Below are 144,179 nucleotides of genomic sequence, written 5' to 3'. Positions count from 1 at the left end.
CTTCTAAGGCCCTAACTATTCGATCTGTTGGAGCAACGCCCTAGGGTGAAGCCTAGGTTGCCGGAAAGTAGAAATGACCATAACTTTCATACTGATTGCAATTATTCGTTTTATACGAAGGAAAAACTGTTGTATTTATATTGTATTTTATGCTTCGGGCGTTGACTTCTAAGGTCCTAACTATTCAATCTGTTGGGTCAACGCCCTAGAGTGAAGCCTAGGTTGCTCGGAATGTAGAAATGACCATAACATTCACACTGGTTGAAATTATTCGTTTTATACGATGGAAAAGCTGTTGCATCTTTATTCTATTTTACGCTTCTGGCGTTGACTTCTAAGGCCCTAACTAGTCGATCTGGTGGAGCAACGCCCTAGAGTGTAGCCTAGGTTGCCCGGAAAGTAGAAATGACGTCAACTTTCATACTGGTTGCAATTATTCGTTTTATACGATGGAAAAACTGTTGTATTTATATTGTATTTTATGCTTCTGGCGTTGACTTCTAAGGCCCTAACTATTCGATCTGTTGGAGCAACGCCCTAGGGTGAAGCCTAGGTTGCCGGAAAGTAGAAATGACCATAACTTTCATACTGGTTGCAATTATTCGTTTTATACGAAGGAAAAACTGTTGTATTTATATTGTATTTTATGCTTCGGGCGTTGACTTCTAAGGCCCTAACAATTGGATCTGGTGGAACAACGCCCTAGAGTGAAGCCTAGGATGCCCGGAACGTAGAAATGACCATCACTTTCACACTGGTTGCAATTATTCCTGATATAGGATGGAAAAACAGTTGCATTTTTATTGCATTTTATGCTTCGGGCGTTGACTTCTAAGGCCCTAACTATTCAATCTGTTGGAGCAACGCCCTAGGGTCAAGCCTAGGTTGCCCGGAAAGTAGAAATGACGTTAACTTTCACACTGGTTGCTATTATTCGTTCTATACGATGGAAAAACTGTTATATTTATATTGTACCTTATGCTGCTGGCGTTGACTTCTTAGGCCCTAACAATTCGATCTAGTGGAACAACGACCTATAGTGAGGCCTAGGTTGCCCGGAACGTAGAACTGACCATAACTTTTACACTGGTAGCAATTATTCGTTTTATACAATGGAAAAACTGATCTATTTATTTTGTATTTTATGCTTCGGGCGTTGACTTCTAAGGCCCTAACTACTCAATCTGTTGAAGCAACGCCCTAGGGCGAAGCCTAGGTTGCTCGGAATGTAGAAATGACCATAACATTCACACTGGTTGAAATTATTCGTTTTATACGATGGAAAGGCTGTTGCATCTTTATTCTATTTTACGCTTCTGGCGTTGACTTCTAAGGCCCTAACTATTCGATCTGGTGGAGCAACGCCCTAGTGTGAAGCCTAGGTTGCCCGGAACGTAGAAATGACGTTAACCTTCATACTGGTTGCAATTATTCGTTTTATACGATGGAAAAACTGTTGTACTTATATTGTTTTTTATGCTTTTGGCGTTGACTCCTAAGGCACGAACTATTCGATCTGGTGGAGCAACGCCCTAGAGTGAAGCCGAGGTTGCCCGGAACGTAGAAATGACCATCACGTTCAAACTGGTTGCAATTATTCCGGGTATATGATGGAAAAACTGTTGTATTTTTATTGCATTATATGCTTCGGGCATTGACTTCTAAGGCCCTAACTATCCCATCTTGTGGAACAAGGCCCTAGGGTAAAGCCCGGGTTGCACGGAACGTAGAAATGACCATAACTTTCACACTGGTAGCAATAATTCGTTTTATACGATGGAAGAACTATTATATTTATATTGCATTTTATGCTTTGGGCGTTGACTTCTAAGGCCCTAACTGATTGATCTGGTGGAGCAACGCCCTAGAGTGAAGCCTAGATTGCCCGGAACGTTGAAATGACCATAAGTTTCACACTGGTTGATATTATTCGTTTTATACGATGGAAAAACTGTTATATTTATATTGTATTTTATTCTTATGGCGTTGAATTCTAAGTCCCTAGCTACTCAATCTGGTGGAGCAACGCCCTAGAGTGAAACCTAGGTTACCCGGAACGTAGAAATGACCAGTACATTCACACTGTTTGCAGTTATTCCTGTTATACGATGGAAAAACTGTTGCATCTTTATTGCATTTTATGCTCCTGGAGTTGACTTCTAAGGCCCTAACTATTCGATCTGGTTGAGCAACGCCCTAGGGTGAAGCCTAGGTTGGCCGGAATGTAGAAATGACCATAACTTTCACACTGGTTGCAATTATTCGTTTTATACGATTGAAAAGCTGTTGTATTTATATTGTATTTTATGCTTCTGGCGTTGACTTCTTATTCCCTAACTATTCGATCTGGTGGAGCAACGCCCTGGAGTGAAACGTATGTTGCCCCGAACGTAGAAATGACCATTACTTTCACACTGGTTGCAATTATTCGTTTTATTCGATGGAAAAACTGTTGTATTTATATTGTATTTTATGCTTCGGGCATTGACTTCTAAGGCCCTAACTGTTTGATCTTGTGGAGCAACGCCCTAGAGTGAAGCCTAGGTTGCCCGGTACGCAGAAATGACCAGTACATTCACACTGGTTGCAGTTATTCCTGTAAAACGATGGAAAAACTGTTGTATCTTTATTGTATTTTATGCTTCTGGCGTTGACTTCTAAGGCCCTAACTATTCGATCTGGTGGAGCAACGCCCTGGAGTGAAACCTAGATTGCCCGGAACGTAGAAATGACCACTACTATCACACTAGTTGCAAATTATTCCTGCTATACGATGGAAAAACTGTTCTATTTTTATTGCATTTTATGCTTCTGGCGTTCACTTCTTAGGCCCTAACTATTTGATCTGGTGGAACAACGGCCTAGGGTGAAGCCTAGGTTGTCCGGAACGTAGAAATGACCATACCTTTTACACTGGTAGCAATTATTCATTTCATTCAATGGAAAAACTGTTCTATTTATTTTGTATTTAATGCTTCGGGCGTTGACTTCTAAGGCCCTAACTGTTTGATCTGGTGGACCAACGCCCTAGAGGGTAGCCTAGGTTGCCCGGAACGTAGAAATGACCATAACTTTCACACTGGTTGCAATTATTTGTTTTATACGATGGAAAAGCTGTTGTATTTATATCGTATTTTATGCTTCTGGCGTTGACTTCTTAGGCCCTAACTATTCCCTCTGGTGGATCGACGCCCTAGAGTGAAACCTACGCTGCCCGGAACGTAGAAATGACCATTACTTTCACACTGGTTGCAATTATTCCTGTTATACGATGGAAAGCTGTTGTACTTTAATTGTATTTTATGCTTTTAGCGATGAATTCTAAGTCCCTAGCTATTCGATCTGGTGGAGCAACGCCCTAGAGTGACACCTAGGTTGCTCGGAACGTAGAAATGACCATAAGTTACACACTGGTAGCAATTATTCGTTTTATACGATGGAAAAACTGTTATATTTATTTTGTATTTTATGCTTCGGGCGTTGACTTCTAAGGCCCTAGCTATTCGATCTGGTCGAGCAACGACCTAGAGTGAAGCCTAGGTTGCCAGGAACGTAGAAATGACCTTAACTTTCACACTGGTTCCTATTATTCGTTTTATACGATGGAAAAACTGTTATATTTATATTGTATTTTATGCTTCTGACGTTGACTTCTTAGGCCCTAACTATTCGATCTGGTGGAACAACGCCCTAGAGTGAAGCCTAGGTTGCCTGGAACGTAGAAATGACCATTACTATCACACTGTTTGCAGTTATTCCTGTTATACGCTGGAAAAACTGTTGCATCTTTATTGTATTTTATGATACTGGCGTTGATTTCTAAGGCCCTAACTATTCGATCTGGTGGAGCAACGCCCTAGAGTGACGCCAAGGTTTCTCGGAACGTATAAATGACCATTACTTTCACACTGGTTGCAATTATTCGTTTTATACGATGGAAACGCTGTTGTATTTATATTGTACTTTATGCCTCTGGCGTTGACTTCTAAGGCCGTAGCTATTAGATGTGGTGGAGCAACGACCTAGAGTGACGCCTAGGGTGCTCGGAACGTAGGAATGACCATAACTTTCACACTGGTAGCAATTATTCGTTTTATACGATGGAAAAACTGTTTTATTTATTTTCTATTATATGCTTCTGGCGTTGACTTCTAAGGTCCTAACTATTCAATCTGTTGGAGCAACGCCTTAGAGTGAAGCCTAGGTTGCGCGGAACGTAGCAATGACCATAATTTTCACACTGGTAGCAATTATTCGTTTTATACGATGGAAAAACTGTTGCATCTTTATCGTATTTTGTGCTTCTGGCGTTGACTTCTAAGGCCGTAACTATTCGACCTGGTGGAGCAACGCCCTGGAGTGAGACCTAGGTTGCCCGGAACGTAGAAATGACCACTACTATCACACTAGTTGCAAATTATTCCTGCTATACGATGGAAAAACTGTTCTATTTTTATTGCATTTTATGCTTCTGGCGTTCACTTCTTAGGCCCTAACTATTTGATCTGGTGGAACAACGGCCTAGGGTGAAGCCTAGGTTGTCCGGAACGTAGAAATGACCATACCTTTTACACTGGTAGCAATTATTCATTTTATTCAATGGAAAAACTGTTCTATTTATTTTGTATTTAATGCTTCGGGCGTTGACTTCTAAGGCCCTAACTGATTGATCTGGTGGAGCACCGCCCTAGAGTGAAGCCTAGGTTGCCCGGAACGTAGAAATGACCATAACTTTCACACTGGTTGCAATTATTCCTGTTCTACGATGGACGAACTGTTGTATTTATATCGTATTTTATGCTTCTGGCGTTGACGTCTAAGGACCTAACTATTCGATCTTGTGGGGCAACGCTCTAGAGTGAAGCCTAGGTTGCTCGGAATGTAGGAATGACCATAAATTTCACACTGGTAGCAATCATTCGTTTTATACGATGGAAAAACTGTTGCATCTTTATCGTACTTTATGCTTCGGGCGTGGACTTCTTAGGCCCTAACTATTCGATGTGGTGGAGCAACTCCCTAGAGTGAAGCCTAGGTTGCCCGGAACGTAGAAATGACCATAACTTTTACACTGGTAGCAATTATTCGTTTTATGTGATGGAAAAACTGTTGTATTTATATTGTATTTTATGCTTCTGGCGTTCACTTCTTAGGCCCTAGATATTCGATCTGGTGGAACAACGCCCTGGGGTGAAGCCTAGGTTGCCGGGAACGTAGAAATGACCATAACTTTCACACTGGTCGCTATTATTCGTTTTATACGATGGAGAAACTGTTATATTTATATTGTATTTTATGCTTCTGGCCTTGCCTTCTTAGGCCCTAGCTGTTCGATCTGGTGGAACAACGCCCTAGAGTGAAGCCTAGGTTGCACGGAACGTAGAAATGACCATAACTTTCACTCTGGTTGCTATTATTCGTTCTATACGATGAAAAACTGTTATATTTATATTGTATCTTATGCTTCTGGCGTTGAGTGCTTAGGCCCTAACATTTCGATCTGGTGGAACAACGCCCTAGAGTGAAGCCTAGGTTGCCCGGAACGTAGAAATGACCATAACTTTCACACTGGTTGCAATTATTTGTTTTATACGATGGAAAAGCTGTTGTATTTATATCGTATTTTATGCTTCTGGCGTTGACTTCTTAGGCCCTAACTATTCCCTCTGGTGGATCGACGCCCTAGAGTGAAACCTACGCTGCCCGGAACGTAGAAATGACCATTACTTTCACACTGGTTGCAATTATTCCTGTTATACGATGGAAAGCTGTTGTACTTTAATTGTATTTTATGCTTTTAGCGATGAATTCTAAGTCCCTAGCTATTCGATCTGGTGGAGCAACGCCCTAGAGTGACACCTAGGTTGCTCGGATCGTAGAAATGACCATAAGTTACACACTGGTAGCAATTATTCGTTTTATACGATGGAAAAACTGTTATATTTATTTTGTATTTTATGCTTCGGGCGTTGACTTCTAAGGCCCTAGCTATTCGATCTGGTCGAGCAACGACCTAGAGTGAAGCCTAGGTTGCCAGGAACGTAGAAATGACCTTAACTTTCACACTGGTTCCTATTATTCGTTTTATACGATGGAAAAACTGTTATATTTATATTGTATTTTATGCTTCTGACGTTGACTTCTTAGGCCCTAACTATTCGATCTGGTGGAGCAACGCCTTAGAGTGAAGCCTAGGTTGCGCGGAACGTAGCAATGACCATAATTTTCACACTGGTAGCAATTATTCGTTTTATACGATGGAAAAACTGTTGCATCTTTATCGTATTTTGTGCTTCTGGCGTTGACTTCTAAGGCCGTAACTATTCGACCTGGTGGAGCAACGCCCTGGAGTGAGACCTAGGTTGCCCGGAACGTAGAAATGACCACTACTATCACACTAGTTGCAAATTATTCCTGCTATACGATGGAAAAACTGTTCTATTTTTATTGCATTTTATGCTTCTGGCGTTCACTTCTTAGGCCCTAACTATTTGATCTGGTGGAACAACGGCCTAGGGTGAAGCCTAGGTTGTCCGGAACGTAGAAATGACCATACCTTTTACACTGGTAGCAATTATTCATTTTATTCAATGGAAAAACTGTTCTATTTATATCGTATTTTATGCTTCTGGCGTTGACGTCTAAGGACCTAACTATTCGATCTTGTGGGGCAACGCTCTAGAGTGAAGCCTAGGTTGCTCGGAATGTAGGAATGACCATAAATTTCACACTGGTAGCAATCATTCGTTTTATACGATGGAAAAACTGTTGCATCTTTATCGTACTTTATGCTTCGGGCGTGGACTTCTTAGGCCCTAACTATTCGATGTGGTGGAGCAACTCCCTAGAGTGAAGCCTAGGTTGCCCGGAACGTAGAAATGACCATAACTTTTACACTGGTAGCAATTATTCGTTTTATGTGATGGAAAAACTGTTGTATTTATATTGTATTTTATGCTTCTGGCGTTCACTTCTTAGGCCCTAGATATTCGATCTGGTGGAACAACGCCCTGGGGTGAAGCCTAGGTTGCCGGGAACGTAGAAATGACCATAACTTTCACACTGGTCGCTATTATTCGTTTTATACGATGGAGAAACTGTTATATTTATATTGTATTTTATGCTTCTGGCCTTGCCTTCTTAGGCCCTAGCTGTTCGATCTGGTGGAACAACGCCCTAGAGTGAAGCCTAGGTTGCACGGAACGTAGAAATGACCATAACTTTCACTCTGGTTGCTATTATTCGTTCTATACGATGAAAAACTGTTATATTTATATTGTATCTTATGCTTCTGGCGTTGAGTGCTTAGGCCCTAACAATTCGATCTGGTGGAACAACGCCCTAGAGTGAAGCCTAGGTTGCCTGGAACGTACAAATGACCATCACTTTCACACGGGTTGCAATTATTCCTGTTATAGGATGGGAAGACTGTTGTATTTTTATTGTATTTTATGCTTCAGGCGTTGACTCCTGAGGCCGTAGCTATGCGATGTGGTGGAAGAACGCCATAGAGTGAGGCCTAGGTTGCCCCGAACGTAGAAATGACCATAACTTTCATACTGGTGGCAATTATTCGTTTTATATGATGGAAAAACTGTTGTATTTATATTGTATTTTATGCTGCTGGCGTTCAGTTCGTAGGCCCTAACTATTCGATCTGGTGGCACAACGCCCTGGGGTGAAGCCTAGGTTGCCCGGAACGTAGTAATGACCATAACTTTCACACCGGTAGCAATTACTCGTTTTATACGACGGAAAAACTGTTCTATTTATTTTGTATTTTATGCTTCGGGCGTTGACTTCTAAGGCCCTAACTACTCAATCTGTTGAAGCAACGCCCTAGGGTGAAGCCTAGGTTGCCCGGAAAGTAGAAATGACCATAACTTTCATACTGGTTGCAATTAATCCTTTTGTACGATGGAAAAACTGTTGTATCTTTATTGCATTTTATGCTTCCGGCGTTGACTTCTAAGGCCCTAACTATTCAATCTGTTGGAGCAACGCCCTAGGGCGAAGCCTAGGTTGCCCGGAAAGTAGAAATGACGTTAACTTTCATACTGGTTACAATTACTCGTTTTATACGATTGAAAAGCTGTTGTATTTATATTGTATTTTATGCTTCTGGCGTTGACTTCTTATGCCCTAACTATTCCATCTGGTGTAACAACGCCCTATGGTGAAGCCTAGGTTGCCCGGAACGTAGTAATGACCATAACTTTCACACCGGTAGCAATTATTCGATTTATACGACGGAAAAACTGTTCTATTTATTTTGTATTTTATGCTTCGGGCGTTGACTTCTAAGGCCCTAACTACTCAATCTGTTGATGCAACGCCCTAGGGTGAAGCCTAGGTTGCCCGGAACGTAGAACTGACCATAACTTTTACACTGGTAGCAATTATTCGTTTTATACAATGGAAAATCTGATCTATTTATTTTGTATTTTATGCTTCGGGCGTTGACTTCTAAGGCCCTAACTACTCAATCTGTTGAAGCAACACCCTAGGGCGAAGCCTAGGTTGCTCGGAATGTAGAAATGACCATAACATTCACACTGGTTGAAATTATTCGTTTTATACGATGGAAAAGCTGTTGCATCTTCATTCTATTTTACGCTTCTGGCGTTGACTTCTAAGGCCCTCACTATTCGATCTGGTGGAGCAACGCCCTAGAGTGAAGCCTAGGTTGCCCGGAACGTAGAAATGACGTTAACCTTCATACTGGTTGCAATTATTCGTTTTATACGATGGAAAAACTGTTGTACTTATATTGTTTTTTATGCTTTTGGCGTTGACTCCTACGGCACGAACTATTCGATCTGGTGGAGCAACGCCCTAGAGTGAAGCCGAGGTTGCCCGGAACGTAGAAATGACCATACCTTTTACACTGGTAGCAATTATTCATTTCATTCAATGGAAAAACTGTTCTATTTATTTTGTATTTAATGCTTCGGGCGTTGACTTCTAAGGCCCTAACTGTTTGATCTGGTGGACCAACGCCCTAGAGGGTAGCCTAGGTTGCCCGGAACGTAGAAATGACCATAACTTTCACACTGGTTGCAATTATTTGTTTTATACGATGGAAAAGCTGTTGTATTTATATCGTATTTTATGCTTCTGGCGTTGACTTCTTAGGCCCTAACTATTCCCTCTGGTGGATCGACGCCCTAGAGTGAAACCTACGCTGCCCGGAACGTAGAAATGACCATTACTTTCACACTGGTTGCAATTATTCCTGTTATACGATGGAAAGCTGTTGTACTTTAATTGTATTTTATGCTTTTAGCGATGAATTCTAAGTCCCTAGCTATTCGATCTGGTGGAGCAACGCCCTAGAGTGACACCTAGGTTGCTCGGAACGTAGAAATGACCATAAGTTACACACTGGTAGCAATTATTCGTTTTATACGATGGAAAAACTGTTATATTTATTTTGTATTTTATGCTTCGGGCGTTGACTTCTAAGGCCCTAGCTATTCGATCTGGTCGAGCAACGACCTAGAGTGAAGCCTAGGTTGCCAGGAACGTAGAAATGACCTTAACTTTCACACTGGTTCCTATTATTCGTTTTATACGATGGAAAAACTGTTATATTTATATTGTATTTTATGCTTCTGACGTTGACTTCTTAGGCCCTAACTATTCGATCTGGTGGAACAACGCCCTAGAGTGAAGCCTAGGTTGCCTGGAACGTAGAAATGACCATTACTATCACACTGTTTGCAGTTATTCCTGTTATACGCTGGAAAAACTGTTGCATCTTTATTGTATTTTATGATACTGGCGTTGATTTCTAAGGCCCTAACTATTCGATCTGGTGGAGCAACGCCCTAGAGTGACGCCAAGGTTTCTCGGAACGTATAAATGACCATTACTTTCACACTGGTTGCAATTATTCGTTTTATACGATGGAAACGCTGTTGTATTTATATTGTACTTTATGCCTCTGGCGTTGACTTCTAAGGCCGTAGCTATTAGATGTGGTGGAGCAACGACCTAGAGTGACGCCTAGGGTGCTCGGAACGTAGGAATGACCATAACTTTCACACTGGTAGCAATTATTCGTTTTATACGATGGAAAAACTGTTTTATTTATTTTCTATTATATGCTTCTGGCGTTGACTTCTAAGGTCCTAACTATTCAATCTGTTGGAGCAACGCCTTAGAGTGAAGCCTAGGTTGCGCGGAACGTAGCAATGACCATAATTTTCACACTGGTAGCAATTATTCGTTTTATACGATGGAAAAACTGTTGCATCTTTATCGTATTTTGTGCTTCTGGCGTTGACTTCTAAGGCCGTAACTATTCGACCTGGTGGAGCAACGCCCTGGAGTGAGACCTAGGTTGCCCGGAACGTAGAAATGACCACTACTATCACACTAGTTGCAAATTATTCCTGCTATACGATGGAAAAACTGTTCTATTTTTATTGCATTTTATGCTTCTGGCGTTCACTTCTTAGGCCCTAACTATTTGATCTGGTGGAACAACGGCCTAGGGTGAAGCCTAGGTTGTCCGGAACGTAGAAATGACCATACCTTTTACACTGGTAGCAATTATTCATTTTATTCAATGGAAAAACTGTTCTATTTATTTTGTATTTAATGCTTCGGGCGTTGACTTCTAAGGCCCTAACTGATTGATCTGGTGGAGCACCGCCCTAGAGTGAAGCCTAGGTTGCCCGGAACGTAGAAATGACCATAACTTTCACACTGGTTGCAATTATTCCTGTTCTACGATGGACGAACTGTTGTATTTATATCGTATTTTATGCTTCTGGCGTTGACGTCTAAGGACCTAACTATTCGATCTTGTGGGGCAACGCTCTAGAGTGAAGCCTAGGTTGCTCGGAATGTAGGAATGACCATAAATTTCACACTGGTAGCAATCATTCGTTTTATACGATGGAAAAACTGTTGCATCTTTATCGTACTTTATGCTTCGGGCGTGGACTTCTTAGGCCCTAACTATTCGATGTGGTGGAGCAACTCCCTAGAGTGAAGCCTAGGTTGCCCGGAACGTAGAAATGACCATAACTTTTACACTGGTAGCAATTATTCGTTTTATGTGATGGAAAAACTGTTGTATTTATATTGTATTTTATGCTTCTGGCGTTCACTTCTTAGGCCCTAGATATTCGATCTGGTGGAACAACGCCCTGGGGTGAAGCCTAGGTTGCCGGGAACGTAGAAATGACCATAACTTTCACACTGGTCGCTATTATTCGTTTTATACGATGGAGAAACTGTTATATTTATATTGTATTTTATGCTTCTGGCCTTGCCTTCTTAGGCCCTAGCTGTTCGATCTGGTGGAACAACGCCCTAGAGTGAAGCCTAGGTTGCACGGAACGTAGAAATGACCATAACTTTCACTCTGGTTGCTATTATTCGTTCTATACGATGAAAAACTGTTATATTTATATTGTATCTTATGCTTCTGGCGTTGAGTGCTTAGGCCCTAACATTTCGATCTGGTGGAACAACGCCCTAGAGTGAAGCCTAGGTTGCCCGGAACGTAGAAATGACCATAACTTTCACACTGGTTGCAATTATTTGTTTTATACGATGGAAAAGCTGTTGTATTTATATCGTATTTTATGCTTCTGGCGTTGACTTCTTAGGCCCTAACTATTCCCTCTGGTGGATCGACGCCCTAGAGTGAAACCTACGCTGCCCGGAACGTAGAAATGACCATTACTTTCACACTGGTTGCAATTATTCCTGTTATACGATGGAAAGCTGTTGTACTTTAATTGTATTTTATGCTTTTAGCGATGAATTCTAAGTCCCTAGCTATTCGATCTGGTGGAGCAACGCCCTAGAGTGACACCTAGGTTGCTCGGATCGTAGAAATGACCATAAGTTACACACTGGTAGCAATTATTCGTTTTATACGATGGAAAAACTGTTATATTTATTTTGTATTTTATGCTTCGGGCGTTGACTTCTAAGGCCCTAGCTATTCGATCTGGTCGAGCAACGACCTAGAGTGAAGCCTAGGTTGCCAGGAACGTAGAAATGACCTTAACTTTCACACTGGTTCCTATTATTCGTTTTATACGATGGAAAAACTGTTATATTTATATTGTATTTTATGCTTCTGACGTTGACTTCTTAGGCCCTAACTATTCGATCTGGTGGAGCAACGCCTTAGAGTGAAGCCTAGGTTGCGCGGAACGTAGCAATGACCATAATTTTCACACTGGTAGCAATTATTCGTTTTATACGATGGAAAAACTGTTGCATCTTTATCGTATTTTGTGCTTCTGGCGTTGACTTCTAAGGCCGTAACTATTCGACCTGGTGGAGCAACGCCCTGGAGTGAGACCTAGGTTGCCCGGAACGTAGAAATGACCACTACTATCACACTAGTTGCAAATTATTCCTGCTATACGATGGAAAAACTGTTCTATTTTTATTGCATTTTATGCTTCTGGCGTTCACTTCTTAGGCCCTAACTATTTGATCTGGTGGAACAACGGCCTAGGGTGAAGCCTAGGTTGTCCGGAACGTAGAAATGACCATACCTTTTACACTGGTAGCAATTATTCATTTTATTCAATGGAAAAACTGTTCTATTTATATCGTATTTTATGCTTCTGGCGTTGACGTCTAAGGACCTAACTATTCGATCTTGTGGGGCAACGCTCTAGAGTGAAGCCTAGGTTGCTCGGAATGTAGGAATGACCATAAATTTCACACTGGTAGCAATCATTCGTTTTATACGATGGAAAAACTGTTGCATCTTTATCGTACTTTATGCTTCGGGCGTGGACTTCTTAGGCCCTAACTATTCGATGTGGTGGAGCAACTCCCTAGAGTGAAGCCTAGGTTGCCCGGAACGTAGAAATGACCATAACTTTTACACTGGTAGCAATTATTCGTTTTATGTGATGGAAAAACTGTTGTATTTATATTGTATTTTATGCTTCTGGCGTTCACTTCTTAGGCCCTAGATATTCGATCTGGTGGAACAACGCCCTGGGGTGAAGCCTAGGTTGCCGGGAACGTAGAAATGACCATAACTTTCACACTGGTCGCTATTATTCGTTTTATACGATGGAGAAACTGTTATATTTATATTGTATTTTATGCTTCTGGCCTTGCCTTCTTAGGCCCTAGCTGTTCGATCTGGTGGAACAACGCCCTAGAGTGAAGCCTAGGTTGCACGGAACGTAGAAATGACCATAACTTTCACTCTGGTTGCTATTATTCGTTCTATACGATGAAAAACTGTTATATTTATATTGTATCTTATGCTTCTGGCGTTGAGTGCTTAGGCCCTAACAATTCGATCTGGTGGAACAACGCCCTAGAGTGAAGCCTAGGTTGCCTGGAACGTACAAATGACCATCACTTTCACACGGGTTGCAATTATTCCTGTTATAGGATGGGAAGACTGTTGTATTTTTATTGTATTTTATGCTTCAGGCGTTGACTCCTGAGGCCGTAGCTATGCGATGTGGTGGAAGAACGCCATAGAGTGAGGCCTAGGTTGCCCCGAACGTAGAAATGACCATAACTTTCATACTGGTGGCAATTATTCGTTTTATATGATGGAAAAACTGTTGTATTTATATTGTATTTTATGCTGCTGGCGTTCAGTTCGTAGGCCCTAACTATTCGATCTGGTGGCACAACGCCCTGGGGTGAAGCCTAGGTTGCCCGGAACGTAGTAATGACCATAACTTTCACACCGGTAGCAATTACTCGTTTTATACGACGGAAAAACTGTTCTATTTATTTTGTATTTTATGCTTCGGGCGTTGACTTCTAAGGCCCTAACTACTCAATCTGTTGAAGCAACGCCCTAGGGTGAAGCCTAGGTTGCCCGGAAAGTAGAAATGACCATAACTTTCATACTGGTTGCAATTAATCCTTTTGTACGATGGAAAAACTGTTGTATCTTTATTGCATTTTATGCTTCCGGCGTTGACTTCTAAGGCCCTAACTATTCAATCTGTTGGAGCAACGCCCTAGGGCGAAGCCTAGGTTGCCCGGAAAGTAGAAATGACGTTAACTTTCATACTGGTTACAATTACTCGTTTTATACGATTGAAAAGCTGTTGTATTTATATTGTATTTTATGCTTCTGGCGTTGACTTCTTATGCCCTAACTATTCCATCTGGTGTAACAACGCCCTATGGTGAAGCCTAGGTTGCCCGGAACGTAGTAATGACCATAACTTTCACACCGGTAGCAATTATTCGATTTATACGACGGAAAAACTGTTCTATTTATTTTGTATTTTATGCTTCGGGCGTTGACTTCTAAGGCCCTAACTACTCAATCTGTTGATGCAACGCCCTAGGGTGAAGCCTAGGTTGCCCGGAACGTAGAACTGACCATAACTTTTACACTGGTAGCAATTATTCGTTTTATACAATGGAAAATCTGATCTATTTATTTTGTATTTTATGCTTCGGGCGTTGACTTCTAAGGCCCTAACTACTCAATCTGTTGAAGCAACACCCTAGGGCGAAGCCTAGGTTGCTCGGAATGTAGAAATGACCATAACATTCACACTGGTTGAAATTATTCGTTTTATACGATGGAAAAGCTGTTGCATCTTCATTCTATTTTACGCTTCTGGCGTTGACTTCTAAGGCCCTCACTATTCGATCTGGTGGAGCAACGCCCTAGAGTGAAGCCTAGGTTGCCCGGAACGTAGAAATGACGTTAACCTTCATACTGGTTGCAATTATTCGTTTTATACGATGGAAAAACTGTTGTACTTATATTGTTTTTTATGCTTTTGGCGTTGACTCCTACGGCACGAACTATTCGATCTGGTGGAGCAACGCCCTAGAGTGAAGCCGAGGTTGCCCGGAACGTAGAAATGACCATCACGTTCAAACTGGTTGCAATTATTCCGGGTATATGATGGAAAAACTGTTGTATTTTTATTGCATTATATGCTTCGGGCATTGACTTCTAAGGCCCTAACTATTCAATCTGTTGGAGCAACGCCCTAGGGTGTAGCCTAGGTTGCCCGGAAAGTAGAAATGACGTTAACTCTCATACTGGTTGCAATTATTCGTTTTATACGATGGAAAAACTGTTGGATTTATATTGTATTTTATGCTTCTGGCGTTCACTTCTTAGGCCCTGACTATTCGATCTGGTGGAACAACGCCCTATGGTGAAGCCTAGGTTGACCGGAACGTAGAAATGACCATAGCTTTCATACTGGTTGCAACTATTCGTTTTATGTGATGGAAAAACTGTTGTATTTATATTGTATTTTATGCTTCTGGCGTTCACTTCTTAGGCCCTAGATATTCGATCTGGTGGAACAACGCCCTGGGGTGAAGCCTAGGTTGCCGGGAACGTAGAAATGACCATAACTTTCACACTGGTCGCTATTATTCGTTTTATACGATGGAGAAACTGTTATATTTATTTTGTATTTTATGCTTCGGGCGTTGACTTCTAAGGCCCTAGCTATTCGATCTGGTCGAGCAACGACCTAGAGTGAAGCCTAGGTTGCCCGGAACGTAGAAATGACCATAACTTTCACTCTGGTTGCTATTATTCGTTCTATACGATGAAAAACTGTTATATTTATATTGTATCTTATGCTGCTGGCGTTCAGTTCTTAGGCCCTAACTATTCGATCTGGTGGCTCAACGCCCTGGGGTGAAGCCTAGGTTGCCCGGAACGTAGAAATGGAAGTAACTTTCACACCGGTAGCAATTATTCGTTTTATACGATGGAAAAACAGTTCTATTTATTTTGTATTTAACGCTTCGGCCGTTGACTTCTAAGGCCCTAACTATTCGATCTGTTGGAGCAACGCCCTAGGGTGAAGCCTAGGTTGCCGGAAAGTAGAAATGACCATAACTTTCATACTGGTTGCAATTATTCGTTTTATACGAAGGAAAAACTGTTGTATTTATATTGTATTTTATGCTTCGGGCGTTGACTTCTAAGGCCCTAACTATTCAATCTGTTGGGTCAACGCCCTAGAGTGAAGCCTAGGTTGCTCGGAATGTAGAAATGACCATAACATTCACACTGGTTGAAATTATTCGTTTTATACGATGGAAAAGCTGTTGCATGTTTATTCTATTTTACGCTTCTGGCGTTGACTTCTAAGGCCCTAACTAGTCGATCTGGTGGATCAACGCCCTAGAGTGTAGCCTAGGTTGCCCGGAAAGTAGAAATGACGTCAACTTTCATACTGGTTGCAATTATTCGTTTTATACGATGGAAAAACTGTTGTATTTATATTGTATTTTATGCTTCTGGCGTTGACTTCTAAGGCCCTAACTATTCGATCTGTTGGAGCAACGCCCTAGGGTGAAGCCTAGGTTGCCGGAAAGTAGAAATGACCATAACTTTCATACTGGTTGCAATTATTCGTTTTATACGAAGGAAAAACTGTTGTATTTATATTGTATTTTATGCTTCGGGCGTTGACTTCTAAGGCCCTAACAATTCGATCTGGTGGAACAACGCCCTAGAGTGAAGCCTAGGATGCCCGGAACGTAGAAATGACCATCACTTTCACACTGGTTGCAATTATTCCTGATATAGGATGGAAAAACAGTTGCATTTTTATTGCATTTTATGCTTCGGGCGTTGACTTCTAAGGCCCTAACTATTCAATCTGTTGGAGCAACGCCCTAGCGTCAAGCCTAGGTTGCCCGGAAAGTAGAAATGACGTTAACTTTCACACTGGTTGCTATTATTCGTTCTATACGATGGAAAAACTGTTATATTTATATTGTACCTTATGCTGCTGGCGTTGACTTCTTAGGCCCTAACAATTCGATCTAGTGGAACAACGACCTATAGTGAGGCCTAGGTTGCCCGGAACGTAGAACTGACCATAACTTTTACACTGGTAGCAATTATTCGTTTTATACAATGGAAAAACTGATCTATTTATTTTGTATTTTATGCTTCGGGCGTTGACTTCTAAGGCCCTAACTACTCAATCTGTTGAAGCAACGCCCTAGGGCGAAGCCTAGGTTGCTCGGAATGTAGAAATGACCATAACATTCACACTGGTTGAAATTATTCGTTTTATACGATGGAAAGGCTGTTGCATCTTTATTCTATTTTACGCTTCTGGCGTTGACTTCTAAGGCCCTAACTATTCGATCTGGTGGAGCAACGCCCTAGAGTGAAGCCTAGGTTGCCCGGAACGCAGAAATGACCAGTACATTCACACTGGTTGCAGTTATTCCTGTAAAACGATGGAAAAACTGTTGTATCTTTATTGTATTTTATGCTTCTGGCGTTGACTTCTAAGGCCCTAACTATTCGATCTGGTGGAGCAACGCCCTGGAGTGAAACCTAGATTGCCCGGAACGTACAAATGACCACTACTATCACACTAGTTGCAAATAATTCCTGCTATACGATGGAAAAACTGTTCTATTTTTATTGCATTTTATGCTTCTGGCGTTCACTTCTTAGGCCCTAACTATTTGATCTGGTGGAACAACGGCCTAGGGTGAAGCCTAGGTTGTCCGGAACGTAGAAATGACCATACCTTTTACACTGGTAGCAATTATTCATTTCATTCAATGGAAAAACTGTTCTATTTATTTTGTATTTAATGCTTCGGGCGTTGACTTCTAAGGCCCTAACTGTTTGATCTGGTGGAACAACGCCCTAGAGGGTAGCCTAGGTTGCCCGGAACGTAGAAATGACCATAACTTTCACACTGGTTGCAATTATATGTTTTATACGATGGAAAAGCTGTTGTATTTATATCGTATTTTATGCTTCTGGCGTTGACTTCTTAGGCCCTAACTATCCCATCTTGTGGAACAAGGCCCTAGGGTAAAGCCCAGGTTGCACGGAACGTAGAAATGACCATAACTTTCACACTGGTAGCAATTATTCGTTTTATACGATGGAAGAACTGTTATATTTATATTGCATTTTATGCTTTGGGTGTTGACTTCTAAGGCCCTAACTGATTGATCTGGTGGAGCAACGCCCTAGAGTGAAGCCTAGATTGCCCGGAACGTTGAAATGACCATAAGTTTCACACTGGTTGATATTATTCGTTTTATACGATGGAAAAACTGTTATATTTATATTGTATTTTATTCTTATGGCGTTGAGTTCTAAGTCCCTAGCTACTCAATCTGGTGGAGCAACGCCCTAGAGTGAAACCTAGGTTACCCGGAACGTAGAAATGACCAGTACTTTCACACTGTTTGCAGTTATTCCTGTTATACGATGGAAAAACTGTTGCATCTTTATTGCATTTTATGCTCCTGGAGTTGACTTCTAAGGCCCTAACTATTCGATCTGGTGGAGCAACGCCCTAGGGTGAAGCCTAGGTTGGCCGGAATGTAGAAATGTCCATAACTTTCACACTGGTTGCAATTATTCGTTTTATACGATTGAAAAGCTGTTGTATTTATATTGTATTTTATGCTTCTGGCGTTGACTTCTTAGGCCCTAACTATTCCCTCTGGTGGATCGACGCCCTAGAGTGAAACCTACGCTGCCCGGAACGTAGAAATGACCATTACTTTCACACTGGTTGCAATTATTCCTGTTATACGATGGAAAGCTGTTGTACTTTAAATGTATTTTATGCTTTTAGCGATGAATTCTAAGTCCCTAGCTATTCGATCTGGTGGAGCAACGCCCTAGAGTGACACGTAGGTTGCTCGGAACGTAGAAATGACCATAAGTTACACACTGGTAGCAATTATTCGTTTTATACGATGGAAAAACTGTTATATTTATTTTGTATTTTATGCTTCGGGCGTTGACTTCTAAGGCCCTAGCTATTCGATCTGGTCGAGCAACGACCTAGAGTGAAGCCTAGGTTGCCCGGAACGTAGAAATGACCTTAACTTTCACACTGGTTCCTATTATTCGTTTTTTTACGATGGAAAAACTGTTATATTTATATTGTATTTTATGCTTCTGACGTTGACTTCTTAGGCCCTAACTATTCGATCTGGTGGAACAACGCCCTAGAGTGAAGCCTAGGTTGCCTGGAACGTAGAAATGACCATTACTATCACACTGTTTGCAGTTATTCCTGTTATACGCTGGAAAAACTGTTGCATCTTTATTGTATTTTATGATACTGGCGTTGATTTCTAAGGCCCTAACTATTCGATCTGGTGGAGCAACGCCCTAGAGTGACGCCAAGGTTTCTCGGAACGTATAAATGACCATTACTTTCACACTGGTTGCAATTATTCGTTTTATACGATGGAAACGCTGTTGTATTTATATTGTACTTTATGCCTCTGGCGTTGACTTCTAAGGCCGTAGCTATTAGATGTGGTGGAGCAACGACCTAGAGTGACGCCTAGGGTGCTCGGAACGTAGGAATGACCATAACTTTCACACTGGTAGCAATTATTCGTTTTATACGATGGAAAAACTGTTTTATTTATTTTCTATTTTATGCTTCTGGCGTTGACTTCTAAGGTCCTAACTATTCAATCTGTTGGAGCAACGCCTTAGAGTGAAGACTAGGTTGCGCGGAACGTAGCAATGACCATAATTTTCACACTGGTAGCAATTATTCGTTTTATACGATGGAAAAACTGTTGCATCTTTATCGTATTTTGTGCTTCTGGCGTTGACTTCTAAGGCCGTAACTATTCGACCTGGTGGAGCGACGCCCTGGAGTGAGACCTAGGTTGCCCGGAACGTAGAAATGACCACTACTATCACACTAGTTGCAAATTATTCCTGCTATACGATGGAAAAACTGTTCTATTTTTATTGCATTTTATGCTTCTGGCGTTCACTTCTTAGGCCCTAACTATTTGATCTGGTGGAACAACGGCCTAGGGTGAAGCCTAGGTTGCCCGGAACGTAGAAATGACCTTAACTTTCACACTGGTTCCTATTATTCGTTTTTTTACGATGGAAAAACTGTTATATTTATATTGTATTTTATGCTTCTGACGTTGACTTCTTAGGCCCTAACTATTCGATCTGGTGGAACAACGCCCTAGAGTGAAGCCTAGGTTGCCTGGAACGTAGAAATGACCATTACTATCACACTGTTTGCAGTTATTCCTGTTATACGCTGGAAAAACTGTTGCATCTTTATTGTATTTTATGATACTGGCGTTGATTTCTAAGGCCCTAACTATTCGATCTGGTGGAGCAACGCCCTAGAGTGACGCCAAGGTTTCTCGGAACGTATAAATGACCATTACTTTCACACTGGTTGCAATTATTCGTTTTATACGATGGAAACGCTGTTGTATTTATATTGTACTTTATGCCTCTGGCGTTGACTTCTAAGGCCGTAGCTATTAGATGTGGTGGAGCAACGACCTAGAGTGACGCCTAGGGTGCTCGGAACGTAGGAATGACCATAACTTTCACACTGGTAGCAATTATTCGTTTTATACGATGGAAAAACTGTTTTATTTATTTTCTATTTTATGCTTCTGGCGTTGACTTCTAAGGTCCTAACTATTCAATCTGTTGGAGCAACGCCTTAGAGTGAAGACTAGGTTGCGCGGAACGTAGCAATGACCATAATTTTCACACTGGTAGCAATTATTCGTTTTATACGATGGAAAAACTGTTGCATCTTTATCGTATTTTGTGCTTCTGGCGTTGACTTCTAAGGCCGTAACTATTCGACCTGGTGGAGCGACGCCCTGGAGTGAGACCTAGGTTGCCCGGAACGTAGAAATGACCACTACTATCACACTAGTTGCAAATTATTCCTGCTATACGATGGAAAAACTGTTCTATTTTTATTGCATTTTATGCTTCTGGCGTTCACTTCTTAGGCCCTAACTATTTGATCTGGTGGAACAACGGCCTAGGGTGAAGCCTAGGTTGTCCGGAACGTAGAAATGACCATACCTTTTACACTGGTAGCAATTATTCATTTTATTCAACGGAAAATCTGTTCTATTTATTTTGTATTTAATGCTTCGGGCGTTGACTTCTAAGGCCCTAACTGTTTGATCTGGTGGAACAGCGCCCTAGAGGGTAGCCTAGGTTGCCCGGAACGTAGAAATGACCATAACTTTCATACTGGTTGCAATTATTCGTTTTATACGAAGGAAAAACTGTTGTATTTATATTGTATTTTATGCTTCGGGCGTTGACTTCTAAGGCCCTAACAATTCGATCTGGTGGAACAACGCCCTAGAGTGAAGCCTAGGATGCCCGGAACGTAGAAATGACCATCACTTTCACACTGGTTGCAATTATTCCTGATATAGGATGGAAAAACAGTTGCATTTTTATTGCATTTTATGCTTCGGGCGTTGACTTCTAAGGCCCTAACTATTCAATCTGTTGGAGCAACGCCCTAGGGTCAAGCCTAGGTTGCCCGGAAAGTAGAAATGACGTTAACTTTCACACTGGTTGCTATTATTCGTTCTATACGATGGAAAAACTGTTATATTTATATTGTACCTTATGCTGCTGGCGTTGACTTCTTAGGCCCTAACAATTCGATCTAGTGGAACAACGACCTATAGTGAGGCCTAGGTTGCCCGGAACGTAGAACTGACCATAACTTTTACACTGGTAGCAATTATTCGTTTTATACAATGGAAAAACTGATCTATTTATTTTGTATTTTATGCTTCGGGCGTTGACTTCTAAGGCCCTAACTACTCAATCTGTTGAAGCAACGCCCTAGGGCGAAGCCTAGGTTGCTCGGAATGTAGAAATGACCATAACATTCACACTGGTTGAAATTATTCGTTTTATACGATGGAAAGGCTGTTGCATCTTTATTCTATTTTACGCTTCTGGCGTTGACTTCTAAGGCCCTAACTATTCGATCTGGTGGAGCAACGCCCTAGAGTGAAGCCTAGGTTGCCCGGTACGCAGAAATGACCAGTACATTCACACTGGTTGCAGTTATTCCTGTAAAACGATGGAAAAACTGTTGTATCTTTATTGTATTTTATGCTTCTGGCGTTGACTTCTAAGGCCCTAACTATTCGATCTGGTGGAGCAACGCCCTGGAGTGAAACCTAGATTGCCCGGAACGTACAAATGACCACTACTATCACACTAGTTGCAAATAATTCCTGCTATACGATGGAAAAACTGTTCTATTTTTATTGCATTTTATGCTTCTGGCGTTCACTTCTTAGGCCCTAACTATTTGATCTGGTGGAACAACGGCCTAGGGTGAAGCCTAGGTTGTCCGGAACGTAGAAATGACCATACCTTTTACACTGGTAGCAATTATTCATTTCATTCAATGGAAAAACTGTTCTATTTATTTTGTATTTAATGCTTCGGGCGTTGACTTCTAAGGCCCTAACTGTTTGATCTGGTGGAACAACGCCCTAGAGGGTAGCCTAGGTTGCCCGGAACGTAGAAATGACCATAACTTTCACACTGGTTGCAATTATATGTTTTATACGATGGAAAAGCTGTTGTATTTATATCGTATTTTATGCTTCTGGCGTTGACTTCTTAGGCCCTAACTATCCCATCTTGTGGAACAAGGCCCTAGGGTAAAGCCCAGGTTGCACGGAACGTAGAAATGACCATAACTTTCACACTGGTAGCAATTATTCGTTTTATACGATGGAAGAACTGTTATATTTATATTGCATTTTATGCTTTGGGTGTTGACTTCTAAGGCCCTAACTGATTGATCTGGTGGAGCAACGCCCTAGAGTGAAGCCTAGATTGCCCGGAACGTTGAAATGACCATAACTTTCACACTGGTTGCAATTATTCGTTTTATACGATTGAAAAGCTGTTGTATTTATATTGTATTTTATGCTTCTGGCGTTGACTTCTTAGGCCCTAACTATTCCCTCTGGTGGATCGACGCCCTAGAGTGAAACCTACGCTGCCCGGAACGTAGAAATGACCATTACTTTCACACTGGTTGCAATTATTCCTGTTATACGATGGAAAGCTGTTGTACTTTAAATGTATTTTATGCTTTTAGCGATGAATTCTAAGTCCCTAGCTATTCGATCTGGTGGAGCAACGCCCTAGAGTGACACCTAGGTTGCTCGGAACGTAGAAATGACCATAAGTTACACACTGGTAGCAATTATTCGTTTTATACGATGGAAAAACTGTTATATTTATTTTGTATTTTATGCTTCGGGCGTTGACTTCTAAGGCCCTAGCTATTCGATCTGGTCGAGCAACGACCTAGAGTGAAGCCTAGGTTGCCCGGAACGTAGAAATGACCTTAACTTTCACACTGGTTCCTATTATTCGTTTTATACGATGGAAAAACTGTTATATTTATATTGTATTTTATGCTTCTGACGTTGACTTCTTAGGCCCTAACTATTCGATCTGGTGGAACAACGCCCTAGAGTGAAGCCTAGGTTGCCTGGAACGTAGAAATGACCATTACTATCACACTGTTTGCAGTTATTCCTGTTATACGCTGGAAAAACTGTTGCATCTTTATTGTATTTTATGATACTGGCGTTGATTTCTAAGGCCCTAACTATTCGATCTGGTGGAGCAACGCCCTAGAGTGACGCCAAGGTTTCTCGGAACGTATAAATGACCATTACTTTCACACTGGTTGCAATTATTCGTTTTATACGATGGAAACGCTGTTGTATTTATATTGTACTTTATGCCTCTGGCGTTGACTTCTAAGGCCGTAGCTACTAGATGTGGTGGAGCAACGACCTAGAGTGACGCCTAGGGTGCTCGGAACGTAGGAATGACCATAACTTTCACACTGGTAGCAATTATTCGTTTTATACGATGGAAAAACTGTTTTATTTATTTTCTATTTTATGCTTCTGGCGTTGACTTCTAAGGTCCTAACTATTCAATCTGTTGGAGCAACGCCTTAGAGTGAAGCCTAGGTTGCGCGGAACGTAGCAATGACCATAATTTTCACACTGGTAGCAATTATTCGTTTTATACGATGGAAAAACTGTTGCATCTTTATCGTATTTTGTGCTTCTGGCGTTGACTTCTAAGGCCGTAACTATTCGACCTGGTGGAGCAACGCCCTCGAGTGAGACCTAGGTTGCCCGGAACGTAGAAATGACCACTACTATCACACTAGTTGCAAATTATTCCTGCTATACGATGGAAAAACTGTTCTATTTTTATTGCATTTTATGCTTCTGGCGTTCACTTCTTAGGCCCTAACTATTTGATCTGGTGGAACAACGGCCTAGGGTGAAGCCTAGGTTGTCCGGAACGTAGAAATGACCATACCTTTTACACTGGTAGCAATTATTCATTTTATTCAATGGAAAATCTGTTCTATTTATTTTGTATTTAATGCTTCGGGCGTTGACTTCTAAGGCCCTAACTGATTGATCTGGTGGAGCACCGCCCTAGAGTGAAGCCTAGGTTGTCCGGAACGTAGAAATGACCATAACTTTCACACTGGTTGCAATTATTCCTGTTCTACGATGGACGAACTGTTGTATTTATATCTTATTTTATGCTTCGGGCGTGGACTTCTTAGACCCCAACTATTCGATGTGGTGGAGCAACTCCCTAGAGTGAAGCCTAGGTTGCCCGGAACGTAGAAATGACCATAACTTTTACACTGGTAGCAATTATTCGTTTTATACAATGGAAAAACTGTTCTATTTATTTTGTATTTAATGCTTCGGGCGTTGACTTCTAAGGCCCTAACTGTTTGATCTGGTGGAACAGCGCCCTAGAGGGTAGCCTAGGTTGCCCGGAACGTAGAAATGACCATAACTTTCACACTGGTTGCAATTATTTGTTTTATACGATGGAAAAGCTGTTGTATTTATATCGTATTTTATGCTTCTGGCGTTGACTTCTTAGGCCCTAACTATCCCATCTTGTGGAACAAGGCCCTAGGGTAAAGCCCAGGTTGCACGGAACGTAGAAATGACCATAACTTTCACACTGGTAGCAATTATTCGTTTTATACGATGGAAGAACTGTTATATTTATATTGCATTTTATGCTTTGGGTGTTGACTTCTAAGGCCCTAACTGATTGATCTGGTGGAGCAACGCCCTAGAGTGAAGCCTAGATTGCCCGGAACGTTGAGATGACCATAAGTTTCACACTGGTTGATATTATTCGTTTTATACGATGGAAAAACTGTTATATTTATATTGTATTTTATTCTTATGGCGTTGAATTCTAAGTCCCTAGCTACTCAATCTGGTGGAGCAACGCCCTAGAGTGAAACCTAGGTTACCCGGAACGTAGAAATGACCAGTACTTTCACACTGTTTGCAGCTATTCCTGTTATACGATGGAAAAACTGTTGCATCTTTATTGCATTTTATGCTCCTGGAGTTGACTTCTAAGGCCCTAACTATTCGATCTGGTGGAGCAACGCCCTAGGGTGAAGCCTAGGTTGGCCGGAATGTAGAAATGTCCATAACTTTCACACTGGTTGCAATTATTCGTTCTATACGATTGAAAAGCTGTTGTATTTATATTGTATTTTATGCTTCTGGCGTTGACTTCTTAGGCCCTAACTATTCCCTCTGGTGGATCGACGCCCTAGAGTGAAACCTATGCTGCCCGGAACGTAGAAATGACCATTACTTTCACACTGGTTGCAATTATTCCTGTTATACGATGGAAAGCTGTTGTACTTTAATTGTATTTTATGCTTTTAGCGTTGAATTCTAAGTCCCTAGCTATTCGATCTGGTGGAGCAACGCCCTAGAGTGACACCTAGGTTGCTCGGAACGTAGAAATGACCATAAGTTACACACTGGTAGCAATTATTCGTTTTATACGATGGAAAAACTGTTATATTTATTTTGTATTTTATGCTTCGGGCGTTGACTTCTAAGGCCCTAGCTATTCGATCTGGTCGAGCAACGACCTAGAGTGAAGCCTAGGTTGCCCGGAACGTAGAAATGACCTTAACTTTCACACTGGTTCCTATTATTCGTTTTATACGATGGAAAAACTGTTATATTTATATTGTATTTTATGCTTCTGACGTTGACTTCTTAGGCCCTAACTATTCGATCTGGTGGAACAACGCCCTAGAGTGAAGCCTAGGTTGCCTGGAACGTAGAAATGACCATTACTATCACACTGTTTGCAGTTATTCCTGTTATACGCTGGAAAAACTGTTGCATCTTTATTGTATTTTATGATACTGGCGTTGATTTCTAAGGCCCTAACTATTCGATCTGGTGGAGCAACGCCCTAGAGTGACGCCAAGGTTTCTCGGAACGTATAAATGACCATTACTTTCACACTGGTTGCAATTATTCGTTTTATACGATGGAAACGCTGTTGTATTTATATTGTACTTTATGCCTCTGGCGTTGACTTCTAAGGCCGTAGCTATTAGATGTGGTGGAGCAACGACCTAGAGTGACGCCTAGGGTGCTCGGAACGTAGGAATGACCATAACTTTCACACTGGTAGCAATTATTCGTTTTATACGATGGAAAAACTGTTTTATTTATTTTCTATTTTATGCTTCTGGCGTTGACTTCTAAGGTCCTAACTATTCAATCTGTTGGAGCAACGCCTTAGAGTGAAGCCTAGGTTGCGCGGAACGTAGCAATGACCATAATTTTCACACTGGTAGCAATTATTCGTTTTATACGATGGAAAAACTGTTGCATCTTTATCGTATTTTGTGCTTCTGGCGTTGACTTCTAAGGCCGTAACTATTCGACCTGGTGGAGCAACGCCCTGGAGTGAGACCTAGGTTGCCCGGAACGTAGAAATGACCACTACTATCACACTAGTTGCAAATTATTCCTGCTATACGATGGAAAAACTGTTCTATTTTTATTGCATTTTATGCTTCTGGCGTTCACTTCTTAGGCCCTAACTATTTGATCTGGTGGAACAACGGCCTAGGGTGAAGCCTAGGTTGTCCGGAACGTAGAAATGACCACACCTTTTACACTGGTAGCAATTATTCATTTTATTCAATGGAAAAACTGTTCTATTTATTTTGTATTTAATGCTTCGGGCGTTGACTTCTAAGGCCCTAACTGATTGATCTGGTGGAGCACCGCCCTAGAGTGAAGCCTAGGTTGCCCGGAACGTAGAAATGACCATAACTTTCACACTGGTTGCAATTATTCCTGTTCTACGATGGACGAACTGTTGTATTTATATCGTATTTTATGCTTCTGGCGTTGACGTCTAAGGACCTAACTATTCGATCTTGTGGGGCAACGCTCTAGAGTGAAGCCTAGGTTGCTCGGAATGTAGGAATGACCATAAATTTCACACTGGTAGCAATCATTCGTTTTATACGATGGAAAAACTGTTGCATCTTTATCGTACTTTATGCTTCGGGCGTGGACTTCTTAGGCCCTAACTATTCGATGTGGTGGAGCAACTCCCTAGAGTGAAGCCTAGGTTGCCCGGAACGTAGAAATGACCATAACTTTTACACTGGTAGCAATTATTCGTTTTATACAATGGAAAAACTGTCCTATTTATTTTGCATTTTATGCTTCGGGCGTTGACTTCTCAGGCCCTAACTGATTGATCTGGTGGAGCAACGCCCTAGAGTGAAGCCTAGACTGCCCGGAACGTTGAAATGACCAGTACTTTCACACTGTTTGCAGTTATTCCTGTTATACGATGGAAAAACTGTTGCATCTTTATTGCATTTTATGCTTCTGGCGTTGACTTCTAAGGCCCTAACTATTCGATCAGGTGGAGCAACGCCCTAGAGTGACGCCTAGGTTGCCCGGAACGAAGAAATGACCAGTACTTTCACACTGTTTGCAGTTATTCCTGTTATACGATGGAAAAACTGTTGCATCTTTATTGCATTTTATGCTTTTGGCGTTGACTTCTAAGGCCCTAGCTATTCGATCAGGTGGAGCAACGCCCTAGGGTGAAGCCTAGGTTGGCCGGAATGTAGAAATGTCCATAACTTTCACACTGGTTGCAATTATTCGTTTTATACGATTGAAAAGCTGTTGTATTTATATTGTATTTTATGCTTCGGGCATTGACTTTTTAGGCCCTTACTATTCGATCTGTTGGAGCAACGCCCTAGGGTGAAACCTAGGTTAGCCGGAACGTAGAAATGACCAGTACATTCGCACTGGTTGCAGTTATTCCTGTAAAACGATGGAAAAACTGTTGCATCTTTATTGTATTTTATGCTTCTGGCGTTGACTTCTAAGGCCCTAACTATTCGATCAGGTGGAGCAACGCCCTAGAGTGACGCCTAGGTTGCCCGGAACGAAGAAATGACCAGTACTTTCCCACTGTTTGCTGTTATTCCTGTTATACGATGGAAAAACTGTTGCATCTTTATTGCATTTTATGCTTTTGGGGTTGACTTCTAAGGCCCTAACTATTAGATCAGGTGGAGCAACGCCCTAGGGTGAAGCCTAGGGTGGCCGCAATGTAGAAATGTCCATAACTTTCACACTGGTTGCAATTATTCGTTTTATACGATTGAAAAGCTGTTGTATTTATATTGTATTTTATGCTTCGGGCATTGACTTTTAAGGCCGTTACTATTCGATCTGTTGGAGCAACGCCCTAGGGTGAAGCCTAGTTTGCCCGGAACGTAGAAATGAGCATAACTATCACACTGGTTGCAATTATTCGTTTTATACGGTGGAAAAGCTGCTGTATTTATATCGTATTTTATGCTTCTGGCGTTGACTTCTTAGGCCCTAACTATTCCATCTGGTTGAACAACGCCCTAGGGTGAAGCCTAGGTTGCCCGGAAAGTTGAAATGACCATAACTTTCACACTGGTAACAATTATTCGTTTTATACGATGGAAAATCTGTTCTATTTATTTTGTATTTTATGCTTCGGGCGTTGACTTCTAAGGCCCTAACTGTTTGATCTGGTGGAGCAACGCCCTAGAGTGAAGCCTAGGTTGCCCGGAACGTAGAAATGACCATTACATTCACACTGGTTGGAATTATTCGTTTTATACGATGGAAAAGCTGTTTTATTTATTTTGTATTTTATGCTTCGGGCGTTGACTTCTAAGGTCCTATCTATTCAATCTGTTGGAGCAACGCCCTAGGGTGAAGCCTAGGTTGCCCGGAAAGTAGAAATGACCATAACTTTCACACTGGTTGCAATTATTCGTTTTATACGATGGAAAAGCTGTTGTATTTATATCGTATTTTATGCTTCTGGCGTTGACTTCTTAGGACCTAACTATTCGATCTGGTGAAGCAACGCCCTAGAGTGAAGCCTAGGTTGCCCGGAACGTAGAAATGACCATCACATTCATACTGGTTGCAATTATTCCTGTTATACGATGGAAAAACTGCTGTATTTATATTGTATTCTATGCTTCTGGCGTTTAATTCTAAGTCTCTAGCTATTTGATCTGGTGGAGCAACGACCTAGAGTGAAGCCTAGGTTGCCCGGACCGTAGAAATGACCATACCTTTTACACTGGTAGCAATTATTCATTTTATTCAATGGAAAAACTGTTCTATTTATTTTGTATTTAATGCTTCGGGCGTTGACTTCTAAGGCCCTAACTGATTGATCTGGTGGAGCACCGCCCTAGAGTGAAGCCTAGGTTGCCCGGAACGTAGAAATGACCATAACTTTTACACTGATTGCAATTATTCCTGTTCTACGATGGACGAACTGTTGTATTTATATCGTATTTTATGCTTCTGGCGTTGACGTCTAAGGACCTAACTATTCGATCTTGTGGGGCAACGCTCTAGAGTGAAGCCTAGGTTGCTCGGAATGTAGGAATGACCATAAATTTCACACTGCTAGCAATCATTCGTTTTATACGATGGAAAAACTGTTGCATCTTTATCGTACTTTATGCTTCGGGCGTGGACTTCTTAGGCCCTAACTATTCGATGTGGTGGAGCAACTCCCTAGAGTGAAGCCTAGGTTGCCCGGAACGTAGAAATGACCATAACTTTTACACTGGTAGCAATTATTCGTTTTATACAATGGAAAAACTGTTCTATTTATTTTGCATTTTATGCTTCGGGCGTTGACTTCTAAGGCCCTATCTGATTGATCTGGTGGAGCAACGCCCTAGAGTGAAGCCTAGATTGCCCGGAACGTTGAAGTGACCAGTACTTTCACACTGTTTGCAGTTATTCCTGTTATACGATGGAAAAACTGTTGCATCTTTATTGCATTTCATGCTTCTGGCGTTGACTTCTAAGGCCCTAACTATTCGATCAGATGGAGCAACGCCCTAGAGTGACGCCTAGGTTGCCCGGAACGAAGAAATGACCAGTACTTTCCCACTGTTTGCAGTTATTCCTGTTATACGATGGAAAAACTGTTGCATCTTTATTGCATTTTATGCTTTTGGCGTTGACTTCTAAGGCCCTAACTATTAGATCAGGTGGAGCAACGCCCTAGGGTGAAGCCTAGGTTGGCCGGAATGTAGAAATGTCCATAACTTTCACACTGGTTGCAATTATTCGTTTTATACGATTGAAAAGCTGTTGTATTTATATTGTATTTTATGCTTCTGGCGTTGACTTCTTAGGCCCTAACTATTCCCTCTGGTGGATCGACGCCCTAGAGTGAAACCTACGCTGCCCGGAACGTAGAAATGACCATTACTTTCACACTGGTTGCAATTACTCCTGTTATACGATGGAAAGCTGTTGTACTTTAAATGTATTTTATGCTTTTAGCGATGAATTCTAAGTCCCTAGCTATTCGATCTGGTGGAGCAACGCCCTAGAGTGACACCTAGGTTGCTCGGAACGTAGAAATGACCATAAGTTACACACTGGTAGCAATTATTCGTTTTATACGATGGAAAAACTGTTATATTTATTTTGTATTTTATGCTTCGGGCGTTGACTTCTAAGGCCCTAGCTATTCGATCTGGTCGAGCAACGACCTAGAGTGAAGCCTAGGTTGCCCGGAACGTAGAAATGACCTTAACTTTCACACTGGTTCCTATTATTCGTTTCATACGATGGAAAAACTGTTATATTTATATTGTATTTTATGCTTCTGACGTTGACTTCTTAGGCCCTAACTATTCGATCTGGTGGAACAACGCCCTAGAGTGAAGCCTAGGTTGCCTGGAACGTAGAAATGACCATTACTATCACACTGTTTGCAGTTATTCCTGTTATACGCTGGAAAAACTGTTGCATCTTTATTGTATTTTATGATACTGGCGTTGATTTCTAAGGCCCTAACTATTCGATCTGGTGGAGCAACGCCCTAGAGTGACGCCAAGGTTTCTCGGAACGTATAAATGACCATTACTTTCACACTGGTTGCAATTATTCGTTTTATACGATGGAAACGCTGTTGTATTTATATTGTACTTTATGCCTCTGGCGTTGACTTCTAAGGCCGTAGCTATTAGATGTGGTGGAGCAACGACCTAGAGTGACGCCTAGGGTGCTCGGAACGTAGGAATGACCATAACTTTCACACTGGTAGCAATTATTCGTTTTATACGATGGAAAAACTGTTTTATTTATTTTCTATTTTATGCTTCTGGCGTTGACTTCTAAGGTCCTAACTATTCAATCTGTTGGAGCAACGCCTTAGAGTGAAGCCTAGGTTGCGCGGAACGTAGCAATGACCATAATTTTCACACTGGTAGCAATTATTCGTTTTATACGATGGAAAAACTGTTGCATCTTTATCGTATTTTGTGCTTCTGGCGTTGACTTCTAAGGCCGTAACTATTCGACCTGGTGGAGCAACGCCCTGGAGTGAGACCTAGGTTGCCCGGAACGTAGAAATGACCACTACTATCACACTAGTTGCAAATTATTCCTGCTATACGATGGAAAAACTGTTCTATTTTTATTGCATTTTATGCTTCTGGCGTTCACTTCTTAGGCCCTAACTATTTGATCTGGTGGAACAACGGCCTAGGGTGAAGCCTAGGTTGTCCGGAACGTAGAAATGACCATACCTTTTACACTGGTAGCAATTATTCATTTTATTCAATGGAAAAACTGTTCTATTTATTTTGTATTTAATGCTTCGGGCGTTGACTTCTAAGGCCCTAACTGATTGATCTGGTGGAGCACCGTCCTAGAGTGAAGCCTAGGTTGCCCGGAACGTAGAAATGACCATAACTTTCACACTGGTTGCAATTATTCCTGTTCTACGATGGACGAACTGTTGTATTTATATCGTATTTTATGCTTCTGGCGTTGACGTCTAAGGACCTAACTATTCGATCTTGTGGGGCAACGCTCTAGAGTGAAGCCTAGGTTGCTCGGAATGTAGGAATGACCATAAATTTCACACTGGTAGCAATCATTCGTTTTATACGATGGAAAAACTGTTGCATCTTTATCGTACTTTATGCTTCGGGCGTGGACTTCTTAGGCCCTAACTATTCGATGTGGTGGAGCAACTCCCTAGAGTGAAGCCTAGGTTGCCCGGAACGTAGAAATGACCATAACTTTTACACTGGTAGCAATTATTCGTTTTATACAATGGAAAAACTGTTCTATTTATTTTGCATTTTATGCTTCGGGCGTTGACTTCTCAGGCCCTAACTGATTGATCTGGTGGAGCAACGCCCTAGAGTGAAGCCTAGACTGCCCGGAACGTTGAAATGACCAGTACTTTCACACTGTTTGCAGTTATTCCTGTTATACGATGGAAAAACTGTTGCATCTTTATTGCATTTTATGCTTCTGGCGTTGACTTCTAAGGCCCTAACTATTAGATCAGGTGGAGCAACGCCCTAGGGTGAAGCCTAGGGTGGCCGCAATGTAGAAATGTCCATAACTTTCACACTGGTTGCAATTATTCGTTTTATACGATTGAAAAGCTGTTGTATTTATATTGTATTTTATGCTTCGGGCATTGACTTTTAAGGCCGTTACTATTCGATCTGTTGGAGCAACGCCCTAGGGTGAAGCCTAGTTTGCCCGGAACGTAGAAATAAGCATAACTATCACACTGGTTGCAATTATTCGTTTTATACGGTGGAAAAGCTGCTGTATTTATATCGTATTTTATGCTTCGGGCGTGGACTTCTTAGGCCCTAACTATTCGATCTGGTGGAGCAACTCCCTAGAGTGAAGCCTAGGTTCCCCGGAACGTAGAAATGACCATAACTTTTACACTGGTAGCAATTATTCGTTTTATACGATGGAAAAACTGTTCTATTTATTTTGCATTTTATGCTTCGGTCGTTGACTTCTAACGCCCTAACTGATTGATCTGGTGGAGCTACGCCCTAGGGTGAAGCCTAGATTGCCAGGAACGTTGAAATGACCATAACCTAGACAACTGGTTGCTATTATTCGTTTTATACGATGGAAAAACTGGTATATTTATATTGTATTTTATTCTTATGGCGTTGATTTCTTAGGCCCTAGCTATACGATCTGGTGGAGCAACGCCCTAGAGTGAAACGTAGGTTACCCAGAACGTAGAAATGACCAGTACTTTCATACTGTTTGCAGTTATTCCTGTTATACGATGGAAAAACTGTTGCATCTTTATTCTATTCTATGCTTCTGGCGTTCACTTCTTAGGCCCTAACTATTCGATCTGGTGGAACAACGCCCTAGGGTGAAGCCTAGGTTGCCCAGAACGTAGAAATGACCATAACTTTCACACTGGTAGCAATTATTCGTTTTATACAATGGAAAAACTGCTCCATTTATTTTGTATTTTATGCTTCGGGCGTTTACTTCTAAGGCCCTAACAGTTTGTTCCAGTGGAGCAACGACCTAGAGTGAAGCCCAGGTTGCCCGGAACGCAGAAATGACCATAACTTTCACACTGGTTGCAATTATTCCTGTTCTACGATGGACAAACTGTTGTATTTATATCGTATTTTATGCTTCTGGCATTGACTTCTAATGACCTAACTATTCGATCTGGTGGAGCAACGCTCTAGAGTGAAGTCTAGGTCGCTCGGAATGTAGGAATGACCATAAATTTCACACTGGTTGCAATTATCCATTTTATACGATGGAAAAACTGTTGCATCTTTATCGTATTTTATGCTTCTGGTGTGGACTTCTAAGGCCCTAACTATTCGATCTGGTGGAGCAACGCCCTAGAGTGAAGCCTAGGTTGCGCGGAACGTAGAAATGACCATAACCTTTACACTGGTAGCAATTATTCGTTTTATACAGTGGAAAAGCTGTTCTATTTATTTTGCATTTTATGCTTCGGGCGTTGATTTCTAACGCCCTAACTGATTGATCTGGTGGAGCAACGCCCTAGAGTGAAGCCTAGATTGCCAGGAACGTTGAAATGACCATAACCTAGACAACTGGTTGCTATTATTCGTTTTATACGATGGAAAAACTGGTATATTTATATTGTATTTTATTCTTATGGCGTTGATTTCTTAGGCCCTAGCTATACGATCTGGTGGAGCAACGCCCTAGAGTGAAACCTAGGTTACCCAGAACGTAGAAATGACCAGTACTTTCATACTGTTTGCAGTTATTCCTGTTATACGATGGAAAAACTGTTACATATTTATTCCATTTTATGCTTCTGGCGTTGACTTCTTAGGCCCTAACTATTCCATCTGGTGGATCAACGCCATAGAGTGAAGCCTAGGTTGCCCGGTACGTAGAAATGACCATCACTTTCAAACTGGTTGCACTTATTCCTGTTATAGGATGTAAAAACTGTTGTATTTTTATTGCATTTTATGCGTCGGGCATTGACTTCTAAGGCCTTAGCTATTCCACCGGTTGGAGCAACGCCCTTGGGTGAAGCCTAGGTCGACCGGAAAATAGAAATGACCATAACTTTCATACTGGTTGCAATTATTCGTTTTATACGATGGAAAAACTGTTTTATTTATTTTGTATTTTATGCCTCGGTCGTTGACTTCTATGGCCCTAACTATTCGATCTGGTGGAGCAACGCCCTAGTGTGAAGCCTAGGTTGCCCGGAACGAAGAAATGACCATAACTTTCACACTGGTTGCTATTATTCGTTTTATACAATGGAAAAACTGTCATATTTATATTGTATTTTATGCTTCTGGCGTTGACTTCTAACGCCCTAACTGATTGATCTGGTGGAGCAACGCCCTAGAGTGAAGCCTAGATTGCCAGGAACGTTGAAATGACCATAACCTAGTCAACTGGTTGCTATTATTCGTTTTATACGATGGAAAAACTGGTATATTTATATTGTATTTTATTCTTATGGCGTTCACTTCTTAGGCCCTAACTATTCGATCTGGTGAATCAACGTCCTAGGGTGAAGCCTAGGTTGCCCGGAACGTCGAAATGACCATAACTTTCACACTGGTTGCTATTATTCGTATTATACGATGGAAAAACTATTATATTTATATTGTATTTTATGCTTCTGACGTTGACTTCTTAGGCCCTAACTATTCGATCTGGTGGAACAACGCCCTAGAGTGAAGCCTAGGTTGCCTGGAACGTAGAAATGACAATTACTTTCACACTGTTTGCAGTTATTCCCGTTATATGATGGAAAAACTGTTGCATCTTTATTGTATTTTATGCTTCTGGCGTTGATTTGTAAGGCCCTAACTATTCGATCTGGTGGAGCAACGCCCTAGAGTGAAGCCTAGGTTGCCCGCAACGTAGAAATGACCATAACTTTCGCACTGGTTGCAATTATTCGATTTATACGATGGAAAAGCTGTTGCATCTTTATTGTATTTTATTCTTCTGGCATTGACTTCTAAGGCCGTAGCTACTAGATGTGGTGGAGCAACGCCCTAGAGTGACACCTAGGTTGCCCGGAACGTAGAAATGACCATTACTTTCACAATGTTTGCAATTATTCATTTTATACGATAGAAAAACTATTGTACTTATATTGATTTTATTCTTCTGGCGTTGACTTCTTAGGCCCTAACTATTCCATCTGGTGGAACAACGCCCTAGAGTGAAGCCTAGGTTGCCCGGAACATGGAAATGACCATTACTTTCACACTGTTTGCAAATATAGATTATATACGGTGGAAAAGCTGTTGTATTTATATTGTATTTTATGCTTCGGGCATTAACTTCTAGGCCCCTAACTATTAAATCTGTTGGAGCAACAGCCTAGGGTGAATCCTAGGTTGCCCGGAAAGAAGAAATGACCATAACTTTCATACTGGTTGCAATTATTTGTTTTATAGAGTGAAAAAACTGTTGTATTTATATTGTATTTTATGCTTCTGGCGTTCACTTCTTAGGCCCTAACTATTCGATCTGGTGGAACAACGCCCTAGTGTGAAGCCTAGGCTGCCCAGAATGTAGAAATGATCATAACTTTCACACTGGTAGCAATTATTCGTTTTATACAATGGAAAAACTGTTCCATTTATTTTGTATTTTATGCTTCGGGCGTTTACTTCTAAGGCCCTAACAGCTTGTTCCGGTGGAGCAACGACCTAGAGTGAAGCCTAGGTTGCCCGGAACGCAGAAATGACCATAACTTTCACACTGGTTGCAATTATTCCTGTTCTACGATGGAAAAACTGTTGCATCTTTATCGTATTTTATGCTTCTGGTGTGGACTTCTAAGGCCCTAACTATTCGATCTGGTGGAGCAACGCCCTAGAGTGAAGCCAAGGTTGCCCGGAAAGTAGAAATGACCATAACTTTCACACTGGTAGCAATTATTCGTTTTATACGATGGAAAAACTGTTCTATTTATTTTGTATTTTATGCTTCGGGCGTTGACTTCTAAGGACCTAACTATTCGATCTGGTGGAGCAACGCCCTAGAATGAAACCTAGGTTGCCTGGAACGTAGAAATGACAATTACTTTCACACTGTTTGCAGTTATTCCCGTTATATGATGGAAAAACTGTTGCATCTTTATTGTATTTTATGCTTCTGGCGTTGATTTGTAAGGCCCTAACTATTCGATCTGGTGGAGCAACGCCCTAGAGTGAAGCCTAGGTTGCCCGGAACGTAGAAATGACCATAACTTTCGCACTGGTTGCAATTATTCGTTTTATACGATGGAAAAGCTGTTGCATATTTATTGTATTTTATTCTTCTGGCATTGACTTCTAAGGCCGTAGCTACTAGATGTGGTGGAGCAACGCCCTAGAGTGACACCTAGGTTGCCCGGAACGTAGAAATGACCATTACTTTCACAATGTTTGCAATTATTCATTTTATACGATGGAAAAACTATTGTACTTCTATTGATTTTATTCTTCTGGCGTTGACTTCTTAGGCCCTAACTATTCCATCTGGAGGAACAACGCCCTAGAGTGAAGCCTAGGTTGCCCGGAACATGGAAATGACCATTACTTTCACACTGTTTGCAAATATAGATTATATACGGTGGAAAAGCTGTTGTATTTATATTGTATTTTATGCTTCGGGCATTAACTTCTAGGCCCCTAACTATTAAATCTGTTGGAGCAACAGCCTAGGGTGAATCCTAGGTTGCCCGGAAAGAAGAAATGACCATAACTTTCATACTGGTTGCAATTATTTGTTTTATAGAGTGAAAAAACTGTTGTATTTATATTGTATTTTATGCTTCTGGCGTTCACTTCTAAGGCCCTAACTATTCGACCTCGTGGAGCCACGCCCTAGGGTGAAGCCTAGGTTGGCCGGAATGTAGAAATGTCCATAACTTTCACACTGGTTGCAATTATTCGTTTTATACGATTGAAAAGCTGTTGTATTTATATTGTATTTTATGCTTCTGGCGTTGACTTCTTAGGCCCTAACTATTCCCTCTGGTGGATCAACGCCCTAGAGTGAAACCTACGTTGACCGGAACGTAGAAATGACCATTACCTTCACACTGGTTGCAATTATTCGTTTTATACAATGTAAAATCTGTTCTATTTATTTTGTGTTTTATGCTTCGGGCGTTGACTTCTTAGGCCCTAACAGTTCGATCTGGTGGAGCAATGCCCAAGAGTGAAGCCTAGGTTGCCCGGAACGTAGAATCGGCCATCACTTTCAAACTGGTTGCAATTATTCCTGTTATATGATGGAAACACTGTTGTACTTTTAGTGCATTTTATGCTTCGGGCATTGACCTCTAAGTCCCTAACTATTCAATCTGCTGGAGCAACGTCCTAGGGTGTAGCCTAGGTTGCCCGGAAAGTAGAAATGACCATAACTTTCACACTGTTTGCAATTATTCATTTTATACGACGGAAAAGCTGTTGTATTTATATTGTATTTTATGCTCCTGGCGTTGACTTCTAAAGCCGTAGCTATTAGATGTGGTGGAGCAACGCCCTAGAGTGACACCTAGGTTGACCGGAACGTAGAAATGACCATTACTTTCACAATGTCTGCAATTATTCATTTTATACGATGGAAAAACCTTTGTTCTTATATTGCATTTTATCCTTCTGGCGTTGAAGTCGAAGTACCTAGCTATTCGATCTGGTGGAGCAACGCCCTAGTGTGGAACCTAGGTTACCCGGAACGTAGAAATGACCAGTACTTTCAGACTGGTTGCAGTTATTCGTTTTATACAATGGAAAAACTGTCCTATTTATTTTGCATTTTATGCTTCGGGCGTTGACTTCTAAGGCCTGAGCTATTCCATCTGGTGGAGCAACACCGTAGAGTGCAGCCTAGGTTGCCCGGAACGTAGAAATGACCATTACTTTCACAATGTTCGCAATCATTCATTTTATACGATGGAAAAACTGTTGTACTTATATTGTATTTTATGCTTCGGGCGTTGACTTCTAAGGCCCTAACTATTCGATTTGGTGGAGCAACGCCCTACAGTGAAGCCTAGAATACCTGGAACGTAGTAATGACCAGTACTATCACACTGTTTGCGGTTATTCCTGTTATACGATGCAAAGCTGTTGCATCTTTATGGAATTTTATGCTTCTGGCGTTGACTTCTAAGGCCCTAACTATTCGATCTGGTGGAGGAAGGCCCTAGACTGACGCCTAGGTTTCCCGGAACGTAGAAATGACCATAACATTCACACTGGTTGCAATTATTCATTTTATAAGATGGCAAAGCTGTTGTATTTATATTGTATTTTATGCTTCCGGCGTTAACTTCTAAGGCCGTAGCTATCAGATGTGGAGCAGCAACGCCCTAGAGTGACACGTAGGTTGCCAGGCACGCAGAAATGACCATTACTTTCACAATGTTCGCAATCATTCATTTTATACGATGGAAAAACTGTTGTACTTATATTGTATTTTATCCTTCTGACGGTGAATTCTAAGTGCCTAGCTATTCTATGTGGTGGAGCAACGCCCTAGAGTGAAACCTAGGTTACCCGGAACGTAGAAATGACCAGTACTTTCACACTGGTTGGAGTTATCCGTTTTATACAATGGAAAAACTGTTCTATTTATTTTGCATTTTATGCTTCGGGCGTTGACTTCTAAGGCCCTAGCTGTTCCATCTGGTGGAGCAACACCCTAGCGAGAAGCCTAGGTTGCCCGGTACGTAGAAATGACCATTACTTCCACACTGTTTGCAAATATACATTATATACGATGGAAAAGCTGTTGTACTTATATTGTAATTTATGCTTCTGGCGTTGACTTCTTAGGCCGTAACTATTTGATCTGGCGGAGCACCGCCCTAGAGAGAAGCCTAGGTTACCCGGAACGTAGAAATGACCAGAACTTTCACACTGTTTGCAGTTATTCCTTTTATACGATGCAAAAGCTGTTGCATCTTTATTGAATTTTATGCTTCTGGCGTTGACTTCTAAGGCTCTAACTATTCGATCTGGTGGAGCAACGCCCTAGAGTGAAGCCTAGGTTGCACGGAACGTAGAAGTGACCATAACTTTCACACTGGTTGCAATTATTCCTGTTCTACGATGGACAAACTGTTGTATTTATATCGTATTTTATGCTTCTGGCATTGACTTCTAATGACCTAACTATTCGATCTGGTGGAGCAACGCTCTAGAGTGAAGTCTAGGTCGCTCGGAATGTAGGAATGACCATAAATTTCACACTGGTTGCAATTATCCATTTTATACGATGGAAAAACTGTTGCATCTTTATCGTATTTTATGCTTCTGGTGTGGACTTCTAAGGCCCTAACTATTCGATCTGGTGGAGCAACGCCCTAGAGTGAAGCCTAGGTTGCGCGGAACGTAGAAATGACCATAACTTTTACACTGGTAGCAATTATTCGTTTTATACAGTGGAAAAGCTGTTCTATTTATTTTGCATTTTATGCTTCGGGCGTTGATTTCTAACGCCCTAACTGATTGATCTGGTGGAGCAACGCCCTAGAGTGAAGCCTAGATTGCCAGGAACGTTGAAATGACCATAACCTAGACAACTGGTTGCTATTATTCGTTTTATACGATGGAAAAACTGGTATATTTATATTGTATTTTATTCTTATGGCGTTGATTTCTTAGGCCCTAGCTATACGATCTGGTGGAGCAACGCCCTAGAGTGAAACCTAGGTTACCCAGAACGTAGAAATGACCAGTACTTTCATACTGTTTGCAGTTATTCCTGTTATACGATGGAAAAACTGTTACATATTTATTCCATTTTATGCTTCTGGCGTTGACTTCTTAGGCCCTAACTATTCCATCTGGTGGATCAACGCCATAGAGTGAAGCCTAGGTTGCCCGGTACGTAGAAATGACCATCACTTTCAAACTGGTTGCACTTATTCCTGTTATAGGATGTAAAAACTGTTGTATTTTTATTGCATTTTATGCGTCGGGGATTGACTTCTAAGGCCCTAGCTATTCCACCGGTTGGAGCAACGCCCTTGGGTGAAGCCTAGGTCGACCGGAAAATAGAAATGACCATAACTTTCATACTGGTTGCAATTATTCGTTTTATACGATGGAAAAACTGTTTTATTTATTTTGTATTTTATGCCTCGGTCGTTGACTTCTATGGCCCTAACTATTCGATCTGGTGGAGCAACGCCCTAGTGTGAAGCCTAGGTTGCCCGGAACGAAGAAATGACCATAACTTTCACACTGGTTGCTATTATTCGTTTTATACAATGGAAAAACTGTCATATTTATATTGTATTTTATGCTTCTGGCGTTGACTTCTAACGCCCTAACTGATTGATCTGGTGGAGCAACGCCCTAGAGTGAAGCCTAGATTGCCAGGAACGAAGAAATGACCATAACTTTCACACTGGTTGCTATTATTCGTTTTATACAATGGAAAAACTGTCATATTTATATTGTATTTTATGCTTCTGGCGTTGACTTCTAACGCCCTAACTGATTGATCTGGTGGAGCAACGCCCTAGAGTGAAGCCTAGATTGCCAGGAACGTTGAAATGACCATAACCTAGTCAACTGGTTGCTATTATTCGTTTTATACGATGGAAAAACTGGTATATTTATATTGTATTTTATTCTTATGGCGTTCACTTCTTAGGCCCTAACTATTCGATCTGGTGAATCAACGTCCTAGGGTGAAGCCTAGGTTGCCCGGAACGTCGAAATGACCATAACTTTCACACTGGTTGCTATTATTCGTATTATACGATGGAAAAACTATTATATTTATATTGTATTTTATGCTTCTGACGTTGACTTCTTAGGCCCTAACTATTCGATCTGGTGGAACAACGCCCTAGAGTGAAGCCTAGGTTGCCTGGAACGTAGAAATGACAATTACTTTCACACTGTTTGCAGTTATTCCCGTTATATGATGGAAAAACTGTTGCATCTTTATTGTATTTTATGCTTCTGGCGTTGATTTGTAAGGCCCTAACTATTCGATCTGGTGGAGCAACGCCCTAGAGTGAAGCCTAGGTTGCCCGGAACGTAGAAATGACCATAACTTTCGCACTGGTTGCAATTATTCGATTTATACGATGGAAAAGCTGTTGCATCTTTATTTTATTTTATTCTTCTGGCATTGACTTCTAAGGCCGTAGCTACTAGATGTGGTGGAGCAACGCCCTAGAGTGACACCTAGGTTGCCCGGAACGTAGAAATGACCATTACTTTCACAATGTTTGCAATTATTCATTTTATACGATAGAAAAACTATTGTACTTATATTGATTTTATTCTTCTGGCGTTGACTTCTTAGGCCCTAACTATTCCATCTGGTGGAACAACGCCCTAGAGTGAAGCCTAGGTTGCCCGGAACATGGAAATGACCATTACTTTCACACTGTTTGCAAATATAGATTATATACGGTGGAAAAGCTGTTGTATTTATATTGTATTTTATGCTTCGGGCATTAACTTCTAGGCCCCTAACTATTAAATCTGTTGGAGCAACAGCCTAGGGTGAATCCTAGGTTGCCCGGAAAGAAGAAATGACCATAACTTTCATACTGGTTGCAATTATTTGTTTTATAGAGTGAAAAAACTGTTGTATTTATATTGTATTTTATGCTTCTGGCGTTCACTTCTTAGGCCCTAACTATTCGATCTGGTGGAACAACGCCCTAGTGTGAAGCCTAGGTTGCCCAGAATGTAGAAATGATCATAACTTTCACACTGGTAGCAATTATTCGTTTTATACAATGGAAAAACTGTTCCATTTATTTTGTATTTTATGCTTCGGGCGTTTACTTCTAAGGCCCTAACAGCTTGTTCCGGTGGAGCAGCGACCTAGAGTGAAGCCTAGGTTGCCCGGAACGCAGAAATGGCCATAACTTTCACACTGGTTGCAATTATTCCTGTTCTACGATGGAAAAACTGTTGCATCTTTATCGTATTTTATGCTTCTGGTGTGGACTTCTAAGGCCCTAACTATTCGATCTGGTGGAGCAACGCCCTAGAGTGAAGCCTAGGTTGCCCGGAAAGTAGAAATGACCATAACTTTCACACTGGTAGCAATTATTCGTTTTATACGATGGAAAAACTGTTCTATTTATTTTGTATTTTATGCTTCGGGCGTTGACTTCTAAGGACCTAACTATTCGATTTGGTGGAGCAACGCCCTAGAATGAAACCTAGGTTGCCTGGAACGTAGAAATGACAATTACTTTCACACTGTTTGCAGTTATTCCCGTTATATGATGGAAAAACTGTTGCATCTTTATTGTATTTTATGCTTCTGGCGTTGATTTGTAAGGCCCTAACTATTCGATCTGGTGGAGCAACGCCCTAGAGTGAAGCCTAGGTTGCCCGGAACGTAGAAATGACCATAACTTTCACACTGGTTGCAATTATTCGTTTTATACGATGGAAAAGCTGTTGCATATTTATTGTATTTTATTCTTCTGGCATTGACTTCTAAGGCCGTAGCTACTAGATGTGGTGGAGCAACGCCCTAGAGTGACACCTAGGTTGCCCGGAACGTAGAAATGACCATTACTTTCACAATGTTTGCAATTATTCATTTTATACGATGGAAAAACTATTGTACTTCTATTGATTTTATTCTTCTGGCGTTGACTTCTTAGGCCCTAACTATTCCATCTGGTGGAACAACGCCCTAGAGTGAAGCCTAGGTTGCCCGGAACATGGAAATGACCATTACTTTCACACTGTTTGCAAATATAGATTATATACGGTGGAAAAGCTGTTGTATTTATATTGTATTTTATGCTTCGGGCATTAACTTCTAGGCCCCTAACTATTAAATCTGTTGGAGCAACAGCCTAGGGTGAATCCTAGGTTGCCCGGAAAGAAGAAATGACCATAACTTTCATACTGGTTGCAATTATTTGTTTTATAGAGTGAAAAAACTGTTGTATTTATATTGTATTTTATGCTTCTGGCGTTCACTTCTAAGGCCCTAACTATTCGACCTCGTGGAGCCACGCCCTAGGGTGAAGCCTAGGTTGGCCGGAATGTAGAAATGTCCATAACTTTCACACTGGTTGCAATTATTCGTTTTATACGATTGAAAAGCTGTTGTATTTATATTGTATTTTATGCTTCTGGCGTTGACTTCTTAGGCCCTAACTATTCCCTCTGGTGGATCAACGCCCTAGAGTGAAACCTACGTTGACCGGAACGTAGAAATGACCATTACCTTCACACTGGTTGCAATTATTCGTTTTATACAATGTAAAATCTGTTCTATTTATTTTGTGTTTTATGCTTCGGGCGTTGACTTCTTAGGCCCTAACAGTTCGATCTGGTGGAGCAATGCCCAAGAGTGAAGCCTAGGTTGCCCGGAACGTAGAATCGGCCATCACTTTCAAACTGGTTGCAATTATTCCTGTTATATGATGGAAACACTGTTGTACTTTTAGTGCATTTTATGCTTCGGGCATTGACCTCTAAGTCCCTAACTATTCAATCTGCTGGAGCAACGTCCTAGGGTGTAGCCTAGGTTGCCCGGAAAGTAGAAATGACCATAACTTTCACACTGTTTGCAATTATTCATTTTATACGACGGAAAAGCTGTTGTATTTATATTGTATTTTATGCTCCTGGCGTTGACTTCTAAAGCCGTAGCTATTAGATGTGGTGGAGCAACGCCCTAGAGTGACACCTAGGTTGACCGGAACGTAGAAATGACCATTACTTTCACAATGTCTGCAATTATTCATTTTATACGATGGAAAAACTTTTGTTCTTATATTGCATTTTATCCTTCTGGCGTTGAAGTCGAAGTACCTAGCTATTCGATCTGGTGGAGCAACGCCCTAGTGTGGAACCTAGGTTACCCGGAACGTAGAAATGACCAGTACTTTCAGACTGGTTGCAGTTATTCGTTTTATACAATGGAAAAACTGTCCTATTTATTTTGCATTTTATGCTTCGGGCGTTGACTTCTAAGGCCTTAGCTATTCCATCTGGTGGAGCAACACCGTAGAGTGCAGCCTAGGTTGCCCGGAACGTAGAAATGACCATTACTTTCACAATGTTCGCAATCATTCATTTTATACGATGGAAAAACTGTTGTACTTATATTGTATTTTATGCTTCGGGCGTTGACTTCTAAGGCCCTAACTATTCGATTTGGTGGAGCAACGCCCTACAGTGAAGCCTAGATTACCTGGAACGTAGTAATGACCAGTACTATCACACTGTTTGCGGTTATTCCTGTTATACGATGCAAAGCTGTTGCATCTTTATGGAATTTTATGCTTCTGGCGTTGACTTCTAAGGCCCTAACTATTCGATCTGGTGGAGGAAGGCCCTAGACTGACGCCTAGGTTTCCCGGAACGTAGAAATGACCATAACATTCACACTGGTTGCAATTATTCATTTTATAAGATGGCAAAGCTGTTGTATTTATATTGTATTTTATGCTTCCGGCGTTAACTTCTAAGGCCGTAGCTATCAGATGTGGAGCAGCAACGCCCTAGAGTGACACGTAGGTTGCCAGGCACGCAGAAATGACCATTACTTTCACAATGTTCGCAATCATTCATTTTATACGATGGAAAAACTGTTGTACTTATATTGTATTTTATCCTTCTGACGGTGAATTCTAAGTGCCTAGCTATTCTATGTGGTGGAGCAACGCCCTAGAGTGAAACCTAGGTTACCCGGAACGTAGAAATGACCAGTACTTTCACACTGGTTGGAGTTATCCGTTTTATACAATGGAAAAACTGTTCTATTTATTTTGCATTTTATGCTTCGGGCGTTGACTTCTAAGGCCCTAGCTGTTCCATCTGGTGGAGCAACACCCTAGCGAGAAGCCTAGGTTGCCCGGTACGTAGAAATGACCATTACTTCCACACTGTTTGCAAATATACATTATATACGATGGAAAAGCTGTTGTACTTATATTGTAATTTATGCTTCTGGCGTTGACTTCTTAGGCCGTAACTATTTGATCTGGCGGAGCACCGCCCTAGAGAGAAGCCTAGGTTACCCGGAACGTAGAAATGACCAGAACTTTCACACTGTTTGCAGTTATTCCTTTTATACGATGCAAAAGCTGTTGCATCTTTATTGAATTTTATGCTTCTGGCGTTGACTTCTAAGGCTCTAACTATTCGATCTGGTGGAGCAACGCCCTAGAGTGAAGCCTAGGTTGCACGGAACGTAGAAGTGACCATCACTTTCAAACTGGTTGCAATTATTCCTGTTATATGATGGAAAAACTGTTGTATTTTTATTGCATTTTATGCTTCGGGCATTGTCTTCTAAGGTCCTAACTATTCAATCTGTTGGAGCAACGCCCTAGGGTGAAGCCTAGGTTGCCCAGAAAGTAGAAATGACAATAACTTTCATACTGGTTGTAATTATTCGTTTTATACGATGGAAAAGCTGTTGCATCTTTATTGCATTTTATGCTTCTGTCGTTGACGTCTAAGGCCGTAGCTATCATATGTGGTGGAGCAACGCAGTAGAGTGACGCCTAGGTTGCCCGGAACGTAGAAATGACCATTACTTTCGCAATGTTTAAAATTATTCATTTTATACGATGGAAAAACTGTTGTACTTATATTGTATTTTATGCTTCTGGCGTTGACTTCTAAGGCACTAGCTATTCGATCTGGTGGAACAACGCCCTGTGGTGAAGCCTAGGTTGCCCGGAACGTAGAAATGACCATAACTTTCAACTGGTTGCTATTATTCGTTTTATACGATGGAAAAACTGTTCAATTTATTTTGTATTTTATGCTTCGGGCGTTAACTTCTAAGGCCCTAACTGTTTGATCTGGTGGAGCAACGCCCTAGAGTGAAGCCTAGGTTGCCCGGAACGTAGAAATGACCATAACTTTCACACTGGTTGCTATTATTCGTTTTATACGCTGGAATAGCTGTTATATTTATATTGCATTTTATGCTTCTGGCATTGAATTCTAAGTCCCTATCTATTCCATCTGGTGGAGCAACACCCTAGAGTGCAGCCTAGGTTGCCCGGAACGTAGAAATGACCATTACTTTCACAATGTCTGCAATTATTCATTTCATACGATGGAAAAACTGTTGTACCTATATTGTATTTTATCCTTCTGGCGTAGAATTCTAAGTCCCTCGCTATTCGGTCTGCTGGAGCAACGCCCTAGTGTGAAACCTAGGTTACCCGGAACGTAGAAATGACCATTACTTTCACAATGTCTGCAATTATTCAGTTCATACGATGGAAAAACTGTTGTACTTATATTGTATTTTATCCTTCTGGCGTTGAATTCTAAGTCCCAAGCTATTCGGTCTGGTGGAGCAACGCCCTAGTGTGAAACCTAGGTTACCCGGAACGTAGAAATGACCAGTACTTTCAGACTGGTTGCTGTTATTCGTTTTATACAATGTAAAAACTGTTCTATTTATTTTGTGTTTTATGCTTCGGGCGTTGACTTCTTAGGCCCTAACAGTTCGATCTGGTGGAGCAATGCCCTAGAGTGAAGCCTAGGTTGCCCGGAACGTAGAATCGGCCATCACTTTCAAACTGGTTGCAATTATTCGTTTTATACGATGGAAAAACTGTTGTACTTATATTGTATTTTATGCTTCAGGCGTTGACTTCTGAGGCCGTAGCTATTCGATGTGGTGGAAGAACGGCATAGAGTGAAGCGTAGGTTGCCCGGAACGTAGAAATGACCAGAACTTTCATACTGGTTGCAATCATTCGTTTTATATGATGGAAGAACTGTTGTATTTATATTGTATTTTATGCTGCTGGCGTTCACTTCTTAGGCCCTAACTATTCGATCTGGTAGAACAACGCCCTGGGGTGAAGCCTAGGTTGCCCGGAACGTAGAAATGACCATAACTTTCACACTGGTTGCTATTATTCGTTTTATACGATGGAAAAACTGTTCTATTTGTTCTGTATTTTATGCTTCGGGCGTTGACTTCTAAGGCCCTAACTCCTTGATCTTGTGGAGCAACGCCATTGAGTGAAGCCTAGGTTGCCCGGTACGTAGAAATGATCATTACTTTCGCACTGGTTGCAATTAGTCATGCTATACGATGGAAAAACTATTGCATTTTTATTGTATTTTATGCTTCTGGCGTTGACTTCTATGGCCCTACCTATTCGATCTGGTGGAGCAACGCCCTAGAGTGCAGCCTAGGCAGCCCGGAGCCTCGAAATGGCCATAACTTTCACACTGAATGCTATTATTCGTTTTATACGATGGAAAAACTGTTATATTTATATTGTATATTATGCTTCTGGCGTTGCCTTCTAAGGCACTAACTATTCGATCTGGTGGAGCAACGCCCTAGAGTGAAGCCGAGATTGCCCGGCACGTAGAAATGACCATCACTTTCGAACTGGTTGCAATTATCCGTTTTATACGATGGTAAAACTGTTGCATCTTTATCGTATTTTATGCTTCTGGGGTTGACTTCTGAGGCCCTTACTGTTTGATCTGGTGGAGCACCGCCCTTGAGTGAAGCCTACGTTGCCCGGAGCGTAGAACATACCATTACCTTCACACTGGTTGCAATTACTCCTGTTATACGATGGAAAAACTCTTGCGTCTTTATTGTATCTTATGCTTCTGGCGTTGACTTCTAAGGCCCTAACTCTTCGATCTGGTGGAGCAACGCCCTAGAGTGAAGCCTAGGTTGCCCGGTACGTCAGAATGACCATTACTTTCACACTGGTTGCAATTATTCCTGTTATACGATGGAAAGACTGTTGTATTTTTATTATATTTTATGCCTCTGGCGTTTAATTGTAAGTCGCTAGCCATTCGATCTGGTGGAGCAACGACCTACAGTGAAGCCTAGGTTGCCCGTGACGTAGAAATGACCATAACTTTCACACTGGTAGCAATTACTCATTGTATACGATGGAAAAACTGTTGTACTTATATTGCATTTTATTCTTCTGGCGTTGAATTCTTAGTCCCTAGCTCCTCGATCTGGTGGAGCAGCGCCCTAGAGTGAAGCCTGGATTACCCGGAACTTAGTAATGACCAGTACTATCACACTGTTTGCAGTTATTCCTGTTATACGATGGAAAGCTGTTGCATCTTTATGGTATTTTATGCTTCTGGCGTTGACTTCTAAGGCCCTAACTATTCGATCTGGTGGAGGAAGGACCTAGACTTAAGCCTAGGTTGCCCGGAACGTAGAAATGACCATAACATTCACACTGGTTGCCATTAATCGCTTTCTACGATGGAAAAGCTGTTGTATTTATATGGTATTTTATGCTTCTGGCGTTGACTTCTTAGGCCCTAACTATTCGATCTGGTGGAGCAACGCCATAGAGTGAAGCCTAGGTTGCCCGGAACGTAGAAATGACCAGTACTTTCACACTGGTTACTGTTATTCATTTTATAAGATGGAAAAACTGTTGTACTTATATTGTATTTTATGCTTCGGGCGTTGACTTCTAAGGCCCTAGCTATTCGATCTGGTAGAGCAACGCCCTAGTGTGAAACCTAGGTTACCCGGAACGTAGAAATGTCCAGTACTCTCAGACTGGTTGCTGTTATTCGTTTCATAGGATGGAAAAGCTGTTATATTTATTTTGCATTTTATGCTTCGGGCGTTGACTTCTAAGGCCCTAGCTATTCCATCTGGTGGAGCAACACCCTAGAGTGAAGCCTAGGTTGCCCGGAACGTAGAAGTGACCATTACTTCCACACTGTTTGCAAATATACATTATATACGATGGAAAAGCTGTTGTACTTATATTGTAATTTATGCTTCTGGCGTTGACTTCTTAGGCCGTAACTATTTGATCTGGTGGAGCACCGCCCTAGAGTGAAGCCTAGGTTGCCCGGAACGTAGAACATACCATTACCTTCACACTGGTTGCAATTATTCCTGTTATACGATGGAAAAACTGTTGCACCTTTATTGTATTTAATGCTTCTGGCGTTGATTTCACAGGCCCTAACTATTCGATCTGGTGGAGCAACGTCCTAGAGTGAAGCCTAGGTTGCCCGGGACGTAGAAATGACCATAACTTTCACACTGGTAGCAATTATTCATTTTATACGATGGAAAAACTGTTGTACTTATATTGCATTTTATTCTTCTGGCGTTGAATTCTAAGTACCTAGCTATTCGATGCGGTGGAGCAGCGCGCTAGAGTGAAGCCTAGATTACCAGGAACGTAGTAATGACCAGTACTATTGCACTGTTTGCAGTTATTCCTGTTATACGATGAAAAGCTGTTGCATCTTTATCGTATTTTATGCTTCTGGCGTTGACTTCTAAGACCCTAACTATTCGAGCTGGTGGAGCAAGGCCCTAGACTGAAGCCTAGGTTGCCCGGAACGTAGAAATGACCATAACATTCACACTGGTTGCCATTAATCGTTTTCTACGATGGAAAAGCTGTTGTATATATATCGTATTTTATGTTTCTGGCGTTGACTTCTTAGGACCTAACTATTCGATCTGGTGGAGCAACGCCCTAGAGTGAAGCCTAGGTTGCACGGAACGTAGAAATGACCATTACCTTCACACTGTTTGCAATTATTCATTTTATACGATGGCAAAGCTGTTGTATTTATATTGTATTTTATGCTTCCTGCGTTAACTTCTAAGGACCTAACTATTGCATCTGGTGGAACAACGCCCTAGGGTGAAATCTAGGTTGCCCGGAAAGTAGAAATGACCATAACTTTTACACTGGTTGCAATTATTCGTTTCATACGATGGAAAAGCTGTTCTATTTATTTTGTATTTTATGCTTCGGGCGTTGACTTCTAAGGCCCTCACTGTTTCATCTGGTGGAGCATCGCCCTAGAGTGAAGCCTAGGTTGCCCGGAACGTAGAAATGACCATTACTTTCACACTGTTTGCAATTATTCCTTTTATACGATGGAAAAACTGTTCTATTTATTTTGTATTTTATGCTTCGGGCGTTGACTTCTTTGGCCCTAACAATTCGATCTGGTGGAGCAACGCCCTAGAGGGAAGCCTAGGTTGCCTGGAACGTAGAAATGACCATCACTTTCACACGGGTAGCAATTATTCCTGTTATAGGATGGAAAGGCTGTTGTATTTTTATTGCATTTTATGCTTCTGGCGTTCACTTCTTAGGCCCTAACTATTCGATCTAGTGGAACAACGCCCTAGGGTGAAGCCTAGGTTGCCCGGAACGTAGAAATCACCATAAGTTTCATAATGGTCGCAATTATTCGTTTTATACGATGGAAAAACTGTTGTATTTCTATTGTATTTTATGCTTCGGGCGTTGACTTCTTAGGCCCTAACACTTCGATCTGGTGGAGCAACGCCCTACAGTGAAGCCTAGGTTGCCCGGAACGTAGATATGACCATAACCTTCACACAGGTTGCAATTATTCGTTTTATACGGTGTAAAGGCTGTTGTATTTATTTTGTATTTTATTCTTCTGGCGTTGACATCTTAGTCCCAGCTATTCGATCTGGAGGAGCAATGCCTCAGAGTTAAGTCTAGGATGCCCGAAACGCCGAAATGATCATTACTTTCACGCTTGTTGCAATTATTCCTGTTATACGATGAAAAGACCGTTGTATTTTTATTGTATTTTATGCTTCAGGCGTAGGCATCTAAGGCCGTAGCTATTCGATATGGTGGAGCACCGCCCTAGAGTGAAGCCTAGGTTGCCCGGAACGTAGAAATGACCATCACTTTCACACGGGTAGCAATTATTCCTGTTATAGGATGGAAAGGCTGTTGTATTTTTATTGCATTTTATGCTTCTGGCGTTAACTTCTTAGGCCCTAACTATTCGATCTGGTGGAACAACGCCCTAGGGTGAAGCCTAGGTTGCCCGGAACGTAGAAATCACCATAACTTTCATAATGGTCGCATTTATTCGTTTTATACGATGGAAAAACTGTTGTATTTCTATTGTATTTTATGCTTCGGGCGTTGACTTCTTAGGCCCTAACACTTCGATCTGGTGGAGCAACGCCCTACAGTGAAGCCTAGGTTGCCCGGAACGTAGATATGACCATAACCTTCACACAGGTTGCAATTATTCGTTTTATACGATGGAAAAACTCTTGTATTTATATTGTATTTTATAATTCTGGCGTTCACTTCTTAGGCCCTAACTATTCAATCTGGTGTAACAACGCCCTAGGGTGTAGCCTAGGTTGCCCGGAACGTAGAAATGACCATAACATTTACACTGGTAGCAATTATTCGTTTTATACAATGGAAAAACTGTTGTATTTATATGGTATTTTATGCTTCTGGCGTTGACTTCTTAGGCCCTAACTATTCGATCTGGTGGAGCAATGCCTCAGAGTTAAGCCTAGGATGCCCGAAACGCCGAAATGATCATTACTTTCACGCTTGTTGCAATTATTCCTGTTATACGATGGAAAGACCATTGTATTTTTATTGTATTTTATGCTTCAGGCGTAGGCTTCTAAGGCCGTAGCTATTCGATATGGTGGAGCACCGCCCTAGAGTGTAGCCTAGGTTGCCCGGAACGTAGAAATGACCATAACTTTTACAGTGGTAGCAATTATTCGTTTTATACGATGGAAAAGCTGTTGTATTTATATTGTATTTTATGCTTCTGGCGTTCACTTCTTAGGCCCTAACTGTTTGGCCTGGCGGAGGAACGCCCTAGAGTGAAGCCTAGGTTGCCCGGAACGTAGAAATGACCATTACTTTCATACTGTTTGCAATTATTCCTTTTATACGATGGAAAAGCTGTTGTATTTATATTGTATTTTATGCTTCTGGCGTTCACTTCTTAGGCCCTAACTATTCGATCTGGTGGAACAACGCCCTAGGGTGAAGCCAAGGTTGCCCGGAACGTAGAAATGACCATCGCCTTCCAACTGGTTGCAATTAATCCTGTTATACGATGGAAAAACTGTAGTATTTTTATTGCATTTTATACTTCGGGCGCTGACTTCTAAGGCCCTAACTATTCAATCTGTTGGAGCAACGCCCTAGAGTGAAGCCTAGGTTACCCGGAACGTAGAAATAACCATCACTTTCAAACTGGTTGCAATTATTCCTTTTATACGATGGAAAAGCTGTTGTATTTATAACGTATTTTATGCTTCGGGCGTTGACTTCTAAGGCCCTCACTGTTTCATCTGGTGGAGCATCGCCCTAGAGTGAAGCCTAGGTTGCCCGGAACGTAGAAATGACATTACTTTCACACTGTTTGCAATTATTCCTTTTATACGATGGAAAAACTGTTCTATTTATTTTGTATTTTATGCTTCGGGCGTTGACTTCTTTGGCCCTAACAATTCGATCTGGTGGAGCAACGCCCTAGAGGGAAGCCTAGGTTGCCTGGAACGTAGAAATGACCATCACTTTCACACGGGTAGCAATTATTCCTGTTATAGGATGGAAAGGCTGTTGTATTTTTATTGCATTTTATGCTTCTGGCGTTAACTTCTTAGGCCCTAACTATTCGATCTGGTGGAACAACGCCCTAGGGTGAAGCCTAGGTTTCCCGGAACGTAGAAATCACCATAAGTTTCATAATGGTCGCAATTATCCGTTTTATACGATGGAAAAACTGTTGTATTTCTATTGTATTTTATGCTTCGGGCGTTGACTTCTTAGGCCCTAACACTTCGATCTGGTGGAGCAACGCCCTACAGTGAAGCCTAGGTTGCCCGGAACGTAGATATGACCATAACCTTCACACAGGTTGCAATTATTCGTTTTATACGGTGTAAAGGCTGTTGTATTTATTTTGTATTTTATTCTTCTGGCGTTGACATCTTAGGCCCAGCTATTCGATCTGGAGGAGCAATGCCTCAGAGTTAAGTCTAGGATGCCCGAAACGCCGAAATGATCATTAGTTTCACGCTTGTTGCAATTATTCCTGTTATACGATGAAAAGACCGTTGTATTTTTATTGTATTTTATGCTTCAGGCGTAGGCTTCTAAGGCCGTAGCTATTCGATATGGTGGAGCACCGCCCTAGAGTGAAGCCTAGGTTGCCCGGAACGTAGAAATGACCATAACTTTTACACTGGTAGCAATTATTCGTTTTATACAATGGAAAAACTGTTCTATTTATTTTGTATTTTATGCTTCGGGCGTTGACTTCTAAGGCCCTAACTGTTTGATCTGGTGGAGCAACGCCCTAGAGTGAAGACTAGGTTGCCCGGAACGTAGAAATGACCATTACTTTCACACTGTTTGCAATTATTCCTTTTATACGATGGAAAAACTGTTCTATTTATTTTGTATTTTATGCTTCGGGCGTTGACTTCTTTGGCCCTAACTATTCGATCTGGTGGAGCAACGCCCTAGAGTGAAGCCTAGGTTGCCTGGAACGTACAAATGACCATCACTTTCACACGGATTGCAATTACTCCTGTTATAGGATGGTAAGACTGTTGTATTTTTATTGCATTTTATGCTTCTGGCGTTCACTTCTTAGGCCCTAACTATTCCATCTGGTGGAACAACGCCCTAGAGTGAAGCCTAGGTTGCCCGGAACGTAGATATGACCATAACCTTCACACAGGTTGCAATTATTCGTTTTATACGGTGTAAAGGCTGTTGTATTTATTTTGTATTTTATTCTTCTGGCGTTGACATCTTAGTCCCAGCTATTCGATCTGGAGGAGCAATGCCTCAGAGTTAAGTCTAGGATGCCCGAAACGCCGAAATGATCATTACTTTCACGCTTGTTGCAATTATTCCTGTTATACGATGAAAAGACCGTTGTATTTTTATTGTATTTTATGCTTCAGGCGTAGGCATCTAAGGCCGTAGCTATTCGATATGGTGGAGCACCGCCCTAGAGTGAAGCCTAGGTTGCCCGGAACGTAGAAATGACCATCACTTTCACACGGGTAGCAATTATTCCTGTTATAGGATGGAAAGGCTGTTGTATTTTTATTGCATTTTATGCTTCTGGCGTTAACTTCTTAGGCCCTAACTTATTGATCTGGTGGAACAACGCCCTAGGGTGAAGCCTAGGTTGCCCGGAACGTAGAAATCACCATAAGTTTCATAATGGTCGCATTTATTCGTTTTATACGATGGAAAAACTGTTGTATTTCTATTGTATTTTATGCTTCGGGCTTTGACTTCTTAGGCCCTAACACTTCGATCTGGTGGAGCAACGTCCTACAGTGAAGCCTAGGTTGCCCGGAACGTAGATATGACCATAACCTTCACACAGGTTGCAATTATTCGTTTTATACGATGGAAAAACTCTTGTATTTATATTGTATTTTATAATTCTGGCGTTCACTTCTTAGGCCCTAACTATTCGATCTGGTGGAACAACGCCCTAGGGTGAAGCCAAGGTTGCCCGGAACGTAGAAATGACCATCGCCTTCCAACTGGTTGCAATTAATCCTGTTATACGATGGACAAACTGTTGTATTTTTATTGCATTTTATACTTCGGGCGCTGACTTCTAAGGCCCTAACTATTCAATCTGTTGGAGCAACGCCCTAGAGTGAAGCCTAGGTTACCCGGAACGTAGAAATAACCATCACTTTCAAACTGGTTGCAATTATTCCTTTTATACGATGGAAAAGCTGTTGTATTTATAACGTATTTTATGCTTCTGGCGTTGACTTCTAAGCACCTAACTATTGCATCTGGTGGAACAACGCCCTAGGGTGAAATCTAGGTTGCCCGGAAAGTAGAAATGACCATAACTTTTACACTGGTTGCAATTATTCGTTTCATACGATGGAAAAGCTGTTCTATTTATTTTGTATTTTATGCTTCGGGCGTTGACTTCTAAGGCCCTCACTGTTTCATCTGGTGGAGCATCGCCCTAGAGTGAAGCCTAGGTTGCCCGGAACGTAGAAATGACCATTACTTTCACACTGTTTGCAATTATTCCTTTTATACGATGGAAAAACTGTTCTATTTATTTTGTATTTTATGCTTCGGGCGTTGACTTCTTTGGCCCTAACAATTCGACCTGGTGGAGCAACGCCCTAGAGGGAAGCCTAGGTTGCCTGGAACGTAGAAATGACCATCACTTTCACACGGGTAGCAATTATTCCTGTTATAGGATGGAAAGGCTGTTGTATTTTTATTGCATTTTATGCTTCTGGCGTTAACTTCTTAGGCCCTAACTATTCGATCTGGTGGAACAACGCCCTAGGGTGAAGCCTAGGTTTCCCGGAACGTAGAAATCACCATAAGTTTCATAATGGTCGCAATTATTCGTTTTATACGATGGAAAAACTGTTGTATTTCTATTGTATTTTATGCTTCGGGCGTTGACTTCTTAGGCCCTAACACTTCGATCTGGTGGAGCAACGCCCTACAGTGAAGCCTAGGTTGCCCGGAACGTAGAAATGACCATAACTTTTACACTGGTAGCAATTATTCGTTTTATACAATGGAAAAACTGTTCTATTTATTTTGTATTTTATGCTTCGGGCGTTGACTTCTAAGGCCCTAACTGTTTGATCTGGTGGAGCAACGCCCTAGAGTGAAGACTAGTTTGCCCGGAACGTAGAAATGACCATTACTTTCACACTGTTTGCAATTATTCCTTTTATACGATGGAAAAACTGTTCTATTTATTTTGTATTTTATGCTTCGGGCGTTGACTTCTTTGGCCCTAACTATTCGATCTGGTGGAGCAACGCCCTAGAGTGAAGCCTAGGTTGCCCGGAACGTAGAAATGACCATTACTTGCACAGTGTTTGCAATTATTCATTTTATACGATGGAAAAGTGGTTGTATTTATATTGTATTTTATGCTCCTGGCGTTGACTTCTAAGGCCGTAGCTATTAGACGTGGTGGAGCAACGCCCTAGAGTGACGCCTAGGTTGACCGGAACGTAGAAATGACCATTACTTTCTCAATGTCTGCAATTGTTCATTTTATACGATGGAAAAACTGTTGTACTTATATTGTATTTTATCCTTCTGGCTTTAAATTCTAAGTCCCTAGCTATTCGATCTGGTGGAGCAACGCCCTAGAGTGAAACATAGGTTACCCGGGACGTAGAAATGACCAGTACTTTCACACTGGTTGCAGTTATTCCTTTTATACGATGGAAAGGCTGTTGTATTTATATTGTATTTTATGCTTCCGGCGTTCACTTGTTAGTCCGTAACTATTCGATCTGGTGGAACAACGCCCTAGGGTGAAGCCTAGGTTGCCCGGAAGGTAGAAATGACCATCACTTTCAAACTGGTTGCAATTAATCCTGTTATACGATGGAAAACCTGTTGTATTTTCATTGCAGTTTATGCTTCGGGCGTTGACTTCTAAGGCCCTAACTATTCAATCTGTTGGTGCAACGCCCTAGAGTGAAGCCTAGGTTGCTCGGAATGCAGAAATGACCATTACTTTCACACTGGTTGCAATTATTCGTTTTATACGATGGAAAAACTGTTGTGGTTATATTGTATTTTATGCTTCTGGCGTTCACTTGTTAGGCCCTAACTATTCGATCTGGTGGAACAACGCCCTAGGGTGAAGCCTAGGCTGCCCGGAACGTAGAAATGACCACCACTTTCACACGGGTTGCAATTATTCCTGTTATAGGATGGAAAGACTGTTGCATTTTTATTGTATTTTATGCTTCAGGCGTTGACTTCTGAGGCCGTAGCTATTCGAAGTGGCGGAACAACCCCATAGAGTGAAGCGTAGGTTGCCCGGAACGTAGAAATGTCCATATCTTTCTCACTGTTTGCAATTGTTCATTTTATACGATGGCAAAGCTGTTGTATTTATATTGTATTTTATGCTTCTGGCGTTGACTTCTTAGGCCCTAACTATTCGATCTGGTGGAGCAATTCCTCAGAGTTAAGTCTAGGATGCCCGAAACGCCGAAATGATCATTACTTTCACGCTTGATACAATTATTCCTGTTATACGATGAAAAGGCCGTTGTATTTTTATTGTATTTTATGCTTCAGGCGTAGGCTTCTAAGGCCGTAGCTATTCGATATGGTGGAGCACCGCCTTAGATTGAGGCCTAGGTTGCTCGGAACGTAGAAATGACCACTACCTTCACACTGTTTGCAATTATGCATTTTATACGATGGAAAAACTGTTGTATTTATATCGTATTTTATGCTTCAGGCGTTGACTTCTTAGGCCCTAACATTTCGATCTGGTGGAGCAACGCCCTAGAGTGAAGCCTAGGTTGCTCGGAATGTAGAAATGACCATAACTTTCACACTGGTTGCAATTATTCGTTTTATACGATGGAAAAACTCTTGTATTTATATTGTATTTTATGCTTCTGGCGTTCACTTCTTAGGCCCTAACTATTCAATGTGGTGTAACAACGCCCTAGGGTGTAGCCTAGGTTGTCCGGAACGTAGAAATGACCATAACATTTACACTGGTAGCAATTATTCGTTTTATACGATGGAAAAGCTGTTGTATTTATATTGTATTTTATGCTTCTGGCGTTCACTTCTTAGGCCCTAACTGTTTGACCTGGTGGAGCAACGCCCTAGAGTGAAGCCTAGGTTGCCCGGAACGTACATATGACCATAAGCTTCACACAGGTTGCAATTATTCGTTTTATACGGTGTAAAGGCTGTTGTATTTATTTTGTATTTTATTCTTCTGGTGTTGACTTCTTGGGCCCTAACTATTCGATCTGGTGGAACAACGCCGTAGAGTGAAGCCTAGGTTGCCCGGAACGTATAAATGACCATTACTTTCACACTGTTTGCAATTATTCCTTTTATACGATGGAAAAGATGCTGTATTTATATCGTATTTTATGCTTCTGGCGTTGACTTCTAAGGACTTAACTATTCGATCTGGTGGAGCAACGCTCTAGAGCGAAGCCTAGGTTGCTGGGAATGTAGAAATGACCATAACTTTCACACTGGTTGCAATTATACGTTCTTTAGAATGGAAAAGCTGTTGTACTTATATTGTATTTTATGACTCTGGCGTTGACTTCTAAGGCCCTAGTTATTCGATCTAGTGTAGCAACGTCCTAGAGTGAAGCCTAGGTTGCCCGGAACGTAGAAGTGACCATCACTTTCAAACTGGTTGCAATTAGTCCTGTTATACGATGGAAAAACTGTTGTATTTTTATTGCATTTTATGCTTCGTGCGTTGACTTCTAAGGCCCTAGCAATTCGATCTAGTGGAGCAACGCCCTAGTCTGAAGCCTAGGTTGCCCGGAACGTAGAAATGACCATCACTTTCAAACTGGTTGCAATTAATCCTGTTATACGATGAAAAAACTGTTGTATTTTTATTGCATTTTATGCTTCGAGCGTTGACTTCTAAGGCCCTAACTATTCAATCTGTTGGAGCAACGCCCTAGAGTGAAGCCTAGGTTGCTCGGAATGTAGAAATGACCATAACTTTCACACTGGCTGCAATTATTCGTTTTATCCGATGGAAAAACGGTTGTATTTATATTGTATTTAATGCTTCTGGCGTTGACTTCTTAGGCCCTAACACTTCGATCTGGTGGAGCAACGCCCTACAGTGAAGCCTAGGTTGCCCGGAACGTAGGTATGACCATGACCTTCACACAGGTTGCAATTATTCGTTTTATACCGTGTAATGGCTGTTGTATTTATTTTGTATTTTATTCTTCTGGTGTTGACTTCTTAGGCCCTCACTATTCGATCTGGTAGAACAACGCCGTAGAGTGAAGCCTAGGTTGCTCGGAATGTAGAAATGACCATAACTTTCACACTGGTTGCAATTATTCGTTTTATACGATGGAAAAGCTGTTGTATTTATATTGTATTTTATGCTTCTGGCGTTCACTTCTTAGGCCCTAACTATTCGACCTGGTGGAACAACGCCCTAGGCTGAAGCCTAGATTGCCCCGAACGTAGAAATGACCATAACTTTTACACTGGTAGCAATTATTCGTTTTAGACAATGGAAAAACTGTTGTATATATATTGTATTTTATGCTTCTGGCGTTGACTTCTTAGGCCCTAACTATTCGATCTGGCGGAGCAATGCCTCAGAGTTAAGTCTAGGATGCCCGAAACGCCCAAATGATCATTACTTTCACGCTTGTTGCAATTATTCCTGTTATACGATGAAAAGACCGTTGTATTTTTATTGTATTTTATGCTTCAGGCGTAGGCTTCTAAGGCCCTAACTATTCGATCTGGTGGAACAACGCCCTAGGGTGAAGCCTAGGTTGCTCGGAACGTAGAAATGATCATAACTTTCACACTGTTTGCAATTATTCCTTTTATACGATGGAAAAGCTGTTGTATTCATATCGTATTTTATGCTTCTGGCGTCGACTTCTAAGGCCCTAGCTATTCGATCTAGTGGAGCAACGCCTTAGAGTGAAGCCTAGGCTGCCCGGAACGTAGAAATGATCATTACTTTTACACTGGTAGCAATTATTCGTTTTATACAATGGAAAAACTGTTCTATTTATTTTGTATTTTATGCTTCGGGCGTTGACTTCTAAGGCCCTAACTGTTTAATCTGGTGGAGCAACGCCCTAGGGTGAAGCCTAGGTTGCCGGGAACGTAGAAATGACCATTACTTTCACACTGTTTGCAATTATTCCTTTTATACGATTGAAAAGCTGTTGTATTTATATCGTATTTTATGCTTCTGGCGTTGACTTCTATGGCCCTAACTATTCGATCTAGTGGAGCAACGCCCTAGGGTGAAGCCTAGGTTGCCCGGAACGAAGAAATGATCATAACTTCTACACTGGTAGCAATTATTCGTTTTATACAATGGAAAAACTGTGGTATTTATATTGTATTTTATGCTTCTGGCGTTGACTTCTTAGGCCCTAACTATTCGATCTGGTGGAGCAATCCCTCAGAGTTAAGTCTAGGATGCCCGAAACGCCGAAATGATCATTACTTTCACGCTTGTTGCAATTATTCCTGTTATACGATGAAAAGACCGTTGTATTTTTATTGTATTTTATGCTTCAGGCGTAGGCTTCTAAGGCCGTAGCTATTCGATATGGTGGAGCACCGCCCTAGAGTGAAGCCTAGGTTGCACGGAACGTAGAAATGACCATAACTTTTACACTGGTAGCAATTATTCGTTTTATACCATGGAAAAACTGTTCTATTTATTTTGTGTTTTATGCTTCGGGCGTTGACTTCTAAGTCCCTAACTGTTTGATCTGGTGGAGCAACGCCCTAGAGTGAAGCCTAGGTTGCCCGGAACGTGGAAATGACCATTACTTTCACACTGGGTGCAATTATTCCTTTTATACGATGGAAAGGCTGTTGTATTTATATTGTATTTTATGCTTCTGGCGTTCACTTCTTAGGCCCTAACTATTCGATCTGGTGGAACCACGCCCTAGGGTGAAGCCTAGGTTGCCCGGAACGTAGAAATGATCATAACTTTTACACTGGTAGCAATTATCCGTTTTATACAATGGAAAAACTGTTCTATTTATTTTGTATTTTATGCTTCGGGCGTTGACTTCTAAGGCCCTAGCTATTCGATCTGGTGGAGCAACGCCCTAGAGTGAAACCTAGGTTACCCGGACCGTAGAAATGACAAGTACTTTCATACTGTTTGCATTTATTCCTGTTATACGATGGGAAAGCTTTTGCATCTTTATTGTATTTTATGCTTCTGGCGCTGACTTCTAAGGCCCTAACTATTCAATCTGTTGGTGCAACGCCCTAGAGTGAAGCCTAGGTTGCTCGGAATGCAGAAATGACCATTACTTTCACACTGGTTGCAATTACTCGTTTTATACGATGGAAAAACTGTTGTGGTTATATTGTATTTTATTCTTCTGGCGTTCACTTCTTAGGCCCTAACTATTCAATCTGGTGTAACAACGCCCTAGGGTGTAACCTAGGTTGCCCGGAACGTAGAAATGACCATAACATTTACACTGGTAGCAATTATTCGTTTTATACAATGGAAAAACTGTTCTATTTATTTTGTATTTTATGCTTCGGGCGTTGACTTCTAAGGCCCTAACTGTTTAATCTGGTGGAGCAACGCCCTAGGGTGAAGCCTAGGTTGCCGGGAACGTAGAAATGACCATTACTTTCACACTGTTTGCAATTATTCCTTTTATACGATTGAAAAGCTGTTGTATTTATATCGTATTTTATGCTTCTGGCGTTGACTTCTACGGCCCTAACTATTCGATCTAGTGGAGCAACGCCCTAGGGTGAAGCCTAGGTTGCCCGGAACGAAGAAATGATCATAACTTCTACACTGGTAGCAATTATTCGTTTTATACAGTGGAAAAACTGTGGTATTTATATTGTATTTTATGCTTCTGGCGTTGACTTCTTAGGCCCTAACTATTCGATCTGGTGGAGCAATCCCTCAGAGTTAAGTCTAGGATGCCCGAAACGCCGAAATGATCATTACTTTCACGCTTGTTGCAATTATTCCTGTTATACGATGAAAAGACCGTTGTATTTTTATTGTATTTTATGCTTCAGGCGTAGGCTTCTAAGGCCGTAGCTTTTCGATATGGTGGAGCACCGCCCTAGAGTGAAGCCTAGGTTGCACGGAACGTAGAAATGACCATAACTTTTACACTGGTAGCAATTATTCGTTTTATACCATGGAAAAACTGTTCTATTTATTTTGTGTTTTATGCTTCGGGCGTTGACTTCTAAGTCCCTAACTGTTTGATCTGGTGGAGCAACGCCCTAGAGTGAAGCCTAGGTTGCCCGGAACGTGGAAATGACCATTACTTTCACACTGGGTGCAATTATTCCTTTTATACGATGGAAAGGCTGTTGTATTTATATTGTATTTTATGCTTCTGGCGTTCACTTCTTAGGCCCTAACTATTCGACCTGGTGGAACCACGCCCTAGGGTGAAGCCTAGGTTGCCCGGAACGTAGAAATGATCATAACTTTTACACTGGTAGCAATTATCCGTTTTATACAATGGAAAAACTGTTCTATTTATTTTGTATTTTATGCTTCGGGCGTTGACTTCTAAGGCCCTAGCTATTACATCTGGTGGAGCAACGCCCTAGAGTGAAACCTAGGTTACCCGGAACGTAGAAATGACAAGTACTTTCATACTGTTTGCATTTATTCCTGTTATACGATGGGAAAGCTTTTGCATCTTTATTGTATTTTATGCTTCTGGCGCTGACTTCTAAGGCCCTAACTATTCAATCTGTTGGTGCAGCGCCCTAGAGTGAAGCCTAGGTTGCTCGGAATGCAGAAATGACCATTACTTTCACACTGGTTGCAATTACTCGTTTTATACGATGGAAAAACTGTTGTGGTTATATTGTATTTTATTCTTCTGGCGTTCACTTCTTAGGCCCTAACTATTCAATCTGGTGTAACAACGCCCTAGGGTGTAGCCTAGGTTGCCCGGAACGTAGAAATGACCATAACATTTACACTGGTAGCAATTATTCGTTTTATACAATGGAAAAACTGTTGTATTTATATGGTATTTTATGCTTCTGGCGTTGACTTCTTAGGCCCTAACTATTCGATCTGGTGGAGCAATGCCTCAGAGTTAAGCCTAGTATGCCCGAAACGCCGAAATGATCATTACTTTTACTCTGGTAGCAATTATTCGTTTTATACAATGGAAAAACTGTTGTATTTATATTGTACTTTATGCTTCTGGCGTTCACTTCTTAGGCCCTAACTATTCGATCTGGTGGAACAACGCCCTAGGGTGAAGCCTAGGTTGCCCGGAACGTAGAAGTGACCATAACTTTTACACTGCTAGCAATTATTCGTTTTATACAATGGAAAAACTGTTCTATTTATTTTGTATTTTATGCTTCGGGCGTTGACTTCTAAGGCCCTAACTGTTTAATCTGGTGGAGCAACGCCCTAGGGTGAAGCCTAGGTTGCCCGGAACGTAGAAATGACCATTACTTTCACACTGTTTGCAATTATTCCTTTTATACGATTGAAAAGCTGTTGTATTTATATTGTATTTTATGCTTCTGGCGTTCACTTCTAGGGCCCTAACTATTCGATCTGGTGGAACAACGACCTAGGGTGAAGCCTAGGTTGCCCGGAACGTAGAAATGACCATAACATTTACACTGGTAGCAATTATTCGTTTTATACAATGGAAAAACTGTTCTTTTTATTTTGTATTTTATGCTTCGGGCGTTGACTTCTAAGGCCCTAACTGTTTGATCCGGTGGAGCAACGCCGTAGAGTGAAGCCTAGGTTGCCCGGGACGAAGAAATGACCATCACATTCAAACTGGTTGCAATTAATCCTGTTATACGATGGAAAAACTGTTGTATTTTTATTGCATTTTATGCTTCGGGCGTTGACTTCTAAGGCCCTAACTATTCAATCTGTTGGAGCAACGCCCTAGAGTGAAGCCTAGGTTGCTCGGAATGTAGAATGATCATTACTTTCAAACTGGTTTCAATTATTCGTTTTATACGATGGAAAAACTGTTGTATTTATATTGTATTTTATGCTTCTGGTGTTCACTTCTTAGGCCCTAACTATTCGACCTGGTAGAGCAACGCCCTAGAGTGAAGCCTAGGTTGCTCGGAATATAGAAATGACCATAACATTCACACAGGTTGCAATTATTCGTTTTCTGCGATGGAAATCTGTTCTATTTATTTTGTATTTTATGCTTCGGGCGTTGACTTCTAAGGCCCTAACTGTTTGATCTGGTGGAGCAACGCCCTAGGGTGTAGCCTAGGTTGCTCGGAATGTAGAAATGACCATAACTTTCACACTGGTTGCAATTATTAGTTTTATCCGATGGAAAAACTGTTGTATTTATATTGTATTTAATGCTTCTGGCGTTGACTTCTTAGGCCCTAACACTTCGATCTGGTGGAGCAACGCCCTACAGTGAAGCCTAGGTTGCCCGGAACGTAGGTATGACCATAACCTTCACACAGGTTGCAATTATTCGTTTTATACGGTGTAAAGGCTGTTGTATTTATTTTGTATTTTATTCTTCTGGTGTTGACTTCTTAGCCCTAACAATTCGATCTGGTAGAACAACGCCGTAGAGTGAAGCCTAGGTTGCCCGGAACGTAGAAATGACCATTACTTTCACACTGTTTGCAATTATCCCTTTTATACGATGGAAAAGCTGCTGTATTTATATCGTATTTTATGCTTCTGGCGTTGACTTCTAAGGACCTAACTATTCGATCTGGTGGAGCAACGCCCTAGAGTGAAGCCTAGGTTGCTCGGAATGTAGAAATGACCATAACTTTCACACTGGTTGCAATTATTCGTTTTATACGATGGAAAAGCTGTTGTATTTATATTGTATTTTATGCTTCTGGCGTTCACTTCTTAGGCCCTAACTATTCGACCTGGTGGAACAACGCCCTAGGCTGAAGCCTAGATTGCCCCGAACGTAGAAATGACCATAACTTTTACACTGGTAGCAATTATTCGTTTTATACAATGGAAAAACTGTTGTATTTATATTGTATTTTATGCTTCTGGCGTTGACTTCTTAGGCCCTAACTATTCGATCTGGTGGAGCAATGCCTCAGAGTTAAGTCTAGGATGCCCGAAACGCCCAAACGATCATTACTATCACGCTTGTTGCAATTATTCCTGTTATACGTTGAAAAGACCGTTGTATTTTTATTGTATTTTATGCTTCCGGCGTAGGCTTCTAAGGCCGTAGCTATTCGATATGGTGCAGCACCGCCCTAGAGTGTAGCCTAGGTTGCCCGGAACGTAGAAATGACCAATACTTTCACACTGTTTGCAATTATCCTTTTTATACGATGGAAAAGCTGTTGTATTTATATCGTATTTTATGCTTCTCTCGTTGACTTCTAAGGCCCTAGCTATTCGATCTAGTGGAGCAACGGCTTAGAGTGAAGCCTAGGCTGCCCGGAACGTAGAAACGACCATTACTTTCACACTGGTTGCAATTATTCGATTTATACGATGGAAAAACTGTTGAATTTATATTGTATTTTATGCTTCTGGCGTTCACTTGTTAGTCCCTAACTATTCGATCTGGTGGAGCAACGCCCTACAGTGAAGCCTAGGTTGCCCGTAACGTAGATATGACCGTAACCTTCACACAGGTTGCAATTATTCGTTTTATACGGTGTAAAGGCTGTTGTACTTATTTTGTATTTTATTCTTCTGGTGTTGATTTCTGAGGCCCTAACTATTCGATCTGGTTGAACAACGCCGTAGAGAGATGCCTAGGTTGCCCGGAACGTAGGAATGACCATTACTTTCACACTGTTTGCAATTATTCCTTTTATACGATGGAAAAGCTGTTGTATTTATAACGTATTTTATGCTTCTGGCGTTGACTTCTAAGGACCTAACTATTCGATCTGGTGCAGCAACGCCCTACAGTGATGCCTAGGTGGCCGGGAACGTAGATATGACCATAACCTTCACACTGGTTGCAAATTATTCCTGATATACGATGGAAAAACTGTTGGATTTTTATTGCATTTTATGCTTCGGGCATTGACTTCTAAGGCCCTAACTATGCAATCTGTTGGAGCAACGCCCTAGGGGGAAGCCTAGGTTGCCCGGAACGTAGAAATGACCATAACTTTCACACTGGTTGCAATTATTCGTATCGTACGATGGAAAAGCTGTTGTATTTATATCGTATTTTATGCTTCTGGCGTTGACTTCTTATGCCCTAACTATTACATCTGGTGGAACAACGCCCTAGGGTGAAATCTAGGTTGCCCGGAAAGTAGAAATGACCATAACTTTCACACTGGTAGCAATTATTCGTTTTATACGATGGAAAAACTGTTCTATTTATTTTATACTTTATGCTTCGGGCGTTGACTTCTAAGGCCCTAACTATTCAATCTGTTGGAGCAACGCCCTAGAGTGAAGCCTAGGTTGCCCGGAACGTAGAAATGACCATTACTTTCACACTGTTTGCAATTATTCCTTTTATACGATGGAAAAGCTGTTGTATTTATATCGTATTTTATGCTTCTGGCGTTGACTTCTATGGCCCTAGCTATTCGATCTAGTGGAACAACGCCCTAGAGTGAAGCCTAGGTTGCCCGGAACGTAGAAATGACCATCACTTTCAAACTGGTTGCAATTAATCCTGTTATACGATGGAAAAACTGTTGTATTTTTATTGCATTTTATGTTTCGTGCGTTGACTTCTAAGGCCCTAACTATTCAATCTGTTGGAGCAACGCCCTAGAGTGAAGCCTAGGTTGCTCGAAATGTAGAAATGACCATAACATTCACACTGGCTGCAATTATTCGTTTTATACGATGGAAAAACTGATGTATTTATATTGTATTCTATGCTTCTGGCGTTCACTTCTTAGGCCCTAACTATTCGATCTGGTGGAACAACGCCCCAGGGTGAAGCCTAGGTTGCCCGGAACGTAGAAATGACCATAACTTTTACTCTGGTAGCAATTATTCGTTTTATACAATGGAAAAACTGTTGTATTTATATTGTATTTTATGCTTCTGGCGTTCACTTCTTAGGCCCTAACTATTCGATCTGGTGGAACAACGCCCTAGGGTGAAGCCTAGGTTGCCCGGAACGTAGAAGTGACCATAACTTTTACACTGCTAGCAATTATTCGTTTTATACGATGGAAAAACTGTTGTATTTATATTGTATTTTATGCTTCTGTTGTTCACTTCTTAGGCCCTAACTATTCGACCTGGTAGAGCAACGCCCTAGAGTGAAGCCTAGGTTGCTCGGAATATAGAAATGACCATAACATTCACACAGGTTGCAATTATTCGTTTTCTGCGATGGAAATCTGTTCTATTTATTTTGTATTTTATGCTTCGGGCGTTGACTTCTAAGGCCCTAACTGTTTGATCTGGTGGAGCAACGCCCTAGGGTGTAGCCTAGGTTGCCCGGAACGTAGAAATGACAATTACTTTCACACTGTTTGCAATTATTCCTTTTATACGATGCAAAAGCTGTTGTATTTATATCGTATTTTATGCTTCTGGCGTTGACTTCTAAGGACCTAACTATTCGATCTGGTGGAGCACCGCCCTAGAGTGAAGCCTAGGTTGCTCGGAACGTAGAAATAACCATAACTTTCACACTGGTTGCAATTATACGTTCTTTACGATGGAAAAGCTGTTGTATTTATATTGTATTTTATGACTCTGGCGTTGACTTCTAAGGCCCTAGCTATTCGATCTAGTGTAGCAACGCCCTAGAGTGAAGCCTAGGTTGCCCGGAACGTAGAAATGACCATTACTTTCACACTGTTTGCAATTATTCCTTTTATACGATTGAAAAGCTGTTGTATTTATATCGTATTTTATGCTTCTGGCGTTGACTTCTATGGCCCTAACTATTCGATCTGGTGGAGCAACGGCCTAGAGTGAAGCCTAGGTTGCCCGGAACGTAGAAATGACCATCGCTTTCAAACTGGTTGCAATTAATCCTGTTATACGGTGGAAAAACTGTTGCATTTTTATTGCATTTTATGCTTCGGGCGTTGACTTCTAAGGCCCTAACTATTCAATCTGTTGGAGCAACGCCCTAGAGTGAAGCCTAGGTTGCTCGGAATGTAGAAATGACCATAACTTTCACACTGGTTGCAATTATTAGTTTTATCCGATGGAAAAACTGTTGTATTTATATTGTATTTAATGCTTCTGGCGTTGACTTCTTAGGCCCTAACACTTCGATCTGGTGGAGCAACGCCCTACAGTGAAGCCTAGGTTGCCCGGAACGTAGGTATGACCATAACCTTCACACAGGTTGCAATTATTCGTTTTATACGGTGTAAAGGCTGTTGTATTTATTTTGTATTTTATTCTTCTGGTGTTGACTTCTTAGCCCTAACAATTCGATCTGGTAGAACAACGCCGTAGAGTGAAGCCTAGGTTGCCCGGAACGTAGAAATGACCATTACTTTCACACTGTTTGCAATTATCCCTTTTATACGATGGAAAAGCTGCTGTATTTATATCGTATTTTATGCTTCTGGCGTTGACTTCTAAGGACCTAACTATTCGATCTGGTGGAGCAACGCCCTAGAGTGAAGCCTAGGTTGCTCGGAATGTAGAAATGACCATAACTTTCACGCTGGTTGCAATTATTCGTTTTATACGATGGAAAAGCTGTTGTATTTATATTGTATTTTGTGCTTCTGGCGTTCACTTCTTAGGCCCTAACTATTCGACCTGGTGGAACAACGCCCTAGGCTGAAGCCTAGATTGCCCCGAACGTAGAAATGACCATAACTTTTACACTGGTAGCAATTATTCGTTTTATACAATGGAAAAACTGTTGTATTTATATTGTATTTTATGCTTCTGGCGTTGACTTCTTAGGCCCTAACTATTCGATCTGGTGGAGCAATGCCTCAGAGTTAAGTCTAGGATGCCCGAAACGCCCAAATGATCATTACTATCACGCTTGTTGCAATTATTCCTGTTATACGTTGAAAAGACCGTTGTATTTTTATTGTATTTTATGCTTCCGGCGTAGGCTTCTAAGGCCGTAGCTATTCGATATGGTGCAGCACCGCCCTAGAGTGTAGCCTAGGTTGCCCGGAACGTAGAAATGACCAATACTTTCACACTGTTTGCAATTATCCTTTTTATACGATGGAAAAGCTGTTGTATTTATATCGTATTTTATGCTTCTCTCGTTGACTTCTAAGGCCCTAGCTATTCGATCTAGTGGAGCAACGGCTTAGAGTGAAGCCTAGGCTGCCCGGAACGTAGAAACGACCATTACTTTCACACTGGTTGCAATTATTCGATTTATACAATGGAAAAACTGTTGTATTTATACTGTATTTTATGCTTCTGGCGTTCACTTGTTAGTCCCTAACTATTCGATCTGGTGGAGCAACGCCCTACAGTGAAGCCTAGGTTGCCCGTAACGTAGATATGACCGTAACCTTCACACAGGTTGCAATTATTCGTTTTATACGGTGTAAAGGCTGTTGTACTTATTTTGTATTTTATTCTTCTGGTGTTGATTTCTGAGGCCCTAACTATTCGATCTGGTTGAACAACGCCGTAGAGAGATGCCTAGGTTGCCCGGAACGTAGGAATGACCATTACTTTCACACTGTTTGCAATTATTCCTTTTATACGATGGAAAAGCTGTTGTATTTATAACGTATTTTATGCTTCTGGCGTTGACTTCTAAGGACCTAACTATTCGATCTGGTGAAGCAACGCCCTACAGTGATGCCTAGGTGGCCCGGAACGTAGATATGACCATAAACTTCACACTGGTTGCAAATTATTCCTGCTATACGATGGAAAAGCTGTTGGATTTTTATTGCATTTTATGCTTCGGGCATTGACTTCTAAGGCCCTAACTATGCAATCTGTTGGAGCAACGCCCTAGGGGGAAGCCTAGGTTGCCCGGAACGTAGAAATGACCATAACTTTCACACTGGTTGCAATTATTCGTTTCATACGATGGAAAAGCTGTTGTATTTATATCGTATTTTATGCTTCTGGCGTTGACTTCTTAGGCCCTAACTATTCCATCTGGTGGAACAACGCCCTAGGGTGAAATCTAGGTTGCCCGGAAAGTAGAAACGACCATAACTTTCACACTGGTAGCAATTATTCGTTTTATACGATGGAAAAACTGTTCTATTTATTTTATACTTTATGCTTCGGGCGTTGACTTCTAAGGCCCTAACTATTCAATCTGTTGGAGCAACGCCCTAGAGTGAAGCCTAGGTTGCCCGGAACGTAGAAATGACCATTACTTTCACACTGTTTGCAATTATTCCTTTTATACGATGGAAAAGCTGTTGTATTTTTATTGTATTTTATGTTTCAGGCGTAGGCTTCTAAGGCAGTAGCTATTCGATATGGTGGAGCACCGCCCTAGAGTGAAGCCTAGGTTGCTCGGAATATACAAATGACCATAACTTTCACACTGGTAGCAATTATGCGTTTTATACAATGGAAAAACTGTTCTATTTATTTTGTATTTTATGCTTCGGGCGTTGACTTCTTTGGCCCTAACAATTCGATCTGGTGGAGCAACGCCCTAGAGTGAAGCCTAGGTTCCCTGGAACGTACAAATGACCATCGCTTTCACACGGGTTGCAATTATTCCTGTTATAGGATGGAAAGACTGTTGTATTTTTATTGCATTTTATGCTTCTGGCGTTCACTTCTTAGGTCCTGACTATTCGATCTGGTGGAACAACGCCCTAGGGTGAAGCCTAGGTTGCCCGGAACGTAGAAATGACCATAACTTTTACACTGGTAGCAATTATTTGTTTTATACAATGGAAAAACTGTTCTCTTTATTTTGTATTTTATGCTTCGGGCGTTGACTTCTAAGGACCTAACTGTTTGATCTGGTGGAGCAACGCCCTAGAGTGATGCCTAGGTTGCCCGGAACGTAGAAATGACCATAACTTTTACACTGGTAGCAATTATTCCTTTTATACGATGGAAAAGCTGTTGTATTTATATCGTATTTTATGCTTCTGGCGTTGACTTCTAAGGCCCTAGCTATTCGATCTATTGGAACAACGCCCTAGAGTGAATCCTAGGTTGCCCGGAACGTAGAAATGAACATAACTTTCACACTGGTTGCAATTATTCGTTTCATACGATGGAAAAGCTGTTGTATTTATATCGTATTTTATGCTTCTGGCGTTGACTTCTTAGGCCCTAACTATTCCATCTGGTGGAACAACGCCCTAGGGTGAAATCTAGGTTGCCCGGAAAGTAGAAATGACCATAACTTTCACACTGGTAGCAATTATTCGTTTTATACGATGGAAAAACTGTTCTATTTATTTTATACTTTATGCTTCGGGCGTTGACTTCTAAGGCCCTAACTATTCAATCTGTTGGAGCAACGCCCTAGAGTGAAGCCTAGGTTGCCCGGAACGTAGAAATGACCATTACTTTCACACTGTTTGCAATTATTCCTTTTATACGATGGAAAAGCTGTTGTATTTATATCGTATTTTATGCTTCTGGCGTTGACTTCTATGGCCCTAGCTATTCGATCTAGTGGAGCAACGCCCTAGAGTGAAGCCTAGGTTGCCCGGAACGTAGAAATGACCATCACTTTCAACTGGTTGCAATTAATCCTGTTATACGATGGAAAAACTGTTGTATTTTTATTGCATTTTATGCTTCGTGCGTTGACTTCTAAGGCCCTAACTATTCAATCTTTGGAGCAACGCCCTAGAGTGAAGCCTAGGTTGCTCGAAATGTAGAAATGACCATAACTTTCACACTGGCTGCAATTATTCGTTTTATACGATGGAAAAACTGTTGTATTTATATTGTATTTTATGACTCTGGCGTTGACTTCTAAGGCCCTAGCTATTCGATCTAGTGTAGCAACGCCCTAGAGTGAAGTTGCCCGGAACGTAGAAGTGACCATCACTTTCAAACTGGTTGCAATTAATCCTGTTATACGATGGAAAAACTGTTGTATTTTTATTGTATTCAATGCTTCTGGCGTTCACTTCTTAGGCCCTGACAGTTCGAGCTGGTGGAACAACGCCCTAGAGTGAAGCCTAGGTTGCTCGGAATGTAGAAATAACCATAACTTTCACACTGGTTGCAATTATTCGTTTTATACGATGGAAAAACTGTGGTATTTATATTGTATTTTATGCTTCTGGCGTTCACTTCTTAGGCCCTAACTATTCGATCTGGTGGAACAACGCCCTAGGGTGAAGCCTAGGTTGCCCGGAACGTAGAAATGACCATAACTTTTACACTGGTAGCAATTATTCGTTTTATACAATGGAAAAACTGTTCTATTTATTTTGTATTTTATGCTTCGGGCGTTGACTTCTAAGGCCCTAACTGTTTAATCTGGTGGAGCAACGCCCTAGGGTGAAGCCTAGGTTGCCCGGAACGTAGAAATGACCATTACTTTCACACTGTTTGCAATTATTCCTTTTATACGATTGAAAAGCTGTTGTATTTATATCGTATTTTATGCTTCTGGCGTTGACTTCTATGGCCCTAACTATTCGATCTGGTGGAGCAACGCCCTAGAGTGAAGCCTAGGTTGCCCGGAACGTAGAAATGACCATCGCTTTCAAACTGGTTGCAATTAATCCTGTTATACGATGGAAAAACTGTTGTATTTTTATTGCATTTTATGCTTCGGGCGTTGACTTCTAAGGCCCTAACTATTCAATCTGTTGGAGCAACGCCCTAGAGTGAAGCCTAGGTTGCTCGGAATGTACAAATGACCATAACTTTCACACTGGTTGCAATTATTAGTTTTATCCGATGGAAAAACTGTTGTATTTATATTGTATTTAATGCTTCTGGCGTTGACTTCTTAGGCCCTAACACTTCGATCTGGTGGAGCAACGCCCTAGAGTGAAGCCTAGGTTGCCCGGAACGTAGAAATGACCATAACTTTTACTCTGGTAGCAATTATTCGTTTTATACAATGGAAAAACTGTTGTATTTATATTGTATTTTATGCTTCTGGCGTTCACTTCTTAGGCCCTAACTATTCGATCTGGTGGAACAACGCCCTAGGGTGAAGCCTAGGTTGCCCGGAACGTAGAAGTGACCATAACTTTTACACTGCTAGCAATTATTCGTTTTATACAATGGAAAAACTGTTCTATTTATTTTGTATTTTATGCTTCGGGCGTTGACTTCTAAGGCCCTAACTGTTTAATCTGGTGGAGCAACGCCCTAGGGTGAAGCCTAGGTTGCCCGGAATGTAGAAATGACCATTACTTTCACACTGTTTGCAATTATTCCTTTTATGCGATTGAAAAGCTGTTGTATTTATATTGTATTTTATGCTTCTGGCGTTCACTTCTAGGGCCCTAACTATTCGATCTGGTGGAACAACGACCTAGGGTGAAGCCTAGGTTGCCCGGAACGTAGAAATGACCATAACATTTACACTGGTAGCAATTATTCGTTTTATACAATGGAAAAACTGTTCTTTTTATTTTGTATTTTATGCTTCGGGCGTTGACTTCTAAGGCCCTAACTGTTTGATCCGGTGGAGCAACGCCGTAGAGTGAAGCCTAGGTTGCCCGGAACGTAGAAATGACCATAACTTTTACTCTGGTAGCAATTATTCGTTTTATACAATGGAAAAACTGTTGTATTTATATTGTATTTTATGCTTCTGGCGTTCACTTCTTAGGCCCTAACTATTCGATCTGGTGGAACAACGCCCTAGGGTGAAGCCTAGGTTGCCCGGAACGTAGAAGTGACCATAACTTTTACACTGCTAGCAATTATTCGTTTTATACAATGGAAAAACTGTTCTATTTATTTTGTATTTTATGCTTCGGGCGTTGACTTCTAAGGCCCTAACTGTTTAATCTGGTGGAGCAACGCCCTAGGGTGAAGCCTAGGTTGCCCGGAACGTAGAAATGACCATTACTTTCACACTGTTTGCAATTATTCCTTTTATACGATTGAAAAGCTGTTGTATTTATATTGTATTTTATGCTTCGGGCGTTGACTTCTAAGGCCCTAACTGTTTAATCTGGTGGAGCAACGCCCTAGGGTGAAGCCTAGGTTGCCCGGAACGTAGAAATGACCATTACTTTCACACTGTTTGCAATTATTCCTTTTATACGATTGAAAAGCTGTTGTATTTATATTGTATTTTATGCTTCTGGCGTTCACTTCTAGGGCCCTAACTATTCGATCTGGTGGAGCAATGCCTCAGAGTTAAGTCTAGGATGCCCGAAACGCCGAAATGATCATTACTTTCACGCTTGTTGCAATTATTCCTGTTATACGATGAAAAGACCGTTGTATTTTTATTGTATTTTATGTTTCAGGCGTAGGCTTCTAAGGCCGTAGCTATTCGATATGGTGGAGCATCGCCCTAGAGTGAAGCCTAGGTTGCTCGGAATATACAAATGACCATAACTTTCACACTGGTTGCAATTATTCGTTTTCTACGATGGAAAAACTGTTGTATTTATATTGTATTTTATGCTTCTGGCGTTCACTTCTTAGGGCCTAACTGTTCGATCTGATGAAACAATGCCCTAGGATGAAGCCTAGGTTGCCCGGAACGTAGAAATGACCATAACTTTTACACTGGTAGCAATTATGCATTTTATACAATGGAAAAACTGTTCTATTTATTTTGTATTTTATGCTTCGGGCGTTGACTTCTTTGGCCCTAACAATTCGATCTGGTGGAGCAACGCCCTAGAGTGAAGCCTAGGTTCCCTGGAACGTACAAATGACCATGGCTTTCACACGGGTTGCAATTATTCCTGTTATAGGATGGAAAGACTGTTGTATTTTTATTGCATTTTATGCTTCTGGAGTTCACTTCTTAGGTCCTGACTATTCGATCTGGTGGAACAACGCCCTAGGGTGAAGCCTAGGTTGCCCGGAACGTAGAAATGACCATAACTTTTACACTGGTAGCAATTATTTGTTTTATACAATGGAAAAACTGTTGTATTTATATCGTATTTTATGCTTCTGGCGTTGACTTCTTAGGCCCTAACTATTCGATCTGGTGGAGCAATGCCTCAGAGTTAAGTCTAGGATGCCCGAAACGCCCAAATGATCATTACTTTCACGCTTGTTGCAATTATTCCTGTTATACGATGAAAAGACCGTTGTATTTTTATTGTATTTTATGCTTCAGGCGTAGGCTTCTAAGGCCGTAGCTATTCGATATGGTGCAGCACCGCCCTAGAGTGAAGCCTAGGTTACCCGGATCGTAGAAATGACCATAACTTTTACACTGGTAGCAATTATTCGTTTTATACAATGGAAAAAATGTTCTATTTATTTTGTATTTTATGCTTCGGGCGTTGACTTCTAAGGCCCTAACAGTTTGATCTGGTGGAGCAACGACCTACAGTGAAGACTAGGTTGCCCGGAACGTAGAAATGACCATTACTTTAACACTGTTTGCAATTATTCCTTTTATACGATGGAAAAACTGTTCTATTTATTTTGTATTTCATGCTTCGGGCGTTGACTTCTTTGGCCCTAACAATTCGATCTCGTGGAGCAACGCCCTAGAGTGAAGCCTAGGTTGCCCGGAACGTACAAATGACCATCACTTTCACACGGATTGCAATTATTCCTGTTATAGGATGGAAAGACTGTTGTATTTTTATTGCATTTTATGCTTCTGGCGTTCACTTCTTAGGCCCTAACTATTCGATCTTGTGGAACAACGCCCTAGGGTGAAGCCTAGGTTGCCCGGAAAGTAGAAATGACCGTATCTTTTCAACAGGTAGCAATTATTCGTTTTATACAATGGAAAAACTGTTCTATTTATTTTGTATTTTATGCTTCGGGCGTTGACTTCTAAGGCCCTAACTGTTTGATCTGGTGGACCAACGCCCTGGAGTGAAGCCTAGGTTGCCCGGAACGTAGAAATGACCATAACTTTCACACTGGCTGCTATTATTCGTTTTATACGATGGAAAAACTGTCATATTTATAATGTATTTTATGCTTCTGTCGTTGACCTCCTGGTCCTAGCTATTCGATGTCGTGGAAGAACGCCACAGAGTGAAGCCTAGGTTGCCCGTAACGTAGAAATGACCATAAGTTTCATAATGGTTGCAAATATTCGTTTTATACGATGGAAAAACTGTTGTATTTCCATTGTATTTTATGCTTCGGGCGTTGACTTCTTAGGCCCTAACACTTCGATCTGGTGGAGCAACGCCCTACAGTGAAGCCTAGGTTGCCCGGAACGTAGATATGACCATAACCTTCACACAGGTTGCAATTATTCGTTTTATACGGTGTAAAGGCTGTCGTATTTATTTTGTATTTTATTCTTCTGGTGTTGACTTCTTAGGCCCTAACTATTCGATCTGGTGGAACAACGCCGTAGAGTGAAGCCTAGGTTGCCCGGAACGTAGAAACGACCATTACTTTCACACTGTTTGCTATTATTCCTTTTATACGATGGAAAAACTGTTCTATTTATTTTGTATTTTATTCTTCGGGCGTTGACTTCTTTGGCCCTAACAATTCGATCTGGTGGAGCAACGCCCTAGAGTGAAGCCTAGGTTGCCTGGAACGTACAAATGACCATCACTTTCACACTGATTGCAATTATTCCTGTTATAGGGTGGACAGACTGTTGTATTTTTATTGCATTTTATGCTTCTGGCGTTCACTTCTTAGGCCCTAACTATTCGATCTGGTGGAACAACGACCTAGAGTGAAGCCTAGGTTGCCTGGAACGTATAAATGACCATCACTTTCACACGGATTGCAATTATTCCTGTTATAGGGTGGACAGACTGTTGTATTTTTATTGCATTTTATGCTTCTGGCGTTCACTTCTTAGGCCCACACTATTCGATCTGGTGGAACAACGCCCTAGGATGAAGCCTAGGCTGCCCGGAACGTAGAAATGACCATAACTTTTACAGTGGTAGCAATTATTCGTTTTTTACAATGGAAAAACTGTTCTATTAATTTTGTACTTTATGCTTCGGGCGTTGACTTCTAAGGCCCTAACTGTTTGATCTGGTGGAGCAACGCCCTAGAGTGAAGCCCAGGTTGCCCGGAACGTAGAAATGACCATCACTTTCAAACTGGTTGCAATTAATCCTGTTATACGATGGAAAAACTGTTGTATTTTTATTGCATTTTATGCTTCGGGCGTTGACTTCTAAGGCCCTAACTATTCAATCAGTTGGAGCAACACCCTAGAGTGAAGCCTAGGTTGCTCGGAATGTAGAAATGACCATAACTTTCACACTGGTTGCAATTACTCGTTTTATACGATGGGAAAACTGTAGTATTTATATTGTATTTTGTGCTTCTGGCGTTGACTTCATAGGCCCTAACTATTCGATCTGGTGGAGCAATGCCTCAGAGTTAAGTCTAGGATGCCCGAAACGCCGAAATGATCATTACATTCACGCTTGTTGCAATTATTCCTGTTATACGATGAAAAGACCGTTGTATTTTTATTGTATTTTATGCTTCAGACGTAGGCTTCTAAGGCCGTAGCTATTCGATATGGTGCAGCACCGCCCTAGAGTGAAGCCTAGGTTGCCCGGATCGTAGAAATGACCATAACTTTTACACTGGTAGCAATTATTCGTTTTATACAATGGAAAAAATGTTCTATTTATTTTGTATTTTATGCTTCGGGCGTTGACTTCTAAGGCCCTAACTGTTTGATCTGGTGGAGCAACGACCTAGAGTGAAGCCTAGGTTGCCCGGAAAGTAGAAATGACCATTACTTTCACACGGATTGCAATTATTCCTGTTATAGGATGGAAAGACTGTTGTATTTTTATTGCATTTTATGCTTCTGGCGTTCACTTCTTAGGCCCTAACTATTCGATCTTGTGGAACAACGCCCTAGGGTGAAGCCTAGGTTGCCCGGAACGTAGAAATGACCATATCTTTTACACTGGTAGCAATTATTCGTTTTATACAATGGAAAAACTGTCATATTTATAATGTATTTTATGCTTCTGTCGTTGACTTCTTAGGCCCTAACTATTCGATCTTGTGGAACAACGCCCTTGAGTGAAGCCTGGGTTGCCTGGAACGTAGAAATGACCATCACTTTCACACGGGTTGCAATTATTCCTGTTATAGGATGGAAAGACTGTTGCATTTTTATTGTATTTTATGCTTCAGGCGTTGACTTCTGAGGCCGTAGCTATTCGATGTCGTGGAAGAACGTCACAGAGTGAAGCCTAGGTTGCCCGTAACGTAGAAATGACCATAAGTTTCATAATGGTAGCAATTATTCGTTTTATAAGATGGAAAAACTGTTTTATTTCCATTGTATTTTATGCTTCGGGCGTTGACTTCTTAGGCCCTAACACTTCGATCTGGTGGAGCAACGCCCTACAGTGAAGCCTAGGTTGCCCGGAACGTAGATATGACCATAACCTTCACACAGGTTGCAATTATTCGTTTTATACGGTGTAAAGGCTGTTGTATTTATTTTGTATTTTCTTCTTCTGGTGTTGACTTCGTAGGCCCTAACTATTCGATCTGGTGGAACAACGCCGTAGAGTGAAGCCTAGGTTGCCCGGAACGTAGAAATGACCATTACTTTCACACTGTTTGCTATTATTCCTTTTATACGATGGAAAAACTGTTCTATTTATTTTGTATTTTATTCTTCGGGCGTTGACTTCTTTGGCCCTAACAATTCGATCTGGTGGAGCAACGCCCTAGAGTGAAGCCTAGGTTGCCTGGAACGTACAAATGACCATCACTTTCACACGGATTGCAATTATTCCTGTTATAGGGTGGACAGACTGTTGTATTTTTATTGCATTTTATGCTTCTGGCGTTCACTTCTTAGGCCCTAACTATTCGATCTGGAGGAACAACGCCCTAGGGTGAAGCCTAGGTTGCCCGGAACGTAGAAATGACCATAACTTTTACACTGGTAGCAATTATTCGTTTTTTACAATGGAAAAACTGTTCTATTAATTTTGTACTTTATGCTTCGGGCGTTGACTTCTTAGGCCCTAACTATTCGATCTGGTGGAGCAATGCCTCAGAGTTAAGTCTAGGATGCCCGAAACGCCCAAATGATCATTACTTTCACGCTTGTTGCAATTATTCCTGTTATACGATGAAAAGACCGTTGTATTTTTATTGTATTTTATGCTTCAGGCGTAGGCTTCTAAGGCCGTAGCTATTCGATATGGTGCAGCACCGCCCTAGAGTGAAGCCTAGGTTGCCCGGATCGTAGAAATGACCATAACTTTTACACTGGTAGCAATTATTCGTTTTATAGAATGGAAAAAATGTTCTATTTATTTCGTATTTTATGCTTCGGGCGTTGACTTCTAAGGCCCTAACAGTTTGATCTGGTGGAGCAACGACCTAGAGTGAAGCCTAGGTTGCCCGGAACGTAGAAATGACCATTACTTTAACACTGTTTGCAATTATTCCTTTTATACGATGGAAAAACTGTTCTATTTATTTTGTATTTCATGCTTCGGGCGTTGACTTCTTTGGCCCTAACAATTCGATCTCGTGGAGCAACGCCCTAGAGTGAAGCCTAGGTTGCCCGGAACGTACAAATGACCATCTCTTTCACACGGATTGCAATTATTCCTGTTATAGGATGGAAAGACTGTTGTATTTTTATTGCATTTTATGCTTCTGGCGTTCACTTCTTTGGCCCTAACAATTCGATCTCGTGGAGCAACGCCCTAGGGTGAAGCCTAGGTTGCCCGGAACGTAGAAATGACCATAACTTTTACACTGGTAGCAATTATTCGTTTTTTACAATGGAAAAACTGTGCTATTAATTTTGTACTTTATGCTTCGGGCGTTGACTTCTAAGGCCCTAACTGTTTGATCTGGTGGAGCAACGCCCTAGAGTGAAGCCCAGGTTGCCCGGAACGTGGAAATGACCATCACTTTCAAACTGGTTGCAATTAATCCTGTTATACGATGGAAAAACTGTTGTATTTTTATTGCATTTTATGCTTCGGGCGTTGACTTCTAAGGCCCTAACTATTCAATCTGTTGGAGCAACACCCTAGAGTGAAGCCTAGGTTTCTCGGAATGTAGAAATGACCATAACTTTCACACTGGTTGCAATTATTCGTTTTATACGATGGAAAAACTGTAGTATTTATATTGTATTTTATGGTTCTGGCGTTCACTTCCTAGGCCCTAACTATTCGATCTGGTGGAACCACGCCCTAGGGTGTAGCCTAGGTTGCCCGGAACGAAGAAATGATCATAACTTTTACACTGGTAGCAATTATTCGTTTTATACAATGGAAAAACTGTTGTATTTATATTGTATTTTGTGCTTCTGGCGTTGACTTCTTAGGCCCTAACTATTCCATCTGGTGGAGCAATGCCCTAGAGTGAAGCCTAGGTTGCTCGGAATGTAGAAATAACCATAACTTTCACACTGGTTGCAATTATTCGTTTTATACGATGGAAAAACTGTTGTATTTATATTGTATTTTATGCTTGAGGCGTAGGCTTCTAAGGCCGTAGCTATTCGATATGGTGGAGCACCGCCCTAGAGTGAAGCCTAGGTTGCACGGAACGTAGAAATGACCATAACTTTTACACTGGTAGCAATTATACGTTCTTTACGATGGAAAAGCTGTTGTATTTATTTTGTATTTTATGCTTCGGGCGTTGACCTCTAAGGCCCTAACTGTTAGATCTGGTGGAGCAACGCCCTACAGTGTAGCCTGGGTTGCCCGGAACGTAGAAATGACAATTACTTTCACACTGTTTGCAATTATTCCTTTTATACGATGCAAAAGCTGTTGTATTTATATCGTATTTTATGCTTCTGGCGTTGACTTCTAAGGACCTAACTATTCGATCTGGTGGAGCAGCGCCCTAGAGTGAAGCCTAGGTTGCTCGGAATGTAGAAATAACCATAGCTTTCACACTGGTTGCAATTATACGTTCTTTACGATGGAAAAGCTGTTGTATTTTTATTGTATTTAATGCTTCTGGCGTTCACTTCTTAGGCCCTAACTATTCGAGCTGGTGGAACAACGCCCTAGGGTGAAGCCTAGGTTGTACGGAACGTAGAAATGAACATAACTTTTACACTGGTAGCAATTATTCGTTTTTTACAATGGAAAAACTGTTCTATTAATTTTGTACTTTATGCTTCGGGCGTTGACTTCTAAGGCCCTAACTATTCGATCTGGTGGAGCAACGCCCTAGAGTGAAGTCCAGGTTGCCCGGAACGTAGAAATGACCATCACTTTCAAACTGGTTGCAATTAATCCTGTTATACGATGGAAAAACTGTTGTATTTTTATTGCATTTTATGCTTCGGGCGTTGACTTCTAAGGCCCTAACTATTCAATCTGTTGGAGCAACACCCTAGAGTGAAGCCTAGGTTGCTCGGAATGTAGAAATGACCATACCTTTCACACTGGTTGCAATTATTCGTTTTATACGATGGAAAAACTGGAGTATTTATATTGTATTTTATAGTTCTGGCGTTCACTTCCTAGGCTCTAACTATTCGATCTGGTGGAACAACGCCCTAGAGTGTAGCCTGGGTTGCCCGGAACGTAGAAATGACAATTACTTTCACACTGTTTGCAATTATTCCTTTTATACGATGCAAAAGCTGTTGTATTTATATCGTATTTTATGCTTCTGGCGTTGACTTCTAAGGACCTAACTATTCGATCTGGTGGAGCAGCGCCCTAGAGTGAAGCCTAGGTTGCTCGGAATGTAGAAATAACCATAGCTTTCACACTGGTTGCAATTATACGTTCTTTACGATGGAAAAGCAGTTGTATTTTTATTGTATTTAATGCTTCTGGCGTTCACTTCTTAGGCCCTAACTATTCGAGCTGGTGGAACAACGCCCTAGAGTGAAGCCTAGGTTGCTCGGAATGTAGAAATAACCATAACTTTCACACTGGTTGCAATTATTCGTTTTATACGATGGAAAAACTGTTGTATTTATATTGAATTTTATGCTTCTGGCGTTCACTTCTTAGGCCCTAACTATTCGATCTGGTGGAGCAACGCCCTAGAGTGAAGTCCAGGTTGCCCGGAACGTAGAAATGACCATCACTTTCAAACTGGTTGCAATTAATCCTGTTATACGATGGAAAAACCGTTGTATTTTTATTGCATTTTATGCTTCGGGCGTTGACTTCTAAGGCCCTAACTATTCAATCTGTTGGAGCAACACCCTAGAGTGAAGCCTAGGTTGCTCGGAATGTAGAAATGACCATAACTTTTACACTGGTAGCAATTATTCGTTTTATACAATGGAAAAACTGTTGTATTTATATTGTATTTTATGCTTCTGGCGTTGACTTCTTAGGCCCTAACTATTCGATCTGGTGGAGCAACGCCCTGAGTGAAACCTAGGTTGCCCGGAACGTAGAAATGACCATAACTTTCACACAGGTAGCAATTATTCGTTTTATACGATGGAAAAACTGTTCTATTTATTTTGTACTTTATGCTTCGGGCGTTGACATCAAAGGCCCTAACTATTCGATCTGGTGGAGCAACGCCCTAGAGTGAAGCCTAGGTTGTCCGGTACGTAGAAATGACCATCACTATCAAACTGGTTGCAATTATTTGTTTTATACGATGGAAAAGCTGTTGTATTTATATCGTATTTTATGCTTCTGGCGTTGACTTCTTAGGCCCTAACTATTCCATCTGGTGGAACAACGCCCTAGGGTGAAGCCTAGGTTGCCCGGAACGTAGAAATGACCATAACTTTTACACTGGCATCAATTATTCGTTTTATACAATGGAAAAACCGTTCTAATTATTTTGTATTTTATGCTTCGGGCGTTGACTGCTAAGGCCCTAACTATTCGATCTGGTGGAGCAACGCCCTAGAGTGAAGGCTAGGTTGCTCGGAAAGTAGAAATGACCATAACTTTCACACTGGTAGCAATTATTCGTTTTATACGATGGAAAAACTGTTGTATTTTTATTGCATTCTATGCTTCGGGCGTTGACTTCTAAGGCCCTAACTATTCAATCTGTTGGAGCAACGCCCTAGAGTGAAGCCTAGGTTGCCTGGAACGTAGAAATGACCATCACTTTCACACTGGTTGCAATTATTCGTTTTATACGATGGAAAAACTGTTGTATTTATATTGTATTTTATGTTTCTGGCGTTCACTTCTTAGGCCCTAAATATTCAGTCTGGTGGAACAACGCCCTAGGGTGAAGCCTAGGTTGACCGGAACGTAGAAATGACCATAACTTTTACACTGGTAGCAATTATTCGTTCTATACAATGGAAAAACTGTTGTATTTATATGGTATTTTATGCTTCTGGCGTTGACTTCTTAGGCCCTAACTATTCGATCTGGTGGAGCAATGCCTCAGAGTTAAGTCTAGGATGCCCGAAACGCCGAAATGATCATTACTTTCACGCTTGTTGCAATTATTCCTGTTATACGATGAAAAGACCGTTGTATTTTTATTGTATTTTATGCTTCAGGCGTAGGCTTCTAAGGCCGTAACTATTCGATATGGTGGAGCACCGCCCTAGAGTGAAGCCCAGGTTGCCCGGATCGTAGAAATGACCATAACTTTTACACTGGTAGCAATTACTCGTTTTATACGATAGAAAAGCTGTTGTATTTATATTGTATTTTATGCTTCTGGCGCTCACTTCTTAGGCCCTAACTGTTTGATCTGGTGGAGCAACGCCCTAGAGTGAAGCCTAGGTTGCCCGGAACGTAGAAATGACCATTACTTTCACACTGTTTGCAATTATTCCTTTTATACGATGGAAAAGCTGTTGTATTTATATTGTATTTTATGCTTCTGGCGTTCACTTCTTAGGCCCTAACTATTCGATCTGGTGGAGCAACGCCCTGAGTGAAACCTAGGTTGCCCGGAACGTAGAAATGACCATAACTTTCACACATGTAGCAATTATTCGTTTTATACGATGGAAAAACTGTTCTATTTATTTTGTACTTTATGCTTCGGGCGTTGACTTCTAAGGCCCTAACTATTCGATCTGGTGGAGCAACGCCCTAGAGTGAAGCCTAGGTTGTCCGGTACGTAGAAATGACCATCACTATCAAACTGGTTGCAATTATTTGTTTTATACGATGGAAAAGCTGTTGTATTTATATCGTATTTTATGCTTCTGGCGTTGACTTCTTAGGCCCTAACTATTCCATCTGGTGGAGCAATGCCCTAGAGTGAAGCCTAGGTTGCCCGGAACGTAGAAATGACCATAACTTTCACACTGGTAGCAATTATTCGTTTTATACGATTGAAAAACTGTTGTATTTTTATTGTATTTAATGCTTCTGGCGTTGACTTCTTAGGCCCTAACAATTTGATCTGGTGGAACAACGCCCTAGGGTGAAGCCTAGGTTGCCCGGAACGTAGAAATGACCATTACTTTCACACTGTTTGCAATTATTCCTTTTATACGATTGAAAAGCTGTTGTATTTATATCGTATTTTATGCTTCTGGCGTTGACTTCTATGGCCCTAACTATTCGATCTAGTGGAGCAACGCCCTAGAGTGAAGCCTAGGTTGGCCGGAACGTAGAAATGACCATCGCTTTCAAACTGGTTGCAATTAATCCTGTTATACGATGGAAAAACTGTTGTATTTTTATTGCATTTTATGCTTCGGGCGTTGACTTCTAAGGCCCTAACTATTCAATCTGTTGGAGCAACGCCCTAGAGTGAAGCCTAGGTTGCTCGAAATGTAGAAATGACCAAAACTTTCACACTGGTTGCAATTATTAGTTTTATACGATGGAAAAACTGTTGTATTTATATTGTATTTAATGCTTCTGGCGTTGACTTCTTAGGCCCTAACAATTTGATCTGGTGGAGCAACGCCCTACAGTGAAGCCTAGGTTGCCCGGAACGTAGGTATGACCATAACCTTCACACAGGTTGCAATTATTCGTTTTATACGGTGTAAAGGCTGTTGTATTTATTTTTTATTTTATTCTTCTGGTGTTGACTTCTTAGGCCCTAACTATTCGATCTGGTAGAACAACGCCGTAGAGTGAAGCCTAGGTTGCCCGGAACGTAGAAATGACCATTACTTTCACACTGTTTGCAGTTATCCCTTTTATACGATGGAAAAGCTGCTGTATTTATATCGTATTTTATGCTTCTGGCGTTGACTTCTAAGGACCTAACTATTCGATCTGGTGCAGCAACGCCCTAGAGTGAAGCCTAGGTTGCTCAGAATGTAGAAATGACCATAACTTTCACACTGGTTGCAATTATTCGTTTTATACGATGGAAAAGCTATTGTATTTATATTGTATTTTATGCTCCTGGCGTTCACTTCTTATGCCCTAACTATTCGACCTGGTGGAACAACGCCCTAGGCTGAAGCCTAGGTTGCCCGGAACGTAGAAATGACCATAACTTTCACACTGGTTGCAATTATTCGTTTTATACGATGGAAAAACTGTTGTATTTATATTGTATTTTATGCATCTGGCGTTCACTTCCTAGGCCCTAACTATTCGATCTGGTGGAACAACGCGCTAGGGTGAAGCCTAGGTTGCCCGGAACGAAGAAATGATCATAACTTTTACACAGGTAGCAATTATTCGTTTTATACGATGGAAAAACTGTTCTATTTATTTTGTACTTTATGCTTCGGGCGTTGACTTCTAAGGCCCTAACTATTCGATCTGGTGGAGCAACGCCCTAGAGTGAAGCCTAGGTTGTCCGGTACGTAGAAATGACCATCACTATCAAACTGGTTGCAATTATTTGTTTTATACGATGGAAAAGCTGTTGTATTTATATCGTATTTTATGCTTCTGGCGTTGACTTCTTAGGCCCTAACCATTCCATCTGGTGGAACAACGTCCTAGGGTGAAGCCCAGGTTGCCCGGAACGTAGAAATGACCATAACTTTCACACTGGTAGCAATTATTCGTTTTCTACGATGGAAAAACTGTTGTATTTTTATTGTATTTAATGCTTCTGGCGTTGACTTCTTAGGCCCTAACAATTTGATCTGGTGGAACAACGCCCTAGGGTGAAGCCTAGGTTGCCCGGAACGTAGAAATGACCATTACTTTCACACTGTTTGCAATTATTCCTTTTATACGATTGAAAAGCTGTTGTATTTATATCGTATTTTATGCTTCTGGCGTTGACTTCTATGGCCCTAACTATTCGATCTAGTGGAGCAACGCCCTAGAGTGAAGCCTAGGTTGGCCGGAACGTAGAAATGACCATCGCTTTCAAACTGGTTGCAATTAATCCTGTTATACGATGGAAAAACTGTTGTATTTTTATTGCATTTTGTGCTTCGGGCGTTGACTTCTAAGGCCCTAACTATTCAATCTGTTGGAGCAACGCCCTAGAGTGAAGCCTAGGTTGCTCGAAATGTAGAAATGACCAAAACTATCACACTGGTTGCAATTATTAGTATTATACGATGGAAAAACTGTTGTATTTATATTGTATTTAATGCTTCTGGCGTTGACTTCTTAGGCCCTAACAATTTGATCTGGTGGAGCAACGCCCTACAGTGAAGCCTAGGTTGCCCGGAACGTAGGTATGACCATAACCTTCACACAGGTTGCAATTATTCGTTTTATACGGTGTAAAGGCTGTTGTATTTATTTTGTATTTTATTCTTCTGGTGTTGACTTCTTATGCCCTAACTATTCGACCTGGTGGAACAACGCCCTAGGCTGAAGCCTAGGTTGCCCGGAACGTAGAAATGACCATAACTTTCACACTGGTTGCAATTATTCGTTTTATACGATGGAAAAACTGTTGTATTTATATTGTATTTTATGCTTCTGGCGTTCATTTCCTAGGCCCTAACTATTCGATCTGGTGGAACAACGCGCTAGGGTGAAGCCTAGGTTGCCCGGAACGAAGAAATGATCATAACTTTTACACTGGTAGCAATTATTCGTTTTATACAATGGAAAAACTGTTGTATTTATATTGTATTTTATGCTTCTGGCGTTGACTTCTTAGGCCCTAACTATTCGATCTGGTAGAACAACGCCGTAGAGTGAAGCCTAGGTTGCCCGGAACGTAGAAATGACCATTACTTTCACACTGTATGCAATTATCCCTTTTATACGATGGAAAAGCTTCTGTATTTATATCGTATTTTATGCTTCTGGCGTTGACTTCTAAGGACCTAACTATTCGATCTGGTGCAGCAACGCCGTAGAGTGAAGCCTAGGTTGCTCGGAATGTAGAAATGACCATAACTTTCACACTGGTTGCAATTATTCAATTTATACGATGGAAAAGCTGTTGTATTTATATTGTATTTTATGCTTCTGGCGTTCACTTCTTAGGCCCTAACAATTTGATCTGGTGGAGCAACGCCCTACAGTGAAGCCTAGGTTGCCCGGAACGTAGGTATGACCATAACCTTCACACAGGTTGCAATTATTCGTTTTATACGGTGTAAAGGCTGTTGTATTTATTTTGTATTTTATTCTTCTGGTGTTGACTTCTTAGGCCCTAACTATTCGATCTGGTAGAACAACGCCGTAGAGTGAAGCCTAGGTTGCCCGGAACGTAGAAATGACCATTACTTTCACACTGTTTGCAATTATCCCTTTTATACGATGGAAAAGCTGCTGTATTTATATCGTATTTTATGCTTCTGGCGTTGACTTCTAAGGACCTAACTATTCGATCTGGTGCAGCAACGCCCTAGAGTGAAGCCTAGGTTGCTCAGAATGTAGAAATGACCATAACTTTCACACTGGTTGCAATTATTCGTTTTATACGATGGAAAAGCTATTGTATTTATATTGTATTTTATGCTTCTGGCGTTCACTTCTTATGCCCTAACTATTCGACCTGGTGGAACAACGCCCTAGGCTGAAGCCTAGGTTGCCCGGAACGTAGAAATGACCATAACTTTCACACTGGTTGCAATTATTCGTTTTATACGATGGAAAAACTGTTGTATTTATATTGTATTTTATGCTTCTGGCGTTCACTTCCTAGGCCCTAACTATTCGATCTGGTGGAACAACGCGCTAGGTTGAAGCCTAGGTTGCCCGGAACGAAGAAATGATCATAACTTTTACACAGGTAGCAATTATTCGTTTTATACGATGGAAAAACTGTTCTATTTATTTTGTACTTTATGCTTCGGGCGTTGACTTCTAAGGCCCTAACTATTCGATCTGGTGGAGCAACGCCCTAGAGTGAAGCCTAGGTTGTCCGGTACGTAGAAATGACCATCACTATCAAACTGGTTGCAATTATTCGTTTTATACAATGGAAAAACTGTTGTATTTATATGGTATTTTATGCTTCTGGCGTTGACTTCTTAGGCCCTAACTATTCGATCTGGTGGAGCAATGCCTCAGAGTTAAGTCTAGGATGCCCGAAACGCCGAAATGATCATTACTTTCACGCTTGTTGCAATTATTCCTGTTATACGATGAAAAGACCGTTGTATTTTTATTGTATTTTATGCTTCAGGCGTAGGCTTCTAAGGCCGTAACTATTCGATATGGTGGAGCACCGCCCTAGAGTGAAGCCCAGGTTGCCCGGATCGTAGAAATGACCAAAACTTTTACACTGGTAGCAATTATTCGTTTTATACGATGGAAGAGCTGTTGTATTTATATCGTATTTTATGCTTCTGGCGTTGACTTCTTAGGGCCTAACTATTCCATCTGGTGGAACAACGCCCTAGGGTGAAGTCTAGGTTGCCCGAAACGTAGAAATGGCCATGACTTTTACACTGGTAGCAATTATTCGTTTTACACAATGGAAAAACTGTTCTATTTATTTTGTATTTAATGTTTTGGGCGTTGGCTTCTAAGGCCCTAACTGTTTGATCTGGTGGAGCAACGCCCTACAGTGAAGCCTAGGTTGCCCGGAACGTAGAAATGATCATAGCTTTCACACTGGTTGCTATTATTCGTTTTATACGATGGAAAAACTGTTATATTTATATTGTATTTTATGCTTCAGGCGTTGACTTCTGATGCCGTAGCTATTCGATGTGGTGGAAGAACGCCATAGAGTGAAGCCTAGGTTTCCCGGAACGTAGAAATGACCATCGCTTTCAAACTGGTTGCAATTAATCCTGTTATACGATGGAAAAACTGTTGTATTTTTATTGCATTTTATGCTTCGGGCGTTGACTTCTAAGGCCCTAACTATTCAATCTGTTGGAGCAACGCCCTAGAGTGAAGCCTAGGTTGCTCGGAATGTTGAAATGACCAAAACTTTCACACTGGTTGCAATTATTAGTTTTATACGATGGAAAAACTGTTGTATTTATATCGTATTTTATGCATCTGGCGTTGACTTCTTAGGACCTAACTCTTCGATCTGGTGGAGCAACGCCCTAGAGTGAAGCCTAGGTTGCTCGGAATGTAGAAATGACCATAACTTTCACACTGGTTGCAATTATCCCTTTTATACGATGGAAAAGCTGCTGTATTTATATCGTATTTTATGCTTCTGGCGTTGACTTCTAAGGACCTAACTCTTCGATCTGGTGGAGCAACGCCCTAGAGTGAAGCCTAGGTTGCTCGGAATGTAGAAATGACCATAACTTTCACACTGGTTGCAATTATTCGTTTTATACAATGGAAAAGCTATTGTATTTATATTGTATTTTATGCTTCTGGCGTTCACTTCTTAGGCCCTATCTATTCGAACTGGTGGAACAACGCCCTAGGCTGAAGCCTAGGTTGCCCGGAACGTAGAAATGACCATAACTTTCACACTGGTTGCAATTATTCGTTTTATACGATGGAAAAGCTGTTGTATTTATATTGTATTTTATGCTTCTGGCGTTCACTTCCTAGGCCCTAACTATTCGATCTGGTGGAACAACGCGCTAGGGTGAAGCCTAGGTTGCCCGGAACGAAGAAATGATCATAACTTTTACACAGGTAGCAATTATTCGTTTTATACGATGGAAAAACTGTTCTATTTATTTTGTACTTTATGCTTCGGGCGTTGACTTCTAAGGCCCTAACTATTCGATCTGGTGGAACAACGCCCTAGAGTGAAGCCTAGGTTGTCCGGTACGTAGAAATGACCATCACTATCAAACTGGTTGCAATTATTAGTTTTATACGATGGAAAAGCTGCTGTATTTATATCGTATTTTATGCTTCTGGCGTTGACTTCTAAGGACCTAACTCTTCGATCTGGTGGAGCAACGCCCTAGAGTGAAGCCTAGGTTGCTCGGAATGTAGAAATGACCATAACTTTCACACTGGTTGCAATTATTCGTTTTATACGATGGAAAAGCTATTGTATTTATATTGTATTTTATGCTTCTGGCGTTCACTTCTTAGGCCCTATCTATTCGAACTGTTGGAACAACGCCCTAGGCTGAAGCCTAGGTTGCCCGGAACGTAGAAATGACCATAACTTTTACACTGGTAGCAATTATTCGTTTTATACAATGGAAAAACTGTTGTATTTATATTGTATTTTATGCTTCTGGCGTTGACTTCTTAGGCCCTAACTATTCGATCTGGTGGAGCAAGGCCTCAGAGTGAAGTCTAGGATGCCCGAAACGCCGAAATGATCATTACTTTCACGCTTGTTGCAATAATTCCTGTTATACGATGAAAAGACCGTTGTATTTTTATTGTGTTTTATGCTTCAGGCGTAGGCTTCTAAGGCCGTAGCTATTCGATATGGTGGAGCACCGCCCTAGAGTGAAGCCTAGGTTGCACGGAACGTAGAAATGACCATAACTTATACACTGGTAGCAATTATTCGTTTTATAACATGGAAAAACTGTTCTATTTATTTTGTATTTTATGCTTCGGGCGTTGACTTCTAAGGCCCTAACTGTTGGATCTGGTGGAGCAACGCCCTAGAGTGAAGCCTAGGTTGCCCGGAACGTAGAAATGACCATTACTTTCACACTGTGTGCAATTATTCCTTTTATACGATGGAAAGGCTGTTGTATTTATATTGTATTTTATGCTTCTGGCGTTCACTTCTTAGGCCCTAACTATTCGATCTGGTGGAACAACGCCCTAGTGTGAAGCCTAGGTTGCCCGGAACGTAGAAATCACCATAAGTTTCATAATGGTCGCAATTATTCGTTTTATACGATGGAAAAACTGTTGTATTTATATTGTATTTTATGCTTCTGGCGTTCACTTCTTAGGCCCTAAATATTCGACCTGGTGGAACAACGCCCTAGGGTGAAGCCTAGGTTGTCCGGAACGTAGAAATGACCATAACTTTTACACTGGTAGCAATTATTCGTTTTATACAATGGAAAAACTGTTGTATTTATATTGTCTTTTATGCTTCTGGCGTTGACTTCTTAGGCCCTAACTATTCGACCTGGTGGAACAACGCCCTAGGCTGAAGCCTAGGTTGCCCGGAACGTAGAAGTGACCATCACTTTCAAACTGGTTGCAATTAATCCTGTTATACGATGGAAAAACTGTTGTATTTTTATTGTATTTAATGCTTCTGGCGTTCACTTCTTAGGCCCTAACTATTCGAGCTGGTGGAACAACGCCCTAGAGTGAAGCCTACGTTGCTCGGAATGTAGAAATAACCATAACTTTCACACGGGTTGCAACTATTCCTGTTATAGGATGGAAAGACTGTTGTATTTTTATTGCATTTTATGCTTCTGACGTTCACTTCTTAGGCCCTAACTATTCGAACTGGTGGAACAACGCCCTAGGGTGAAGCCTAGGTTGCCCGGAACGTAGAAATGACCATAACTTTTACACTGGTAGCAATTATTCGTTTTATACAATGGAAAAACTGTTCTATTTATTTTGTATTTTATGCTTCGGGCGTTGACTTCTAAGGACCTAACTGTTTGATCTGGTGGAGCAACGCCCTAGAGTGAAGCCTAGGTTGCCCGGAACGTAGAAATGACCATAACTTTTACACTTGTAGCAATTATTCCTTTTATACGATGGAAAAGCTGTTGTATTTATACCGTATTTTATGCTTCTGGCGTTGACTTCTAAGGCCCTAGCTATTCGATCTAGTGGAGCAACGCCCTAGAGTGAAGCCTAGGTTGCCCGGAACGTAGAAATGACCTTCACTATCAAACTGGTTGCAATTAATCCTGTTATACGATGGAAAAACTGTTGTATTTTTTTGCATTTTATGCTTCTGGCGTTCACTTCTTAGGCCCTAACTATTCGATCTGGTGGAACAACGCCCTAGGGTGAAGCCTAGGCTGCCCGGAACGTAGAAATGACCATAGGTTTCATAATGGTTGCAATTATTCGTTTTATACGATGGAAAAACTGTTGTATTTCTATTGTATTTTTTGCTTCGGGCGTTGACTTCTTAGGCCCTAACACTTCGATCTGGTGGAGCAACGCCCTACAGTGAAGCCTAGGATGCACGGAACGTAGATATGACCATAACCTTCACACAGGTTGCAATTATTCGTTTTATACGGTGTAAAGGCTGTTGTATTTATTTTGTATTTTATTCTTCTGGTGTTGACTTCTTAGGCCCTAACTATTCGATCTGGTGGAAGAACGCCGTAGAGTGAAGCCTAGGTTGCCCGGAACGTATAAATGACCATTACTTTCACACTGTTTGCAATTATTCCTTTTATACGATGGAAAAGCTGCTGTATTTATATCGTATTTTATGCTTCTGGCGTTGACTTCCAAGGACCTAACTATTCGATCTGGTGGACCAACGCCCTAGGGTGAAGCCTAGGTTGCCCGGAACGTAGAAATGACCATAACATTTACACTGGTAGCAATTATTCGTTTTATACAATGGAAAAACTGATCTTTTTATTTTGTATTTTATGCTTCGGGCGTTGACTTCTAAGGACCTAACTATTCGATCTGGTGGAGCAACGCCCTAGAGTGAAGCATAGGTTGCTCGGAATGTAGAAATGACCATAACTTTCACACTGGGTGCAATTATTCGTTTTATACGATGGAAAAGCTGTTGTATTTATATTGTATTTTATGCTTCTGGCGTTCACTTCTTATGCCCTAACTATTCGACCTGGTGGAACAACGCCCTAGGCTGAAGCCTAGGTTGCCCGGAACATAGAAGTGACCATCACTTTCAAACTGGTTGCAATTAATCCTGTTATGCGATGGAAAAACTGTTGTATTTTTATTGTATTTAATGCTTCTGGCGTTCACTTCTTAGGCCCTAACTATTCGAGCTGGTGGAACAACGCCCTAGAGTGAAGCCTACGTTGCTCGGAATGTAGAAATAACCATAACTTTCACACGGGTTGCAATTATTCCTGTTATAGGATGGAAAGACTGTTGTATTTTTATTGCATTTTATGCTTCTGGCGTTCACTTCTTAGGCCCTAACTATTCGATCTGGTGGAACAACGCCCTAGGGTGAAGCCTAGGTTGCCCGGAACGTAGAAATGACCATAACTTTTACACTGGTAGCAATTATTCGTTTTATACAATGGAAAAACTGTTCTATTTATTTTGTATTTTATGCTTCGGGCGTTGACTTCTAAGGCCCTAACTGTTTGATCTGGTGGAGCAACGCCCTAGAGTAAAGCCTAGGTTGCCCGGAACGTAGAAATGACCATTACTTTCACACTGTGTGCAATTATTCCTTTTATACGATGGAAAGGCTGTTGTATTTATTTTGTATTTTATGCTTCGGGCGTTGACTTCTTAGGCCCTAACTATTCGATCTGGTGGAACAACGCCCTAGGGTGAAGCCTAGGTTGCCCGGAACGTAGAAATGACCATAACTTTTACACTGGTAGCAATTATTCGTTTTATACAATGGAAAAACTGTTCTATTTATTTTGTATTTTATGCTTCGGGCGTTGACTTCTAAGGCCCTAACTGTTTGATCTGGTGGAGCAACGCCCTAGAGTAAAGCCTAGGTTGCCCGGAACGTAGAAATGACCATTACTTTCACACTGTGTGCAATTATTCCTTTTATACGATGGAAAGGCTGTTGTATTTATTTTGTATTTTATGCTTCGGGCGTTGACTTCTTAGGCCCTAACTATTCGATCTGGTGGAACAACGCCCTAGGGTGAAGCCTAGGTTGCCCGGAACGTAGAAATGACCATAAGTTTGATAATGGTCGCAATTATTCGTTTTATACGATGGAAAAACTGTTGTATTTATATTGTATTTTATGCTTCTGGCGTTCACTTCTTAGGCCCTAACTATTCGACCTGGTGGAACAACGCCCAAGGGTGAAGCCTAGGTTGCCCGGAACGTAGAAATGACCATAACTTTTACACTGGTAGCAATTATTCGTTTTATACAATGGAAAAACTGTTGTATTTATATTGTATTTTATGCTTCTGGCGTTGACTTCTTAGGCCCTAACTATTCGATCTGGTGGAGCAACGCCCTGAGTGAAACCTAGGTTGCCCGGAACGTAGAAATGACCATAACTTTCACACAGGTAGCATTATTCGTTTTATACGATGGAAAAACTGTTCTATTTATTTTGTACTTTATGCTTCGGGCGTTGACTTCAAAGGCCCTAACTATTCGATCTGGTGGAGCAACGCCCTAGAGTGAAGCCTAGGTTGTCCGGTACGTAGAAATGACCATCACTATCAAACTGGTTGCAATTATTTGTTTTATACGATGGAAAAGCTGTTGTATTTATATCGTATTTTATGCTTCTGGCGTTGACTTCTTAGGCCCTAACTATTCCATCTGGTGGAACAACGCCCTAGGGTGAAGCCTAGGTTGCCCGGAACGTAGAAATGACCATAACTTTTACACTGGCATCAATTATTCGTTTTATACAATGGAAAAACCGTTCTAATTATTTTGTATTTTATGCTTCGGGCGTTGACTTCTAAGGCCCTAACTATTCGGTCTGGTGGAGCAACGCCCTAGAGTGAAGGCTAGGTTGCTCGGAAAGTAGAAATGACCATAACTTTCACACTGGTAGCAATTATTCGTTTTATACGATGGAAAAACTGTTGTATTTATATTGTATTTTATGCTTCTGGCGTTCACTTCTTAGGCCCTAAATATTCAGTCTGGTGGAACAACGCCCTAGGGTGAAGCCTAGGTTGACCGGAACGTAGAAATGACCATAACTTTTACACTGGTAGCAATTATTCGTTCTATACAATGGAAAAACTGTTGTATTTATATGGTATTTTATGCTTCTGGCGTTGACTTCTTAGGCCCTAACTATTCGATCTGGTGGAGCAATGCCTCAGAGTTAAGTCTAGGATGCCCGAAACGCCGAAATGATCATTACTTTCACGCTTGTTGCAATTATTCCTGTTATACGATGAAAAGACCGTTGTATTTTTATTGTATTTTATGCTTCAGGCGTAGGCTTCTAAGGCCGTAACTATTCGATATGGTGGAGCACCGCCCTAGAGTGAAGCCCAGGTTGCCCGGATCGTAGAAATGACCATAACTTTTACACTGGTAGCAATTACTCGTTTTATACGATAGAAAAGCTGTTGTATTTATATTGTATTTTATGCTTCTGGCGCTCACTTCTTAGGCCCTAACTGTTTGATCTGGTGGAGCAACGCCCTAGAGTGAAGCCTAGGTTGCCCGGAACGTAGAAATGACCATTACTTTCACACTGTTTGCAATTATTCCTTTTATACGATGGAAAAGCTGTTGTATTTATATTGTATTTTATGCTTCTGGTGTTCACTTCTTAGGCCCTAACTATTCGATCTGGTGGAGCAACGCCCTGAGTGAAACCTAGGTTGCCCGGAACGTAGAAATGACCATAACTTTCACACATGTAGCAATTATTCGTTTTATACGATGGAAAAACTGTTCTATTTATTTTGTACTTTATGCTTCGGGCGTTGACTTCTAAGGCCCTAACTATTCGATCTGGTGGAGCAACGCCCTAGAGTGAAGCCTAGGTTGTCCGGTACGTAGAAATGACCATCACTATCAAACTGGTTGCAATTATTTGTTTTATACGATGGAAAAGCTGTTGTATTTATATCGTATTTTATGCTTCTGGCGTTGACTTCTTAGGCCCTAACTATTCCATCTGGTGGAACAACGTCCTAGGGTGAAGCCTAGGTTGCCCGGAACGTAGAAATGACCATAACTTTCACACTGGTAGCAATTATTCGTTTTATACGATTGAAAAACTGTTGTATTTTTATTGTATTTAATGCTTCTGGCGTTGACTTCTTAGGCCCTAACAATTTGATCTGGTGGAACAACGCCCTAGGGTGAAGCCTAGGTTGCCCGGAACGTAGAAATGACCATTACTTTCACACTGTTTGCAATTATTCCTTTTATACGATTGAAAAGCTGTTGTATTTATATCGTATTTTATGCTTCTGGCGTCGACTTCTATGGCCCTAACTATTCGATCTAGTGGAGCAACGCCCTAGAGTGAAGCCTAGGTTGGCCGGAACGTAGAAATGACCATCGCTTTCAAACTGGTTGCAATTAATCCTGTTATACGATGGAAAAACTGTTGTATTTTTATTGCATTTTATGCTTCGGGCGTTGACTTCTAAGGCTCTAACTATTCAATCTGTTGGAGCAACGCCCTAGGGTGAAGCCTAGGTTGCTCGAAATGTAGAAATGACCAAAACTTTCACACTGGTTGCAATTATTAGTTTTATACGATGGAAAAACTGTTGTATTTATATTGTATTTAATGCTTCTGGCGTTGACTTCTTAGGCCCTAACAATTTGATCTGGTGGAGCAACGCCCTACAGTGAAGCCTAGGTTGCCCGGAACGTAGGTATGACCATAACCTTCACACAGGTTGCAATTATTCGTTTTACACGGTGTAAAGGCTGTTGTATTTATTTTTTATTTTATTCTTCTGGTGTTGACTTCTTAGGCCCTAACTATTCGATCTGGTAGAACAACGCCGTAGAGTGAAGCCTAGGTTGCCCGGAACGTAGAAATGACCATTACTTTCACACTGTTTGCAGTTATCCCTTTTATACGATGGAAAAGCTGCTGTATTTATATCGTATTTTATGCTTCTGGCGTTGACTTCTAAGGACCTAACTATTCGATCTGGTGCAGCAACGCCCTAGAGTGAAGCCTAGGTTGCTCAGAATGTAGAAATGACCATAACTTTCACACTGGTTGCAATTATTCGTTTTATACGATGGAAAAGCTATTGTATTTATATTGTATTTTATGCTCCTGGCGTTCACTTCTTATGCCCTAACTATTCGACCTGGTGGAACAACGCCCTAGGCTGAAGCCTAGGTTGCCCGGAACGTAGAAATGACCATAACTCTCACACTGGTTGCAATTATTCGTTTTATACGATGGAAAAACTGTTGTATTTATATTGTATTTTATGCTTCTGGCGTTCACTTCCTAGGCCCTAACTATTCGATCTGGTGGAACAACGCGCTAGGGTGAAGCCTAGGTTGCCCGGAACGAAGAAATGATCATAACTTTTACACAGGTAGCAATTATTCGTTTTATACGATGGAAAAACTGTTCTATTTATTTTGTACTTTATGCTTCGGGCGTTGACTTCTAAGGCCCTAACTATTCGATCTGGTGGAGCAACGCCCTAGAGTGAAGCCTAGGTTGTCCGGTACGTAGAAATGACCATCACTATCAAACTGGTTGCAATTATTTGTTTTATACGATGGAAAAGCTGTTGTATTTATATCGTATTTTATGCTTCTGGCGTTGACTTCTTAGGCCCTAACCATTCCATCTGGTGGAACAACGTCCTAGGGTGAAGCCCAGGTTGCCCGGAACGTAGAAATGACCATAACTTTCACACTGGTAGCAATTATTCGTTTTATACGATGGAAAAACTGTTGTATTTTTATTGTATTTAATGCTTCTGGCGTTGACTTCTTAGGCCCTAACAATTTGATCTGGTGGAACAACGCCCTAGGGTGAAGCCTAGGTTGCCCGGAACGTAGAAATGACCATTACTTTCACACTGTTTGCAATTATTCCTTTAATACGATTGAAAAGCTGTTGTATTTATATCGTATTTTATGCTTCTGGCGTTGACTTCTATGGCCCTAACTATTCGATCTAGTGGAGCAACGCCCTAGAGTGAAGCCTAGGTTGGCCGGAACGTAGAAATGACCATCGCTTTCAAACTGGTTGCAATTAATCCTGTTATACGATGGAAAAACTGTTGTATTTTTATTGCATTTTATGCTTCGGGCGTTGACTTCTAAGGCCCTAACTATTCAATCTGTTGGAGCAACGCCCTAGAGTGAAGCCTAGGTTGCTCGAAATGTAGAAATGACCAAAACTTTCACACAGGTTGCAATTATTCGTTTTATACGGTGTAAAGGCTGCTGTATTTATATCGTATTTTATGCTTCTGGCGTTGACTTCTAAGGACCTAACTATTCGATCTGGTGCAGCAACGCCCTAGAGTGAAGCCTAGGTTGCTCGGAATGTAGAAATGACCATAACTTTCACACTGGTTGCAATTACTCGTTTTATACGATGGAAAAGCTATTGTATTTATATTGTATTTTATGCTTCTGGCGTTCACTTCTTATGCCCTAACTATTCGACCTGGTGGAACAACGCCCTAGGCTGAAGCCTAGGTTGCCCGGAACGTAGAAATGGCCATAACTTTCACACTGGTTGCAATTATTCGTTTTATACGATGGAAAAACTGTTGTATTTATATTGTATTTTATGCTTCTGGCGTTCATTTCCTAGGCCCTAACTATTCGATCTGGTGGAACAACGCGCTAGGGTGAAGCCTAGGTTGCCCGGAACGAAGAAATGATCATAACTTTTACACTGGTAGCAATTATTCGTTTTATACAATGGAAAAACTGTTGTATTTATATTGTATTTTATGCTTCTGGCGTTGACTTCTTAGGCCCTAACTATTCGATCTGGTAGAACAACGCCGTAGAGTGAAGCCTAGGTTGCCCGGAACGTAGAAATGACCATTACTTTCACACTGTTTGCAATTATCCCTTTTATACGATGGAAAAGCTGCTGTATTTATATCGTATTTTATGCTTCTGGCGTTGACTTCTAAGGACCTAACTATTCGATCTGGTGCAGCAACGCCCTAGAGTGAAGCCTAGGTTGCTCAGAATGTAGAAATGACCATAACTTTCACACTGGTTGCAATTTTTCGTTTTATACGATGGAAAAGCTATTGTATTTATATTGTATTTTATGCTTCTGGCGTTCACTTCTTATGCCCTAACTATTCGACCTGGTGGAACAACGCCCTAGGCTGAAGCCTAGGTTGCCCGGAACGTAGAAATGACCATAACTTTCACACTGGTTGCAATTATTCGTTTTATACGATGGAAAAACTGTTGTATTTATATTGTATTTTATGCTTCTGGCGTTCACTTCCTAGGCCCTAACTATTCGATCTGGTGGAACAACGCGCTAGGGTGAAGCCTAGGTTGCCCGGAACGAAGAAATGATCATAACTTTTACACAGGTAGCAATTATTCGTTTTATACGATGGAAAAACTGTTCTATTTATTTTGTACTTTATGCTTCGGGCGTTGACTTCTAAGGCCCTAACTATTCGATCTGGTGGAGCAACGCCCTAGAGTGAAGCCTAGGTTGTCCGGTACGTAGAAATGACCATCACTATCAAACTGGTTGCAATTATTCGTTTTATACAATGGAAAAACTGTTGTATTTATATGGTATTTTATGCTTCTGGCGTTGACTTCTTAGGCCCTAACTATTCGATCTGGTGGAGCAATGCCTCAGAGTTAAGTCTAGGATGCCCGAAACGCCGAAATGATCATTACTTTCACGCTTGTTGCAATTATTCCTGTTATACGATGAAAAGACCGTTGTATTTATATCGTATTTTATGCTTCTGGCGTTGACTTCTTAGGCCCTAACCATTCCATCTGGTGGAACAACGTCCTAGGGTGAAGCCCAGGTTGCCCGGAACGTAGAAATGACCATTACTTTCACACTGTTTGCAATTATCCCTTTTATACGATGGAAAAGCTGCTGTATTTATATCGTATTTTATGCTTCTGGCGTTGACTTCTAAGGACCTAACTCTTCGATCTGGTGGAGCAACGCCCTAGAGTGAAGCCTAGGTGGCTCGGAATGTAGAAATGACCATAACTTTCACACTGGTTGCAATTATTCGTTTTATACGATGGAAAAGCTATTGTATTTATATTGTATTTTATGCTTCTGGCGTTCACTTCTTAGGCCCTATCTATTCGAACTGGTGGAACAACGCCCTAGGCTGAAGCCTAGGTTGCCCGGAACGTAGAAATGACCATAACTTTCACACTGGTTGCAATTATTCGTTTTATACGATGGAAAAGCTGTTGTATTAATATTGTATTTTATGCTTCTGGCGTTCACTTCCTAGGCCCTAACTATTCGATCTGGTGGAACAACGCGCTAGGGTGAAGCCTAGGTTGCCCGGAACGAAGAAATGATCATAACTTTTACACAGGTAGCAATTATTCGTTTTATACGATGGAAAAACTGTTCTATTTATTTTGTACTTTATGCTTCGGGCGTGACTTCTAAGGCCCTAACTATTCGATCTGGTGGAGCAACGCCCTAGAGTGAAGCCTAGGTTGTCCGGTACGTAGAAATGACCATCACTATCAAACTGGTTGCAATTATTTGTTTTATACGATGGAAAAGCTGTTGTATTTATATCGTATTTTATGCTTCTGGCGTTGACTTCTTAGGCCCTAACCATTCCATCTGGTGGAACAACGTCCTAGGGTGAAGCCCAGGTTGCCCGGAACGTAGAAATGACCATAACTTTCACACTGGTAGCAATTATTCGTTTTATACGATGGAAAAACTGCTGTATTTTTATTGTATTTAATGCTTCTGACGTTGACTTCTAGGGCCCTAACTATTCGATCTGGACGAGCAACGCCCTAGAGTGAAGCCTAGGTTGCCCGGAACGGAGAAATGACCATAACTTTCACACCGGTAGCAATTATTCGTTTTATACGATGGTAAAACTGTTCTGTTTATTTTGTATTTTATGCTTCGGGCGTTGACTTCTAAGGCCCTAACTATTCAATCTGTTGGTGCAACGCCCTAGGGTGAAGCCTAGGTTGCCCGGAAAGTAGAAATGACGTTAACTTTCATACTGGTTGCAATTATTCGTTTTACACGATGGAAAAACTGTTGTATTTATATTGTATTTTATGCTTCGGGCATTGACCTCTAAGGCCCTAACTACTCAATCTGTTGGAGCAACGCCCTAGGGCGAAGCCTATGTTGCCCGGAAAGTAGAAAGGACCATAACTTTAATCCTGGTTGCAATTATTCGTTTTATATGATGGAAAAACTGTTGTATTTATATAGTGTTCTATGCTTCTGGCGTTGATTTCTTAGGCCCTAACTATTCCATCTGGTGGAACAACGCCCTTGGGTGAAGCCTAGGTTGCGCGGAACGTAGCAATGACCATAACTTTCACACTGGTAGCAATTATTCGTTTTATACGATGGAAAAACTGTTCTATTTATTTTGTATTTTATGCTTCGGGCGTTGACTTCTAAGGCCCTAGCTATTCGATCTGGTCGAGCAACGCCCTAGTGTGAAGCCTAGGTTGCCCGGAACGTAGAAATGACGATAACTTCCACACTGGTTGCAATTATTCGTTTCATACGATGGAAAAGCTGTTGTATTTATATCGCAAGTTAAGCTTCTGGCGTTGACTTCTTAGTCCCTAACTATTCCATCTGTTGGAACAACGCCCTAGGGTGAAGCCTAGGTTGCGCGGAACGTAGAAATGACCATAACTTTCACACTGGTAGCAATTATTCGTTTTATACGATGGTAAAACTGTTTTATTTATTTGGGATTTTATGCTTCCGGCGTTGACTTCTAAGGCCCTAACTATTTGATCTGGTGGAGCACCGCCCTAGAGTGAAGCCTAGGTTGCCCGGAACGTAGAAAAGACCATTACCTTCACACTGGTTGCAATTATTCGCTTTATACGATGGAAAAACTGATCTCTTTATTTTGTATTTTATGCTTCTGGCGTTGACTTCTTAGGCCCTAACTGTTCGATCTGGTGGAACAACGTCCTAGGGTGAAGCCTAGGGTGCCCGGAAAGTAGAAATGACCATAACTTTCACACTGGTTGCAATTATTCGATTTATACGATGGAAAAGCTGTTGCACCTTTATTGTATTTTATTCATCTGGGGTTGACTGCTAAGGCCGTAGCTATTAGATGTGGTGGAGAAACGCCCTAGAGTGACGCCTAGGTTGCCCGGGACGTAGAAATGACCATTACTTTCACAATGTTTGCAATTATTCATTTTATACGATGGAAAAGCTTTTGTACTTATATTGTATTTTATTCTCTGGAGTCGACTTCTTAGGCCCTAACTATTCGATCTAGTGGAACAACGCCCTAGAGTGAAGACTTGGTTTCCCGGAACATGGAAATGGCCATTACTTTCACACTGTTTGCAGTTATTCCTGTTATACGATGGAAAGACTTTTGCATCTTTATTGTATTTTATGCTTCTGGCGTTGACTTCTAAGGACCTAGCTATTCGATTTGGTGGAGCAACGCGCGACAGAGAAGCCTAGGTTGCCCGGAACGTAGAAATGACCATTACATTCACACTGGTTGCAATTATTCGTCTTATACGATGGAAAAGCTGTTGTATTTATATCGTATTTTATGCTTCTCGCGATGACTTCGTAGGCCCTAACTATTCCATCTGGTGGAACAACGCCCTTGGGTGAAGCCTAGGTTGCGCGGAACGAAGAAATGACCATAAGTTTCAGACTGGTAACAATTATTCGTTTTATACGATGGAAAAACTGTTTTATTTATTTTGTATTTTATGCTTCTGGCGTTGACTTCTTATGCCCTAACTATTCCCTCTGGCGGATCAACGCCCTAGAGGGAAACCTACGTTGCCCGGAACGTAGAAATGACTATTACTTTCACACTGGTTGCAATTATTCGTTTTATACGATGGAAAAGCTGTTCCATTTATTTTGTATTTTATGCTTCGGGCGTTGACTTCTAAGGCCCTAACTATTCCATCTGGTGGAACAACGCCCTAGGGTGAAGCCTAGGTTGCCTGGAACGTAGAAATGACCATCACTTTCACACGGGTTGCAATTATTCCTGTTATAGGATGGAAAGACTGTTGTATTTTTATTGTATTTTATACTTCAGGCGTTGACTTCTAAGGCCCTAGCTATTCGATCTGGTCGAGCAACGCCCTAGAGTGAAGTCTAGGTTGCCCGGAACGTAGAAATGACCATAACTTCCACACTGGTTGCAATTATTCGTTTTATACGATGGAAAAGCTGTTGTATTTATTTCGTATTTTATGCTTCTGGCGTTGACCTCTTAGGCCCTAACTATTCCATCTGGTGGAACAACGCCGTCGGGTGAAGCCTAGGTTGCGCGGAACGTAGAAATGACCATAACTTTCACACTGGTAGCAATTATTCGTTTTATACGATGGTAAAACTGTTCTGTTTATTTTGTATTTTATGCTTCGGGCGTTGACTTCTAAGGCCCTAACTATTCAATCTGTTGGTGCAACGCCCTAGGGTGAAGCCTAGGTTGCCCGGAAAGTAGAAATGACGTTAACTTTCATACTGGTTGCAATTATTCGTTTTACACGATGGAAAAACTGTTGTATTTATATTGTATTTTATGCTTCTGGCGTTCACTTCTTAGGCCCTAACTATTCGACCTGGTGGAACAACGCCCAAGGGTGAAGCCTAGGTTGCCCGGAACGTAGAAATGACCATAACTTTTACACTGGTAGCAATTATTCGTTTTATACAATGGAAAAACTGTTGTATTTATATTGTATTTTATGCTTCTGGCGTTGACTTCTTAGGCCCTAACTATTCGATCTGGTGGAGCAACGCCCTGAGTGAAACCTAGGTTGCCCGGAACGTAGAAATGACCATAACTTTCACACAGGTAGCAATTATTCGTTTTATACGATGGAAAAACTGTTCTATTTATTTTGTACTTTATGCTTCGGGCGTTGACTTCAAAGGCCCTAACTATTCGATCTGGTGGAGCAACGCCCTAGAGTGAAGCCTAGGTTGTCCGGTACGTAGAAATGACCATCACTATCAAACTGGTTGCAATTATTTGTTTTATACGATGGAAAAGCTGTTGTATTTATATCGTATTTTATGCTTCTGGCGTTGACTTCTTAGGCCCTAACTATTCCATCTGGTGGAACAACGCCCTAGGGTGAAGCCTAGGTTGCCCGGAACGTAGAAATGACCATAACTTCTACACTGGCATCAATTATTCGTTTTATACAATGGAAAAACCGTTCTAATTATTTTGTATTTTATGCTTCGGGCGTTGACTTCTAAGGCCCTAACTATTCGATCTGGTGGAGCAACGCCCTAGAGTGAAGGCTAGGTTGCTCGGAAAGTAGAAATGACCATAACTTTCACACTGGTAGCAATTATTCGTTTTATACGATGGAAAAACTGTTGTATTTATATTGTATTTTATGCTTCTGGCGTTCACTTCTTAGGCCCTAAATATTCAGTCTGGTGGAACAACACCCTAGGGTGAAGCCTAGGTTGACCGGAACGTAGAAATGACCATAACTTTTACACTGGTAGCAATTATTCGTTCTATACAATGGAAAAACTGTTGTATTTATATGGTATTTTATGCTTCTGGCGTTGACTTCTTAGGCCCTAACTATTCGATCTGGTGGAGCAATGCCTCAGAGTTAAGTCTAGGATGCCCGAAACGCCGAAATGATCATTACTTTCACGCTTGTTGCAATTATTCCTGTTATACGATGAAAAGACCGTTGTATTTTTATTGTATTTTATGCTTCAGGCGTAGGCTTCTAAGGCCGTAACTATTCGATATGGTGGAGCACCGCCCTAGAGTGAAGCCCAGGTTGCCCGGATCGTAGAAATGACCATAACTTTTACACTGGTAGCAATTACTCGTTTTATACGATAGAAAAGCTGTTGTATTTATATTGTATTTTATGCTTCTGGCGCTCACTTCTTAGGCCCTAACTGTTTGATCTGGTGGAGCAACGCCCTAGAGTGAAGCCTAGGTTGCCCGGAACGTAGAAATGACCATTACTTTCACACTGTTTGCAATTATTCCTTTTATACGATGGAAAAGCTGTTGTATTTATATTGTATTTTATGCTTCTGGCGTTCACTTCTTAGGCCCTAACTATTCGATCTGATGGAGCAACGCCCTGAGTGAAACCTAGGTTGCCCGGAACGTAGAAATGACCATAACTTTCACACATGTAGCAATTATTCGTTTTATACGATGGAAAAACTGTTCTATTTATTTTGTACTTTATGCTTCGGGCGTTGACTTCTAAGGCCCTAACTATTCGATCTGGTGGAGCAACGCCCTAGAGTGAAGCCTAGGTTGCCCGGAACGTAGAAATGACCATAACTTTCACACTGGTAGCAATTATTCGTTTTATACGATTGAAAAACTGTTGTATTTTTATTGTATTTAATGCTTCTGGCGTTGACTTCTTAGGCCCTAACAATTTGATCTGGTGGAACAACGCCCTAGGGTGAAGCCTAGGTTGCCCGGAACGTAGAAATGACCATTACTTTCACACTGTTTGCAATTATTCCTTTTATACGATTGAAAAGCTGTTGTATCTATATCGTATTTTATGCTTCTGGCGTCGACTTCTATGGCCCTAACTATTCGATCTAGTGGAGCAACGCCCTAGAGTGAAGCCTAGGTTGGCCGGAACGTAGAAATGACCATCGCTTTCAAACTGGTTGCAATTAATCCTGTTATACGATGGAAAAACTGTTGTATTTTTATTGCATTTTATGCTTCGGGCGTTGACTTCTAAGGCTCTAACTATTCAATCTGTTGGAGCAACGCCCTAGAGTGAAGCCTAGGTTGCTCGAAATGTAGAAATGACCAAAACTTTCACACTGGTTGCAATTATTAGTTTTATACGATGGAAAAACTGTTGTATTTATATTGTATTTAATGCTTCTGGCGTTGACTTCTTAGGCCCTAACAATTTGATCTGGTGGAGCAACGCCCTACAGTGAAGCCTAGGTTGCCCGGAACGTAGGTATGACCATAACCTTCACACAGGTTGCAATTATTCGTTTTATACGGTGTAAAGGCTGTTGTATTTATTTTTTATTTTATTCTTCTGGTGTTGACTTCTTAGGCCCTAACTATTCGATCTGGTAGAACAACGCCGTAGAGTGAAGCCTAGGTTGCCCGGAACGTAGAAATGACCATTACTTTCACACTGTTTGCAGTTATCCCTTTTATACGATGGAAAAGCTGCTGTATTTATATCGTATTTTATGCTTCTGGCGTTGACTTCTAAGGACCTAACTATTCGATCTGGTGCAGCAACGCCCTAGAGTGAAGCCTAGGTTGCTCAGAATGTAGAAATGACCATAACTTTCACACTGGTTGCAATTATTCGTTTTATACGATGGAAAAGCTATTGTATTTATATTGTATTTTATGCTCCTGGCGTTCACTTCTTATGCCCTAACTATTCGACCTGGTGGAACAACGCCCTAGGCTGAAGCCTAGGTTGCCCGGAACGTAGAAATGACCATAACTTTCACACTGGTTGCAATTATTCGTTTTATACGATGGAAAAACTGTTGTATTTATATTGTATTTTATGCTTCTGGCGTTCACTTCCTAGGCCCTAACTATTCGATCTGGTGGAACAACGCGCTAGGGTGAAGCCTAGGTTGCCCGGAACGAAGAAATGATCATAACTTTTACACAGGTAGCAATTATTCGTTTTATACGATGGAAAAACTGTTCTATTTATTTTGTACTTTATGCTTCGGGCGTTGACTTCTAAGGCCCTAACTATTCGATCTGGTGGAGCAACGCCCTAGAGTGAAGCCTAGGTTGTCCGGTACGTAGAAATGACCATCACTATCAAACTGGTTGCAATTATTTGTTTTATACGATGGAAAAGCTGTTGTATTTATATCGTATTTTATGCTTCTGGCGTTGACTTCTTAGGCCCTAACCATTCCATCTGGTGGAACAACGTCCTAGGGTGAAGCCCAGGTTGCCCGGAACGTAGAAATGACCATAACTTTCACACTGGTAGCAATTATTCGTTTTATACGATGGAAAAACTGTTGTATTTTTATTGTATTTAATGCTTCTGGCGTTGACTTCTTAGGCCCTAACAATTTGATCTGGTGGAACAACGCCCTAGGGTGAAGCCTAGGTTGCCCGGAACGTAGAAATGACCATTACTTTCACACTGTTTGCAATTATTCCTTTAATACGATTGAAAAGCTGTTGTATTTATATCGTATTTTATGCTTCTGGCGTTGACTTCTATGGCCCTAACTATTCGATCTAGTGGAGCAACGCCCTAGAGTGAAGCCTAGGTTGGCCGGAACGTAGAAATGACCATCGCTTTCAAACTGGTTGCAATTAATCCTGTTATACGATGGAAAAACTGTTGTATTTTTATTGCATTTTATGCTTCGGGCGTTGACTTCTAAGGCCCTAACTATTCAATCTGTTGGAGCAACGCCCTAGAGTGAAGCCTAGGTTGCTCGAAATGTAGAAATGACCAAAACTTTCACACAGGTTGCAATTATTCGTTTTATACGGTGTAAAGGCTGCTGTATTTATATCGTATTTTATGCTTCTGGCGTTGACTTCTAAGGACCTAACTATTCGATCTGGTGCAGCAACGCCCTAGAGTGAAGCCTAGGTTGCTCGGAATGTAGAAATGACCATAACTTTCACACTGGTTGCAATTACTCGTTTTATACGATGGAAAAGCTATTGTATTTATATTGTATTTTATGCTTCTGGCGTTCACTTCTTATGCCCTAACTATTCGACCTGGTGGAACAACGCCCTAGGCTGAAGCCTAGGTTGCCCGGAACGTAGAAATGACCATAACTTTCACACTGGTTGCAATTATTCGTTTTATACGATGGAAAAACTGTTGTATTTATATTGTATTTTATGCTTCTGGCGTTCATTTCCTAGGCCCTAACTATTCGATCTGGTGGAACAACGCCCTAGGCTGAAGCCTAGGTTGCCCGGAACGTAGAAATGACCATAACTTTCACACTGGTTGCAATTATTCGTTTTATACGATGGAAAAGCTGTTGTATTAATATTGTATTTTATGCTTCTGGCGTTCACTTCCTAGGCCCTAACTATTCGATCTGGTGGAACAACGCGCTAGGGTGAAGCCTAGGTTGCCCGGAACGAAGAAATGATCATAACTTTTACACAGGTAGCAATTATTCGTTTTATACGATGGAAAAACTGTTCTATTTATTTTGTACTTTATGCTTCGGGCGTGACTTCTAAGGCCCTAACTATTCGATCTGGTGGAGCAACGCCCTAGAGTGAAGCCTAGGTTGTCCGGTACGTAGAAATGACCATCACTATCAAACTGGTTGCAATTATTTGTTTTATACGATGGAAAATCTGTTGTATTTTTATTGCATTTTATGCTTCGGGCGTTGACTTCTAAGGCCCTAACTATTCAATCTGTTGGAGCAACGCCCTAGAGTGAAGCCTAGGTTGCTCGAAATGTAGAAATGACCAAAACTTTCACACTGGTTGCAATTATTAGTTTTATACGATGGAAAAACTGTTGTATTTATATTGTATTTAATGCTTCTGGCGTTGACTTCTTAGGCCCTAACAATTTGATCTGGTGGAGCAACGCCCTACAGTGAAGCCTAGGTTGCCCGGAACGTAGGTATGACCATAACCTTCACACAGGTTGCAATTATTCGTTTTATACGGTGTAAAGGCTGTTGTATTTATTTTGTATTTTATTCTTCTGGTGTTGACTTCTTAGGCCCTAACTATTCGATCTGGTAGAACAACGCCGTAGAGTGAAGCCTAGGTTGCCCGGAACGTAGAAATGACCATTACTTTCACACTGTTTGCATTTATCCCTTTTATACGATGGAAAAGCTGCTGTATTTATATCGTATTTTATGCTTCTGGCGTTGACTTCTAAGGACCTAACTATTCGATCTGGTGCAGCAACGCCCTACAGTGAAGCCTAGGTTGCTCGGAATGTAGAAATGACCATAACTTTCACACTGGTTGCAATTATTCGTTTTATACGATGGAAAAGCTATTGTATTTATATTGTATTTTATGCTTCTGGCGTTCACTTCTTATGCCCTAACTATTCGACCTGGTGGAACAACGCCCTAGGCTGAAGCCTAGGTTGCCCGGAACGTAGAAATGACCATAACTTTCACACTGGTTGCAATTATTCGTTTTATACGATGGAAAAACTGTTGTATTTATATTGTATTTTATGCTTCTGGCGTTCATTTCCTAGGCCCTAACTATTCGATCTGGTGGAACAACGCGCTAGGGTGAAGCCTAGGTTGCCCGGAACGAAGAAATGATCATAACTTTTACACTGGTAGCAATTATTCGTTTTATACAATGGAAAAACTGTTGTATTTATATTGTATTTTATGCTTCTGGCGTTGACTTCCTAGGCCCTAACTATTAGATGTGGTGGAGCAACGCCCTAGAGTGACGCCTAGGTTGCCCGGGACGTAGAAATGACCATTACTTTCACAATGTTTGCAATTATTCATTTTATACGATGGAAAAGCTTTTGTACTTATATTGTATTTTATTCTCTGGAGTCGACTTCTTAGGCCCTAACCATTCGATCTAGTGGAACAACGCCCTAGAGTGAAGACTTGGTTTCCCGGAACATGGAAATGGCCATTACTTTCACACTGTTTGCAGTTATTCCTGTTATACGATGGAAAGACTTTTGCATCTTTATTGTATTTTATGCTTCTGGCGTTGACTTCTAAGGCCCTAGCTATTCGATTTGGTGGAGCAACGCCCGACAGAGAAGCCTAGGTTGCCCGGAACGTAGAAATGACCATTACATTCACACTGGTTGCAATTATTCATCTTATACGATGGAAAAGCTGTTGCATTTATATCGTATTTTATGCTTCTCGCGATGACTTCGTAGGCCCTAACTATTCCATCTGGTGGAACAACGCCCTTGGGTGAAGCCTAGGTTGCGCGGAACGAAGAAATGACCATAACTTTCACACTGGTAGCAATTATTCGTTTTATACGATGGAAAAACTGTTTTATTTATTTTGTATTTTATGCTTCTGACGTTGACTTCTAGGGCCCTAACTATTCGATCTGGAAGAGCAACGCCCTAGAGTGAAGCCTAGGTTGCCCGGAACGGAGAAATGACCATAACTTTCACACCGGTAGCAATTATTCGTTTTATACGATGGTAAAACTGTTCTGTTTATTTTGTATTTTATGCTTCGGGGGTTGACTTCTAAGGCCCTAACTATTCAATCTGTTGGTGCAACGCCCTAGGGTGAAGCCTAGGTTGCCCGGAAAGTAGAAATGACGTTAACTTTCATACTGGTTGCAATTATTCGTTTTACACGATGGAAAAACTGTTGTATTTATATTGTATTTTATGCTTCGGGCATTGACCTCTAAGGCCCTAACTACTCAATCTGTTGGAGCAACGCCCTAGGGCGAAGCCTATGTTGCCCGGAAAGTAGAAAGGACCATAACCTTAATCCTGGTTGCAATTATTCGTTTTATATGATGGAAAAACTGTTGTATTTATATAGTGTTCTATGCTTCTGGCGTTGATTTCTTAGGCCCTAACTATTCCATCTGGTGGAACAACGCCCTTGGGTGAAGCCTAGGTTGCGCGGAACGTAGCAATGACCATAACTTTCACACTGGTAGCAATTATTCGTTTTATACGATGGAAAAACTGTTCTATTTATTTTGTATTTTATGCTTCGGGCGTTGACTTCTAAGGCCCTAGCTATTCGATCTGGTCGAGCAACGCCCTAGTGTGAAGCCTAGGTTGCCCGGAACGTAGAAATGACGATAACTTCCACACTGGTTGCAATTATTCGTTTCATACGATGGAAAAGCTGTTGTATTTATATCGCAAGTTAAGCTTCTGGCGTTGACCTCTTAGTCCCTAACTATTCCATCTGTTGGAACAACGCCCTAGGGTGAAGCCTAGGTTGCGCGGAACGTAGAAATGACCATAACTTTCACACTGGTAGCAATTATTCGTTTTATACGATGGTAAAACTGTTTTATTTATTTGGGATTTTATGCTTCCGGCGTTGACTTCTAAGGCCCTAACTATTTGATCTGGTGGAGCACCGCCCTAGAGTGAAGCCTAGGTTGCCCGGAACGTAGAAAAGACCATTACCTTCACACTGGTTGCAATTATTCGCTTTATACGATGGAAAAACTGATCTCTTTATTTTGTATTTTATGCTTCTGGCGTTGACTTCTTAGGCCCTAACTGTTCGATCTGGTGGAACAACGTCCTAGGGTGAAGCCTAGGGTGCCCGGAAAGTAGAAATGACCATAACTTTCACACTGGTTGCAATTATTCGATTTATACGATGGAAAAGCTGTTGCACCTTTATTGTATTTTATTCATCTGGGGTTGACTGCTAAGGCCGTAGCTATTAGATGTGGTGGAGAAACGCCCTAGAGTGACGCCTAGGTTGCCCGGGACGTAGAAATGGCCATTACTTTCACACTGTTTGCAGTTATTCCTGTTATACGATGGAAAGACATTTGCATCTTTATTGTATTTTATGCTTCTGGCGTTGACTTCTAAGGACCTAGCTATTCGATTTGGTGGAGCAACGCGCGACAGAGAAGCCTAGGTTGCCCGGAACGTAGAAATGACCATTACATTCACACTGGTTGCAATTATTCGTCTTATACGATGGAAAAGCTGTTGTATTTATATCGTATTTTATGCTTCTCGCGATGACTTCGTAGGCCCTAACTATTCCATCCGGTGGAACAACGCCCTTGGGTGAAGCCTAGGTTGCGCGGAACGAAGAAATGACCATAAGTTTCAGACTGGTAACAATTATTCGTTTTATACGATGGAAAAACTGTTTTATTTATTTTGTATTTTATGCTTCTGGCGTTGACTTCTTATGCCCTAACTATTCCCTCTGGCGGATCAACGCCCTAGAGGGAAACCTACGTTGCCCGGAACGTAGAAATGACTATTACTTTCACACTGGTTGCAATTATTCGTTTTATACGATGGAAAAGCTGTTCCATTTATTTTGTATTTTATGCTTCGGGCGTTGACTTCTAAGGCCCTAACTATTCCATCTGGTGGAACAACGCCCTAGGGTGAAGCCTAGGTTGCCTGGAACGTAGAAATGACCATCACTTTCACACGGGTTGCAATTATTCCTGTTATAGGATGGAAAGACTGTTGTATTTTTATTGTATTTTATACTTCAGGCGTTGACTTCTAAGGCCCTAACTATTCGATCTGGTCGAGCAACGCCCTAGAGTGAAGTCTAGGTTGCCCGGAACGTAGAAATGACCATAACTTCCACACTGGTTGCAATTATTCGTTTTATACGATGGAAAAGCTGTTGTATTTATTTCGTATTTTATGCTTCTGGCGTTGACCTCTTAGGCCCTAACTATTCCATCTGGTGGAACAACGCCGTCGAATGAAGCCTAGGTTGCGCGGAACGTAGAAATGACCATAACTTTCACACTGGTAGCAATTATTCGTTTTATACGATGGTAAAACTGTTCTGTTTATTTTGTATTTTATGCTTCGGGCGTTGACTTCTAAGGCCCTAACTATTCAATCTGTTGGTGCAACGCCCTAGGGTGAAGCCTAGGTTGCCCGGAAAGTAGAAATGACGTTAACTTTCATACTGGTTGCAATTATTCGTTTTACACGATGGAAAAACTGTTGTATTTATATTGTATTTTATGCTTCGGGCATTGACCTCTAAGGCCCTAACTACTCAATCTGTTGGAGCAACGCCCTAGGGCGAAGCCTACGTTGCCCGGAAAGTAGAAATGACCATAACTTTAATCCTGGTTGCAATTATTCGTTTTATATGATGGAAAAACTGTTGTATTTATATAGTGTTCTATGCTTCTGGCGTTGACTTCTTAGGCCCTAACTATTCCATCTGGTGGAACAACGCCCTTGGGTGAAGCCTAGGTTGCGCGGAACGTAGCAATGATCATAACTTTCACACTGGTAGCAATTATTCGTTTTATACGATGGTAAAACTGTTCTGTTTATTTTGTATTTTATGCTTCGGGCGTTGACTTCTAAGGCCCTAACTATTCAATCTGTTGGTGCAACGCCCTAGGGTGAAGCCTAGGTTGCCCGGAAAGTAGAAATGACGTTAACTTTCATACTGGTTGCAATTATTCGTTTTACACGATGGAAAAACTGTTGTATTTATATTGTATTTTATGCTTCGGGCATTGACCTCTAAGGCCCTAACTACTCAATCTGTTGGAGCAACGCCCTAGGGCGAAGCCTACGTTGCCCGGAAAGTAGAAATGACCATAACTTTAATCCTGGTTGCAATTATTCGTTTTATATGATGGAAAAACTGTTGTATTTATATAGTGTTCTATGCTTCTGGCGTTGACTTCTTAGGCCCTAACTATTCCATCTGGTGGAACAACGCCCTTGGGTGAAGCCTAGGTTGCGCGGAACGTAGCAATGATCATAACTTTCACACTGGTAGCAATTATTCGTTTTATACGATGGAAAAACTGTTCTATTTATTTTGTATTTTATGCTTCGGGCGTTGACTTCTAAGGCCCTAGCTATTCGATCTGGTCGAGCAACGCCCTAGTGTGATGCCTAGGTTGCCCGGAACGTAGAAATGACGATAACTTCCACACTGGTTGCAATTATTCGTTTTATACGATGGAAAAGCTGTTGTATTTATATCGCAAGTTAAGCTTCTGGCGTTGACTTCTTAGTCCCTAACTATTCCATCTGTTGGAACAGCGCCCTAGGGTGAAGCCTAGGTTGCGCGGAACGTAGAAATGACCCTAACTTTCACACTGGTAGCAATTATTCGTTTTATACGATGGAAAAGCTGTTTTATTTACTTTGTATTTTATGCTTCTGGCGTTGACTTCTTATGCCCTAACTATTCCCTCAGGCGGATCAACGCCCTAGAGTGAAACCTACGTTGCCCGGAACGTAGAAATGACTATTACTTTCACACTGGTTGCAATTATTCGTTTTATACGATGGAAAAGCTGTTCCATTTATTTTGTATTTTATGCTTCGGGCGTTGACTTCTAAGGCCCTAACTATTCGATCTGGTGGAACAACGCCCTAGGGTGAAGCCTAGGTTGCGCGGAACGTAGAAATGACCATAACTTTCACACTGGTAGCAATTATTCGTTTTATACGATGGAAAAACTGTTTTATTTATTTTGTATTTTATGCTTCTGGCGTTGACTTCTTATGCCCTAACTATTCCCTCTGGAGGCTCAACGCCCTAGAGTGAAACCTACGTTGCCCGGAACGTAGAAATGACTATTACTTTCACACTGGTTGCAATTATTCGTTTTATACGATGGAAAAGCTGTTACATTTATTTTGTATTTTATGCTTCGGGCGTTGACTTCTAAGGCCCTAACTATTCCTTCTGGTGGAACAACGCCCTAGGGTGAAGCCTAGGTTGCGCGGAACGTAGAAATGACCATAAGTTTCACACTGGTAACATTTATTCGTTTTATACGATGGAAAAACTGTTTTATTTATTTTTTATTTTATGTTTCTGGCGTTGACTTCTTATGCCCTAACTATTCCCTCTGGCGGATCAACGCCCTAGAGTGAAACCTACGTTGCCCGGAACGTAGAAATGACTATTACTTTCACACTGGTTGCAATTATTCGTTTTATACGATGGAAAAGCTGTTCCATTTATTTTGTATTTTATGCTTCGGGCGTTGACTTCTAAGGCCCTAACTATTCCATCTGGTGGAACAACGCCCTAGGGTGAAGCCTAGGTTGCCTGGAACGTAGAAATGACCATCACTTTCACACGGGTTGCAATTATTCCTGTTATAGGATGGAAAGACTGTTGTATTTTTATTGTATTTTATACTTCAGGCGTTGACTTCTAAGGCCCTAGCTATTCGATCTGGTCGAGCAACGCCCTAGAGTGAAGCCTAGGTTGCCCGGAACGTAGAAATGACCATAACTTCCACACTGGTTGCAATTATTCGTTTTATACGATGGAAAAGCTGTTGTATTTATTTCGTATTTTATGCTTCTGGCGTTGACCTCTTAGGCCCTAACTATTCCATCTGGTGGAACAACGCCGTCGGGTGAAGCCTAGGTTGCGCGGAACGTAGAAATGACCATAACTTTCACACTGGTAGCAATTATTCGTTTTATACGATGGTAAAACTGTTTTATTTATTTGGGATTTTATGCTTCCGGCGTTGACTTCTAAGGCCCTAACTATTTGATCTGGTGGAGCACCGCCCTAGAGTGAAGCCTAGGTTGCCCGGAACGTAGAAAAGACCATTACCTTCACACTGGTTGGAATTATTCGCTTTATACGATGGAAAAACTGATCTATTTATTTTGTATTTTATGCTTCTGGCGTTGACTTCTTAGGCCCTAACTGTTCGATCTGGTGGAACAACGTCCTAGGCTGAAGCCTAGGGTGCCCGGAAAGTAGAAATGACCATAACTTTCACACTGGTTGCAATTATTCGATTTATACGATGGAAAAGCTGTTGCATCTTTATTGTATTTTATTCATCTGGGGTTGACTTCTAAGGCCGTAGCTGTTAGATGTGGTGGAGCAACGCCCTGGAGTGAAGCCTAGGTTGCCCGGAACGTAGAAATGACGTTAACTTCCACACTGGTTGCAATTATTCGTTTTATACGATGGAAAAGCTGTTGTATTTATATCGTATTTTATGCTTCTGGCGTTGACCTCTTAGGCCCTAACTATTCCATCTGGTGGAACAACGCCGTCGGGTGAAGCCTAGGTTGGCCGGAATGTAGAAATGTCCATAACTTTCACACTGGTTGCAATTACTCGTTTTATACGATTGAAAAGCTGTTGTATTTATATTCTATTTTATGCTTCCGGCGTTGACTTCTAAGGCCCTAACCATTTGATCTGGTGGAGCACCGCCCTAGAGTGAAGCCTAGGTTGCCCGGAACGTAGAAAAGACCATTACCTTCACACTGGTTGCAATTATTCGCTTTATACGATGGAAAAACTGATCTATTTATTTTGTATTTTATGCTTCTGGCGTTGACTTCTTAGGCCCTAACTGTTCGATCTGGTGGAACAACGTCCTAGGGTGAAGCCTAGGGTGCCCGGAAAGTAGAAATGACCATAACTTTCACACTGGTTGCAATTATTCGATTTATACGATGGAAAAGCTGTTGCACCTTTATTGTATTTTATTCATCTGGGGTTGACTGCTAAGGCCGTAGCTATTAGATGTGGTGGAGCAACGCCCTAGAGTGACGCCTAGGTTGCCCGGGACGTAGAAATGACCATTACTTTCACAATGTTTGCAATTATTCATTTTATACGATGGAAAAGCTTTTGTGCTTATATTGTATTTTATTCTCTGGAGTCGACTTCTTAGGCCCTAACTATTCGATCTAGTGGAACAACGCCCTAGAGTGAAGACTTGGTTTCCCGGAACATGGAAATGGCCATTACTTTCACACTGTTTGCAGTTATTCCTGTTATACGATGGAAAGACTTTTGCATCTTTATTGTATTTTATGCTTCTGGCGTTGACTTCTAAGGCCCTAGCTATTCGATTTGGTGGAGCAACGCCCGACAGAGAAGCCTAGGTTGCCCGGAACGTAGAAATGACCATTACATTCACACTGGTTGCAATTATTCGTTTTATACGATGGTAAAACTGTTCTGTTTATTTTGTATTTTATGCTTCGGGCGTTGACTTCTAAGGCCCTAACTATTCAATCTGTTGGTGCAACGCCCTAGGGTGAAGCCTAGGTTGCCCGGAACGTAGAAATGACGATAACTTCCACACTGGTTGCAATTATTCGTTTTATACGATGGAAAAGCTGTTGTATTTATATCGCAAGTTAAGCTTCTGGCGTTGACTTCTTAGTCCCTAACTATTCCATCTGTTGGAACAACGCCCTAGGGTGAAGCCTAGTTTGCGCGGAACGTAGCAATGACCATAACTTTCACACTGGTAGCAATTATTCGTTTTATACGATGGAAAAACTGTTTTATTTATTTTGTATTTTATGCTTCGGGCGTTGACTTCTAAGGCCCTAGCTATTCGATCTGGTCGAGCAACGCCCTAGTGTGAAGCCTAGGTTGCCCGGAACGTAGAAATGACGATAACTTCCACACTGTTTGCAATTATTCGTTTTATACGATGGAAAAGCTGTTGTATTTATATCGCAAGTTAAGCTTCTGGCGTTGACTTCTTAGTCCCTAACTATTCCATCTGTTGGAACAACGCCCTAGGGTGAAGCCTAGGTTGCGCGGAACGTAGAAATGACCATAACTTTCACACTGGTAGCAATTATTCGTTTTATACGATGGAAAAGCTGTTTTATTTACTTTGTATTTTATGCTTCTGGCGTTGACTTCTTATGCCCTAACTATTCCCTCTGGCGGATCAACGCCCTAGAGTGAAACCCACGTTGCCCGGAACGTAGAAATGACTATTACTTTCACACTGGTTGCAATTATTCGTTTTATACGATGGAAAAGCTGTTCCATTTATTTCGTATTTTATGCTTCGGGCGTTGACTTCTAAGGCCCTAACTATTCGATCTGGTGGAACAACGCCCTAGGGTGAAGCCTAGGTTGCGCGGTACGTAGAAATGACCTTAACTGTCACACTGGTAGCAATTATTCGTTTTATACGATGGAAAAACTGTTCTATTTATTTTGTATTTTATGCTACGGGCGTTGACTCCTAAGGCCATAGCTATTCAATCTGTTGGTGCAACGCCCAAGGGTGAAGCCTATGTTGCCCGGAATGTAGAATTGACGTTAAGTTTCATACTGGTTCCAATTATTCGTTTTATACGATGGAAAAGCTGTTTTATTTATTTTGTATTTTATGCTTCTGGCGTTGACTTCTTATGCCCTAACTATTGCCTCTGGCGGATCAACGCCCTAGAGTGAAACCTACGTTGCCCGGAACGTAGAAATGACTATTACTTTCACACTGGTTGCAATTACTCGTTTTATACGATGGAAAAGCTGTTCCATTTATTTTGTATTTTATGCTTCGGGCGTTGACTCCTAAGGCCCTAACTATTCGATCTGGTGGAACAACGCCCTAGGGTGAAGCCTAGGTTGCCCGGAAAGTAGAAATGACGTTAACTTTCATACTGGTTGCAATTATTCGTTTTACACGATGGAAAAACTGTTGTATTTATATTGTATTTTATGCTTCGGGCATTGACCTCTAAGGCCCTAACTACTCAATCTGTTGGAGCAACGCCCTAGGGTGAAGCCTAGGTTGCCCGGAAAGTAGAAATGACCATAACTTTAATCCTGGTTGCAATTAATCGTTTTATATGATGGAAAAACTGTTGTATTTATATAGTGTTCTATGCTTCTGGCGTTGACTTCTTAGGCCCTAACTATTCCATCTGGTGGAACAACGCCCTTGGGTGAAGCCTAGGTTGCGCGGAACGTAGCAATGACCATAACTTTCACACTGGTAGCAATTATTCGTTTTATACGATGGAAAAACTATTACATTTATTTTGTATTTTATGCTTCTGGCGTTGACTTCTTAGGCCCTAACTATTCCATCTGGTGGAACAACGCCCTTGGGTGAAGCCTAGGTTGCGCGGAACGTAGCAATGACCATAACTTTCACACTGGTAGCAATTATTCGTTTTATACGATGGAAAAACTGTTCTATTTATTTTGTATTTTATGCTTCGGGCGTTGACTTCTAAGGCCCTAGCTATTCGATCTGGTCGAGCAACGCCCTAGTGTGAAGCCTAGGTTGCCCGGAACGTAGAAATGACGATAACTTCCACACTGGTTACAATTATTCGTTTCATACGATGGAAAAGCTGTTGTATTTATATCGCAAGTTAAGCTTCTGGCGTTGACTTCTTAGTCCCTAACTATTCCATCTGTTGGAACAACGCCCTAGGGTGAAGCCTAGGTTGCGCGGAACGTAGAAATGACCATAACTTTCACACTGGTAGCAATTATTCGTTTTATACGATGGTAAAACTGTTTTATTTATTTGGGATTTTATGCTTCCGGCGTTGACTTCTAAGGCCCTAACTATTTGATCTGGTGGAGCACCGCCCTAGAGTGAAGCCTAGGTTGCCCGGAACGTAGAAAAGACCATTACCTTCACACTGGTTGCAATTATTCGCTTTATACGATGGAAAAACTGATCTCTTTATTTTGTATTTTATGCTTCTGGCGTTGACTTCTTAGGCCCTAACAGTTCGATCTGGTGGAACAACGTCCTAGGGTGAAGCCTAGGGTGCCCGGAAAGTAGAAATGACCATAACTTTCACACTGGTTGCAATTATTCGATTTATACGATGGAAAAGCTGTTGCACCTTTATTGTATTTTATTCATCTGGGGTTGACTGCTAAGGCCGTAGCTATTAGATGTGGTGGAGAAACGCCCTAGAGTGACGCCTAGGTTGCCCGGGACGTAGAAATGACCATTACTTTCACAATGTTTGCAATTATTCATTTTATACGATGGAAAAGCTTTTGTACTTATATTGTATTTTATTCTCTGGAGTCGACTTCTTAGGCCCTAACTATTCGATCTAGTGGAACAACGCCCTAGAGTGAAGACTTGGTTTCCCGGAACATGGAAATGGCCATTACTTTCACACTGTTTGCAGTTATTCCTGTTATACGATGGAAAGACTTTTGCATCTTTATTGTATTTTATGCTTCTGGCGTTGACTCCTAAGGACCTAGCTATTCGATTTGGTGGAGCAACGCGCGACAGAGAAGCCTAGGTTGCCCGGAACGTAGAAATGACCATTACATTCACACTGGTTGCAATTATTCGTCTTATACGATGGAAAAGCTGTTGTATTTATATCGTATTTTATGCTTCTCGCGATGACTTCGTAGGCCCTAACTATTCCATCTGGTGGAACAACGCCCTTGGGTGAAGCCTAGGTTGCGCGGAACGAAGAAATGACCATAAGTTTCAGACTGGTAACAATTATTCGTTTTATACAATGGAAAAACTGTTTTATTTATTTTGTATTTTATGCTTCTGGCGTTGACTTCTTATGCCCTAACTATTCCCTCTGGCGGATCAACGCCCTAGAGGGAAACCTACGTTGCCCGGAACGTAGAAATGACTATTACTTTCACACTGGTTGCAATTATTCGTTTTATACGATGGAAAAGCTGTTCCATTTATTTTGTATTTTATGCTTCGGGCGTTGACTTCTAAGGCCCTAACTATTCCATCTGGTGGAACAACGCCCTAGGGTGAAGCCTAGGTTGCCTGGAACGTAGAAATGACCATCACTTTCACACGGGTTGCAATTATTCCTGTTATAGGATGGAAAGACTGTTGTATTTTTATTGTATTTTATACTTCAGGCGTTGACTTCTAAGGCCCTAGCTATTCGATCTGGTCGAGCAACGCCCTAGAGTGAAGTCTAGGTTGCCCGGAACGTAGAAATGACCATAACTTCCACACTGGTTGCAATTATTCGTTTTATACGATGGAAAAGCTGTTGTATTTATTTCGTATTTTATGCTTCTGGCGTTGACCTCTTAGGCCCTAACTATTCCATCTGGTGGAACAACGCCGTCGGGTGAAGCCTAGGTTGCGCGGAATGTAGAAATGACCATAACTTTCACACTGGTAGCAATTACTCGTTTTATACGATGGTAAAACTGTTCTGTTTATTTTGTATTTTATGCTTCGGGCGTTGACTTCTAAGGCCCTAACTATTCAATCTGTTGGTGCAACGCCCTAGGGTGAAGCCTAGGTTGCCCGGAAAGTAGAAATGACGTTAACTTTCATACTGGTTGCAATTATTCGTTTTACACGATGGAAAAACTGTTGTATTTATATTGTATTTTATGCTTCGGGCATTGACCTCTAATGCCCTAACTACTCAATCTGTTGGAGCAACGCCCTAGGGCGAAGCCTACGTTGCCCGGAAAGTAGAAATGACCATAACTTTAATCCTGGTTGCAATTATTCGTTTTATATGATGGAAAAACAGTTGTATTTATATAGTGTTCTATGCTTCTGGCGTTGACTTCTTAGGCCCTAACTATTCCATCTGGTGGAACAACGCCCTTGGGTGAAGCCTAGGTTGCGCGGAACGTAGCAATGATCATAACTTTCACACTGGTAGCAATTATTCGTTTTATACGATGGAAAAACTGTTCTATTTATTTTGTATTTTATGCTTCGGGCGTTGACTTCTAAGGCCCTAGCTATTCGATCTGGTCGAGCAACGCCCTAGTGTGATGCCTAGGTTGCCCGGAACGTAGAAATGACGATAACTTCCACACTGGTTGCAATTATTCGTTTTATACGATGGAAAAGCTGTTGTATTTATATCGCAAGTTAAGCTTCTGGCGTTGACTTCTTAGTCCCTAACTATTCCATCTGTTGGAACAGCGCCCTAGGGTGAAGCCTAGGTTGCGCGGAACGTAGAAATGACCCTAACTTTCACACTGGTAGCAATTATTCGTTTTATACGATGGAAAAGCTGTTTTATTTACTTTGTATTTTATGCTTCTGGCGTTGACTTCTTATGCCCTAACTATTCCCTCAGGCGGATCAACGCCCTAGAGTGAAACCTACGTTGCCCGGAACGTAGAAATGACTATTACTTTCACACTGGTTGCAATTATTCGTTTTATACGATGGAAAAGCTGTTCCATTTATTTTGTATTTTATGCTTCGGGCGTTGACTTCTAAGGCCCTAACTATTCGATCTGGTGGAACAACGCCCTAGGGTGAAGCCTAGGTTGCGCGGAACGTAGAAATGACCATAACTTTCACACTGGTAGCAATTATTCGTTTTATACGATGGAAAAACTGTTTTATTTATTTTGTATTTTATGCTTCTGGCGTTGACTTCTTATGCCCTAACTATTCCCTCTGGAGGCTCAACGCCCTAGAGTGAAACCTACGTTGCCCGGAACGTAGAAATGACTATTACTTTCACACTGGTTGCAATTATTCGTTTTATACGATGGAAAAGCTGTTACATTTATTTTGTATTTTATGCTTCGGGCGTTGACTTCTAAGGCCCTAACTATTCCTTCTGGTGGAACAACGCCCTAGGGTGAAGCCTAGGTTGCGCGGAACGTAGAAATGACCATAAGTTTCACACTGGTAACATTTATTCGTTTTATACGATGGAAAAACTGTTTTATTTATTTTTTATTTTATGTTTCTGGCGTTGACTTCTTATGCCCTAACTATTCCCTCTGGCGGATCAACGCCCTAGAGTGAAACCTACGTTGCCCGGAACGTAGAAATGACTATTACTTTCACACTGGTTGCAATTATTCGTTTTATACGATGGAAAAGCTGTTCCATTTATTTTGTATTTTATGCTTCGGGCGTTGACTTCTAAGGCCCTAACTATTCCATCTGGTGGAACAACGCCCTAGGGTGAAGCCTAGGTTGCCTGGAACGTAGAAATGACCATCACTTTCACACGGGTTGCAATTATTCCTGTTATAGGATGGAAAGACTGTTGTATTTTTATTGTATTTTATACTTCAGGCGTTGACTTCTAAGGCCCTAGCTATTCGATCTGGTCGAGCAACGCCCTAGAGTGAAGCCTAGGTTGCCCGGAACGTAGAAATGACCATAACTTCCACACTGGTTGCAATTATTCGTTTTATACGATGGAAAAGCTGTTGTATTTATTTCGTATTTTATGCTTCTGGCGTTGACCTCTTAGGCCCTAACTATTCCATCTGGTGGAACAACGCCGTCGGGTGAAGCCTAGGTTGCGCGGAACGTAGAAATGACCATAACTTTCACACTGGTAGCAATTATTCGTTTTATACGATGGTAAAACTGTTTTATTTATTTGGGATTTTATGCTTCCGGCGTTGACTTCTAAGGCCCTAACTATTTGATCTCGTGGAGCACCGCCCTAGAGTGAAGCCTAGGTTGCCCGGAACGTAGAAAAGACCATTACCTTCACACTGGTTGGAATTATTCGCTTTATACGATGGAAAAACTGATCTATTTATTTTGTATTTTATGCTTCTGGCGTTGACTTCTTAGGCCCTAACTGTTCGATCTGGTGGAACAACGTCCTAGGCTGAAGCCTAGGGTACCCGGAAAGTAGAAATGACCATAACTTTCACACTGGTTGCAATTATTCGATTTATACGATGGAAAAGCTGTTGCACCTTTATTGTATTTTATTCATCTGGGGTTGACTGCTAAGGCCGTAGCTATTAGATGTTGTGGAGCAACACGCCCTAGAGTGACGCCTAGGTTGCCCGGGACGTAGAAATGACCATTACTTTCACAATGTTTGCAATTATTCATTTTATACGATGGAAAAGCTTTTGTACTTATATTGTATTTTATTCTCTGGAGTCGACTTCTTAGGCCCTAACTATTCGATCTAGTGGAACAACGCCCTAGAGTGAAGACTTGGTTTCCCGGAACATGGAAATGGCCATTACTTTCACACTGTTTGCAGTTATTCCTGTTATACGATGGAAAGACTTTTGCATCTTTATTCTATTTTATGCTTCTGGCGTTGACTTCTAAGGCCCTAGCTATTCGATTTGGTGGAGCAACGCCCGACAGAGAAGCCTAGGTTGCCCGGAACGTAGAAATGACCAGTACATTCACACTGGTTGCAATTATTCGTCTTATACGATGGAAAAGCTGTTGTATTTATATTGTATTTTATGCTTCTCGCGTTGACTTCGTAGGCCCTAACTATTCCATCTGGTGGAACAACGCCCTTGGGTGAAGCCTAGGTTGCGCGGAACGAAGAAATGACCATAACTTTCACACTGGTAGCAATTATTGGTTTTATACGATGGAAAAACTGTTTTATTTATTTTGTATTTTATGCTTCTGACGTTGACTTCTAGGGCCCTAACTATTCGATCTGGAAGAGCAACGCCCTAGAGTGAAGCCTAGGTTGCCCGGAACGGAGAAATGACCATAACTTTCACACCGGTAGCAATTATTCGTTTTATACGATGGTAAAACTGTTCTGTTTATTTTGTATTTTATGCTTCGGGCGTTGACTTCTAAGGCCCTAACTATTCAATCTGTTGGTGCAACGCTCTAGGGTGAAGCCTAGGATGCCCGGAAAGTAGAAATGACCATAACTTTCACACTGGTTGCAATTATTCGTTTTATACGATGGAAAAGCTGTTGCATCTTTATTGTATTTTATTCATCTGGGGTTGACTTCTAAGGCCGTAGCTGTTAGATGTGGTGGAGCAACGCCCTGGAGTGAAGCCTAGGTTGCCCGGAACGTAGAAATGACGTTAACTTCCACACTGGTTGCAATTATTCGTTTTATACGATGGAAAAGCTGTTGTATTTATATCGTATTTTATGCTTCTGGCGTTGACCTCTTAGGCCCTAACTATTCCATCTGGTGGAACAACGCCGTCGGGTGAAGCCTAGGTTGGCCGGAATGTAGAAATGTCCATAACTTTCACACTGGTTGCAATTATTCGTTTTATACGATTGAAAAGCTGTTGTATTTATATTGTATTTTATGCTTCCGGCGTTGACTTCTAAGGCCCTAACCATTTGATCTGGTGGAGCACCGCCCTAGAGTGAAGCCTAGGTTGCCCGGAACGTAGAAAAGACCATTACCTTCACACTGGTTGCAATTATTCGCTTTATACGATGAAAAAACTGATCTATTTATTTTGTATTTTATGCTTCTGGCGTTGACTTCTTAGGCCCTAACTGTTCGATCTGGTGGAACAACGTCCTAGGGTGAAGCCTAGGGTGCCCGGAAAGTAGAAATGACCATAACTTTCACACTGGTTGCAATTATTCGATTTATACGATGGAAAAGCTGTTGCACCTTTATTGTATTTTATTCATCTGGGGTTGACTGCTAAGTCCGTAGCTATTAGATGTGGTGGAGCAACGCCCTAGAGTGAAACCTACGTTGCCCGGAACGTAGAAATGACTATTACTTTCACACTGGTTGCAATTATTCGTTTTATACGATGGAAAAACTGTTTTATTTATTTTGTATTTTATGCTTCTGGCGTTGACTTCTTATGCCCTAACTATTCCCTCTGGAGGCTCAACGCCCTAGAGTGAAACCTACGTTGCCCGGAACGTAGAAATGACTATTACTTTCACACTGGTTGCAATTATTCGTTTTATACGATGGAAAAGCTGTTACATTTATTTTGTATTTTATGCTTCGGGCGTTGACTTCTAAGGCCCTAACTATTCCTTCTGGTGGAACAACGCCCTAGGGTGAAGCCTAGGTTGCGCGGAACGTAGAAATGACCATAAGTTTCACACTGGTAACATTTATTCGTTTTATACGATGGAAAAACTGTTTTATTTATTTTTTATTTTATGTTTCTGGCGTTGACTTCTTATGCCCTAACTATTCCCTCTGGCGGATCAACGCCCTAGAGTGAAACCTACGTTGCCCGGAACGTAGAAATGACTATTACTTTCACACTGGTTGCAATTATTCGTTTTATACGATGGAAAAGCTGTTCCATTTATTTTGTATTTTATGCTTCGGGCGTTGACTTCTAAGGCCCTAACTATTCCATCTGGTGGAACAACGCCCTAGGGTGAAGCCTAGGTTGCCTGGAACGTAGAAATGACCATCACTTTCACACGGGTTGCAATTATTCCTGTTATAGGATGGAAAGACTGTTGTATTTTTATTGTATTTTATACTTCAGGCGTTGACTTCTAAGGCCCTAGCTATTCGATCTGGTCGAGCAACGCCCTAGAGTGAAGCCTAGGTTGCCCGGAACGTAGAAATGACCATAACTTCCACACTGGTTGCAATTATTCGTTTTATACGATGGAAAAGCTGTTGTATTTATTTCGTATTTTATGCTTCTGGCGTTGACCTCTTAGGCCCTAACTATTCCATCTGGTGGAACAACGCCGTCGGGTGAAGCCTAGGTTGCGCGGAACGTAGAAATGACCATAACTTTCACACTGGTAGCAATTATTCGTTTTATACGATGGTAAAACTGTTTTATTTATTTGGGATTTTATGCTTCCGGCGTTGACTTCTAAGGCCCTAACTATTTGATCTCGTGGAGCACCGCCCTAGAGTGAAGCCTAGGTTGCCCGGAACGTAGAAAAGACCATTACCTTCACACTGGTTGGAATTATTCGCTTTATACGATGGAAAAACTGATCTATTTATTTTGTATTTTATGCTTCTGGCGTTGACTTCTTAGGCCCTAACTGTTCGATCTGGTGGAACAACGTCCTAGGCTGAAGCCTAGGGTGCCCGGAAAGTAGAAATGACCATAACTTTCACACTGGTTGCAATTATTCGATTTATACGATGGAAAAGCTGTTGCACCTTTATTGTATTTTATTCATCTGGGGTTGACTGCTAAGGCCGTAGCTATTAGATGTTGTGGAGCAACACGCCCTAGAGTGACGCCTAGGTTGCCCGGGACGTAGAAATGACCATTACTTTCACAATGTTTGCAATTATTCATTTTATACGATGGAAAAGCTTTTGTACTTATATTGTATTTTATTCTCTGGAGTCGACTTCTTAGGCCCTAACTATTCGATCTAGTGGAACAACGCCCTAGAGTGAAGACTTGGTTTCCCGGAACATGGAAATGGCCATTACTTTCACACTGTTTGCAGTTATTCCTGTTATACGATGGAAAGACTTTTGCATCTTTATTGTATTTTATGCTTCTGGCGTTGACTTCTAAGGCCCTAGCTATTCGATTTGGTGGAGCAACGCCCGACAGAGAAGCCTAGGTTGCCCGGAACGTAGAAATGACCAGTACATTCACACTGGTTGCAATTATTCGTCTTATACGATGGAAAAGCTGTTGTATTTATATCGTATTTTATGCTTCGGGCGTTGACTTCTAAGGCCCTAACTATTCAATCTGTTGGTGCAACGCTCTAGGGTGAAGCCTAGGATGCCCGGAAAGTAGAAATGACCATAACTTTCACACTGGTTGCAATTATTCGTTTTATACGATGGAAAAGCTGTTGCATCTTTATTGTATTTTATTCATCTGGGGTTGACTTCTAAGGCCGTAGCTGTTAGATGTGGTGGAGCAACGCCCTGGAGTGAAGCCTAGGTTGCCCGGAACGTAGAAATGACGTTAACTTCCACACTGGTTGCAATTATTCGTTTTATACGATGGAAAAGCTGTTGTATTTATATCGTATTTTATGCTTCTGGCGTTGACCTCTTAGGCCCTAACTATTCCATCTGGTGGAACAACGCCGTCGGGTGAAGCCTAGGTTGGCCGGAATGTAGAAATGTCCATAACTTTCACACTGGTTGCAATTATTCGTTTTATACGATTGAAAAGCTGTTGTATTTATATTGTATTTTATGCTTCCGGCGTTGACTTCTAAGGCCCTAACCATTTGATCTGGTGGAGCACCGCCCTAGAGTGAAGCCTAGGTTGCCCGGAACGTAGAAAAGACCATTACCTTCACACTGGTTGCAATTATTCGCTTTATACGATGGAAAAACTGATCTATTTATTTTGTATTTTATGCTTCTGGCGTTGACTTCTTAGGCCCTAACTGTTCGATCTGGTGGAACAACGTCCTAGGGTGAAGCCTAGGGTGCCCGGAAAGTAGAAATGACCATAACTTTCACACTGGTTGCAATTATTCGATTTATACGATGGAAAAGCTGTTGCACCTTTATTGTATTTTATTCATCTGGGGTTGACTGCTAAGTCCGTAGCTATTAGATGTGGTGGAGCAACGCCCTAGAGTGACGCCTAGGTTGCCCGGGACGTAGAAATGACCATTACTTTCACAATGTTTGCAATTATTCATTTTATACGATGGAAAAGCTTTTGTGCTTATATTGTATTTTATTCTCTCGAGTCGACTTCTTAGGCCCTAACTATTCGATCTAGTGGAACAACGCCCTAGAGTGAAGACTTGGTTTCCCGGAACATGGAAATGGCCATTACTTTCACACTGTTTGCAGTTATTCCTGTTATACGATGGAAAGACTTTTGCATCTTTATTGTATTTTATGCTTCTGGCGTTGACTTCGTAGGCCCTAACTATTCCATCTGGTGGAACAACGCCCTTGGGTGAAGCCTAGGTTGCGCGGAACGAAGAAATGACCATAACTTTCACACCGGTAGCAATTATTCGTTTTATACGATGGTAAAACTGTTCTGTTTATTTTGTATTTTATGCTTCGGGCGTTGACTTCTAAGGCCCTAACTATTCAATCTGTTGGTGCAACGCCCTAGGGTGAAGCCTAGGTTGCCCGGAACGTAGAAATGACGATAACTTCCACACTGGTTGCAATTATTCGTTTTATACGATGGAAAAGCTGTTGTATTTATATCGCAAGTTAAGCTTCTGGCGTTGACTTCTTAGTCCCTAACTATTCCATCTGTTGGAACAACGCCCTAGGGTGAAGCCTAGTTTGCGCGGAACGTAGCAATGACCATAACTTTCACACTGGTAGCAATTATTCGTTTTATACGATGGAAAAACTGTTTTATTTATTTTGTATTTTATGCTTCGGGCGTTGACTTCTAAGGCCCTAGCTATTCGATCTGGTCGAGCAACGCCCTAGTGTGAAGCCTAGGTTGCCCGGAACGTAGAAATGACGATAACTTCCACACTGGTTGCAATTATTCGTTTTATACGATGGAAAAGCTGTTGTATTTATATCGCAAGTTAAGCTTCTGGCGTTGACTTCTTAGTCCCTAACTATTCCATCTGTTGGAACAACGCCCTAGGGTGAAGCCTAGGTTGCGCGGAACGTAGAAATGACCTTAACTTTCACACTGGTAGCAATTATTCGTTTTATACGATGGAAAAGCTGTTTTATTTACTTTGTATTTTATGCTTCTGGCGTTGACTTCTTATGCCCTAACTATTCCCTCTGGCGGATCAACGCCCTAGAGTGAAACCTACGTTGCCCGGAACGTAGAAATGACTATTACTTTCACACTGGTTGCAATTATTCGTTTTATACGATGGAAAAGCTGTTCCATTTATTTTGTATTTTATGCTTCGGGCGTTGACTTCTAAGGCCCTAACTATTCGATCTGGTGGAACAACGCCCTAGGGTGAAGCCTAGGTTGCGCGGTACGTAGAAATGACCTTAACTGTCACACTGGTAGCAATTATTCGTTTTATACGATGGAAAAACTGTTCTATTTATTTTGTATTTTATGCTACGGGCGTTGACTCCTAAGGCCATAGCTATTCAATCTGTTGGTGCAACGCCCAAGGGTGAAGCCTATGTTGCCCGGAATGTAGAATTGACGTTAAGTTTCATACTGGTTCCAATTATTCGTTTTATACGATGGAAAAGCTGTTTTATTTATTTTGTATTTTATGCTTCTGGCGTTGACTTCTTATGCCCTAACTATTCCCTCTGGCGGATCAACGCCCTAGAGTGAAACCTACGTTGCCCGGAACGTAGAAATGACTATTACTTTCACACTGGTTGCAATTACTCGTTTTATACGATGGAAAAGCTGTTCCATTTATTTTGTATTTTATGCTTCGGGCGTTGACTCCTAAGGCCCTAACTATTCGATCTGGTGGAACAACGCCCTAGGGTCAAGCCTAGGTTGCGCGGAACGTAGAAATGACCATAAGTTTCACACTGGTAGCAATTATTCGTTTTATACGATGGAAAAACTGTTTTATTTATTTTGTATTTTATGCTTCTGGCGTTGACTTCTTATGCCCTAACTACTCCCTCTGGCGGATCAACGCCCTAGAGTGAAACCTACGTTGCCCGGAACGTAGAAATGACTATTACTTTAACCCTGGTTGCAATTATTCGTTTTATACGATGGAAAAGCTGTTCCATTTATTTTGTATTTTATGCTTCGGGCGTTGACTTCTTATGCCCTAACTATTCCCTCTGGCGGATCAACGCCCTAGAGTGAAACCTACGTTGCCCGGAACGTAGAAATGACCATAACTTCCACACTGGTTGCAATCATTCGTTTTATACAATGGAAAAACTGATCTATTTATTTTGTATTTTATGCTTCTGGCGTTGACTTCTTAGGCCCTAACTGTTCGATCTGGTGGAACAACGTCGTAGGGTGAAGCCTAGGATGCCCGGAAAGTAGAAATGACCATAACTTTCACACCGGTTGCAATTATTCGTTTTATACGATGGAAAAGCTGTTGCATCTTTATTGTATTTTATTCATCTGGGGTTGACTTCTAAGGCCGTAGATATTAGATGTGGTGGAACAACGCCCTAGAGTGACGCCTAGGTTGCCCGGGACGTAGAAATGACCATTACTTTCACAATGTTTTGCAATTATTCATTTTATACGATGGAAAAGCTTTTGTACTTATATTGTGTTTTATTCCTCTGGCGTCAACTTCTTAGGCCCTAACTATTCGATCTAGTAGAACAACGCCCTAGAGTGAAGACTTGGTTTCCCGGAACATGGAAATGACCATTACTTTCACACTGTTTGCAGTTATTCCTGTTATACGATGGAAAGACTTTTGCATCTTTATTGTATTTTATGCTTCTGACGTTGACTTCTAAGGCCCTAGCTATTCGATCTGGTGGAGCAACGCCCTAGAGTGAAGCCTAGGTTGCCCGGAACGGAGAAATGACCATAACTTTCACACCGGTAGCAATTATTCGTTTTATACGATGGAAAAGCTGTTTTATTTACTTTGTATTTTATGCTTCTGGCGTTGACTTCTTATGCCCTAACTATTCCCTCTGGCGGATCAACGCCCTAGAGTGAAACCTACGTTGCCCGGAACGTAGAAATGACTATTACTTTCACACTGGTTGCAATTATTCGTTTTATACGATGGAAAAGCTGTTCCATTTATTTTGTATTTTATGCTTCGGGCGTTGACTTCTAAGGCCCTAACTATTCGATCTGGTGGAACAACGCCCTAGGGTGAAGCCTAGGTTGCGCGGTACGTAGAAATGACCTTAACTGTCACACTGGTAGCAATTATTCGTTTTATACGATGGAAAAACTGTTCTATTTATTTTGTATTTTATGCTACGGGCGTTGACTCCTAAGGCCATAGCTATTCAATCTGTTGGTGCAACGCCCAAGGGTGAAGCCTATGTTGCCCGGAATGTAGAATTGACGTTAAGTTTCATACTGGTTCCAATTATTCGTTTTATACGATGGAAAAGCTGTTTTATTTATTTTGTATTTTATGCTTCTGGCGTTGACTTCTTATGCCCTAACTATTCCCTCTGGCGGATCAACGCCCTAGAGTGAAACCTACGTTGCCCGGAACGTAGAAATGACTATTACTTTCACACTGGTTGCAATTACTCGTTTTATACGATGGAAAAGCTGTTCCATTTATTTTGTATTTTATGCTTCGGGCGTTGACTCCTAAGGCCCTAACTATTCGATCTGGTGGAACAACGCCCTAGGGTCAAGCCTAGGTTGCGCGGAACGTAGAAATGACCATAAGTTTCACACTGGTAGCAATTATTCGTTTTATACGATGGAAAAACTGTTTTATTTATTTTGTATTTTATGCTTCTGGCGTTGACTTCTTATGCCCTAACTACTCCCTCTGGCGGATCAACGCCCTAGAGTGAAACCTACGTTGCCCGGAACGTAGAAATGACTATTACTTTAACCCTGGTTGCAATTATTCGTTTTATACGATGGAAAAGCTGTTCCATTTATTTTGTATTTTATGCTTCGGGCGTTGACTTCTTATGCCCTAACTATTCCCTCTGGCGGATCAACGCCCTAGAGTGAAACCTACGTTGCCCGGAACGTAGAAATGACCATAACTTCCACACTGGTTGCAATCATTCGTTTTATACAATGGAAAAACTGATCTATTTATTTTGTATTTTATGCTTCTGGCGTTGACTTCTTAGGCCCTAACTGTTCGATCTGGTGGAACAACGTCGTAGGGTGAAGCCTAGGATACCCGGAAAGTAGAAATGACCATAACTTTCACACCGGTTGCAATTATTCGTTTTATACGATGGAAAAGCTGTTGCATCTTTATTGTATTTTATTCATCTGGGGTTGACTTCTGAGGCCGTAGATATTAGATGTGGCGGAACAACGCCCTAGAGTGACGCCTAGGTTGCCCGGGACGTAGAAATGACCATTACTTTCACAATGTTTTGCAATTATTCATTTTATACGATGGAAAAGCTTTTGTACTTATATTGTGTTTTATTCCTCTGGCGTCAACTTCTTAGGCCCTAACTATTCGATCTAGTAGAACAACGCCCTAGAGTGAAGACTTGGTTTCCCGGAACATGGAAATGACCATTACTTTCACACTGTTTGCAGTTATTCCTGTTATACGATGGAAAGACTTTTGCATCTTTATTGTATTTTATGCTTCTGACGTTGACTTCTAAGGCCCTAGCTATTCGATCTGGTGGAGCAACGCCCTAGAGTGAAGCCTAGGTTGCCCGGAACGGAGAAATGACCATAACTTTCACACCGGTAGCAATTATTCGTTTTATACGATGGTAAAACTGTTCTGTTTATTTTGTATTTTATGCTTCGGGCGTTGACTTCTAAGGCCCTAACTATTCAATCTGTTGGTGCAACGCCCTAGGGTGAAGCCTAGGTTGCCCGGAAAGTAGAAATGACGTTAACTTTCATACTGGTTGCAATTATTCGTTTTACACGATGGAAAAACTGTTGTATTTATATTGTATTTTATGCTTCGGGCATTGACCTCTAAGGCCCTAACTACTCAATCTGTTGGAGCAACGCCCTAGGGTGAAGCCTAGGTTGCCCGGAAAGTAGAAATGACCATAACTTTAATCCTGGTTGCAATTAATCGTTTTATATGATGGAAAAACTGTTGTATTTATATAGTGTTCTATGCTTCTGGCGTTGACTTCTTAGGCCCTAACTATTCCATCTGGTGGAACAACGCCCTTGGGTGAAGCCTAGGTTGCGCGGAACGTAGCAATGACCATAACTTTCACACTGGTAGCAATTATTCGTTTTATACGATGGAAAAACTATTACATTTATTTTGTATTTTATGCTTCTGGCGTTGACTTCTTAGGCCCTAACTATTCCATCTGGTGGAACAACGCCCTTGGGTGAAGCCTAGGTTGCGCGGAACGTAGCAATGACCATAACTTTCACACTGGTAGCAATTATTCGTTTTATACGATGGAAAAACTGTTCTATTTATTTTGTATTTTATGCTTCGGGCGTTGACTTCTAAGGCCCTAGCTATTCGATCTGGTCGAGCAACGCCCTAGTGTGAAGCCTAGGTTGCCCGGAACGTAGAAATGACGATAACTTCCACACTGGTTGCAATTATTCGTTTCATACGATGGAAAAGCTGTTGTATTTATATCGCAAGTTAAGCTTCTGGCGTTGACTTCTTAGTCCCTAACTATTCCATCTGTTAGAACAACGCCCTAGGGTGAAGCCTAGGTTGCGCGGAACGTAGAAATGACCATAACTTTCACACTGGTAGCAATTATTCGTTTTATACGATGGTAAAACTGTTTTATTTATTTGGGATTTTATGCTTCCGGCGTTGACTTCTAAGGCCCTAACTATTTGATCTGGTGGAGCACCGCCCTAGAGTGAAGCCTAGGTTGCCCGGAACGTAGAAAAGACCATTACCTTCACACTGGTTGCAATTATTCGCTTTATACGATGGAAAAACTGATCTCTTTATTTTGTATTTTATGCTTCTGGCGTTGACTTCTTAGGCCCTAACTGTTCGATCTGGTGGAACAACGTCCTAGGGTGAAGCCTAGGGTGCCCGGAAAGTAGAAATGACCATAACTTTCACACTGGTTGCAATTATTCGATTTATACGATGGAAAAGCTGTTGCACCTTTATTGTATTTTATTCATCTGGGGTTGACTGCTAAGGCCGTAGCTATTAGATGTGGTGGAGAAACGCCCTAGAGTGACGCCTAGGTTGCCCGGGACGTAGAAATGACCATTACTTTCACAATGTTTGCAATTATTCATTTTATACGATGGAAAAGCTTTTGTACTTATATTGTATTTTATTCTCTGGAGTCGACTTCTTAGGCCCTAACTATTCGATCTAGTGGAACAACGCCCTAGAGTGAAGACTTGGTTTCCCGGAACATGGAAATGGCCATTACTTTCACACTGTTTGCAGTTATTCCTGTTATACGATGGAAAGACTTTTGCATCTTTATTGTATTTTATGCTTCTGGCGTTGACTTCTAAGGACCTAGCTATTCGATTTGGTGGAGCAACGCGCGACAGAGAAGCCTAGGTTGCCCGGAACGTAGAAATGACCATTACATTCACACTGGTTGCAATTATTCGTCTTATACGATGGAAAAGCTGTTGTATTTATATCGTATTTTATGCTTCTCGCGATAACTTCGTAGGCCCTAACTATTCCATCTGGTGGAACAACGCCCTTGGGTGAAGCCTAGGTTGCGCGGAACGAAGAAATGACCATAAGTTTCAGACTGGTAACAAATATTCGTTTTATACGATGGAAAAACTGTTTTATTTATTTTGTATTTTATGCTTCTGGCGTTGACTTCTTATGCCCTAACTATTCCCTCTGGCGGATCAACGCCCTAGAGGGAAACCTACGTTGCCCGGAACGTAGAAATGACTATTACTTTCACACTGGTTGCAATTATTCGTTTTATACGATGGAAAAGCTGTTCCATTTATTTTGTATTTTATGCTTCGGGCGTTGACTTCTAAGGCCCTAACTATTCCATCTGGTGGAACAACGCCCTAGGGTGAAGCCTAGGTTGCCTGGAACCTAGAAATGACCATCACTTTCACACGGGTTGCAATTATTCCTGTTATAGGATGGAAAGACTGTTGTATTTTTATTGTATTTTATACTTCAGGCGTTGACTTCTAAGGCCCTAGCTATTCGATCTGGTCGAGCAACGCCCTAGTGTGATGCCTAGGTTGCCCGGAACGTAGAAATGACGATAACTTCCACACTGGTTGCAATTATTCGTTTTATACGATGGAAAAGCTGTTGTATTTATATCGCAAGTTAAGCTTCTGGCGTTGACTTCTTAGTCCCTAACTATTCCATCTGTTGGAACAGCGCCCTAGGGTGAAGCCTAGGTTGCGCGGAACGTAGAAATGACCATAACTTTCACACTGGTAGCAATTATTCGTTTTATACGATGGAAAAGCTGTTTTATTTACTTTGTATTTTATGCTTCTGGCGTTGACTTCTTATGCCCTAACTATTCCCTCAGGCGGATCAACGCCCTAGAGTGAAACCTACGTTGCCCGGAACGTAGAAATGACTATTACTTTCACACTGGTTGCAATTATTCGTTTTATACGATGGAAAAGCTGTTCCATTTATTTTGTATTTTATGCTTCGGGCGTTGACTTCTAAGGCCCTAACTATTCGATCTGGTGGAACAACGCCCTAGGGTGAAGCCTAGGTTGCGCGGAACGTAGAAATGACCATAACTTTCACACTGGTAGCAATTATTCGTTTTATACGATGGAAAAACTGTTTTATTTATTTTGTATTTTATGCTTCTGGCGTTGACTTCTTATGCCCTAACTATTCCCTCTGGAGGCTCAACGCCCTAGAGTGAAACCTACGTTGCCCGGAACGTAGAAATGACTATTACTTTCACACTGGTTGCAATTATTCGTTTTATACGATGGAAAAGCTGTTACATTTATTTTGTATTTTATGCTTCGGGCGTTGACTTCTAAGGCCCTAACTATTCCTTCTGGTGGAACAACGCCCTAGGGTGAAGCCTAGGTTGCGCGGAACGTAGAAATGACCATAAGTTTCACACTGGTAACATTTATTCGTTTTATACGATGGAAAAACTGTTTTATTTATTTTTTATTTTATGTTTCTGGCGTTGACTTCTTATGCCCTAACTATTCCCTCTGGCGGATCAACGCCCTAGAGTGAAACCTACGTTGCCCGGAACGTAGAAATGACTATTACTTTCACACTGGTTGCAATTATTCGTTTTATACGATGGAAAAGCTGTTCCATTTATTTTGTATTTTATGCTTCGGGCGTTGACTTCTAAGGCCCTAACTATTCCATCTGGTGGAACAACGCCCTAGGGTGAAGCCTAGGTTGCCTGGAACGTAGAAATGACCATCACTTTCACACGGGTTGCAATTATTCCTGTTATAGGATGGAAAGACTGTTGTATTTTTATTGTATTTTATACTTCAGGCGTTGACTTCTAAGGCCCTAGCTATTCGATCTGGTCGAGCAACGCCCTAGAGTGAAGCCTAGGTTGCCCGGAACGTAGAAATGACCATAACTTCCACACTGGTTGCAATTATTCGTTTTATACGATGGAAAAGCTGTTGTATTTATTTCGTATTTTATGCTTCTGGCGTTGACCTCTTAGGCCCTAACTATTCCATCTGGTGGAACAACGCCGTCGGGTGAAGCCTAGGTTGCGCGGAACGTAGAAATGACCATAACTTTCACACTGGTAGCAATTATTCGTTTTATACGATGGTAAAACTGTTTTATTTATTTGGGATTTTATGCTTCCGGCGTTGACTTCTAAGGCCCTAACTATTTGATCTGGTGGAGCACCGCCCTAGAGTGAAGCCTAGGTTGCCCGGAACGTAGAAAAGACCATTACCTTCACACTGGTTGGAATTATTCGCTTTATACGATGGAAAAACTGATCTATTTATTTTGTATTTTATGCTTCTGGCGTTGACTTCTTAGGCCCTAACTGTTCGATCTGGTGGAACAACGTCCTAGGCTGAAGCCTAGGGTGCCCGGAAAGTAGAAATGACCATAACTTTCACACTGGTTGCAATTATTCGATTTATACGATGGAAAAGCTGTTGCACCTTTATTGTATTTTATTCATCTGGGGTTGACTGCTAAGGCCGTAGCTATTAGATGTGGTGGAGCAACACGCCCTAGAGTGACGCCTAGGTTGCCCGGGACGTAGAAATGACCATTACTTTCACAATGTTTGCAATTATTCATTTTATACGATGGAAAAGCTTTTGTACTTATATTGTATTTTATTCTCTGGAGTCGACTTCTTAGGCCCTAACTATTCGATCTAGTGGAACAACGCCCTAGAGTGAAGACTTGGTTTCCCGGAACATGGAAATGGCCATTACTTTCACACTGTTTGCAGTTATTCCTGTTATACGATGGAAAGACTTTTGCATCTTTATTGTATTTTATGCTTCTGGCGTTGACTTCTAAGGCCCTAGCTATTCGATTTGGTGGAGCAACGCCCGACAGAGAAGCCTAGGTTGCCCGGAACGTAGAAATGACCATTACATTCACACTGGTTGCAATTATTCGTCTTATACGATGGAAAAGCTGTTGTATTTATATCATATTTCATGCTTCTCGCGATGACTTCGTAGGCCCTAACTATTCCATCTGGTGGAACAACGCCCTTGGGTGAAGCCTAGGTTGCGCGGAACGAAGAAATGACCATAACTTTCACACTGGTAGCAATTATTCGTTTTATACGATGGAAAAACTGTTGTATTTATATTGTATTTTATGCTTCGGGCATTGACCTCTAAGGCCCTAACTACTCAATCTGTTGGAGCAACGCCCTAGGGTGAAGCCTAGGTTGCCCGGAAAGTAGAAATGACCATAACTTTAATCCTGGTTGCAATTAATCGTTTTATATGATGGAAAAACTGTTGTATTTATATAGTGTTCTATGCTTCTGGCGTTGACTTCTTAGGCCCTAACTATTCCATCTGGTGGAACAACGCCCTTGGGTGAAGCCTAGGTTGCGCGGAACGTAGCAATGACCATAACTTTCACACTGGTAGCAATTATTCGTTTTATACGATGGAAAAACTATTACATTTATTTTGTATTTTATGCTTCTGGCGTTGACTTCTTAGGCCCTAACTATTCCATCTGGTGGAACAACGCCCTTGGGTGAAGCCTAGGTTGCGCGTAACGTAGAAATGACCCTAACTTTCACACAGGTAGCAATTATTCGCTTCATACGATGGTAAATCTGTTTTATTTATTTGGTATTTTATGCTTCCGGCGTTGACTTCTAAGGACCTAACTATTAGATCTGGTGGAGCACCGCCCTAGAGTGAAGCCTAGGTTGCCCGGAACGTAGAAAAGACCATTAACTTCACACTGGTTGCAATTATTCGTTTTATACGATGGAAAAACTGACCTATTTATTTTGTATTTTATGCTTCTGGCGTTGACTTCTTAGGCCCTAACTGTTCGATCTGGTGGAACAACGTCCTAGGGTGAAGCCTAGGATGCCCGGAAAGTAGAAATGACCATAACTTTCATACTGGTTGCAATTATTCGTTTTATACGATGGAAAAGCTGTTGCATCTTTATTGCATTTTATTCATCTGGGGTTGACTTCCAAGGCCGTAGCTATTAGATGTGGTGGAGCAACGCCCTAGAGTGACGCCTAGGTTGCCCGGGACGTAGAAATGACCATTACTTTCACAATGTTTGCAATTATTCATTTTATACGATGGAAAAGCTTTTGTACTTATATTGTATTTTATTCTTCTGGCGTCGACTTCTTAGGCCCTAACTATTCGATCTAGTGGAACAACGCCCTAGAGTGAAGACTTGGTTTCCCGGAACATGGAAATGACCATTACTTTCACACTGTTTGCAGTTATTCCTGTTATACGATGGAAAGACTTTTGCATCTTTATTGCATTTTATGCTTCTGGCGTTGACTTCTAAGGACCTAACTATTTGATCTGGTGGAGCACCGCCCTAGAGTGAAGCCTAGGTTGCCCGGAACGTAGAAAGGACCATTACCTTCACACTGATTGCAATTATTCGTTTTATACAATGGAAAAACTGTTCCATTTATTTTGTATTTTACGCTTCGGGCGTTGACTTCTAAGGCCCTAACTATTCAATCTGTTGGTGCAACGCCCAAGGGTGAAGCTATGTTGCCCGGAAAGTAGAAATGACGTTAACTTTCATACTGGTTGCAATTACTCGTTTTATACGATGGAAAAACTGTTTTATTTATTTTGTATTTTATGCTTCGGGCGTTGACTTCTAAGGCCCTAACTATTCGATCTGGTGCCGGAACGCCCTAGAGTGAGGCCGAGGTTGCCCGGAACGTAGAAATGACGATAACTTCCGCACTGCTTGCAGTTATTCCTGTTATACGATGGAAAAACTTTTGCATCTTTATTGTACTTTATGCTTCTGGCGTTGACTTCTAAGGCCCTAGCTATTCGATTCGGAGGAGCAACGCCCGAGAGTGAAGCCTAGGTTGCCCGGAACGTAGAAATGACCATAACTTTCACACTGGTTGCTATCATTCGTTTTATACGATGGAAAAACTGTTATATTTATATTGTATTTTATGCTACGGGCGTTGACTTCTAAGGCCATAACTATTCAATCTGTTGGTGCAACGCCCAAGGGTGAAGCCTATGTTGCCCGGAATTTAGAAATGACGTTAACTTTCATACTGGTTGCAATTATTCGTTTTAGACGATGGAAAAACTGTTTTATTTATTTTGTATTTTATGCTTCGGGCGTTGACTTCTAAGGCCCTAACTGTTCGATCTGGTGGTGCAACGCCCTAGAGTGAATCCTAGGTTGCCCGGAACGTAGAAATGACCATAATTTTCACACTGGTTGCAATTATTCGTTTTATGCGATGGAAAAGCTGTGGCATCTTTATTGTATTTTATTCATCTGGGGTTGACTTCTAAGGCAGTAGCTATTAGATGTGGTGGAGCAACGCCCTAGAGTGACGCCTGGGTTGCCGGGTACGTAGAAATGACCATTACTTTCACAATGTTTGCAATTATTCATTTACACGATGGAAATGCTTTTGTACTTATATTGTATTTTATTCTTCTGGCGTTGACTTCTTAGGCCCTAACTATTCCCTCTGGTGGATCAACGCCGTAGAGTGAAACCTACGTTGCGCGGAACGTAGAAATGACCATTACTTTCACACTGGTTGCAATTATTCGTTTTATACGATGGAAAAGCTGTTGTATTTATATCGTATTTTATGCTTCTGGCGTTGACTTCTTAGGACCTAACCATTCGATCTGGTGGAGCAACGCCCTAGAGTGAAGCCTAGGTTGCCCGGAACGTAGAAATGACCATATCTTTCATACTGGTTTCAATTATTTGTTTTATGGAGTGAAAAAACTGTTGTATTTATATTGTATTTTATGCTTCTGGCGTTCACTTCTTAGGCCCTAACTATTCGATCTCGTGGAACAACGCCCTAGGGTGAAGCCTAGGTTGCCCGGAACGTAGAAATGACCATTACTTTCACAATGTTAGCAACTACTCATTTTATACGATGGAATAACTGTTGTATTTATATTGTATTTTATCCTTCTGGCGTTGAGTTCTAAGTCCCTAGCTATTCGATCTGGTAGAGCAACGCCCTAGAGTGAAACCAAGGTTATCCGGAACGTAGAAATGACCAGTACATTCACACTGGTTGCAGTTATTCCTGTAAAACGATGGAAAAACGGTTGCATCTTTATTGTATTTTATGCTTCTGGCGATGACTTCTAAGGCCCTAACTATTCGACCTCGTGGAGACACGCCCTTGGGTGAAGCCTAGGTTGGCCGGAATGTAGAAATGTCCATAACTTTCACACTGGTTGCAATTATTCGTTTTATACGATTGAAAAGCTGTTGTATTTATATTGTATTTTGTGCTTCTGGCGCTGACTTCTTAGGCCCTAACTATTCCCTCTGGTGGATCAACGCCCTAAAGTGAACCCTACGTTGACCGGAACGTAGAAATGACCATTACTTTCACACTGGTAGAAATTATTCGTTTAATACGATGGAAAAACTGTACTATTTATTTCGTATTTTACGCTTCGGGCGTTGACTTCTAAGGACCTAGCTATTCGATCTGGTGGAGCAACGCCCTAGAGTGAAGCCTAGGTTGCCCGGAACGTAGAAATGACCATCACTTTCAAACTGGTTGCAATTATTCGTTTTATACGATGGAAAAGCTGTTGTATTTATATCGTATTTTATGCTTCTGGCGTTGACTTCTAAGACCGTAGCTATTCGATGTGGTGGAGCAACGCCCCAGAGTGACGCCTAGGTTGCCCGGAACGTAGAAATGACCATTACATTCACAATGTTAGCAACTACTCATTTTATACGATGGAATAACTGTTGTATTTATACTGTATTTTATCCTTCTGGCGTTGAATTCTAAGTCCCTAGCTATTCGATCTGGTAGAGCAACGCCCTAGAGTGAAACCTAGGTTATCCGGAACGTAGAAATGACCAGTACATTCACACTGGTTGCAGTTATTCCTGTGAAACGATGGAAAAACTGTTGCATCTTGATTGTATTTTATGCTTCTGGCGATGACTTCTAAGGCCCTAGCTATTCGATCTGGTGGAGCGACACCCTAGAGTGAAGCCTAGGTTGCCGGAACGTCGAAATGACCATAACTTTCACACTGGTTGCAATTATTCGTTTTATACGATTGAAAAGCTGTTGTATTTATATTGTATTTTATGCTTCTGGCGTTGACTTCTTAGGCCCTAACTATTCCCTCTGGTGGATCAACGCCCTAGAGTGAAACCTACGTTGACCGGAACGTAGAAATGACCATTACTTTCACACTGGTTGCAATTATTCCTGTTATACGATGGAAAAACTGTTGTATTATAATTGTATTTTATGCTTTTAGCGATGAATTCTAAGTCACTAGCTATTCGATCTGGTGGAGCAACGCCCTAGAGTGACGCCTAGGTTGCTCGGAACCTAGAAATGACCACTACTTTCACACTGGTTGCAATTATCCGTTTTATACGATGAAAAAGATGCTGTATTTATATCGTGTTTTATGCTTCTGGCGTTGACTTCTTAGGCCCTAACTATTCCATATGGTGGAACAACACCCTAGGGTGAAGCCTAGGTTGCCCGGAAAGTAGAAGTGACCATAACTTCCACACTGGTGGAAATTATTAGTTTAATACGATGGAAAAACTGTACTATTTATTTCGTATTTTATGCTTCGGGCGCTGACTTCTAAGGCCCTAGCTATTCGATCTGGTGGAGCAACGCCCTAGAGTGAAGCCTAGGCTGCCCGGAACGTAGAACTCACCAAAACTTTCACACTGTTTGCTATTATTCGTTTTATACGATGGAAAAGCTGTTGTATTTATATCGTATTTTATGCTTCTGGCGTTGACTTCTAAGACCGTAGCTATTCGATGTGGTGGAGCAACGCCCCAGAGTGACGCCTAGGTTGCCCGGAACGTAGAAATGTCCATTACTTTCACAATGTTTGCAATTATTCATTTCATACGATGAAAAAACTGTTGTACTTATATTGTATTTTATTCCTGTGGCGTTGAATTGTTAGGCCCTAACTATTCCCTCTGGTGGATCAACGCCGTAGAGTGAAACCTACGTTGCGCGGAACGTAGAAATGACCATTACTTTCACACTGGTTGCAATTATTCGTTTTATACGATGGAAAAGCTGTTGTATTTATATCGTATTTTATGCTTCTGGCGTTGACTTCTTAGGACCTAACCATTCGATCTGGTGGAGCAACGCCCTAGAGTGAAGCCTAGGTTGCCCGGAACGTAGAAATGACCATATCTTTCATACTGGTTTCAATTATTTGTTTTATGGAGTGAAAAAACTGTTGTATTTATATTGTATTTTATGCTTCTGGCGTTCACTTCTTAGGCCCTAACTATTCGATCTCGTGGAACAACGCCCTAGGGTGAAGCCTAGGTTGCCCGGAACGTAGAAATGACCATAACTTTCACAGTGGTAGCAATGATTCGTTTTATACAATGGAAAAGCTATTCTATTTATTTTGCATTTTATGTTTCGGGCGTTGACTTCTAACGCCCTAACTGATTGATCTGGTGGAGCAGCGCCCTAGAGTGAAGCCTAGATTGTCAGGAACGTTGGAATGACCATAACCTAGACAACTGGTTGCTATTATTCGTTTTATACGATTGAAAAACTGGTATATTTATATTGTATTTTATTCTTATGGCGTTGACTTCATAGGCCCTAACTATACGATCTGGTGGAGCAACGCCCTAGAGTGAAACCTAGGTTACCCGGAACGTAGAACTGACCAGTACTTTCATACTGTTTGCAGTTATTCCTGTTATACGATGGAAAAACTGTTGCGTCTTTATTCTATTTTATGCTTCTGGCGTTGACTTCTTAGGCCCTAACTATTCCATCTGGTGGAGCAACGACCTAGGGTGAAGCCTAGGTTGCCCGGAAAGTAGAAATGACCATAACCTTCACACTGGCTGCAATTATTCGTTTTATACGATGCAAAAGCTGTTGCATCTTTATTGTATTTTATTCTTCTGGCGTTGACTTCTAAGGCCGTAGCTATTAGATGTGGTGGAGCAACGCCCTAGAGTGACGCCTGGGTTGCCCGGAACGTAGAAATGACCATATCTTTCACACTGTTTGCAATTATTCATTTTATTCGATGGCAAAGCTGTTGTATTTATATTGTATTTTATGCTTCTGGCATTGACTTCTTAGGCCCTAACTATTCGATCTGGAGGCGCAATGCCCCAGAGTTAAGTCTAGGATGCCCGAAACGCCGAATTGATCATTACTTTCACGCTTATTGCAATTATTCCTGTAATACGATGAAAAGACTGTTGTATTTTTATTATATCTTATGCTCCTGGCGTTGACTTCTAAGGCCCTAGCTATTCGATCTGGTGGAGCGACACCCTAGAGTGAAGCCTAGGTTGCCGGAACGTCGAAATGACCATAACTTTCACACTGGTTGCAATTATTCGTTTTATACGATTGAAAAGCTGTTGTATTTATATTGTATTTTATGCTTCTGGCGTTGACTTCTTAGGCCCTAACTATTCCCTCTGGTGGATCAACACCCTAGAGTGAAACCTACGTTGACCGGAACGTAGAAATGACCATTACTTTCACACTGGTTGCAATTATTCCTGTTATACGATGGAAAAACTGTTGTATTATAATTGTATTTTATGCTTTTAGCGATGAATTCTAAGTCACTAGCTATTCGATCTGGTGGAGCAACGCCCTAGAGTGACGCCTAGGTTGCTCGGAACCTAGAAATGACCACTACTTTCACACTGGTTGCAATTATCCGTTTTATACGATGAAAAAGATGCTGTATTTATATCGTGTTTTATGCTTCTGGCGTTGACTTCTTAGGCCCTAACTATTCCATATGGTGGAACAACACCCTAGGGTGAAGCCTAGGTTGCCCGGAAAGTAGAAGTGACCATAACTTCCACACTGGTGGAAATTATTAGTTTAATACGATGGAAAAACTGTACTATTTATTTCGTATTTTATGCTTCGGGCGCTGACTTCTAAGGCCCTAGCTATTCGATCTGGTGGAGCAACGCCCTAGAGTGAAGCCTAGGCTGTCCGGAACGTAGAACTCACCATAACTTTCACACTGTTTGCTATTATTCGTTTTATACGATGGAAAAGC

The sequence above is a fragment of the Calliopsis andreniformis genome, unplaced genomic scaffold, assembly GCF_051401765.1.
Source record: "Calliopsis andreniformis isolate RMS-2024a unplaced genomic scaffold, iyCalAndr_principal scaffold0015, whole genome shotgun sequence".
In the NCBI taxonomy this organism is placed as follows: Eukaryota; Metazoa; Arthropoda; class Insecta; order Hymenoptera; family Andrenidae; genus Calliopsis; species Calliopsis andreniformis.
This window is presented reverse-complemented; position numbering follows the sequence as displayed.